The following is a 144,179-nucleotide window of genomic DNA, read 5'->3' as shown; positions in this document are numbered from 1 at the left end:
TATTGCTGTTTGGAAAATAACCATCCTTCAAGGTGAATGGTTGTTTTTTTTTCCCTATTGCAAAGGCTATAATTATGTACTTAAAGCCTCGGTTAGTAGCATACTCATCTATCATAAAAGATAGATCATTGTGAGTCGCTATAGACACCACATTTGCCTTGGTCGTTGTGAAAGTGCATCAATCACTTGATTGTGCTTGCCAACAATGTGAGAAATATGAAATTTAAATTCCAAAAGAAAAATTTCTCACCTCATTTGTTTGTCGGAGAGCTTGGTTTGCATCATGAAGTTCTTGAGGCTTTGTGATCCATTCGTAGGAGGAATGGAGTCCCCAAGAGACAGTGTTTCCACATGTTTATGGCATATAGAATAGCTAGTAGCTCTTTTTTGTAGCTACCCCATACTCACTTATCGAAGTTGAGTCTTTGATTCTCATATGCTATGGCATGCCCTTCTTGAAGCAAAATAGCTCCAAGGCAATTACTAAAAGCATCACATTGGACCTCAAATGGCTTTGAGAGATCTAATAGTGTGAGCACATGTTGAGAGATAAGATTCTCCTTAAGCTTTTCAAAAGCTTCTTGCACTTTTGCAGTCCATGAATACTTAATGTTTCTTTTTGTTAAGTCATGTAATGGGCCTGCTATTAGAGAGAAAGTTTTCTATGAAACATCTATAGTATGCACACATACCTATGAAGCTTCGTACCTTATGTAGATTCCTTAAGTTAGGGCATCCTTTTATTATCTCTAACTTTGTTGGATCCATACGGGTGCCATCGTTAGAGATAATGTGACCTAACTATTGAATCTCTTGTAGAAAAAAAATCCCTTTTCTTTCGATTAATGAAAAGCTTATTCTCTCTCACAACTTGAAAGGTTACCTGGAGGTGTCACTTGTACTCTTCAAGAGAATTTGGATGGCCTGAAGACTTTTGTCCATCATGAGTTTGAATGCGTCTGGAGCATTTGTCATGCCAAAACCTGTAAATTTCAAATAGATCTTCTACCCACGGCACGGGAAATCTATTTTTGATAGTGATCTTATTTAGTGCTCTACAGTTGACACACATGTGATATGTGTCGTCTTTCTTTTGCACAAAAAGCAATGATGAACAAAATGGAGAGGAGCTAAACCTCACCATCCCCTTTGTCCACCAATTCATGCACTGCCTCATGATCTCCGCTTGTTGATCTTGTGAAACATGATAAGGAGGCTTGTTAGGTAGTGAGCTTCCTAGTAGAATCTCAATTGCATGGTCATCATCCCTCGTTTTAGAGGTAGCTCATTAGGGATGTCATCAATGAAAACATCTTGGGATCCATTTAGGAAATTAGACAACTCTAATTCCTCTCGATTCCCTTTATTGCAAGGGTATCGTGTTCCCAAACTCATTAGCATCTATGTACATGCTCTTTTCCCTGTAGGTGAAGTAGATTCTCCTTTCAAGGAAATTCATGTTGGAAGCCATGCAGTTAAACCATGGTGCCCCAACGATAACATTCTCATGTTTGAGAGGGGAGATGAAGAAATCCTCTTTGTCCAAATAGCTTTGGACATGAAGCCTTAATTTTCCAATGAAAGAAGTAACTGAGACGTCTTGCCCCTTGATAGCTCCATTGGCTTTCAATGCATCTCCCATCTTGTGGGCTTGTATGCCTAGCTTAGTGGTCAACTCCGTGGATATGAAGTTGTGAGTTGAACTAGGGTCAAAAAAAATAAAGGCATCATGCTCTTGCATCTTTCCCAAGCATAGGAAAGGAGAAATCCTTGGCAATGAGAATCCTCTTTTGGAGCTTCAAACATAGAGACTCTAGGAGTCTCATTGCGGGCAATTCTCTTGGGGCAAGGACGATAACCATGGCCTTGCTCCCCACACTTAAAACATTATTGGTCCTTACTAAAATCTTCTAGGTCTTTAGGAGAGATTTTATATTTACCTTTGTAAACTCCCTTCTCCTTGGACCGATTGTTTTTGTTGTTGTTGGAATAGCCTTGGTAAGAATTTTGGTCATTGGTTCTTCCCTTGGCATAATTTTTTTCTTTATTTTCCATGGGCTTGACATTCCCTCTAGCCCCTTGTTGGAAACTGATGCGCGAAGAAACCATGGTGTGGTGGATTACTTTGGTGATAGAACCAGGCCGTTGAGAGTTAACATACTCGGCAATCTCGTTGGGTAATCCCGGACAGAATTGTTGCTTTTGCTCAACTAAGTCTATCTTTTGAAAGAAGTAGCCTTGAGATGTAAATTTCAAAACTTGTCCACATATTTGTGGATAGACTCATGAGAGAGAAGCTTTAAACTTCACCATTTAGTAAGCACTTTTTCCTTTGCATCACTTGCAAGGAATTGCTTCATGATGGAAACTCGTAGAGTTTTCCATGTTTTTGGGGCTTCGACATTGCCATGAAGGCTAGCCCACCTTTGACGAGCCAATTTTTGGAAGTGCATAGCTACATGGTGTAGCTTGGAGGAATCCGTAAAGCCTTCGTCTCCAAAGGCCCATCAAATTGTTGGATGAAGGACAATAATTTGTCGGTAGCACTAAAGGTGCCATCATAGGTGAGAAAAGAGATACTATTTCATCCCTCTTTGAACTTCTTTAGCTTTTGTGACCTTCACCATGCAGGGTAATATTTGCAATGTCCTCCCCTCTTGTATTCTCTAGGAGAATAGCCATAGCTTTCATCGGTAGAGGAGGAAGGTGAAGAAGAAGGAGAAGAGGGTGACCTCTTTCTTGCCCTTTTCTTCCTTTGTTTCCTCTCTTCCCTTTTGGAGTGACGAGGAGAAGGACTATGGGTTAACCATTTCCTCTTGGGAGGAGTTGGTGATCGTCTAGACCGCCATCTTCATGGAGCCACATCTTTTGAGGAACCTAGGGAGTCATTACTTTCTCGTTCTTTGGATTCCTCCTCTCGTATGGGAGAGAGTCTTCTTTTGGGGGTCTCACCAAGAGGCCTCATAAGCTCTCTCTCCTCTTTGAGAGGAAAGAAAATCCCATAAGCACGAAGTTGTCAACTTCTTCTTGCAAAGCGAGGTTGCCCATAGCTTGTTGCAACTTACTAACAAGATAATTAACAAACATGGGGGCATCATCATTAGCAGCTTCATGTGCCAAATCAAAGTTATCAATGTTCATTCTACTCTCTTGGTTATTGCCAGCCATGATAATTGACCTTATGTGTTTACTTAGTGTATGCTTTGGCAATTCAAAACCTTAGTTGCTACTCCTCTTAGCCTTTGAAAATAGGCACTTAAGTATCTACACCCACAGCTCGAATTGGTTAATTATACAGAGTAGTGGAGTGAGTTTAACATAGCGAAGTTGCCGAGGGATAGCTCCTTTCGGACTTCTTATGGCTCAATAATGGTAAAGCCGTAGGCAAGTCTAAAAAGACTCCATTACTAAGACCAAAGCTCCCCAGGTGTGCATCATATCCCACATAGTGGGCTCAACAAAACCGATAATAGATCCTAGTCCCACTTACCCTAATATAATTAAAAAAATCAACCATTAATAGGCTACTTAAGGACCTCTCTTCTTAAGCAAGAAAAGAGAAACCTAATGCTCTGATACCAATGTAATGGAAATGGCCTATGAACTTTGAGAGTAGCGGAATTAGGAAATTAGGTGAAGCACTTTTGAGAGATTACTTTGTGAGCATAGCGGGTGAATTTAATTGATGGTAGCAACATAAATATGGTACTTAGTTAACTTGGAATGAATAATACTTTTGCAAGAGAGAGAGTTTAGAGAACATGACAATAGTTGAGGACCGGATTCATATGGAGCCGGTCCCCCCTCCATAGGCATTTGTATTATAGTTTCTCCCGTCAAGAGAGACTTTGTACAATACAATCTTTGTGTTCCTTGTGACCTACGCGATGCAATGAAGATGGAAAGCTTCATGCATCACAAGCATAACATAAACTTTTAGGCATTTTTATTATAGTTTCTCCCATCAAGAGATACTTGGTACAATACAATCTTTGTGTTCCTTGTGACCTACATGATGCAATGAAGATGGAAAGCTTCATGCATCACAAGCATAACATAAACTTGTAGAAATCATTAACTATCCCAAGCCTTAGTCCCAAGGCCTCTTCGAAGGTGGAGAGAGCTAGCGGGGAATGAGGATAGGGAAGAGGAAGAAGAAACATTCCATAGGAGAAAGAAATAGTTCCTCACTTATCATTACTCTTCTTGCTAGCATACATAATAGCATAGTAATGAAGATGGAGAAGATGGCAAGATTAAGCATTGAAGCATGACTCTTGGTTGGATTTGCATTCCATAGCCAAGATTATTGGTTTAGGTTTTCACTCTCACAAGCTTGGAGAAGGAGGCGGTGTTCCTCTACTTTCACCAACTGAGAATGGTGTCTCCAATGAGTGTGTGTGATGGTGTATATCCCCCTAGCATCCCCCTTTCTTGCTTTGGGCAAAAATTTGACTTGCTACAAGCTCATTGGACCCCTCTCCGCTTAGCCAATCACATCCTGCATGCAGTCAAGCATATGGGTAGTCTTTTGACAAGTGTCCTCCTGACCCCTTAGAGAGAGAGAGAGAGCTTGAAAATATCTAGATATTTGTTAGGTGGAAGTGAAATCTCATTGGACCCCTCTTTAGCCCAACCAATAGCATTCAAGTACCCATGTGGTTAAGCTTAGTGAGAGTCTGACATGTGTCCCATGTGCTCTTTTAGAATTTCCCTAACTTTGAGATTTTTATGCATAGGAAGTTTCTCAAGTAACTTCCTCATTAAGTGAGTAGGTTCTCTTTTTTACTAAAGCATCTTACCCCCCATGCATAGGAAGCTTCTCAAGCAACTTCCTCATTAAATGTGACAAGTACCTCAAGTACCTTAGTCATCAAGCATGACAAGCACGTTAAGTGGAGTTCCCACCTCAAGCACATCCCTAGCTTGTTTAAGTTTAGGTCGGGTTCCCACATCAAGCACAACCCTAGCTTGCTAAAGTTTAGGTCGGGTTCCCACCTCAAGCACAACCCTAGGTTGCTTAAGATTCCCACCTCAAGCACAACCCTAGCTTGCTTAAGTTTAGGTCGGGTTCCCACCTCAAGCTCAGCTTAAGATCAAAGGACTTTTAACACTAACCATTGGAGGTCTTTAATGAAGCTAACCCTAAGGTCTTTTAAGCTTCATTAGTTAAGCTTGATCTTTGACAGACCATCTCTCATTTGGGCCCCTTTACCATTGGCCCTGTGTTGAGATAGATCCGTAAGCACATGTCTATATTCTAACCCTTGTTCCCATTTATTATCCCATATTAAATGATCAGTTTAATATGAGAAAATCATTTGGGTTGGTTAGATATTAGATATTTCCATTCATGGTTAGTCATGGATATTAAGAGAGAGAAAAAGAGATACTAAAAGCAAGTATAATGTAAAAGGGAACTTAACAAGATTAATAGAGTAGAAAGGTGAGTATACTCGATGGTTATATAAGCAAGAGGGAGAGACTTTGAATGGTATAAACAATGATGTACCTCCTATGTGAGTAGGTTTACCTCCCCATGATTCTAGCCACATTCATGACTTATTAAGATATTTTTGAGCCTTACAAATGTGGACAAATAGAGTATTTACCTCATAGTTGTTTCCCAGGGTTCATATGACCATAAATTGACTTGGGCAAAGTTAGAGACATTATGATTATATTTTCCAACATTGTTTTCTTCTTGATACTCCATTCCACTAACGTATGCTACCCACTCAACCACATTCTCATTGCTTACATTTTCTCTTCCAATGGCCCTACCCACACAATCAAGGCCAAGTTCTTGGAACTTGACATAATCATGTGAAATACATATAAAATGGTTCCCTCATTGAAAATGTGCATCATTATCTCATCCTTTAAAAGAGCCCTTTATTTTTCCAAGAATATTAAATCGATGTTTCAAACTTTGGGCTTGTTATTGGTACTGCATTTTTAGCTTCTGCATCCACATAATCCTAGCTTGTTATTGCTACTGCATGTGTAGCTTGTGCATCCACATAATCATGTTGCTTATCACCATTGTAGCTTTGCACTGGTCCACGTAAGTTTTCATTCACTATGGTAGGTTGTATTTGAGCCTTTGACCATTAAAAGGCACTCCAGAGTGATCTTTGGAGGGAAGTAGTATCCATTGTAGCAAAAGGAAGGACCACATCCTTCAAGAAATTCTCCACTAATATGGATACATTTCCTTGGTCTAGTTTTTGCAAAATCAAAGAGAAATTATATCAAAATTTACATACAAAAGAATGTTAAAAAAATCAAAGCTTGAAACCACAATATACATATTACAATGAACCATAGGTTAGACAAGTGGTGGAGATTGCGAGCGATGAAATAATCCATGAGACTTTAGGGGTTGGAGAAGTGGTGGGGCTTGAGACCAAATAATACATGATGCTTGTGGTTGGGCACATAGTGGAGCTTGAGAGCCAGAGGAGAGTAATGAATCATTGATACTAAAGATGATATATTGGAGATATGATAGAAGTGTCAAAGTTGACGATTCAAAATCGCAGAGACCAAGGAGAGTGAGCACTAGAGAGAGGAGGAGAGAGAGGGGAGAGAGAGAGAGAGAGAGAGAGAGAGATATCAGGAGGGGGGAGAGAGAGAGAGAGAGAGAGAGAGAGAGAGAGAGAGAGAGAGAGAGAGAGAGAGAATGAGTCACCTAAACCAATGAACCTTGGTAATGAATAACTAAATGTACATAACAATGGGGCAAGGAATCACATATATACCCACCTTAGTAAATTTTCCTACCAAGACCTCCAAATAAGTAAAATAAATACCTTAAAACCAAAAGAAATAATGGGATTACTTTGGGCAGTTGCTTGAGATACCAAAACTCTAACACCCTCTCTGTAGATCATAGTGTCATAGATAGTGAGACCAAGTTGATGAAGAAGAGACCTTGGACACGTCAGCAATAGCTCCTTGTTGGACACGCTTTGAATTTGATACCCTCAACCTTGTACAAAGAATGCCATCTTGAGAATTGGTTGCCTTTTAGAAAATTTTAATTATAGACCACACTATGTCCAAGAATCCCTATTCGTGTACTGGGATCACGTCCAAAATACTTCAAGATAAATGATTAACTGAACACATCTTGTCCATAATTCAACTAGTGCACTCATCCATAGTGTTTTAGATATGTATAATTTTTTCTTCAGTTCGTCCTTCATGACTGTTGTCATATCAATATTCGTAGGGTATCATCGCATCCCAAGCCTTAGTGTCAGCATCATAATCATATAGGTTGCGTCTTTGTCTTGTCAGATGAGTTCTGGCCAACTTTTGACAATAGGAGGCCGTTCGAATCCATTTCTAAGGAAATGGATGGTTGCACTTGATGCGAGCTTCAAACAAGATTTCAACCATTTCTTTGAATTGTGGTTTAGAGCTTGCCTTAGTAGCCAATTCCTTCTCTAGAATTTTACAGGCCTCAATTCTCAGTTGTAGCAGTTGATCCATGATGCGAATGAGCTGTTTGATCTGAATTTTTTACTAACCCATTAATAACTCAAATCTACGGAGATCCTCCCTTAGTTCACTGGCCACTATCTTATGTTGTGCATTGTGCACTACTTGATTGTGCATTGTGCACTACTTGATTCCATGCTATCCATTCTGTGGTTGCCTTTGCATACCATGTTTGGAGTCCATCTGCTATTTCTAGATATTTCTTATGGTCTACTAGCTCAATGTGAGGGGGTACAAGCTTAAGGATAACATGAACCTTGTGAATGCTTACAATGCTGCACTAGAGTAAGCATATGAAAATGCATTTTAAATGAAAAATATTTTTGTCTTATAAGACTAGTTCTCTTTTTATTGTGCACAAATTTAAGAAGTATGCATGCTTAAACTCATGTTTGGGATGACGACGTCTCTCAAACACCATGTAGAATTTGTCACTCTACTTGGGAGGATGAAATGGACTAAAGAGCAGACATGATTGCGGAAGCTATGTCTCCCAAGCACCAAATGGATTAGTCATCCATCTTAAAATGATGTTGTAGGGTAAAAAGGGATCCTCTACCTGTTACCATATACATGTGGTAGTGATGTGTGTGAACACACTAGGACCGCCGGGGCATTTTTTCCCTCTTTAGGAGGTTTTTTCCCTCGTGCATTGTATATACGCCCATCACTCTAGGGCTATCTATCTTTCCATTGCACACTAAGTAATACACTCTCTATTGTGTGCCTTGAGCTTCCCTCGTCTTCTCCAAGTTGTGTGTGTTTCCCTAATTCCCACAATTGGTATCAGAGAAGGTTGCGTCCTCCCGGGCTTAGTTGCCAGCTGCTCCAACACACGCCTGATCACTTTCTCCAATTTCAGTGAGCTTTGGTGAGTGTTCACGGGTCGGAAAATACTTCAAGTCAGCTCGTAGAGTTGGGTCTGCTTAGATTTTTGATTTGGGCTCATTTCGGCCTTCGTTTCTTCTACAGGCAGGTTTGCACAAGCTATTTCATCATTTTGTGTAGAATTTCTGTCAGTGCTATTTTTTGCATAACAGGGGCCTTGTAGTCTTCTATGGTTTGTGCTATATAGCATGTGTTGTTCTCGCTTCGTTTCTCCTATTTTTGAGCAGTTTTCACATCAGGTGAAGTATTTACCATGGCTGACAACAACAACACAGATGTGTTCAAGATGTTGGCTGTTGAGGACAGGTTGGATGGGGACAACTACCCTATGTGGGCTTATATGATGCAACATGTTCTTGTGTCAAAGGGCGTCTAGAACATTGTGCAGGGCATTGATGTACGTCCTGGTTCTGAGGATGTAGGGGATGTTGAGGATGTTGCAGGTCTTGATGCAAGGATTGCTACGGTTAGAGTTGTTTTGCCTACGGCAGAACAAGCTCATTGGGATGTTAAGGATGTGCAGGCTCATGCATTGATTGCGTTGTCTATGAAGCACACCATTGTTCCTCACATCCGTTCAGCAAAATCTGCAAAGCAGGCTTGGGATATATTGGTTGGTCTTTATGCAAGTCGCAATGAGGCTAAAATTGCTTTGCTACGTAAAGAGCTGGAGTTGAAGATTATGCATGAGGAAGATGATATGGACACTTTCCTTGCTAGTGTCAAGGATATCAATGAGCAGCTTATTTCTGCAGGTGAAGTCATTTCAGATAGTTCCCTTGTGCAGACTGTTCTTGATTCCTTACCAGATTCTTACCAGACTTTTGCTAGTACTTGGAGACTTATGACCCAATGAAATCCAAAAGTTGTCAAGTTTGATGCATTATGCACATTGCTGTTGCAAGAGTCACTTTCTAGAAAAAACAAGACTAGACAGCGTGCAGTTGAACAAGCTTTTATTGCTTCTCAAAGAAAGGGTGGTAATAGCAATGCAGCCACTTCTTATGGTTCTGCTGCGAGTGGTAAAATTATGTTCCCAATGCTTCTACTGGCAACACTTCCTCTGGCAATTCTGGTGATAAGGGCAAAAAGAATATGCGCTGCCATTATTGTAAAGCTAATGATCACATGATCAAGTCGTGTCCTAAGTTGAAGGCCAAAGAGGCTAAGAAGAAAGAGGGTGGTTCCACTGCAAATGCTGGTTCCACTACAAATGCAGCCATTGTTGAGTCTTCTGTGAAAGGAGAATGTGATACTGATGTTGATGCAGAATGGGCTTTTAGCGAAGAGTGCACTTACAATCCTATTGTCCATGATGCATGCTTGTCAGTTACTGCAGATTCACATGTGTGGTATTTTGAGAGTGGTGCTACAAAGCACATTACCTCACATCGTGAATTGTTTACCTCTCTCGAGTCTGTCCCTCATGGGAATTCAGTCACTTGTGCCAACAATGCCTCTTATCCAATTCAGGGAGTTGGAAAGATTGTGCTTAGTGCTACAAATGGCAGTTCCTTCACACTTCTTAATGCACTTTATGTACCTGGGATCAAGAAGAATCTCTTGTCTGTATCCGCACTTGCTAGACTTGGACTTGTAGTCAAATTTGTGGATGAGAGATGTACAATTCATGATCTTAGTTTTGGTGATGAAATTGTTGCATCTTGGCTTTTGTGTCGTGGGGTATATAAGATCACTTTGTATGACAAGTGTGGACAAAATTTTGCAAATGCTGTTGCAGATTCAAGGGCTATTTCAGATGCAAAACTTTGGCATGCACGTTTTGGTCATCTGAATTTTGTCAATTTACTGCGTTTGCAGAAATCTGATATGGTTGCTTCTATGCCGCCTCTTGAAGCACCTATCAAACATGTATGTGAAGGCTGTATTTTGGGTAAAATGAAGCGTTCTAAATTTTCAAAGGATGGTTCAGTTCGGGCCACATGCAGGTTGCAGCTTGTGCATAGTGATGTTTGTGGGCCCATGCAAACTCCGTCCCTGGGCAATTACCTGTACTTCGTGACTTCATTGATGATTACTCCAGGCATGCATGGGTATTTCCGCTTAAAGCGAAGTCCGAAGTTTTCATGTGCTTCAAACAATTTCTGGCTATGGCTGAAAATGTCTCGAAATGTACTATGGGCACCCTCCGTTTCGATCGAGGGGGGGAGTATATGTCTCATGAATTTAATGCATTTTTGGCTAGTCATGGGATAAAACACCAATGTACAGTGCCTTATACACCTCATCAAAATGGTGTTGGTGAGAGGAAAAACATGTCATTGACGGAAATGGCACGATGTATGGTCAAGAGTCAAGCTTTTCTGCATTCTTTTTGGCTTGAGGTCATCATGTGTGCCACTTATGTACTTAACAGGTGTGTCCTACGAAATCTTTGTAGTCTATTACTCCATATGAAGCATGGCATGATAGAAAGCCTTCTATTGAGCACATGCGTGTTTTTTTCTATTTGGCATATGCTTTGGTGCCAGAAGTGCAGCGCAAAAAATTGGATGATAAGGCTGTCAAATGTATTTTTTTTGGTGATAGTGTTGAAGGCAAAGGTTACAGGTTGTATCATCTGTAGACAAAACGTATTGTAGTCTATTACTCCATATGAATCATGGCATGATAGAAAGCCTTCTATTGAGCACATGCGTGTTTTTGGCTGTTTGGCATATGCTTTGGTGCCACAAGTGCAGCACAAAAAATTGGATGATAAGGCTGTCAAATGTATTTTTGTTGGTGATAGTGCTGAAAGCAAAGGTTACAGGTTGTATCATCCGCAGATAAAACGTATTCTCGTTTCACGGGATGTAGTGTTTGTGGAAGATTCTGTTCAACCCTTGCTGTCATGTACTAGAGACAGTAACGTAAGCTCACAGGACATTTATGACATTTTGTTGCCTCTTTTCAGCGGTGGAAATACGAATGTAAGTTCCAATGAGGCAAATGTACAGCCTATGGGGGTTTCTAAAAATGTTTTAGATCAGCCTATTACTGATGCAGATGTACATGGTGTACTTGATGAGGAAAGGGCTGAAAATGAGCAGGCTAGAGGTATGCCAAAATGGCTGGTGCACACTTTGCATGACAGTAATTTGGATGCACCTTTGTCTAGTTGTACTTGTTCAGGCTATCGCCATGCATCTCATGTATCAGATTGTTATGCTTTGGCTGTGTCTAGTTTACATGATGTTGAGGAGCCTCTGTCTTTTGATGAAGCACAAAATTGAGAAAATTCAATGGCTGCCATGCAATCAGCATATGATGCACTTATAGAAAATGACACATGGACTTTATGTGATTTGCCTCCTAGCAAAAAGGCCATTGGTACGAAGTGGGTTTACAAGTTGAAACACAAGCCGGATGGTGAGATGGATCGACATAAGGCTCGACTTGTTGCAAAGGGTTATGCACAACAAAAAGGCATAGATTATGAAGAGACTTTTTCTCCCACTTGTCGTATGACTACTGTGCTTTTGCTATGTGCGTTGGCAGATCATTTTGGTTGGGATTACATCAATCAGACATTGTTACTGCTTTCTTGAATGGCGACATATTTGAGGAAGTTTATGTAACGCAGCCTCGCGGTTTTGTCATAAAAGGACAAGAGGACAAAGTGTGAAAATGTAAGAAGGCTTTCTATGGGTTGATGCAATCTCCTCGTGCTTGGTGTGAGAAAGCTGACACTCATTTGGTTAAACGAGGCTTTTCGTAACAGTCCAACAAAAAGCACATTGTATGTAAAGCGTGAGGGCCAAAAACATTTTCAGTGCGCTGCCATTATTGTAAATCTAATGATCACTTGATCAAGTCGTGTCCTAAGTTGAAGGCCAAAGAGGCTAAGAATAAAGAGGGTGGTTCCACTGCAAATGCTGGTTCCACTACAAATGCATCCATTGTTGAGTCTTCTCTGAAAGGAGAATGTGATGCTGATGTTGATGTAGAATGGGCTTTTAGCACAGAGTGCACTTACAATCATGTTGTCCATTATGCATACTTGTCAGTTGCTGCAGATTCACATGTGTGGTATTTTGACAGTGGTTGGGAATTCAGTCACTTGTGCCAACAATGCCTCTTATCTAGTTTAGGGAGTTGGAAAGATTGTGCTTAGTGCTGCAAATGGAAGTTCCTTCACACTTCTTGATGAACTTTATGTACCTAGGATCAAGAAGAATATCTCGTCTGTATCCGCACTTGCTAGACTTGGACTTGTAGTCAAATTTGTGGATGCCAGATGTACAGTTCATGATCTCAGTTTTGGTGATGAAATTGTTGCATCTGGGCTTTTGTGTCGTGGGCTATATAAGCTCACTTTGTATCACAAGTGTGGACAAAATTTTGCAAATGATGTTGCAGATTCAAGGGCTATTTCAGATGCAAAACTTTGGCATGCACGTTTTGGTCATCTGAATTTTGCCATTTTACTGCGTTTGAAGAAATCTGATATGGTTGCTTCTGTGCCGCCTCTTGAAGCACCTGTCAAACATGTATGTGGAGGCTGTATTTTGGGTAAAATGAAGCAATCTAAATTTCCCAAGGATGTTTCAGTTCGGGCCACATGCAGGTTGCAGCTTGTGCATAGTAATGTTTGTGGGCCCATGCAAACTCCGTCCTTGGGCAATTACCTGTACTTCGTGACTTTCATTGATGATTACTCCAAGCATGCATGGGTATTTCTGCTTAAAAGTCCGAAGTTTTCATGTGCTTCAAACAATTTCTGTCTATGGCTGAAAATGTCTCGAAATGTACTATGGGCACCCTCCGTTCTGATCGAGGGGGGGAGTATATGTCTCATGAATTTAATGCATTTTTTGCTAGTCATGGGATAAAACACCAATGTACAGTGCCTTATACACCTCAACAAAATGGTGTTGGTGAGAGAAAAAACAGGTCATTGACGGAAATGGTACGATGTATGGTCAAGAGTCAAGATTTGCCGCATTCTTTTTGGCTTGAGGCCATTATCTGTGCCACTTATGTACTTAGCAGGTGTGTCCTACGAAAGCTTTGCAGTATATTACTCCATATGAAGCATGGGATGATAGAAAGCCTTCTATTGAGCACATGCGTGTTTTTGGCTGTTTGGCATATGCTTTGGTGCCACAAGTGCAACGCAAAAAATTGGATGATAAGGCTGTCAAATGTATTTTTGTTGGTTATAATGCTGAAAACAAAGATTACAGGTTGTATCATCCGCAGACAAAACGTATTCTGGTTTCACGGGATGTAGTGTTTGTGGAAGATTCTGTTCAACCCTTGTTGTCATATACTAGAGACAGAAACGTAAGCTCACATGACATTTATGACACTTTGTTGCCTCTTTTCAGTGGTGGAAATACGAATGTAAGTTCCAATGAGGCAAATGTACAGCCTATGCGGGTTTTTGAAATGTTTTAGATCAGCCTATTACTGATGTAGATGTACATGATGTACTTGATGAGGAAAGGGCTGAAGATGAGCACGCTAGAGGTATGCCAAAGTGGCTGGTGCACACTCTGCATGACAGTAAATTGGATGCACCTTTGTCTAGTCGTACTTGTTCTGGCTCTCGCCATGCATCTCATGTATCAGATTGTTATGCTTTGGCTGTGTCTAGTTTACATGATGTTGAGGAGCCTCTATCTTTTGATGAAGCACATAATTCAGAAAATTGGATGGCTGCCATGCATTCAGAATATGATGCACTTATAGAAAATGACAGATGGACTTTATGTGATTTGCCTCCTGGCAAAAATGCCATTGGTACGAAGTGGGTTTACAAGTTGAAACGCAAGCTGGATGGTGAGATGGATCGCCATAAGGCTCGACTTGTTGCAAAGGGTTATGCACAGCAAAAAGGCATAGATTATGAAGAGACTTTTGCTCCCACTTGCCATATGACTACTGTGCGTTTTCTATGTGCATTGGCAACTCATTTTGGTTGGGATGTACATCAATCAGACATTGTTACTGCTTTCTCAAGAATGGTGACATATTTGAGGAAGTTTATGTAATGCAGCCTCGCGGTTTTGTCATAAAATGACAAGAGGACAAAGTGTGCAAATGTAAGAAGGCTTTGTATGGGTTGAAGCAATCTCCTCGTGCTTGGTGTGAGAAAGCTAACACTCATTTGGTTAAACGAGGTTTTTCGTAACAGTCCAACAGAAAGCACACTGTATGTAAAGCGTGACGGTGATGTACTTCTCATTGTGGTTCTTTATGTTGATGATTTGCTGAACATTGGACCAAATGAGAGACATATTGCTGAATTTAAGGCTGATTTGAATGCTACTTTCAAGATAAAAGATTTGGGGCTGTTGCATCATTACTTGGGTATACAGTTTAAGCAGTGTGATGGTGGTATTGCCTTGTGTCAGAAAAGTTACATAGAGACATTGCTATGTAAGTTTGGACTTGAGGATTACAAACCTATTGCCACTCCCACCCAAATGAGAGACATATTGCTGAATTTAAGGCTGATTTGAATGCTACTTTCAAGATAAAAGATTTGGGGCTGTTGCATCATTACTTGGGTATACAGTTTAAGCAGTGTGATGGTGGTATTGCCTTGTGTCAGAAAAGTTACATAGAGACATTGCTATGTAAGTTTGGACTTGAGGATTACAAACCTATTGCCACTCCCATGGAAACAGGTTTGAAGTTGAGTCTTCATGATGCTGGCGATCCTGCTGATGTCACTCTTTACCAAAATGCTGTTGGCTGCCTCATTTATGTATGCAACACAAGTCCAGATATTCAGTTTGCAGTCTCACAGGTGAGCAGATTTATGCATAGCCCAGGGTCTAAGCATTGACAGGCTGTCAAGAGGATTTTCTGCTACCTTAGTGGCACTTTACATCTTGGCTTGTTTTATCCCAAAGGGGGATCATTGCCGCCAGACTTACATGCTTTTTTGGACTCAGATTGGGCTGGTTTTTTGGACACGCGAGTGTCCACAAGTGGTTTTTGTTTCATGCTTGGCAGTTCATGTATATCATGGTTGAGCAAGAAGCAACCTACTGTGGCCACTTTGAGTTGTGAGGCTGAGTACAGGGCAATCTTCAGAGCTACGGTTGAGTGTGTATGGCTCAGATGCCTTATGGATGATTTGGGTGTTGGACAGGACACTGCCAACACTATCTACACTGACAGTCGGAGCGCATTGGCAGTTGCGAGGAACCCAATTTTTCATGCTCGCACAAAGCACATTGAGGTGAATTTACCACTATGTTAGGGAGAGGCTCTCAGTAGGAGAGATCAGCTTGGCTTATGTGCCAACATAGGACAACCTTGTAGATCTTTTCACAAAGGCATTGTCTCATGAAGAGAAGCTTGAAGCTTTCCGCAAAGCTTTGGGCTTACTCCCCTTTTTGGACTTATCATGTCCTCAGGGCATGGCACTTCCCTTTACTCATGTGCCAGCTCTCATTCACCGCATCACTCCAGGGGGGATTTCTTACCATATACATGTGGTAGTCATGTGTGTGAACACACTAGGACCGCCGGGGCATTTTTTCCCTCTTTAGGAGGTTCTTTCCCCCGTGCTTTGTATATACGCCCATCACTCTAGGGCTATCTATATTTCCATTGCACACTAAGTAATACACTCTCTATTATGTGCCTTGAGCTTCCCTTGTCTTCTCCAAGATGTGTGTGTTTCTCTACAACCCTAATTCCAACACTACCGGCTAAGTCAAATTGACTAATGACTATGAATTTATCTCTTTAACCTCATAGTCGAGGACGACTATGATTTCAAGAAAGAGGTAATGTCATCAAATATCTAATATCTAACCAACCCAAGTGATTTTCTCATATTAAACTGATCATTTAATATAGGATAATAAATGGGAACAAGGGTTAGAATATAGACATGTGCTTACGGATCTATCTCAACACGGGGCCAATGGTAAAGGGGCCCAAATGAGAGATGGTCTGTCAAAGAGCAAGGTTAACTAATGAAGCTTAAAAGACCTTAGGGTTAGCTTCATTAAAGACATTCAATGGTTAGTGTTAAAAGTCCTTTGACCTTAAGAAAGCTAGGGCTGAGCTTAAGGTGGGAACTTGACCTAAAATTAAGCAAGCTAGGGTTGTGCTTGAGGTGGGAACCCGACCTAAAATTAAGCAAGCTAGGGATGTGCTTGAGGTGGGAACCGACCTAAACTTAAACATTTAGGGTTGTACTTGAGGTGGGAACTCTACCTAAGGTGCTTGTCATGCTTGATGACTAAGGTACTTGAGGTACTTGTCACATTTAATGAGGAAGTTGCTTGAGAAGCTTCCTATGCATGGGGGGTGTAACATTTAATGGCCTAAAATCTTATGTGTAGCGGAATTTAGCATGAATATAGTGGGCATTTCATTAGAGTTGATTCCTAATGAGAATTACAAGAGTGCTTGGGTGGAGAGAGCAACAAAAAGCATAACACCTAGTTAGATAGCATCGACAATACTTTCAAAAGAGAGAGCAATTAAGCTATTGACAACAGTTGAGGACCGGATTTGCATGGAGCCGGTCCCCCCTCCAAAAGGCTTTGTATTATGGTTTCTCCCATCAAGAGAGACATTGTACAATACAATTCTTTGTGTTCCTTCAATACTAGCTAGTGCAATGAAGATGGAAGCTTCATACACCAAGCAAAACACTTAATCAAACACAACTTGAATTATCCCCGTTCTCAGACCCAAGACCTCACACACCTTCGAAGATGGTGAGAGCTAGCAGGGTATGAGAGTAGATTGAGAGGAAAAAGAAGTAACTTACGAGAAAGAAGTACATCTCCTCACATAACCACTCATATTAGCATAGCTTAGCTTAGTAATTAGCTTGGTAGAGAAGATGAGCATGCATTGAAGCTTGGCTCTTGGTTGGATTTGCATCCACATGCCAAGAGAGTGTTGATGTAGGCTTCTATCTCACAAGCTTGGAGTAGGTGATGAGCTCTCCATTAAAGCTTGGGAGGAGATAGAGTATTTTCCCTTCACACATGGTCAAGTGTGAGAGTGTGTGTGTCAATGCCAAGCAAAAATCAGCCCCCTCTCTCTCTTGGGCGAGCCCTAGCTGCTAAATAAGTCTGGCCTTTGCCTCATTGGACCTCCCCGGGTCAAGCCAATAGGAATTAAGCAGCATAAGTGATAGCCTTTAGACATGTGTCCCCCTTTCCCCTTTTGTGAGAGCTTTAGGTAATTAAATAATTAAACTAAACTCTCATTGGACCCCTTTGCCTCTTGGCCAATAGGAATCAGGCAAGCCATGGGGCTCCTGAATGCTCATTGGACCCCTTGGGAGACTGCCCAATAGTCTTCTAGGAGACTTAATTCTCATTGGTTTCTTTTATTAAATGTTTTTAAATTAATTAAACTAGATTTACTCTAGCTTAATTCTCATTGGTCCACTTCAAGGGTCTTCCAATAGGAATTGGGCACACCTTGTGGGCATCTGGCCTAGGGAGCTAACATGTGTCCCTCATTCCCTTTGTGTAAAGAGAGCTTGTGTGTGTGTGTGTGTGGCTTTCTCTCTCATCCCCTAGCTTTGGGGCTCGCCCCCTCCCATGTAGGGATGTAGAAAGACTTTTAGGGCACACACAAAGCATCCAATTTTCCCTAGGGTTGACCTTTGGACACAACCTTTGAATTTTGGAACCTTAGCATTTTGGAAGTCTTAATGGGCTGAACCTTAGGGTCTTTTTGGCCCATTGTTTAACATGGCTCTTTTGCAGATGGCCCCCCCTTTGGATCCCTATTTTCCCTCCTTTGGATCCCTACTGTGGCCGGTCTGCTAGCTTAACCAATATTCTAGCTTTTTCTCCCTTGGCACTTCCCCACATTAAATGATCAGTTTAATATGAGAAAATCATTTAGGAGAATTAGATATTGATTATTATGACATTACCTCTCTCTTGAAATCATAGTCGTCCTCGACTATGGTGTAGAGAAGATAAAGCATATGCATGAGTCCTTTTCTTTAGCGGGTAGAGGATCCCTATGTTACCCTACGACATCATTCCATAATGGATGACTAGTCCATTTGGCGCTTGAGAGCCTGAGGCTGCCGCAAGCATGTCTGCACATTAGTCCTATCAGTTTTCCATAGTAGAGTGCCAAGCTCTACTTTGGTGTTTGGGAGACGTCGTCCCCACAAACTTGATCTTAAGCATGCATACTACTTCATTTTTGTGCACAAATAAAGAAAAAGAGAGTCTTATAAGACAAAAAATTTTGTTCATTTTTATCATTTTGTACATTTGCTTACTCTTGGGAAACATTGTAAGCATTGACAAGGTTTAGGTTATCCTTTAATTGTATGCCTTGCATCCATCTAGCATCTTCAAAAGGATAATTCTTAAACTTAATAAGATATCGTCTGATAGTCTTACCGCCTCTTAATACCTTGTCTTCATGTCGGAGAATGGACTCGGGCTGCAGCACCTCCTCGTGGTCCTCGATCTCCGGTGGGTCTTCAATAGTTGGTTCTTGAGGTGGCTCTCCTTTGTAAGGCTTTAAGAGGCTCACGTGAAAAGCATTGTGTATGAGCCAATGATTGGGCAACTTAAGTTGATAGGCCATCTCATTGATTGGCCTAAGAATCTGGAAGGGACCATAGTACCTTTTTGCTAGTTTAGCATAGTACTTTTGGTGGCCCGTAGGATTCTTGCCCGTCGTGTGCCTTAATCGAGCTTTGGGAAACTTTAACAAGACCCAATCGTTTTCTTTAAAGGCTTGGGCTCTTCTGTGCTTGTCAGCAGCAGCCTTTTGCCTTTGCTGTGAGATAGAGATACTCTTGTGAAAATTTAGCAATTTAGATGCAGCTGAAACATTCACTTTTGAGGTAGATGTACACTCAACATTCATAAGCATTGTGGTGATGAACCTTTTAAGAAAGAGATCCTCTCCGCTCTTGGGTAATTTGATTGCATCTATTGTGTTGCGTATGGCTTCAACGAAGGTTGTTTGTGCCCTGGGAATTTCAAGGTCTCCAAGAGAAGGATGATTGACAAACTTGCACAAAATATTTGAGCGTGATGCAACATCGAGGGTCTTTGTACGCCAATTGAAGAGCATAACAAGGTCATTGCAAAGTCTTTGACGCTTTGCATCATCACGACCATTTTGATCATTATCTTCCTCACGTGCTACTTGCTCAAGCTTGTTCTTAGCATGCTGCTCCCTCTTTCTCCTAGCATGATATTCCTTGACCGCATCAACAACATACCTAGCACACAGTTCACAGTGAGGCTGAGAGAAGTCACATACAGTGTGAGATTCTTGCTCCATGCTAGAGAGGGAGAGATTGAGCAAGGTGATAGGCCTACAGAGAGCAAGAGCAGTATATGATAGCAATAGATGTGTGATAGGCCTACAAAGTAAAACAGCAATCTGTGCTCCTACACAGAGAGTTAGAGAGAGACATGAAAACGAGAGAGCGGGAAGACAAAGAGATGGCTGACGTGCATAGTTAAGAGCTACAGAGCCGTCTTCTATATTTGAAAGAGAGGTGTGGAAATAGTAATGGTGTAAAGAGATGGCTGACGTGCATAGTTAAGAGGTACAAAGCCGTCTTCTATATTTAACAAAAAAGCTTTGGAAATTATATATTTAATTAAAAATTTGTTCAAAAGAATATATCGAATTGAACTAATATAGATGGTTTTATGTACCGGTTATTAAACCTCTGTCCGGGACAAGGTTTTTGGTCCACCTATTCATGCATCCACCCTACAGTTAACCTCCACACCTAGTTCTCCTTTATCCAGTGATGAACTACACTGATGGAAGCATTTTACCATCGACAATGGGTACCTACTCCACAAGGGGAGTGTTTGTCTACCGACGGACATGGACATTCGGCGCCAAATTCTTTATGAATGTCATGATAGTCCAAGTGCAGGGCACCCGGGGATTAGAAAAACTTATGCTCTCGTACGACGACAGTTTTACTGGCCAGGTCTACATGGATTTGTGCAAGCTTATGTCTTGCACTGCCAAAAATGTCTGGTTAACAAGGCAGAGCACCTGAAAGTAGGAGGACTATTGCATCCTTTGGAGATTCCCAATGGAAAATGGGAAAGTATCTCTATGGATTTTATTGTAGGTTTATCAACCACTATACGAGGTCATGACTCAATATGGGGTGTTCGTAGACAGGTTGACTAAACTATGTAAGTTTATTCCAACCAAATCAACGGTTAAGACGCCAGAACTAGCCAAGTTATTTGTGGACAATATATACAAATTGTATGGTTTGCCAAGTAACATTGTTAGTGACCGTGATCCCAAGTTTAACAACCACTTTTGGAGAGCTGTATTTAAACAACTAGGTACACAACTAAACCTCAGTACAGTTGATCATCTAGAAACAGATGGTCAAACGAAACGGGTTAACAAGGTGCTAGAGGATATGCTAAGAGCATACGTTAGCAAAAAAAAGTCAGACTGGGAAGAATACTTACCTATTCTTGAGTTTGCCTACAACAGTGCTAAGCATGTCACAATAGGTTTTAGTCCTTTCATGCTCATGTACGGGTTTCAACCTAGGTCACCAATTATGATGGGGTTGGCAACCAAAAAACTCCAACAGGTTAAGGATTTTCTCCAAGACCACATGGATATGCTGAAACTTGCTCGTTAGAATGTCCGACAAGAACAGGATCGGTATAACAAATACGTTGATGAGAAACGTCGGCAAGTTACGTTCGAAGAAGGGGAGGAAGTATTTTCACGTGTGCCAGAACATTTAGAAAGTCTAAAAACTAGACCAACGCCTAAATTATCTCCTTGATATGTGGGCCTTTCAAAATACTCAAGCGAGTAGGTGATGGTGCCTCCAAACTATTACTACCTTCACATTCTCGCATTCATCCGGTGTTTCATGTAAGCCGTCTACGTAAGCGGTTACATGGGGATGACAATGTCATTGACCAATAGGTTTTGGTTGATTACATTGAACCTCCTACCTTACCGCATGAACCTGAACGTGTTCTTGATTATCATGAGTTGCGTACATGTCATCACGTACGTCAACAAGCCTTAATCAAGTGGAAAGACCGACCTAAAGAAGGTGCCACTTGGGAAAACATTAGTGTTCTTAAGAAGAAGTTTCCCACTTTTGTTTTCGAGGACGAAAACTTTTCTTAAGCGAGGAGTAATGTCAGGACACCGGCAAGGCCGGACTAGACAAGGCAGGTCTCGGCTAGGCGGTGTGGAACGGGGAGTCCAACTAGGGCAAAGGGCCAGGGGCTTGCCTATATAAAGGGTGGTCGGGTGGTGGACTCTCAGGCTCTAGTCACCCCTGTCTTACATTTATCGTCATTGCATCAACTCCATGTACGTATGCTCCAGGTATGTTCTCACAGGCAAGGACACTCCTCGATGTGTCGTGAAAGTCTGATATGTCGACGAGCACTGCGCTCCAAGTGCAATGGAGACTGAGGCTGCAATCACGAAGGAGGTGATCCGTCTCTTCTCATAGATGTTGCTTGCCCCTCCACTAGATCTAGTTGATCGGGTGAAAGAGACGCTAAGAAACACTACTACTGCTTCTTAGCGTCTCTTTCACCCGATCAACTAGATCTAGTGGAGGGACGAGCAGCATCTATGAGCAAAGACAGATCACCTCCTTCGCGATTGTAGCCTCAGTCTCCATCGCACTCAGAGCGGAGTGCTTTTACAAGATACGTAGAATGCACACTGGAGACAAATTCACAAGAATCTCTCTACACAGAAATCCCTCCCCCTTTATGAGTCTCTCTCTCTCTCTCTCTCTCTCTCTCTCTCTCTCTCTCTCTCTCTCTCTCTACTTGTCCATTTTTTCTTCTCCATTCAATATTAAGATTAAATGTTCGTGTGTTTAATGCAGGTATGGATGATGATGAGTTTCTTTCTTCTTTGTCACCCTAGCAGAGGCAGTGGTACGAGGATTGTCATTGCTCTAGAGCACCATCATGTTGTTCTACTCCTTTAGCGTCTCCCTCTGATTCAGAGCATTCAACGCGCTCCGAAGCTTTGGTGTTGACGAGACGATCTTCACACTCGTCTAGGCATTGACGCTCTAGTGGTGGCGATGTTGGTTGTTGTGGGGATGCCCTTGCTGATGCCTCAACGCCACCTCATGTTCGACGAGGCTCTTTACCATCCCCTTATTTTCCCGCCCCCACACCAGCCAAGACACCGCCATCTACGCCAGGTTTTGCGTGGTTATCGGTTGTTCCTGGCTACACACCACTACCTACTCCTATGGGAGTCACCCCAGTCATGACACTCCTCGTTTCGGGGCCCAGACTCCAGTGGAGACACCTAACGTCAGTACCCCCATCGACTTACCGCTAGAGACCCCTGCTGGAACAACCAGGTTCACGCGTCACAGGCGAGAGGGCTTGCCGTACTCCGTCGACTTCAACGACAGCATTATCTTGGATGATGAAGGCAAAAAGGTGATCTCGCACATGCGCGGTCTTTGCTCTCAGGTGTTTAGACACTACATACTAAACACCTGGAGTGAAGTATCAAGTGAATTAAAAGACAGAGTCATTAGCATGCTGCATGACGAGTTTCCCAGGTCAACACGGGATGACTGCTTAAATGAAGACCTGATGAAGGTTCGAATGCGCGAATACTGCAAGAAAATCGTTCTGAAGTGCAAAAAGCACTAAAGCATGGATGGAACAGACCAGATTGGCTAGCCAAAGAAGATTGGAAGAATGTGAAGCGAGCAGCGCGCGAGAATCCTGACAAGTGGAAGCAACAAAGGGAGGCAGCCAAAGAGCGAGTAGAGGCAGGGAGCTCGCACCACTTGGGGAGCGGTGGATGGGCATCATTTGAGGCCGATTTTATAAGTGTTTTTGCATTGCTCTTTAAGTTTGGTAGTTACGTCTATTTGTACTTTTAAATTCTAACATAATGGATTCTTTGTATGTTTTGATCAGTGGTCGATGACAGGATATGACCCCACACCGTACGAGCGCGATTACGCAGGCAGAAAGGGCTTAAATGCCCCGATGGACATTCTGAGTTCTCGCAGCGGCATGGTTAGTATTAGGGTTTACTCTTTTCTATTTGTTGTATTGTTTTAAAAATTATATGTTTATACTTACAGAAAGCTGTCTTATTGGTTCTTTTTGTAGAATCCGACAGATACGCCGCTTGGACGCAATGAGACGTCTGATTAAACGACGTCAATCTAGCCGTAGCTAGATAGCATTAGTTTCCTTTTGTCATAGCATGTATAATGAGATGACGTGTATATGTTTTTTTGTAACTATTGGAAAACCATCTATATTTTCTCAATAATGACAATGGTGTTGCAACTATTACATTTGCAAAGCTTAACAACCAAGTGATTTTTCCTATGATGTGTACAATTGTCATTGATTTACTTTCATCAATTTACTTTTTTGAGTTTTGTATCTTTATTCTGCAAACAATACTATGGATGATGGAGTTAATGGTTATATTGTCTTGTGGGTGACTACTTTGGGTCTATACCTTGCACTTTCTTTCAAAGGTGAATTTGGGCTTATCTTGGATTCATTTAGGTTTATTCTATTATTGAAACATTCAATATGGTTGATGGTGGCAGGGCATTCAATGCCCAAATTTTTTTACTCTCGAGCGTCGCTATATAAGGCTCTGCAACGTCGCTGTAAGCGTCGCTATATAGCAAAGGCTATAGCGCTGCTTATAGCGAGGTTCCCATAGCAACGGTCTTAGCGACGCCGAGGAGTATAAAAACCCAATGTCCATCACTAAAAACATCACAAGTGCACACAACCTCTTGTAGTGGGTGAATCAAGAGGGGCATGCATCATCCCATCCATTGAGCGATGGTTAGCATGTCACATGAAAAGATTCAATATAGTCTTTCTTTTAAACATGTGTTGAATCTGAGGGATAAGTGGAAATTCCTTAATACCTTTCGGGGTAGGTGAGCCCCGCTCACACTAGTCTTGTAGCGTGCTTCCCCGCACACCAAACATGAGGTAGCATGTGCATGTTCATTGTGCTATATAGTATGCAATCATTGACGCATGCATGGATGCGCTCATACTCCATGCAAAGTGTGGTGACATAGGACCTTGCTTGTCGACAATCCAAAGGCATGTGGTGATCTTTAGGAAGCATTTTTCCCATCAAACTACAACAAAATGAAAAATTAGTACAAATGAAAGGGCAGACCAACAAGAGAGTACAATTTACAAAAAACCATAAATAGAACTTACCCAAGAAGTGCAACTACACTTGCATTGCTCCAACCAAATGTTTCCTACAAGTTGAGGACCTCCAATGATGCTTGGAGCACCGAGTACTGGGCACCATCATAAAGAGGTATTTGGGCACTCAATATATAGAGGGAAATTTTTTTTGTAAAAAAAGGAATCTTGTGGTTAGAGGAGAGGTTGGAGAATCACTAAGAAATCATCTCATTGCAACATCCAACTCTTTTTCCAATGTTTTAAAAAGTCAAATACGATAATATACTCGATCGTAAATGCGATAATATCTGTGGTAATATTCATGGTAATAACTGGGGCAAGCACCCAATGGTTGAACGCTTCCTCTTGGGTAAAGTCCCTTTTTAGATTATTGCAATGTACCCTTTTACCATGATTGAGATTTTGATGATATCTAAAGAGGTTCCACTAGACTATTGGCACTCCTACGTGTATGCATGCAGATATGTATCTACATGAGTGAGTGTGTGCGTATGTATCTTTGCGAGTGTGTATATACATATATGCAAGCACTAAGTCGGCTTGTATACATGTATCTATGTGAGTGTGTGTGTGTGTGTGTGTGTGTGTGTATGTAGATATATGTGTCTGTATATATATGATAGAGCTTGCATGTATGCATGCTAGGTATGTAGATTAGGTATAGGGAGAGTAAAAACTGGCTAGGTTCTAATGCTTTCCAAAAAATATCTTGTAGATATCGAACAAGTTGATGGGGAGAAACCATCACATTCTTCCTTTGGTTGGTTCACGTTCTAGGTGGGTGAACATCGCCTTCAGCGGACTCAAGTCTTGAGATGGTAGGTTTGATAATGAATTTAAAATTATCTGTAGCTAGTTTTTTGTGAGCAAGGGTATAGAGTTCTTTCCATTATTTGCATGCATGGCCCTCCTACAACTTTGGAGGTGTCCGTCCATCTACGCATGTTCCTCCACGGGTGGTAGATCCAAATTTGTAGCACGCATTGTCTTACATGAGGAGTACCTGCGTTTGACACATGAATTATTTGGGTGCTATAGTGCACAACAACTTGTGGCATATGGTCTTTCACAGCAAACCACACCATGGGGGAGCCAAGGAGGAACTCCATCCATCCAAAGCCTCACGGGGACGGCACCGGCTTCTGCTGTACCTTCCTACCGGACCACCCCCCCTTCCATCACAGGGACCCACTTTCCTTGCATCACAGGGTCCCACACCATTCCATTAAACTCTTGCTTTGCTTGAGCCTCATCGAAAGTCCACAGGTGGTCCCTGGATGAGTTGCTTAGTGCACGGTGACATTTGTCTCAGGGTAGCGAGCATAGGCGGAGTGGCACGGGCTTCTATTGAGATGCTTATTTTGGTGGTGGAGGGGGGATGGACTCACCTATTTTGGAGCGTGCCACTCCAACCACAGAGGACGAGGACTAACACATTTGTGCCAGACATGCATGGGTGATACTATAGGGTAAAATATGGTGGCAAGGGCGACTTTGGGATTGCATAGGGTAGAGCACTTCGGTGCCATCTATACATTTGTATACACTCAACATATAAGAATTGTTGTATAAAATTCAAAGACCAAGTGCCCGATCATGCATGCTACATTGAGAAAGTGTTGCATGCTTGATTTTTGAATACCCTAGCTAGCATTTCTCGACACAGTGGTTGGAAGGGTATATGAAAACATCTTTAAATAATAAGCAATCAAGTGTATGGCATGCAACAATCAAGTAGGTCACAAATCTAGACAGGAGATATCATGGTGCAACATGGCAGATGAAGAGTGGGAGTGGGCAATGCAAGAAAAAACTAAGCAAGCTAGAATGGTCTCATCCCACAGTCAACAGCGCGAAGCTCAGTCAATGCAAACTCCCACGCACTATGGTTCAGGAGGCAAAGCCGCCTGGAAAGATAAATATATAAGTTTTTTTAATTATGCAATTTTGGATAAGAAGCTGTTTTGGCTTATTTAAAATTTCTTGGTTATTGTTAACTTAGGAAAATATCACTTTGAATCATCATACTAGAGAGATGATCAAGTATGGAGAGACACACAGAGTTCAATACTTAGCGATGGTTGTTGGAAAACTATCATATCTCTCACGAGCGATTTAACTCAGGAGTCGGAATGCTACAAGTGTTAAGTGTAGACAATGAACATTATATTAAAAGCTAATTTTGATTATTGATTTATCTAATTTGTTTTTGGTTGGTGTGATCCAACGTTTGTAACTTAGGACCAGGATAAGGATGAGGAGGATTAGGATAGATAAAAATTTGTTATGTACTCCTCTTCTACAAGTGCAGATGTGGCCAAAAAAACCCTCATATTTTCTATATAGATCTCATTTGAAAATTTGGCTTTATTTGTAAATTTTTTAAAAGTATTGTTCTTTTTTGCCTCAATTTATAAAGGTAAAGGTAAGGTATGAGTTGTAATTTGACAGTTTATTATTTTCTTTTACACTTTCAAAATACAATCGATTTCATATGTTTTATGCAGGTCAAAAATAAAGATGCTCATTTGGGCCACCCAACAAATGAGCATCTTTATTTTTGAAGAGCCGTACATCGATAATAAGTGCGATAATGTGCATGATAATAGTCACGGATATATTACCACAGCTATTATCGTGCATATGATTGATAAACCATTATCGCATACAATCTCGTTGCTATTACCGCATATGCAAAAAATTCTCTCTCTAATTTCCTTTGTTAGACCGCAGTAATGCTGGCAGTTTTCCTCTTATAGTGTGATAAGTGGATGCCAATTTCACACCAGTCAATGTGCTAGACAACACAGACCTGGACATGGAACCCAAGATCAAATTGGGAGAGAGCATCAAGCAAGGGAAGGACATGGAGTTGCCCAGAGTAGTACGTGAAGTAGAGTAACTAGTGTGATACAAAGACCAATGTTGAGACTTCACCAATAGAAGAGTTGAAGGCCATACTGTCGGTAGAGGAGAATCATAAAGGAGCACCTATCGAGGAAGACGGCATGCCAAAGAGAGCTCAATTTCAGTATCCTTTGTTTAGACATAAACGCCATAGTGAGATAGTAAAGAAGTTCAACAAGAAGAAGCTAGTGAAAAGCAAGCAGGTAGCTAATATGCATTACTTTTCTCTATGGGAGAAATCAAAGGAATTACCACTCTCAATGACCACGACACAACTATCATAGTTGGTGTCTCGGTTTTGAGAGAAGACTGTGAAGGAAATCAATCAAGAGAGGAAGTAGAACCCAAAAAAAAAAACCACTATCATGAAGAAGACATACCCACCATTCGACCAAGGTGGTGCAGTCATTTTTGTATGATGAATAGGTGCCAATAGTGACATTTGGCATATAAGAAGTGGTTGTGCTTAAAAAACTCCTAGATGGTGGTGTGAGAGTAAATATGCTATCGATAGCATTGTGCAAAAAATTCGGCATAAAGAAATTTGAGCCTGTAGCTTTTGCAGTTAAAATGGGTGACCAATGATGAGTACAACCACTCGGACTAGTTCAGTAGCTGTAAATCAAAATTGCAGGTTTCAACTTTGTGATTGCTCTCGTAGTTTATGAATGGAGAATACCAATGGTGCTTACCGTTTACTACTAAAGAGACCTTGGTTGAAGCAACCTAAGGAAAAACAAAATTGGGTAGAGAACACAATGACCATTAAAACTTGGGCAAGAAGAAGCTTAAAATATGTCTTCATGCATATACCATAGTGTCCACACCAATTTGGCCAAAATATGCCGAGGGTCTAAAAGATGACGAGGAAGAATAGTACATGCAGATCAATAAGAGCTTGGTGGGGCTATTTGAAATTATTGTTGCCAAAATTCTATAAGGGCAAAAGTTAAGGAACCGAAAGAATGGGCAAAGGCTAAGCTAGTGGCAAAGCAAAAGACCGAGGGAATGCCTGAGTCAGTAATTAAGGAAGACATTCGGCTAAGGAGAAAATTGTTTGCAATGAACCAGAATATTCAAAGTTTTTCAAAAGAAGAAAACTTAATAGACATCAACCTCGACACCGAGGAAGATCTAAATCCATTCGGATGAGTACTGACATTGAGGGAGGCTTTAAACAAGGGCTAGTAGGATTGCTTAAAGACTTCAAAGCCTTGTGTTCACTTGGTCATACACAGATATGAAAGGCCTAAAGCCATCATTTTCTATACATAGGATCGTGTTGAGTGAATATGCACGACCATAAAATGAGTTACTTGACCATTTTCGATCCCCAATACCATTCACAGATTCACCATAGGATGATGCAGCAGGGCATGAAATGTATTCCTTCCTTGATGGGTTCTCAATCAAAGATAGCAGAAGAAGACTTCATCTTCGAGGTGATGTCTTTTGGATTAAAAAGCACAAATGCAACATTTCAAAGAGTAGTCTCAACGATCTTTGATCCCTTCTTAACCAAATCTATGTGCATTTTTGTGGATGACTTCACAATGTTTGGCGATAAAGACAAGCATTTAGAACACCTTCGACATTTAAAATTTGTAAATTTTGCGGTTTTCTTCAAGGTAAACCTCGGAATGCAGCCATTGCTTAGGGCGTTGAATTCTGATTCGCCACGTGGCAAAATGTGCTGGTTCTTTAAGCCGTAATCGAGAATGAAGAATCAGGGTCCAGACTCCAGGGACGATGCTGGAGTCCGAATCGCAGTTACAATCCTAGAGGAAAGCAAATGCCCTGATTCCTTACAAGGCAGAGCAAGGGACTCGGCAGGCCTTTAAGAGATGGTGCAGAGCAAGGGAGCAGGACATCAAATACCACTTTGTGAATTCTGAGTAGGCCTCCTATCTTCTCTTTACTGCAACTTCCCTGCAATACAAGCCTGAGATCAATGGCCAGTGGATCAAGTGCAGAGCACTCTGTCATGAGCACCGGTGCCGTTAATGCTGGCGCCGCAGAAACAGAAGCCGCGGTCAAGAGGACAAATCTGGCCATAACCAATCAGGCGCTGATGCCAGGCGCAGAGCAACGCCCTAGCATGGCACTGACCGCAACGTCTACTACATCCGGCACAGTCACGGCAGCAAACGTGAATTTGCCTTCGTCGACCGCGCCCGCCCCCACGCAAACAGGCACCCATGAAGCAGAGGAGGCATGGCCTTTTGTGACCAGGGCGTTGATGGTGGCGGTAATGGGCAGCCAGGCGCCCGGGACCGCCGCCGTCACGCTTCTGACCGTCTTCCGCCCCTTCGTGGACGGCTGGGCCGCGGCTCGCAAAGAGAGCAAGCGCTGGAAAGAAAGGGCTGAAGCCTACTTAGCCGAGCATCACAAGCACAAAACGGAGCTCGCACACCAGCACGAAACCGTCCATGCCCAAACGCAAGCCCTCCAGCGCAGCCTTGCCGAGAGCAAAGCCCAACTGCGCGAGCTCCAATCCCACCACTCCACCCTGGGCTCCTCTGTATCATCCCTGGAGAAGAAGCTCGCCGAGGCCGAGGCCACCGCCCTCGCCGCCAAGCAGGCCCATGCCCTGGAGGTCCAGGAGAGAAAGAAGCAGGCGGAAGCCATGTCTAAGAGCGCTCAGGAGGCCAAGGCCGCCTATGAGAAGCTCTCTCAAGAGGCTGACAAGAGGGCCAAAGCCCAAGATCTGGCAATCAGCAGCCTCCGAGATAAGGTAATTCATGGCTCTGAAAAAAATGTGAACAATGCATGAATAAGGAAGATTTAGAAATTTTATGTAGGAAAACGGAGTCTGTTACAATGTTTTTCATACAATGCACAACATCATGTGTTTCTGCTTGAGAGGCACCGCATACCTAGCTAGGTATGCGGTGCCTCCTCATCGAAGCTCATGATGTTGAGGTAAGTCACAATGTGGGAATTATTGTGAGAATTTGTCCAAAACTTCTTGAGTATATATTGTGCTACCCAAACAAGCTCGAGTGCAAGGGACATGCGCATCAGTGGAAAATCATCATTTCTAACGGCCACATTGCATGTTGTTGTTGCCCACAGGTGAAAGAGAATGAAGCGGCTAAAGCAAAATTAGAGGAGCAACTCGGTTCTAGAACGGCCAAGAACGCTTCCCTTGAGGAGGCTCTAGCACAAAAAACTCAAGAAGTTACTACCTTGGAAAATCGAGTAACAGAGCTCAATACCCGTAACCAAGCCCTTGAGCAACAAGTACTCGCATACCAAAGGCCCACTGGAAGATATTAACAATCCTTGTTTCGTTGTATCTTGAGCTCACGATGTATCTGAATCAATAACTAAAGAAATTTGCACATACATTTTAATTAATGTGATTTGCATAGTTGTTTGATTAGCCTTTGTAATTATAATATGTATGGCCGTTAAAAGCAACAAGAGCAACTTTTTGTGTGTGTGTGTGTGTGTGTGTGTGTGTATGCACGTGTACATGTTGTGTGTGTGCACACATTCACGTGCATGTACGTGCGCGCACACACACATACACACACACGTTTTTAGAGTTCTTGTTAGAGATACAGTGCGCGATAATGTGTTATTGCTTGGACTCGCTTACCAGCTATAGGAGCCGACAGGCATCACATACCATGTCGATTCAAATCTAGCCAAACCCGTTTGATGATTATCCTTCACGGTCATGCAAATGTACATCTAATGTATCTATTCTCATTCATAATCGATAGGAGTCGGGCATCGAATAAATTTGGTCAAACCTATTCGACGGTTACTCTTCGTAGTCTTGCAAATTTATAGTTGATGTATTCATTATCATTCATCTCCACTATATTCACTGTATATAGATGTTTCTGCTCTTATGTGCAGTGTATGTCTTCCATTCGATTGATGTATTCATTCTCGTTTATCTCCATTGTATTTAGGTATGTAGATATTTTCGCTCTTATTTGTTGTAGTGTATGTCTCCATTCAGATTGAGAGACGTAGACAACACATGCGCGACTTCACAATAATACGACATGCACAACACACATGTTGGTCATCACAATACAATATGATATATCATTGACTGAAAAATAATACAACCAATATTTTTTTTCTTTCAATGGTGTCTCAAGTGAGGGTCATTGATATTGGGTATGTGACTTTTGTCTATGCACCAACATATAGTATGTATCCTCTCTAGTTCAGATAGTGATGTCTATGAAGTGTAATAGCATCCAAGTGTGTTGTACAAGGTCCCAAACCCCTCTCCTAGCATCATGGGTCGACCCTCCTTTGTAAGGCTGACTTGAGGTGCCTCTTAAAACCACATACATTGGTACTACACTTTGCTACTGCTACTTAAGTAGCTTAGTCTTGTACACACTTTTAGTTCATATCATCTTCATTATCCCTCTCTTGTACATAATTTTAATGTGACTTTTATCATCAATAACTTAGTTCATATCATCTTCATTATCTCTTGTGTATTTTTCCATTGGTTATTGCTCTAATCATCATAAATGCTTCACTAATTTAACCCCTTAGAAATAGCAATTGGTATCATAGCCATATAGGATTAGTGCTTTTCTATTCCATCAGGACCTATTGAATAGAACTTCTATTGATCAATTGAGAAGACTGTATGTTTTATTGTGTTCTTCGGTTTGATTATCATTGAGCCTCTAATCTTCATAAAAACATAATTTCCTGATTATGAGGACTAGGCGTAGCTAGAGAGTGTATTTATCATGACCCCATTTGCCAATATAACCCGTTGGTTAATCTCTTGGTCAAATGACAATTGATATCATTTAAATCATTTGGAAATGAGCAATTGGTGGCTTGATCGATTGAATCATGTAATGGGTGATTTGTATCTCTTTTGTGAGTATAAAGAGTTGCATTTTCATGCTTTTGCATTATAAATCAGCTCTTAACGAAACACCAATAGATTGCATTAATCATATGCTCTCCAAGACTCTCCAAACACCTTTCATTTAAGCCTTAAACTCTTCAATTTGGGTCTCATTAGCCCATCTAATTGTGCTCTAGTATTTTTTTCATTAGGTGTGTTTAAAGGTGTAAGCCCTTGCTAAGATGGGCATAAGAAGGACTTTTTGATCCTCCTCCACCATTGGAGCAAGTAGCTAGCCCACTAAACATAGTGCATTGGACCCGAGTCTTGTGCTCAAATCTCTCATGCCGTTTTGAAGTGGGAAACTTGAATAGACTTGGACCACTCAATGCCTTACACCTAGCCTTTAATTTTACGGGAAGAAATTCTCGCGATCTAGAGGGAAGGAGTATGTGGATTTTAAAAGTCATCAAATTCACCTTTTTTTGACTAGTCGGGTCCAAGAAGGGACCATTCCGATGGGTATAGGTTTTGAAGGATATCAAACTATGGGGATGATTTAGTCATCGTGCTTTTGTAACACACTAATTTTGGAACACCTCCTAGTGTTAAAACTCCTATATCTGCACAATGGGAAAAGTGGGTTCAAAAATTTAATGGTGAGGGGTTTTATGCATGGCAAACAAAGGTGCAAGGGAATCTTATGTGAAAATTTAATTGTGGTATGTAGTCAAAGTTAGAGTTCGTCCAAGCAATCCATCCACAAGTGAAGGCACTCAAACTAAGGCATTCAATGGACAAACACAAGCTGAAGATAAAAAAATCTTAGAATAGTTATCACCGCAAATTATGTGCACTTCATTGAAACTTGCACGGCCTCTTCCATTCAGGCATGGAACATTCTAGGAATGAAACGTGGTGGAAAGGTGAAGCAAATTCATTTATTAATTTGAAGAACAATGGGAGGATACCTCTAGACTTGTTAATAGACTAATGAATATTGTCACTCAACTCACTTACATTGAGTGTGAGGTTTATCCTTTAGAAAAGCTTTATAGAATCTTGATTAGGTAGTAGCATGCACACGTGGGAGGAATTTGAACAGCAAGCATCAATATGTCCCAACTTTGCAAAGAAATAGATCATGGCAATGTTCAACGTATGAATTGTGAATTGTACAGGAACAACCACCATCCTCCCCTTCTATATCATTTTTCTTGTTTGAAAAAACCTATTAAAGTAAAGTATCCCATGCATTGCTTCTAAAGCTAGTCTTAAACATGGCATTCATACTACAATATTATAATTTCATGATAACAATGTAATGCAAACACAAAGTATCATTTTGGCCAAATAATATGTCGTAATCTACAAAATCCAGCTTGCTTCATAAGATGAGTTATAGTAAGTAGGATTCCAAAACATGGGAAGAATTTGATTAAAAGCAAGAATCAGCATGTTGCAAGGTAATAAGAAAGATAGAGCAAGCACGACGTTGGTAAGGAGTTTGACCTTTGCGCTTTATATGAGCAATGGGGGAGAAACCTTCTATACTTTCATAACTCTAATGTAATCACAAAACCGTTAAAAGTAGGTAACTTCACACTAAAGTAGCCAGAACTTAGTCATCACAATGTATTGGTAATAAAATACTTTATAATTCTCTCCTCATATCATGTTTGTAAAACATGTATATAACATCCATTTTTTCGATACAACATACAGTAATGATAACTTGGAAGGCAACAATTGGTAATAGAGCTTAGGTTAGTACATATTCTCTGTTTACCATAATGATATCTTGGAAGCAACAATTGGTAATAGAGCTTAGGTTATTAGTATGGCAATAATTATAAATCAATGACCCACTCCCTCTTCACAAGGCTACCTGAAAAGGTTACAACGTCTTGAGAGGGAGGTTATGCCAATCTTTTCATCCGTGTTAAATTTCAAATACAGGTAGATTGTGATCGTTGTAGCTATCACAAGCTATTATCATCCACAAATTCCTTGTCAAAGATGCCGATGCTAACTGTTTGGTATGAAATTTCTATTTCATTATGAAAAGTGTCTAGCCCAAATATAATGTGTCCCTTGGTGCAAAGTGTTTTTCTCTATATTCACCCCTTAATCAATATGTTACAATTTTTCATGGTGCAATTATGTCCATTGATATTTATTCAAATCCTATTTATAGTGCATGGAGCACCATGAGTGACTACAATTATGTCAATCGAAGGATGCTAACAATCTCTTGCAAGAGCTAGAGCAAATATAGTGTGCCCATACCAACCACATCTAGCAAGAGAGTTCCAAAACTCACAAAAATTTCCCCTTGCAGATGCAACATTCTTAATAAAGTCATTAAATGGCCTTTTAGTTTCAACTCACAATGATGGAAATAGGGCCACCCAAATTGTTGGTCCATTTTATATTAGTGAAAAAGCCAACGATTTTCTTGTTTTTCATTTTAATGGAAAGAAAGTTTCCAGTTTGAGAAAGCTTTGATAATCTTGACTTTCCCTTCTTGTGCCTTTTCTCTCTCTCTCTCTCTCTCTCTCTCTCTCTCTCTCACACAGCCATTTTTTACCTAGGCAAGGCTCAAACACACATTTTCTCAAGCATTAATCAAATACTCTTTTATCATTTTTTTCTTTTTTATAGATAAATTTTCATGACATCCACCCCGACTGAAGCTTCACATCCTTTGGCATGTGCTAACCTCATATCTTCTTGTATCCATGTCATCCTTTGCAAGGCCATATCCTCTGAAATCAAAAACTTGTGACCCAAAAACTTGGTATACAGTGAGCACAAGCATTTGGTCAACATCAAACGTCCCAAGGCATACCTGTTAGAGCCTTGAGAACCCTTAGAACTGCCTTGAAATGCACTACATACTTCAAAACCTTTTTGAAACCCTTTTCACCCTTCAAAACCTCACTAATCATCATAAGGCATAATCTAAAAAGCCTCATGTTTTCCTAACAGATCTTTCTATCTTCATAAAATCAAATAGCTCTTTTTTTGACATTCATAACTACTTTAAACTATACCCTCCGCAGGATAGCTTTCCTCCCTCTAGCTTTCTGGCGCCTCTAGTTATCTCATAGGAAACATCTTTTCTTGGCACAAAAGCTTTGAGAATTTCATCCAAAATTTGCAAAAATTTAGTGCCTCTTACAATAATGAATTACGTCTCCAATGAACTTAAGGGTTTGCCATTGGTAGCAAGAAACCGCATGAAACCATCATCCAATGTTTTTCTTTACCCCCTCTAGCTTTTTGACGCACACTAGGTATCTCTAAATACTGTGTATTCATAGGAAACATCCTTACTTAGCACAAAATCTTCTAGATTGTGTGTATTCATAGGAAGCATCCTTTCCTATGAATACTGTGTATTCATAGGAAACATCCTTACTTGGCACAAAATCTTCTAGAATCTCATCCAAAATTTGCAAAAAATTAGTGCCTCTTGTAATAGTGAATTATGTCTCCAATTACACTACAAGAGGCTATTCATATTAGCGACGCTCACACAACGACGCTCAAAAAAAAAATTCCGACGTCGCTATGAGCGTCGCAAATTTCTTTGTAAATTTGCGACGCTCATAGCGACGCCGACTGGGCTGAAAAAATAAGAGAGAGCGCCCAAAAATTCAGATTTCACATCTGAGTTTTTCGACGCCCTCAAGCAAGGAGTAGGTAACGCTCTCCCTCTCTCTCTCTCTCTCTCTCTCTCTCTTTCTTCTCCACACACACACACACACATACACGAGGAGAGGAAGGAGAGCCAGGTATGCTCCTTCCCTCTCCTCACTCTCATGTTCCCTTCCCCTCTTTCTCTCTCTCTCTCTCTCTCTCTCTCTCTCACACACACACACACACATACACACACACACATAGTGTTTTTGAGAGAGAGAGAGAGAGTACAAACATAAACAAAAACGCACACACACATACATAAACAAAGAATGCACACACACATTGAGAGAGGAAAAGAGCGAGAGAGCATGCATAAACAAAAAACGCACACATTGAAAGAGGAAAAGAGAGAGAAAACATGCATAAACAAAAAACGTACACATTGAGAGAGGAAAAGAGAGAGAAAACATGCATAAACAAAAAAACGCACACACATTGAGAGAGAAAGAGAGAGAAACTAATTTAACGTCGTAGGAAACTAATTAAAATCAAAAGACCTAAAGATCTAGCCGACGAGGAGTTGAACTCAAGACCTATTATTCAAGAGGGAAATGGCATAACCAATCTATCATACTTGGCATGGGTGATAGAAAGGTTATACCATTTATCTCTTTTTATTGGCACACACATCCACACACGCGCACACACACAAGAAGAAGAGAGTTATAACGTCGTAGGAAACTATCCTAAAAGACGTTAAAGATTAGGTTAGATGTAGACTTACGTTAAATTAGATTTAAGTTTATTTAAGTTAAATTAGATTAGATTTAGGTTTATTTTTAATTAGATTTACGTTTATTTACGCTAGATTTAGATTTACGTTATATTATATTAGATTTAGGTCTCCATAGACTGCGATGCCTGCATGAAGCGGGTGAAGAAAGCCCTCAATGGAATATAGGGTATTGCTGCCTTCACTCATGGTGGGCTCCGTCGATCCAAAAGTACTGGTGAAATGTCTTCAGAAGATAGGGAAGAAGGTGGATCTTCAGGGCGGCAAGAGTCACTACATCCCCGACACAATGACCATCTAGAGAACCTCTAGTCATTCAACAGCAACTTCAAAGTTAGTAACAAGAGCAAGAACGGTCTAAAGGGCCAATTGCTGTCGTCAGATGTGGATGGAGATGAGGCAGCGTCACCGCCGGAAGTTAACTCTCACATCTTTAGTGATGAGAATGCCAACTCTTGCCGAGTTATGTGAAAAATTATGTGTTAAATCAGTTTTAAGGTTCTTATAATCCCTGTTAGTTTAGTTCTTTGTTTTTAATATAATATAATTTACGTTAGATTTAGATTTATGTTATATTAGATTAGACTTAGGTTTATTTACGTTTACCCACACACACACACACACACACACACACAAGAAGAAGAGAGTTTTAACGTCGTAGGAAACTATCCCAAAAGACGTTAAAGATTAGGTTAGATGTAGACTTACGTTAAATTAGATTTAGGTTTATTTTTAGTTAGATTTACGTTTATTTAGATTTACGCTTATTTACGTTAGATCGAGTCCACGCAAGAATTACTTATGGTTTAGGGTTTAGAGTTAGACGAACTGTGAAAAGATGTTAAGATGCTGTGAAGTGCTACAGCTAGAGAAGAGGCAAAGGGGTTTTGTCCACTACATGCAGTATCATGTAAACGTGCGTCTGTAGATTTCTTGTACCCACAAATATAGGTATTGACCAATAAAGACGAGATTATAACCCGGTGGTTCTGATCTCCGTGCACCTCTAGACCGAGGTGTGCGGGGATTGGACATGACTAGAGAATGTGTGTGTGTGTGTGTGAGAGAGAGAGAGAGAGAGAGAGAGAGAGAGAGAGAGAGAGAAGACGAAGAATGCCAATAGAATATTAAATTTGTTGTCCAAGTTATAAGATTTTTATCCTCATTATGAGTAGTGATGAGGATGTGGGACCGTCCAACCGAAACACCTATCTCTCAACGAGGGTCTTATGTCCTTGTAATCAATGCAAGCATGCTGTGCGACAGACAAGACGTGTTTCTTTGCAGCACGTTCGCGAATTTGGCGAGTTCGATCCATCTATTATAGATCGAGTTGTTGGCAATTATAACTCGTCGGACTCTGACGCTGGCCAAAAAGCAGCAATCTTGCAACCCAATAGACGTGTTCGCAGGCGCCTTGGTCAAGCAGCATATGTGAGGCCACAAGATGTAGCCTCTGACAGCTTGGGGGATGATCATGCAGAGTTCATTCCCAACGAGGCAATGTTTGAGCCCGAGATTGATGAAATGATCGAGACGATCATGGATTCAGAAAGGTTTATCTATGATGATATGAAAAGTGAAGCCGATACGCCATTGTATAATGGAGCACGTATGTCTAGATTGAAAGCACTCCTGGTTCTTCTCAACATGCAGGCAAAGTTTGGATGGAGTGACACTAGCGTCACAGCGCTTTTCAGGTGATCTATTACAATTAGTTTACTTTAAGAAAACTCTAAATGTATAATGATCTGATAGATTTTTACACGACTGTATCGTATTTTTATGTTGTGTAGATTGCTTAAAGAGCACATACTACCAGCTGACAATGTGATGCCAGATTCCCGAGATGAAGCAAAAAAGATTTTGCGAAACTTGGGGATGGATTACAATTCTATCCACGCTTGTCCTAATGACTGCATTCTTTTCAGAGGGGAATACATAGACATGGAGAAGTGTCCGAAATGTGATTCCGAAAGATTGTTGCACATACTTTACAGTTTATTTTACCGGTTGCCATTGAGGGATGTTTGTCTCTCGACATCCGTAACACAATCTACAAACTTGCAAAGCTGGTGCAATGGATCTCACAAAAGGAGATCAACGTAGACTCCATACCATTCGCCAAACTAAATGTTGCGGAGCTTGTGTGCATGTTTGAGAAACATTTTCCTACTACCATGCTAACCATTCAGGTGCATCTTCTTGTTCACATAGTTGATGAGGTGGAAATAGCTGGCACAATTCATTCCAGATGGATGTTCTTCTTAGAACGTTTCATGAAAACGCTTAAGGGATATGTGCGTCAAAAGGCACGTCCGGAAGGTAGCATGGCAGAAGGTTGGTTGGTATCAGAGTCCCTAGTGTACATTGGAGAGTGGCTAGACGGATTTGATAAAGCCCGGGACACGCTATGGCGAACCATAGATGATGAGCGCATATCTGGGATTTTCATGTGCAATCTCGGTGTTGAGAAGAAGATGACGGAAGATCTAGAGGCTAAAATCAACCGATTTTGCATGCTTCACAATCCAGTGATGCAAAAGTGGATTTCACAATATGAGGATGCAAAGCAAGAGTGACAAAGGGCACGAATCGAGTGGAGACGGGGAAGACGACCACCGATGCACTATCCGACGGTTCTGGAGAGCCTACCAACCTTCGTGAGCTTTAGATGGTTGCACAACCAATTGAAAAGCGCACAACAATGCGGTGACGAAGTGACTGAGGAAGAGTGGGAGTACTCTCGGGGTTGCGCGACCAAGGTAAGTTTGCAATGTACGACTAGCTAGTGACTTTATTTCTAAACGTTTGAATGGCCACTCATAATCTTTGTTCGTTGTAGTATAAGTCATACACAGCAGCATGGTGTAAAGGTCGACATTTTAGGGTGGAACGAATTGACAAAAAGCGTTTTACTCAAGATTGTGGAATCATGGCAAAATTTGAACAGTCTAGTCGACAACGTTCCTCTGATGCAGATCCTGTGGTGGCGGAACTCACTTATTTCGGCACGCTGCAAGAGATTTTGAGGATTGATTACAGAGGATTTTTTGTCGACTTGTTCGACATGCAATGGTTCAAGATAATCATGGAGGGTCGCAACGCTACTGTGCGTAGAGGAGAGTCTGGTTTTCTTGAGGTGGATTCTACTAAAAAATGGACTGAACTAAGAGACACTTTCGTACTACCCGAGCATTGTGAACAAGTAAGTATGTAAATAGTTAACATCCCCCTTTTACAAGTTATGTGCTTGAAAGCTCTCATGTAAGTTATGTGGCTCTGGCAGGTAATATTTCATCCTACAAAGTCTACATCAAACTGGTGGTACGTCATAGAGGTAGCCCCTCGTAGTGCAAGGACGTATGAAGGCTACCATGTGCCAATCACAACGGCATCAATGGAGGAGATCAGAGAAGATGCTCAATCAGAAGCCGCTGCGGTGGTGCCAGACGAGCATCAAGATGCTACTACTCTATATGGGGTGCATGCAGAGGAGCTACAAAATGAAACAGAGGATATGTGTTTAAACGGAGAGCTCTATATAGATATAGGAAGTTATGCTGAGTTATGCGAGGATGAGAGAGAGATCTCTTAAAGCCACAAATATTGTATTTGAAAAATTTTGCTCTGTGTTGTAAAAGCTCTGGCTCTGTAAGTACCTTCCATGGTGTATAACGCTCTTTTCTACTTGCGCTCACATCTTTTGATTGAAAATTCTGAGTTTTCGACTTGCCTCTTCTATCACTCAATTCATTGCGTCATTGTATTTATATGCGTCATTACGTCATTGTATTTAATGGTCTTTGCGTCATTGTCTACTCTATTCATTCAATATTAAGTTTAAATATTCATGTGTTTAATGCAGGTATGGATGATGAGGAGTTTCTTTCTTCTTTGTCACCGCAGTAGAGACAGTGGTACGTGGAGCGTCATCGCTCTGGCGGATCATCGCGCGTTCCTACTCCATCCGCATCTCCCTCTATTTCGGAGCATTCGGCGCGCTCCGAAGCTTCGGCGTCGACGAGACGAGCTTCACACTCGTCTAGACACCGGCGCTCTAGTGGTGGCGGTGGCGGTTGTTGTGGGGATTCCGCCACCGATGCCCCCACACCGCCTCGTGTTCGACGAGGCTCTTTACCCTCCCCTTCTTTGCCCGCCCCCACACCAGCCACAACATCGCCATCTACGCCAGGTTTTGCACGGCTGACTGTTCCTAGCAGCTACACACCTCTACCTACTCCGCCAGGAGCCACCCCACTCGACACTCCTCGCTTCGGGGCCCAGACGCCGGTGGAGACACCTGACGTCCGTACCCCCATCGACACGCCGCTAGAGACCCCTGCCGGGACACCCAGGTTCACGTGTCACCGGCCAGAGGGCTTGCCTTACTCCGTCGACTTCAGCGGCGGCATCATCATGGATGATGACGGCAAGAAGGTGATCTCGCGCATGCGTGGTCTTTGCCCTCAGCTGTTTAGACACTACATACTAAACAAATGGAGTGAAGTACCAAGTGATTTAAAAAACAGAGTCATCAGCATACTTCATGATGAGTTTCCCATTCCAACATGGGATCAACGCTTCAATGAAGACCTGATGAAGATTCGAATGCGCGAATACTGCAAACACAAGCGTTCCGAAGTGCAAAAAGCAATCAAGCATGGGTGGAACAGGCCAGATTGGCTGGCCAAAGAAGATTGGAAGAATGCAAAGAAATCAGCGCGCGAGAATCCCGACAAGTGGAAGCAACAAAAGGATGCAGCCAGACCGCGAGTAGAGGCAGGGAGCTCGCACCACTTGGGGAGCGGTGGATGGGCATCATTTGAAGCCGATTTTGTAAGTGTTTTCGCATTGCTCTTTATGTTCGATAGTTTAGGGTTTATGAGTTTTTTAATTCTAACATAATGAATTCTTTGTATGTTTTGACAGTGGTCGATGACAGGACGTGATCCCACACCGTACGAGCGCGAGTACGCAGGCAGGAAGGGCTTAAACGCCTTGATGGACATTCTCAGTTCTCGCGGCGGCATGGTTAGTATTAGGGTTTACTCTTTTCTATTTTTTGTATTGTTTTATAAATATCGTTATATGTTTATACTTACTGAAAGCTGTCTTATTGTCTTTTTTTGCAGAATCCGACAGATACGCCGCTTGGACGCGATGAGACGTCTGACTAGACGACGTCAGCCGTAGCTAGATAGCATCAGTTTAGGGTTTCTCATAGCTTATGTATCATGAGACGGATTTTATACGTCTTTTTGAACCATGTATATTATTACATTTGTCACCGCAGTTCATTTTGCCAATCAATTCTTTATGCCTATGATGTTGTACAATTGTCATTATTACATTTGCCAATCAATTCATTTTGCCTATGATGTATACAATTGTCAATTTTACGCTTGTCAATTTTGCAAACAATGCGTCTTGTGGGTGACTATTTTGGGTCTATTATCTACCCTTGCACTTTTTTTAAAAAGTGAATCAAGTACAATATGGTTGATGGGTGGCAGGGCATTCAATGCACTGTCACCAAAAAAAATTTCTCTCAGGCGTCGCTATAGCCGTCGCTATTTATGGCTCTGTAACGTCGCTATGAGCATCGCTATAGACTTCTGTGTAACCGTCGCTATATGCGTCGCTATAACCGTCGCTATATAGCGACGCATTTAGCGATGCCTATAGCGACGCTATTAGCGACGGTTTTAACGATGCCGAGGGTTATAAAAACCCAGTGTATTTTCGTCACTAGCAGTGTCACAAGAGCACACAACCTCTTGTAGTGTTAACTAAAGAGAATCCTTTGTCATTGGTACCAATCCTTTGTCGTTGGTAGCAAGGAACCCCATTAAACCTTTATTAAAAGTCTATATAGGCTCATTATTGTTGTCTCTGTGTAATTGTGAGTCACATCCTATAATAGTGAGTTATATCTTCGATTAACTTAAGAGAATCCTTTGTCATTGGTAGCAAGGAACCCCATTAAAGCTTCATCCAAAGTCTACGTAGGCTTAGTATTGTTGTCTTTCTGCAGTTGTGAGTCACATCTTTCATTAAATTGTGAGAAAACCTTGTTGTTGATAACTTAAAAGCCTTCTAAATATTTGACTAATATACTCTACATATTCTTTCACTCGAGAACGGCATAAATTTCCCATCCTACAAGGAAATCTAGTAAACCCTTCTTTAATCTTCTTTTCTTTTTCCATATACTCTACATGCTTCTAAAAAATAGTGTCTATTTCCCTATCCATATTGTCATCATAACCCTTATCTAGTTGATAGCAACAAAAGATTGAAATTCTTCTTGCACCCCCTTTGAATAAACACTTTCATCAATAATTTCTTTAATAATCAAATCAAAGATGAGAACATGTTCCCCATGACATAAATTTTCTTTGGGAATAGAATAGCTTGCAATTACCTTGTGAAACAAAATCTAAATCTCATTCATGTCTCTTAGACAACTCAAACCATTATAACCCAATATAATGTTGAGCTTATATGTGAAGCTACTCAATATATGGCTTCTCTATATATGGCACCCAGGTCCCCTCTATATATACATCATCTCATGTGTGTATTCTACACACTTTGGGGTTCTACTTCTGTGCTCTCTCCTTCTCTCTCAGCATGGTATCAGAGCAGTACGTTTTTATTTTCAAATTTTCTCCTGATTAAAATTGATTTTGCAGAAACTGTTCCCCTGGAGGGATCGGAATCGATGTGGTCTACAACTTTGCAGAAGGAAGTTTTTTCAAATTCTGCACCGATTTTGAGTTATCGTTCGCGGACTGTGTACATACCTGAAAAGCAACTTTTGCTTTTTGTTTTTGATTTTTATGCTAATTAGAAATGATTTTGCAGAAACTATCCGCGAAAGAGACCGGAATCGATGTGGTCTACAACTTTGCAGAAGAAAGTGTTTTCAAATTCTGCACCGATTTTGAGTTATCGTTCGCGGACTGCGTACATACCTGAAAAGCAACTTCCGCTTTTTGTTTTTGATTTTTCTGCTAATTGAAAACGATTTTGCAGAAACTATTCGCTGAGAAGACTGGAATCGATGTGGTCTACAACTTTGCAGAAGGAAGTGTTTTCAAATTCTGCACCGATTTTGAGTTATCGTTCGCGGATTGCGTACATATCTGAAGAACAACTTCCGCTTTTTGTTTTTGACTTTTCTGCTAATTGAAAACGATTTTGCAGAAACTACACGCTAGAAATACCGGAATCGATGTGGTCTACAACTTTGCAGATGGAAGTGTTTTCAAATTCTGCACTGATTTTGAGTTATCGTTCGTGGACTGTGTACATGCCTGAAAAGCAATTTTCGCTTTTTGTTTTTGATTTTTCTGCTTATTGAAAACGATTTTGCAGAAACTACCGGCGTGAGAGACCGAAATCGATGTGTTCTACAACTTTGCAGAAGAAACTACCCGCGATGGGGATTGGAATCGATGTGGTCTATAACTTTGCAGAAGAAAGTTTCTCTAAATTCTGCACCGATTTTGGGTTATCGTCTCGGACTGCGAATATGTTTGAAAATCAAAATTTTACTTTTTGCTTTTGATTTTTCTCATAATTGAAAACTTCTCAATTATATTTTTCTTCATCAATCATATATTTGTTACTGACGTAACTTTGCTGCAGAAGCCAGTTACACATCGTTCCGATTCAGTCGAGCCGTTGATGATCGTCCAAATTCTATCGAGCTACTGTTGGTACATGATCTTTTGTTATATGATATACTTGTTCATTGATTCTCGTATAATTATTCTTTTAGAGATATAGTTTACGTCGTTTTATTTATAATTTCTCATTGATATCATAGTGATTTTGATGGTACCATGATGATGTTTTGTTAATACTTTGGTCATGGTGATTTTTGTTGATACCATGATGATATGTCATTGATACCATGGTTATTCTCGGTGGTGCCATGATGATATTTCGTTGATACCATGGTTATTCTCGGTGATTCCATGATGATATTTCGTTGATTCCATGGTGATTTTTGTTGATACCATGATGATGTTTTGTTGATACCATGGTTATTCTCGGTGATACCATGATGTTGTTTCGTTGATACCATGGTTATTCTCGGTGATGCCATGATGATGTTTCGTTGATACCATGGTTATTTCGGTGATGCCATGATGTTGTTTCGTTGATACAATGATTATTCTCGGTGATATCATGATGCTTTTCGTTGATACCATGATCATTTATTCATTTTTATTGATATAATGATGATATTTTGTTAATACTTTGATGGTATTCATTGATCACTACATTGATAAATGTTGTTTTATGTAGTATATAGACATATCATTTGTATCACGTAATCACACATTTTGTACTTTTACATTTATACTTTATGTACCATATGTTGTCGTGCGTATATATGTCGTCAAAAGAGTGGCGTCGCGAACCATCTCTTATGGCATTGTGAACGTAATTATTTCATTAACGATGCTAATAATTTTCATGACATGTTTTTTTTTGGAGTCTATGATCTATGTAGGATTGATCAAAGAATTGATTTTATGAAGACAAACTTGGTGACAATAAAAGATTTATGAAGATATGTTTGGTGATGCCATATTGATGACAACATGAAGACATGTTTGGTGATGCGATATTGATGACAAGCTACACAGCAGATTCACGGAGACACTTTTGATTACAAGCTAATCGATAGCTTTTACACCTCTTTATTGAACCTTTGTATTTATTATTGTATTGATAGGATAGGAGTAATGTAACTCCTCATAAAACATTCATTGTAAAAGGAGTGATGTAGCTCCTTGTAAACATTTGTATATTCAATGATTTTTATAATATAACGGTGGGTGTATATAGAGCTGTGGGTTTTTCCCTTGATCCCCCAAGGGTTTTTTCATCCACAGTTAGGGACCCTTATTTGAGTGGGGGTGTTGAGCTTATATGTGAAGCTACTCAATATATGGCTTCTCTATATATGGCACCCAGGTCCCCTCTATATATACATCATCTCATGTGTGTATTCTACACACTTTGGAGTTCTACTTCTGTGCTCTCTCCTTCTCTCTCAACATATAACATGCACTTCATAACAATTTTCATCTTCACATATAATAGAAATGTCTCTCATATTACAAACCAACTCAGAGTAGATTTCTTGCCCTTCTATTCTATCCTCTGATGTCAATCCAACCTGTATAATACCCATATGATACATCTTTATCTTCAATTTGAGATTCTTGAAGCTGCAAAGATTCATCCCAAAAAATGTAATGAATTTGGATTTCCCATTCTTGCAAGCACAATTTCAAAAATATCCTTATCACTAGCCAACTAGCTTGTGCTCTTCTAGAAGACATGCAATATCTAAGATTGTCTCAAAATTTGCTTCCTCCTAGTTGTCATCAAATTTTATTGCAAACCCTTGAATTCGTTTAGTGAGCTTTGGAATCATTAATTGTTCAAATGCCGCAAGTCATTCGGCTTTGTGAAATCCCTCAAAGTTTCATCTCCATTCGTAGCATGTTAGCAGCAAGCTAACCCATGTATCATTTTTTCAAGAGATTTTATTGTAAAAACACTTATTCTTTTGATAGATCAGGAATATTGTAACTCTATTTTCCAGGTGGATATTGTAATCTATGAGCCGGGGTTATAAGCTTCTAGATTGTATCACCTTATCCTTAGTTAGAGCTTCGAGATTATTAGTTTTTGACCAAACAATCCTTGGCTAAGATATAAAAGACAATTTTTGTAAGTTATTTCAAGTTTTGGATAATAGAAACACAGCGTTAGCTAACTACGCTCACTTCTCTCTTTCTCACGCTTCCTAGTCCCTTCCTGGTTGTCACATTGCAGTGCCATCTGTTGCATTTCAACCGTAGGTAAGAGCTCTACGGGTCAAGGCATATATAAGTGGTACCACTTTTGGGTGTCTTGGACACTACTTCAATTAGTACTTTGGGACTCCCCATTCTCACACTTCATACAAAATATCACCTATCATATTATATATCAATAGATAGCTCTTCTTAAGGAGAATCTAAAAGTATAAGGAGCACCAATTTTTAAGTAAATTTGTGAAAATTTTACCAGTGCCCACTGTTTGCAAGTGGTAACACCAAAAGGTGCAAGAAGTGGTACCACCTAAACATGCTTTGAGCCCTATGCATTGACGTAAACATATCATGGTAAACTGTAGCTTTTGACGTCGCCAAACCCGTAGCCTAATTTCATCATAAGTAGTAATTTAAGCTAAGAATTCACAAAGTAAGCATAAACGGGGTATTGGGATATCATTGCTAAGCATTTAGATGCATTCGGGGTCGAAAACAATTAGGTGAAAAACTCATCTGCTGTTTATAATCACGATTTTTGCACTTCATCAAAAGTGAGATTTGAGACCATAAGCATGTGTGCTTAAGTCTTATATACTTGTCCTATAAGTTCTGTAACATTTGGATGTCGTTTGATGCTATAACGGTCATGCTTTGTTTGCAGATTTGCGATTAGCTTTTGATGACTTAGGTCATTTGAGTGTAGCTTGTGTTAGATGCGAGTTGTCTGTTGTTTTTTAAGATATGGACACCTTCTTGTAACCTTTATGCACTAGTCGAGTGAGCTTCGTTCCATGGACTGACAATTATGTTCATGGTTCTCGCTATGTCTGTAATAAGGTAGGAGTGATGTTAGAGACCTGTCCCATATTTGGCGTCACTGCCAGGGATTGAATAGACCTAAACTAGGGAAAACACGAGCGTCTTGTGTAGTTGTCCTTTAGCTTCCTCTAGATTTACCTAGAGTTAAACTTTCTCTTTAAAATCGCATAGCTTAAGATTGTCATCTTTTGCTGTATATAGGTAGCTTGGAAGTAGATTGTACTTGCTAAGTACCTTGTAGGATTAAAGGATTAGATTAGGATTTTGAGAATGATTGATGGACAAGACAAGTCTTAAGATCAAGACTCAGGAAACCATAAAAAACAACAAAAGAAGGTTTGTGGACACTTTTCACAACCCCATTGCCGTAGAACCTAGGAGTAGGGTAAGTAGAATCTGAGGTGGGATCTCAGAACATTGCTCACTTCAAAAGAATCAATTGTGAATTCATGTAGCAATTTATTTAAATTCACAAAATAAGGACACAAAAGTGTCCTTTTTAGTACCAAACTAATGTTAACCACCAACCTTCTAAATAGCATTTGGAAAGGCTTTCATAGAGGACATGCAAAGACATTGATGTTTGTAGTCATAAATAAACCTATATACAAAGCATATATATGCTTCATGTTTTGGAATGGTGTCATTAGAAAAAATGTGGACTCTCCTTGGGCCATATAGTATTAAGGTTAATTAGGCTCCAGCCAATAGGAAGAGAGCAATGTATATAAGTATAGAACCTAAGAAAGTAGAGAGAATAATAGGGTTGTCCACTCATTTATTGCTTTGTATCCTAGAGGGAGGTGGATGGGCAAAAGGGGGGGGAGGGAGTGGTGGTTCCACAGATACGTTTTTGCAAAAACCCTAAAATCTCAAAATTTTCAAAAAAAACTTAAATTCAAAATATTCCATCCAAAACTCCTTCCAAACTTACCCTATGATCAAAAAGTCATTTTCTCACTCTAGAACCTCTTTCCCAAGACTCCCTTCCTCCATAACCCCTTTCCATAACACAAAGCTCCTACTCTCTCTCTAAACTCTTCCTCCTTCCTCCTTCCTCAAGCTCTCCATTGCAACTTTAAGCTCCCACTCTCTCTCTAAACTCTGTCTCCCTCCTCCTTCCTCAAGCTCTCCATTACAACTTTAATCTCCCACTCTCTCTCTAAACTCTGTCTCCCTCCTCCTTCCTCAAGCTCTCCATTGCAATTTCAAGCTCCCACCTTAAGCATCCATGGCAAACAATGGTCAAAATAGACTCCACAAACCCATCATTCAAAGTATGGTTCTCCACAACTCGAAGAATGAGGAGCAGTAATGGGAACCTCAGTTTTTTCAAGAAGGTGCATGGGTCTACATGCAACCTTCCGCAATCGGTCCCCATCGTGTTTGTGAAAGAACAAACGTTGATCTCCATTGGAAGGGAAGACTAATAGGCTTCAAGCAAGTAAGAGACAAGGGTACTGTGGCAATCGTTCAACATGTCTTCATGTTTGGACACATGCGTCTACGAGGGATCACTGACCTAAGGGATTTTCCTTGTAATTGTATGTCCCTTGCACTTCAATGGTCTTGGTGGTAACAAAAAATTAGACTTTTTACATCTCACGAACTGTTTTGTTTCTATGTAGATGTTTTCCTTCTAGCCTTGTGGAGGAGCAACCGCTCTCGTGCCTTTCAGGCACATTTACGGCCATGCATTCAAGTCTTGGGGATATGCTTTTCTCCAACACAACTTCATCAAACCTTGCACGAAAAAGGGTGTTCTTCTACACCCACAAGTACATTGTACCTACATATGAGCAAGGCTACGGAGAGCTACAACCTTTGGAGGCTACAACCTTGCCTATCATGGAGTGGCCAAAGCCAGATGCTTTCACTGTAATGTCTTTGAAAGCCAAGATTGTAGCTGATGTGAGAGCATCATTAAAATTTGGAAAAGCCTCGCGTTCCGTTGGGCTTGGATGGTGTTGTCATGCTCATGTCTTCGCTAGCATATTCGGATCTTTGCCTTTCCATCATACAAACACTATGTATGTTTGTAAAGATCTACATTACGATACATTGGAAGCCATCCTTGGCGAGAAGTGGGGATATCTTGAAGGACTTCACAACGGAGATCACTTTCGGTGTGAGGTTGGAAGTTTCCGCATTGCTATCCATTTCATCAAGGTGCGCTCCACCCTTTACGTGCGGTACTTCTATGAAAGATGGATGTGCAAGCTTGGTGAATGGATTCCATTGCAATCCACCGATGCTACAATTGAGGTATTTGATATTGGAATCAAATTGTCGAGTGGTGCTATTGAGACCATCCAAGTGAACAAGCATTGGACATTGGCCAATGTGCGGGAGCACTTAGTGATAATGGGTTAAGAGCATGGAGAAGCTACAAAATTTTGCATTGGATGACGTAAGGTGAATGATCTTTCTCTCTTAATTATGTTATCTTTATGTTCTTTGGATTATTCCTCACTCTAAGGTGGGTATGCTATTTCTTATTTTTTTGCTAGATTGGTAGTCGCATGGAGAGCACGATTCAAATTGAAAAGGCGTGGATGACGGAAGAGAATCTGATTTTATCATTAGAGTAGTTATGTTTTGTACTTAAATTTTTTATAATATCACAATTGTAAGTTCAAAGAGATGGTTGTATCAAATTTTGGCAATGTACATTATCTTAAAGTCGTAGTGATGTGTTTTTAGAGTTAAATGATTGTAATTTAATTTGAAAGTTTTTTATAACTTCTTGTTATTTGTGTTACTTTATGAAAATTGTTTAATATTTTAATTATTGTTATTATTTTTATTATTTTTATTTTCGGGGGGGGGGGGGGGGGGGGGGGGGGCGCTATATAAAGCCTCCTAAATCCTACCATTTTCACAATTCACCTACATAGCCTGTTAATACTCTCATTTGAGCTCTAGCACTCTTTTCATTCCTACCTTAGCAGCTAGCATCATGGCATCCTCCTCCACCCCTCCCGAAGCCACTATGTTACAACACTTCCAAGCGTTTTTACAAACAACCGAGTGGCAAGATCGTGACGATCTCCGCAATTTCTTCACCCAATTCCCTGATGTGAACGCAACTAGTCACCTAAACATCCAATCTTTTCAGCCTATCTTGGAATTTTTTGAAATCTACATCGACAAGTATGCTGTACCAATTGTCGGACAAGGGGAATTGTGGATCCGGTGATAGAAGTATTTCATTAAGCCTTTCTGGGCCAAAGAGAAACACTATACGTTGTTGAAAGTGTATTTTTCGGCTAATCCATATGTTAATTCTAATAGATCGTACAGAGTGAAAGCGATAGAAATTATCATCATGTGGGTTATTCATCTAGGATAGTATGTGAGAAATGTAGATATGAGAGAAGTGAAGAGATGAGAAGTTTCCCTCCTAAGCCCTATTCTTGAACGTAAGCAATAAGGATACTCCGGGGAGAGATGTCCCTGTAGCAAAGAGAACCTAGAGAGGATGAATTACTAAGAATGAGAGAGATAGGTTTGGTTAAGGAGATGAGATTAGATACATATATATATGTTGGATTAGAGATGAAAATGAAAACAACAAGAAATAAAGAAAACATCAATGTAGAACACATCTTACTTGAAACCCTTCGGCACCATTATTGATGGGAGAGAGAAGAAGAGGGGAGAATTCAATGTTGATTGATACGCCAAGTACAACACCTTCTTTGATTAGAGTTGATCTTCCAAGGATAGCGTACAAGAATGGCTAGTCTTCCTCTAGGAGAAAGTGTAGGCTTGGGCTTATGTTAATGGGGCTAAGTACAATTAGGCATTACTACTCACTCCCTCAAGAATTCCTCTCATCAATGGCTTGAATGCTTGAGTTCCTTCCAAGGAAGAAGAGGTCCCCTTTTATAGGTGAAGGGAACCCCCAAGGGTTTACACAAGAAGAGAGGAGCCAGTGTGAACAAGAATTGGAAAAGTTGGAAATGAGCTGCCCCTGCATGATGTGGGCAGACTGGGGTTCAGTATTTTGATCATATCTCCTCAACCGTGGCTCCAAATAAAAAAGTAAAAATATGGGCAAAAACTTCAGCTCATTAGCTACGATTTTCATTTTAAAATTGTTTTCCAATTCAGATTGGAACCTTGTGTAAAAAATTCATCAAAATAGGGTCCATTTCTGGCAGCAAAAGTCTTCCCGTGGTCCCCTTAGCCTAGACTTTCATTTAATTCCAAAGGACACCTCATGCTATATGAAAGCATGACATTTTTCCTTGACAAAGTTTTGTAATCATTCTTGCAATAATGCATTAAAATAAGTGTATCTTTGAAATCATGCCACCTAGTGTCCCACTAGGATTTGATTCTCTCCTAGTAGCTATTTGAAAAGAAATATAAGAAAAGTATAAAAAATACATAGAATATATATATATTGGAGTTTAACCTAGATATAGGATCTAGCTAGGGTGTGAGATGTTAATGAGATAGTAGAAATAAAGAATCAATGTTTTTTGCCCCAAGTTAAAGAGGCGGAGCTATTGAGCTTTTCCCATAGTATTTTCTGATGGTAAAGTAAGGATAGGTTACCCTTGAGAAAAATAATAGGATGAGATAGAAGGCTTATTATTATACTTAAATATGCATATGTACATTATAGGAAAGATAATTATGTATCTAAAAAGTTACAAGATAGATCTTGTAGCATACGTTCCCACTATGTATGTGTCACAGCACGACATCCACCCCCTCTAAACCTGCACATCCTCCGGTATGTGCCACATTATTTCTTTGTAAGATCAGCCCTCTTGTACATCTTCCTTGATTTCTTCTTCACTGGATGATTCCAAATCTTCATCTTCACTTTGATCTTTAGCTGTGGTTTGCTCTTCTTCCTCATCAACATCTTTTGGATCATTGTCTCCTCTTCTTTTAAACATTTTGATCCTTTTTCCTGCAATGGGAATCTTTGCTTCTGTACCATCTAGTTCAGACAAGCTGTAAGTAGCATTTTCATGCACATGCTTTACAACATACGGTCCAAACCATCTTTTTGAAAACTTACGCATGACTGTGTGCTGGTTATCAAGGCTACTATCATACACCAAAACCCAGTCACCTTTGTCAATTTCTTTGCGCCTGAGTCGATGACGCTTATCAAAGTATTCCTTGTTTTTCAACCTTTCATTTTTGAGTCGTTCTTTTGCAGCTTCAATGTCTCCAGGTCTTCTCTCTAGCTGCCTTATACGCAGTGCAAGGAGATCTTCCCTGCTAAGCCCCTCTTGCCAAGGTAGTACATTCCATGTGGGAATTGTATCTTCAATCGGCATCATTGGCTTTTGACCATACATTAGCTCCGCAGGCATGTAGCCAGTTATTGAGCTATGTGTTGTACGATCAGCCCATAATTCATATGGTAACAGTTTTGGCCACTCGCCAACTCTTACTTCGCAAGCCTTGGCCAAAGCTTTGATGATAGGAGGATGCCCTCTTTCACTCTTTCCATTGCCTTCAGGGTTGTAAGCTGTAGTAAGAGAAATCTTGATTCCTAATCTAGAAAAGAACTCCCTTGCTTCTTCGGCATCCAGTTCACCTCTATCTGTAGTGATTTTTCCCACACAACCATAACGGCAAATCACCTCATCAAGAAGGAATTTGCACACAGCTTCTGTGGTTTTAGCTCTTAATGCTCTTCCTTCAACCTGGTTAATTAGTTCCTCTCGTGCAAGAACCAAGTATCTCATCTTCCAGAGTCCTAGAGGCATTGTGACTAGATCCACAACCCATTTATAGTGCATGGCGTAGCACGCTTTTGTTTAGGATGCTTCCACAAGTAACCATCCCTCAAAAAGTACCCATATGCTTTCTTGCGTATCCTCTTGAATTCTTGTTCAAACCAATCATCCTGTTTTGTTAGAGTACTCAAGTAGCTTCCAATAAGAATCCAATCACCTTCATAAAGCTCTTTCAAGAATGATTCAAGTAGATTAGTCATGCAGACATTGTTACCTTTGACATGAGAGATAGAATAGAACTTTGTGCCTTCATCATCTCCCTCGTCAATCATTTGTGACTCATATTCATACCTTGCCCTTGATAGCATATCTGTCACTGTATTGTCTTTACCTGCAATGTGCTTAAACTCAGGATTTAAGGACTTAATGTAGGCAATCCACCGCAACATAGCTATGTCTGGTGTTGAGCAGCTTGTAATCATCCCAAGAAGTGGTAGACAATCTGTTTCTACAACCACACATGCACCAATTAGGTACTCTTTCCCACTTTTCAAGGCTGTAACCATACCCCATAACTCTCTCTTTATCTGTGGATAGTTTCTTTGGCGAGCACTTAGTAACTTTGCTCCAAATATTACCACATACATGTGTCCTTCTTTGTCATCTTGCCCTATTGCCCATCCATTCCCTGTAGGACTGGTATCTACTGTCACAATCACTGGCCTTTGACACTCATAGTCTACCTTTCTCAAAGTCATTGCTGACTGGAGCAACTCCTTTAGCTTTTTCATGGATTTTACATGTGCTTCTGTCCATTTAAACTTCTGATTCTTTCTAAGCAGCTGATAAAGAGGATCAGCTACATGTGCATAATGTGGAATCCAAATAACATAGAAGACACATGCTCCCAGAAACCTTCTAATCGGGGCGTGCCTTCGGGACCTTTGCTCGTTTTGGTGTTGGCGACGCGAGATTTGACCGCCTTCTTTTCTTTTCATTGATGACGTAGATTTCCTTCGATTTTTACTTTTCTTTGGTGCGTGCATATACGCGTGTGTGTTATTTGGTTGTGTGGGTGCGCATACCATGTAAGTATGTGTATGTGTATGTGCTTGTGAGTGCTTATATATATGGGTATATGTGTTTGTGTATGGTGTGCGCGGGATATCAATTACCAAGCCGAGAGAGAGATGGTGAGAAAGCGTGAGATGAGGGGGTATGTGTGTTTATGTGTGTAGATGAATGTGTGTGTTTGTATACATGAGCATGTGTGTGTGTGGAAACGGAGGTAAGAGGGATATTAGTTTTACTTTTATATATATATATATAATGCATTCTTGGCGTGTTCATCTACACAGAACGAGGGGGGGGGGGGGGGGGGACGTGAGCGAGCGGGTGGGGGAATGGGGAGGTTTTGAGGGGTGTGTTTGTGTGTGTAGGTGTGTGTGTGTGTGATAGAGAGAGAGAGAGAGAGAGAGAGAGAGAGAGAGAGAGTTTCCCGTTCTGCTACGATGTGCACCTTCGGACTGAGAACAACAGAGAGAGAGAGTAAGATAGAAATGGGCTCGGGCCAGCGGGCTATGAGCACAGCGCGAGAAAGAAAGGGAGATGGAGTGAGGGGGTAGGTGTGTGTCCGGGGGGATTCACCATGGATTACTTACCGCACCACGTAAGTGCAAGGGAGGGGTTTTTTTTAACAAGTTACATAAGCGTATAAGTTAGGGGCAGGCCCCGAATACTTTATCTCCCAAGCTTAAAAATAAGGGAGGGGGTATCATATTGAGAGGGGGGGGGGGGGAGAAGTGAGAAAAGGGAGAAATGAGAGGAAGTTTTGTGTTTCAAAATCATGGCTTCCCAAAAGAGTCTGCCCTCAAACTTGTGAGTCCATAGCTACAAAGATACATGCAAGAACTGACATTGCTTTGTATCAATTTCTTGTTTTGTGATTATAGTTCATTTGTTAAGGGATGAAAGCTATAAAGAAATTGTATAGATGCAAATTTACACGGAGAACCTAGCACAACTTTATAACCATGTTTTGTGTAATTTAGATGGGTCATAATTGGACAAGTCGCTAGAGTGCAGGCTGAATGGACACATAGTTTGAAAGTCGAACTAAGCCGTATTGAGTGTACATTTAGTAACAAAAGTGGTTTCTTAGTATGTTGCCAGTCACTATGCTACACGCTCTTTGAATAGTTTTACTCGGTTAGATCATGTGAGACCTAAATTTTATATGTAAGATAGTGGTATGATAGTTTTTTGCATTGATTGTTGTATAAGCGTAGAAAGGGGGGCCATATTCCATAATATGAGGCGTATATAGGGGTTTTATCAAAGTTGTCCGCTCTCGCAGGTGGACTCTCGTTTACTGAAAGCATAAATATATCCATTTTTGAAAAAAAAAAGTCAAAAAAGGATGCTTCTAAAACCAAAAACTGACTTCCTCGATAATTTTAATATTGGAATAAGACTAGTACGGGCACCAAACAGTCAAAATCTCCCTCTAGTTCCAGTGAAAACAACTTTCATCAACCACACTCACTCGCTCTCGTCACTCTGCGACCACCGTGATGTCGAATCCGCATTCTGTGCTAGGAAAAGCCACATGCTCCGCCTAGGACATGACCGGGGGGGAGGGGGGGGGGGGGGGGGGGGGGGGGTCGTCTCAACGTGGCAAGAACGATATTATCCGTATTAACTTATAGAAATCCATGCCAGGGTGCCTGCAACAAAGGGACATAATAAGCCAAGCAGGAAAAGCATAATGTGTGTGTGTGTGTGTGTGTGTGTGTGTGAGAGAGAGAGAGAGAGAGAGAGAGAGAGAGAGAGAAGAAGAAGAAGAAGAAGAGGAGGAGTTTTAACGTCGTAGGAAACTATCCCAAGAGACGTTAAAGATCTAGCCGACGGGGAGAGTTGAACTCAAGACCTGTTATTCAAGAGGGAAATGGCATAACCAATCTACACACTTGAGTGATAGAAAGGTTATACCATTTTCCTCTTTTATTAGCGTGCACACACGCACCCGAGAGAGAGAGAGAGAGAGAGAGAGAGAGAGAGAGAGAGAGAGAGAGAGAGTCACCAATGCTGCAATGCACTTTTGACAACATACTCCTTCCATGAGGAGTAACCTGCGGCGGCGATGTCATCATCTGGTGCGCTTTGTTGCGGAACCACTGTATAGCACATGATGTTCATGAACTCCTCATAATGTTTTTGTTAATAATTTCGCCCCCCTTATCTTGGGGCGGCGGCTTCTCCTTAGGGAAGTCCTCTCTTGTGAACCTTGTTAAAAATTAAAAACAATCAGTTTTAAATTCCGGTTAAAAAGCCTTAACAATGTCAATAAACCAGTGCAATCGAGCAGCAAAAGCAAAATGGCACAATGTAAAAGCAAAATGCATACATAGGGATTTAGCAATGTGAAAGTAAAGCATACTTGAATTTTCAAGAGAGTGCTCTGCATTTCACAATTACCACACAAATAAAATTTTCAGACAATCTTTTTTCTACTATTCCATTTCATAACCCTTTCAAAAAGTATAATTTTTCTTCTTTATGGTGATAAATTTGTCATCCTAGTCTTGCAAGTTACAAAGAGAATCACACATTGCCTTGTGAAACCACGGTAGGACCTTTCTCTTCACTAACGCTTTGGGTGCACAGTTATGGGTCAAAAATCCATAGATAAGTTTGACGGCCAAGGGTTGCATACCTAGACATCAAAGGTGAAGGGATGAGATTCCTGTAAGGGTGAAGCTATATGGCTAAGTCTTGGAGCTTCAAACGGATACAACCTCAATCCAAAGCCTTGTCAATCATCCCCTCCGCAAATGGAAGATGTGATAAATTCTTTGCATGGCTCTCAACACGAGAAAATTTAGAAATTTTCTCATATAAAAAAACGGAGTCTTTTTCATTGGTTTTCATACAATGCATAACATCATGAGCTTCCGCTCGGGAGGCACCGCATACTAGCTAGGTACGATTGGGGCAGGGGACCGCCGGCCCGGTGGGAGGCACCGCATACCTAGCTAGGTACAATTGGGGGCAGGGGACCACCGGCTCACAGAAGCTCATGATGTTGAAACTTGAGGTAAGTCACAATGTGGTAATTATTGTGAGAATCTGTCCAGAACTTAGAGAGAGAGAGACTCAATGTCATTATGATGGTTGGTGTTTTGGTCTCTTTGGATAGTTTTAGAATGTGTCCCTTGCCTCTCACTGCCAGTCATGTAGGGTATTAATTCGATTATTAAAGTAAACATCCTTTTTTTCTTTATGAAGGAGAAGCATATTTCAGTGTGTCCACGACACAAGAAGTTGAGGCATTGTGAACCAAAAATCAAAAGGGGAAAGCCCACTGGCCATCCCAAGCTGAAAAAGGATTCAGGCAACCATGTGGCTTCACCTGCAACCGCTCCTTCTGAGTGATTACAGCGGCTATCCAATTGTCGGTTTTCCTGTTTTTCTTGGAAGAACCATGTATAACTTCTCTTTTTCGATCTCTCACACTCCTACATGTCAATCACTTAGAGGCCACAATCCACTATAGTGTTTCTCACCATCTTGCTCAGACAAAGAGCTCATGAGGTAGATTGCAACGGGTTGTCGGCCTCCGGCATCTTGCCAACCATCTTGGATGTCTCCATGCCGGCCTCTTTTAGCCCCAAGCACCCCGAACTTGTTGGAATTAGGGTTGCAGAGACACACACACAGCTTGGAGAAGACGAAGAAAGCTCAAGGCACACAATAGAGAGTGTATTACTTAGTGTAAAACGGAAAGATAGATAGCCCTAGAGTGATGGGCATATATACAATGCACGGGGGAAAAAACCTCATTAAGAGGGAAAAAATGCCCCGGCGGTCCTAGCATGTTCACACACATCACTACCACATGTATATGGTAAAAAAAATCCCCCTAGAGTGATGCGGTGAACGAGAGCTGGCACATGAGTAAAGGGAAGTGCCATGCTCTGAGGACAAGATCATTCCACAAAGGCGAGTAAGACCAAAGATTTGCAGAAACCTTCAAACTTCTCACGAGACAATGCCTTTGTGAAAAGATCTGCAAGGTTGTCCTGTGTTGGCACAAAGCCAAGCTGATCTCTCTTGCTGAGAGCCTCTCCCTGACATAGTGGTAATGACCTCAATGTGCTTTGTGCGGGCATGAAAAACTGGGTTCCTCGCAACTGCCAATGCGCTCTGACTGTCACTATAGATAGTGTTGGCAGTGTCCTGTCCAGCACCCAAATCAGCCATAAGGCATCTGAGCCATACACACTCAACCATAGCTGTGAAGGCTGCCCTGTACTCAGCCTCACAACTTGAAGTGTCCATAGTAGGTTGCTTCTTGCACAACCATGATATACATGAATTGCCAAGCATGAAACAAAAACCACTTGTGGACACTCGTGTGTCAAAACAACCAACCCAATCTGAGTGCAAAAAAGCATGTAAGTCTGGCGCCAATGATCCCCCCTTGGGATAAAACAAGCCAAGATGTAAAGTGCCATTAAGGTAGCGGAAGATCCTCTTGACATCCTGCCAATGCTTAGACCCTGGGTTATGCATAAATCTGCTAACCTGTGAGACTGCAAACTAAATATCCGGCCTCATGTTGCATACATAAATGAGGTAGCCAAAAACAGTTTGGTAAAGAGTGACATCAGTAGGATCACCAGCATCATGTAGACTCAACTTTAAACATGTTTCCATTGTAGTGGCAATAGGTTTGCAATCCTCGAGTCCAAACTTACATAGCAATGTCTCTATGTAAATTTTCTGACACAAGGCAATACCACCATCACACTAACTTCATAATATATGCCTTTCTGCTGCGCATAGCCTTTTGCAACAAGTCGAGCCTTATGGCGATAAATCTCACCATTCGGCTTCCGTTTCAACTTGTAAACCCACTTTGTACCAATGGCCTTTTTGCCAGGAGGCAAATCACATAAAGTCCATGTGTCATTTTCTATAAGTGCATCATATTCTGATTACATGGCAGCTATTAAACTTTTTGAATTTTGTGCTTCATCAAAAGAGAGAGGTTCCTCAACATCATGTAAGCTAGACATAGCCAAAGAATAACAATGTGATGCATAAGATGCATGGTGAGATCCTGAACGAGTACGACTAGACAAAGGTGCACCCAATTTACTATCACGCAATGTATGCACCAGTCATTTTGGCATACCTCTAGCCTGCTCATTTTCAGCCCTTTCCTCATCAAGTATATCATGTACATTTGCTTTAGTAATAGGCTGATCTATAACATTTTTGGAAACCCCCGTAGGCTATACATTTTCCTCATTGGAATTTACATTCGAACTTCCACCACTGAAAAGAGGCAACAAAGTGTCCTAAATGTCATGTGAGCTTACATTATTGTCTCTAGTACATGACAGCAAGGGCTGAACAAAATCTTCCATAAACACTACATCCCGTGAAACCACAATACGCTTTTTTTGTGGATGATACAACCTGTAACCTTTGTTTTCAGCGCTATAACCAACAAAAATACATTTGACAGCCTTATCATCCAATTTTTGTATTGTGTTTATGGTACCAAAGCATATGCCAAACAGCCAAAAACACGCATGTGCTTAATAAAAGGCTTTCTATCATGCCATGCTTCATATAGAGTAATAGACTGCAAAGCTTTCGTAAGACACCTGTTAAGTACATAAGTGACACACATGATGGCCTCATGCCATCTCTCTCTCTCTCTCTCTCTCTCTCTCTCTCACACACACACACACACACACACACACACACACACACACAAGCACAGGGTCCAATGTGCTTGCCTTGATGTAGGTAGTGTCGTAAATGGCTTTGGTGTGTGATAGTGTGTCTTGAAGGCCTATCTGATGAGGTGTTGATTAATGCGAGCGTTGCCAGTAATGAAGCAAAAGGTGTGTGGTAAATGCATTTGTGAACTTTCATAAATGCATCAACACATGGATGTTGACCTGCCCTTAGGGTATACAGTAAGAATGGACATAAATGCATGGACGATCACGTCTACATAGTCACGCTGCCATGGCTTCCCATTTGTGTTGACAACAGGGGTGGTAGATGCCTCCTATTGTTCCACATTGTATTACCTCTATTTGTTAGAACCTTGCATTGCCCCCTTGCTTGCATGTCCATATAGCTCCAAGCGTTTCTACTAGCTAAAAGACAGATAATGGCACCCCTCAACTTGACAACTAGTTGGGCTACACCAAAGGAAGGTTGATACTGCAGCCTAACAAAAGTTTGACATGAATATTGGAGAGTGATGAAGGAGTGAAGAGCACTTAGATCCAAAACATGAAGTCGTACGCATGTCATGAAGCAGGTACACCAAGATTCATCTTCTCTTATATGCTTTACTTGGTTGCAACTTTCCTTAATTCCTATCTTGCATTGTATACTTATCATGTTGTGTGCTTGCACATTCTGCTTAGGGTGCATTGAGGAGGTGGGCATTTGGCAAGCATATGATAGGCCCCCATGTAGAATTATCTCACTAGCCCTCTTATCTTCTTGCCAACTCTTTTGCATACACACAAAGACTGAGATCTTCATCTAAAAGGAGGCATATAATCTATACTACTCTACTAAGCAGATGGGGATTCAGGAAATCCATTTGGCACAATTAGAGGATGGGTTGGTGGATAGTAAATGAGGAGCACCTTCAATAGCCTAATCAGGGGGGTGGCAGGCAAAAACGTAAAATATATGGGTGAGTACTATCTCCTCTCTTAGTGACATGTCGGATTTCTTTTCAAGCATTACTAATCAGACCCTTTTTAGACAAGATTCAACTTCCTCGGCACCCATCCCGAGGTGGATCCAAGAACAACCGAACTAGCCCCTGAAAATCTTGTATTGCCCCTATCTTTCTCGTTCAGACTCTGAGTGACGAGCCATAAAGACAGGCATGAAGAGCATGTCCAACAATACAATTTTGGCCTATTAATGTGGATATTGACAGAACCTCGTACAGGCATTAACTTCCATTTAATGGCCCAAAACTTAAAGTTAGCATACATTCCAGTCATAATCTATCATAGGTCACAAGTTTGCCAAAAATAAAAAAATACATGCAGATCCTTGTCTTTTATCTTATTCCTTTAAAGCAGCACCACAACGTTCTCATCAAGAGAAGTCTTATTCTATGATTTATGCATCATAGCGACTCAAAAGTGAGATTGAGGTGCTACAAGTACTCTCCTTTTGTAGCACTATAGACCAAAATGTCACCGAGAAAAACAATGACAAGTTTCCTGGACACAATCATAATGTATCATCATAAAAGTGATAGGAGCATTAGCTAAACCAACTTGGCATGATTAAAATTTGTAATACCCAGAACTTGTACGAAAAGTGATCTTTGGAATACTTGCCAGACGTTGATCCGAGCCTATCACAAATTTTTGGTTTACTATATTTTGTCGGTTTTCCTTGATTCTAGAGGTTTACAATAAAAGAAAGAGTGAGAACAACCTCTTGGAAAAATTCAAAAAATGATTTGATGGGAATTTTTCCTTGACTAGTTCACCGGAGGTGAAAGGGAGAACCTAGTGGTAAAGGGAAGGGAAAATATATAAATGTGAAAAGAAAAGATATGATGTGTTTGTGGAGCCATGCACCCATGATTCAAGGGTCATGAGTGGCTCATATCATCGTGGCTTTGGAGCCATATGATGATTCAAACAGATGGGACCCAGGTGGAAGACTTGGTAAAGGAAGGAAACAGACACATGATTTTGCTGGATTTTAAAAAAATACTTCCACTCCGATCCAAGAAAAGTTGTCTTCATCAAAGTTTTAGCTCACGAGCTGGAGATTCTGACCATATTTTTTTTTATAATTTTTGCATCTACGGTCTAAGAGATATGGCAAAAATGGCGGATGCCAGTTTTTTCAACTGTGGTGGAGACCACCCCCTCTACCTTTACACACACACCCTTCCTTTTCCACATTGAGTCCTTCTCTAAAATAATCCATTAGTCTTCTCACCCTCCCCTCCTTCCTCCTCTCTCTCTCAAGCTCAAAAAACCATCACAAATTCCTCTTCTAATCACCTCTCAAATCATGCTTAATCTTGTTGTAATTCATAAGTTCTCATTCAACCCCTTTCTATTATTACTAGATATGTATTGATTTTATGTAGATTGTTTACATTTTAAAATAAGGAAGCTCTTGGACTCAAGCTATGGAGGAAGGAGTGAAGACAACACAAGTGATGATGGAGCCAATTAGTTGCAAATTGGTCAACAAATCACTTGGAAGGAGCTTCTTCATTGGTTGAATGTCCTTAATCAAGCTTCATTTGTACAAATTGCACTTGGATCTTAACCTCACTCTCTTTCCTATATAAAGATTCCCCCCCCCCTTTGTAATTTCAAGTCTCCCTCAGCCCCATTGAGTCTTTGTATCGCTCACCATGAGCCCATAACGCTCATTCATTCACTCTATTCTTGCACATTCTAGAGTGCAATTGTTTTATGCTAGTAACCTCCCCTCCTCTTACTTATGTTAATTAAGAGAAATCTTTTATGTGTGTGTGAGAGTGCTTGATGTGATTTTGGCTAATTCTTGAGTTGTTGTTTAGTAATCTACATGCTATTTGTGTTGGGAGTGCTTGAAGTTATCCATTCCTTGTACACACACTAAGGTTAATGCTTCATTCATAGTGATAGCTCTCTCTCTCTCTCTCTCTCTCTCTCTCTCTCTCTCTCTCTCTCTCTCTCTCTCTCTCTCTCTCTCTCTCTCTCTCTCTCTCTGTGTGTGTGTGTGTGTGTGTGTGTGTGTGTGTAGCAGTCCTAGTCCATGCTTCCAAGACTAGGTGGTGTCCTCATCTCATTTCCCTTGTGGCGCAATGGAGTTTGTTTTGGTGTAGAGGCCGCCATTTCAAATTTCATTCGTCATAAATTGGTGCCCCCACTGAGGAGTTCTCAAGCAGCGCTCTGTCAATCCTATGAAGGAAGATCCATCAAATTCTCCGAGACTTCCACTATGGTCTGCCCAAGAAACTCGAGAAAAGAAGCGTCTTTATCGACAAACGGCACATATGCGGGTAAAGAGAGTTAACTACATACACCCTTCTTTGCTTCAAGGAAAATCTTGTAGTCATCAAGTCCCTAGGTCAAAGCATTGTGTTGAGTGCTTCGTGGCTAGTGTGAAGACACTTCCTTTGAAGCCTCGACTTCAGGTGGTGAAAGCACTCTCAAATGCGGGTATTAACAAGTTTTTGGAGGGGGAGCTACACATCAATGGGGTGCGGTATTGGCAAGAGGCTACATATGGTGATGCACTCCAACTACTACTAGCAAGAAGGCTCAAGGTGGTTGAGAGGGTAGCCATTGAACCCTATGAACTCTACAAAGCTGAAGATGGTCACACCAAAGCTAGGCTAATCATTGATGAGCAAATTCTTTGCATCTCTCAAATGGTGGGATCCAAGAGAGCTCAACTTCAATGAAGTGCTTCATGGAAGTTTGTATTTAATGCACCAATGAATAATCCCATTTTCTACAACTTTCAGTCAGTTCAGAATATTAGGGTGAATGTGCGCATTGATAGAAATATTTTTTTCCAACAAAGATTGGTCTTCTATTTTGGAGCTGAGAGGTTGAGAGAGATATTGTTGTCCCCTGACCCTATAATATTTCCTATTTTGGAGTATAATGTATCTTTTGATGTTCACATCTTCATCTTGCTTTAAGCATACTCCATGAATCATAGGGATTTATATGGACCTTTCCAACCTCTTGCTAGACAAACTGTGCATATAATAGCTAGCACAAAGCTTAGGTTCTAAAACATCATGTGCGCTCCTTGCCGCACTGTCGAAGCAAGGGACTTGCCGATACACCGTGTGCGAGCCACAAACGGCTCCAAGCACACAACAAGCCTAAACTAGCAACTCAAGAGAACAAAGGGTGTGTCACTCACCGCTCTACGCTCGCCTTCGTGGTGGATTCCTCGCCGCGATGAAGAAGAAGCTGCAGTCGTGCCGCGCTCAACCGCTTCGCCGCCGTCGTGCCTTCGTAATGCTCGATCGCACACACACTCTCCCTCTCTCTCTCTCTCTCTCTCACACACACACACACAAGGAGGTGAAGAAGAAGAAGATGGAGATGGAGATGGAGCAAGAGCACTCTTCTATTGCACAAATGAGAGAATGAGTAAAAATTAGGTTTAGTTGGCTTTTATAGGAGCTCACCCCATTCACACTTGGGCGCCCATGCTTAGCCAACTAATCCCTTGAATGTCCAAGTTAAAGTGCGCCTCTCATCGGCGATCACTCTACCTTTCCCTATTAGTCCGACAAGCCCGGTACCTGACTCTAAATAATACAACGTTTATAGATCATAGGGTGTCCGTGTGCCGTGAGGGTTAACATGCCCCCCTTCCTGATGTAGATTCCGTCCTCGGAAGCTATTGAGTTGAAGCTGGTTCGTCGAGGTGGAAGAGCATTTGAGATGAATGTCCTTAGCCTTCTTCAGTCACTGCAAAATCAAACAACATTGGCACAGTAATTGCATTCTCTTAAAAAGCATATGCAGTTTTAGGTAGACAAATTGATTGGTCAAAGAATTTCAAACAATTTGATAGCAATGAACATTAAATTGCAATGTAATCAAATGCATAAACAGATGTACAGGTAGAAAATTAAACAAGTATGGGGTCGCTAATTTGACGGTCGAAAAGCACTAGAGATCGAATATTAATACCATGGGTAAGCTTCTTAATTTTCTGTGGTCAATTAAGTTGTTTAATCGCGAGAGCCAAGTATTCATGTTCGAGGGCTGACTAGAGGCTATATCTAGAAAACTTTGTAGTTAAGCTACCATAAAAGGAATTTCTCATGAAATCATCGCCTGACTGATTACTTTTTCTTTGACCCCCCAAGGTCTTTTTACAGTGATTCAATTATGATGTGTGTGCTTATTTTGTATGCCTTGGGTTTTTTGCTTTTCAAGGAAAAGCGCCCACACTGGGAACCTCTAGGGCTCTAGTACCATAGGCGATACATGTGAGTGAAGTACCAAATCAAGCCGAGATTTCTCTTCCAGCTTAAAATTTTACATTGTGGCACTTTGATTTTTTGTTTGTTCATTTTCAGCATTTTAATTTTGTAACTTTGGGGGGTCATATAACACTGTTACCCTCCCCAGGCTCATCACATTAGTAAACTCCCTTTATAATACTTAAGCTAAAGGTCACTAGGGTTAAGCCCACTAGAAAGCCCTAGTACATTTCATACAATGCTGCCTAAATCGGATTAAGAACCTAAGTAACCATTGCTTATTAGGAAGGCATTCCCCATGGTATTAAGAGAAGATTTCTAATACCTAGCTTGGTCAAACTAGCTTAGTCGGACTGCTTGATTTTTACACCTAAACAAGTGATTATGACAAAACATTACATTGAATTAAATGTTTGATACTAAGCAAATGCGCTGAGTATTATGCTACCAATCACAATCAAAGCAGACAAACATGGATGCAAAAAAGATAAGGGCAATGCTAATGGACAAGAAACACCTGTTTGTTTCGATGGTCGCGCTTGATTTGAAGTGTGAACGAGAGAAAGGTTCCATGAAGGTCCAAATCCTATCAATAGCAACACGCTCCTATACACACTATGAAACACAAACAATACCTCTAGGAGGCACATCAGTGGGAAAAGAGAACTTTTCTAATCACTCAACTCTAAAACAGAAACACTCCTATCGTACTAATCTTACCTACCCTCCATCACTCAAGTGATGAGGATCAAAGGTGTTTCATGGCATAGGTTTCTGTTTCACTGTACCAGATATGACATGTGTAGGTCTGAGTCAATGTTTTGACTTTTATTGTGCATACTCGTTTGCGAATTGCTCTTGCTCTTTTTTTTTTTTTTGTGAGTATAAAGCTTTATATGTACATTCCCTAAGATTGGTGATTGAGAGGTCAGGGAAAAAGGTTGAGAGGGAAACAAATGAATGAGGACTGTCAGCAAACACTCCCCCCTTCCTTGGGTAGATCATACCATTTGAAATGAGCTTGTCACCCTTTGAAACCAATTGTTCCAATTGGTAATAGGTGAGGATTTTTGCCAGTAGTTTGTTATTACCCTAGGTGCCTTGTCAAGTTGCAAGGGTGGTAAGGTACTCTCCCAGGATCGAACTTGAAGTGGTTCATTAGGTGATTCTTGAACACTGGGAGGTGTGGATTCTTTGGTAGCTTCATGGAGGTCCACTACTATAGATGGAGGCTGTGTAGAAGCTTTTACCTCTATGGATGTATTACATGATGAGCTAGAAGCTTCATGGGACTCCCCCCTTCCTGAGCTAGGTGGAACAAATCGTTCTTTCTTTGGTACCCAAACTAGCTCGGGAGCGGGTGTGTAGCATTCTGTGATTTTTTCCTTTCCACGATCATTGATTCGTTTTGGAGCTACGGGATTGGGCTCACTTGGGTCAGGTGATAGGTAAGAGTACACTTTACGTTTCGGCACCCAGATTTGATCATTTCCTTGATAGTAGCCTTGGGTTTCCAATAGTCGTTTAGGGATCCATCGCAATATTTTCTTACTTTTCTTGGAGCGAGTGGTACGTTTCTTACAAGGCTTCTGTTTTTTAGCACTAGCTATGGTCACTAAAGAAGGTTTAGGGACCCACTTGTATGTTTTCTTCGTTACATTAGGATGAGTCTTGTCAGAAGCGATATGCATTGCTTGTAGCATATTTAAGGGTATATGCATTTCATCCCCCTCAGGTGTTACCCAGGTCGTCCCCCTATTTCCCCAAGTGTCTATGGTTGATGCTAGGTGGACCCAATCCACATTGTCCGACTCAGTCATCCCAGGTAGGATATCCATATAAGGAGAATCTTTGCCAATGTCTGTATCCTTCTTACAAGTGTAACAATATTGTAGTGGGGCCGAGTGAACTGTGGTGTCAGAGCGATGATCAATAATGGTTTTACTCCCTAAGGGGTGTACCTTACCAGTCACCAAATCCACTCTAAGGACAGAGTCTTGGAATTGCAAATAGACATGATTTTTAGACCAATCATGAACCATTTGTGCTTCCCTCATGAATGGTCGTCCTAAAATCATTTCATATGACATAAGGTGTTTAGAGAAATCCATTACAATGAACGTATGTCGTACCTTGTGTCCTAGAACTTTGATCTTAAGATCCTTGAGCATCCCCATAGGTTTGGCTATGGTACCATTTGCCATCTTTACCACAATGTTAGTAACACTGAGGCGGGCTTTTCCCATGGATTCCCAACAATCTTTTGTAACGATGCTAACTCCCGCACCACCATCAAGAATTCCCTTTATAGTTAATCCCTTGGTAGTGATGGGTAGGGTCGCATTAGACTCGTCGCCTTCAAAATACTGTCCTAATTCGTTAATGGGTACCTCAATCACAGACTCGTGTCCATCTAAGTCAAGTGATTGCACATGATTTTCCTCATCAATCATAATCGAGTCAGGCCTATTTGGTTGCGCAAACTGCGGTAATCCCGTTCGTAGCTCTCCGTTAAGGAATGCTCGAAGTGCAAGGAATAACTCAGGATCTCCATACAGCTTTGCTATGATCGTGGTTTGGACCTCAGAAGACATGAAGTCCACTAGTTTGGCAACATTCATTGGCGTTTTGCAGGGTGTAGGTCCTTGACTAGGAACTGGTGAGGATGGAATCTCATATTCCTCAATGGGATCAGGTATTCCTTCGTTAAACATCCTTTCCAACAAGAAAGGTGTATGCTCACTTTCTGATGTCCCGTCCTCACTCCCTTCTTGGATGATACTAGATATGGCTAACGGTCTATGGTTCATGTGGGGTGGATGAACTTGCGTGGGAAACACTGTGTCATGAATTTTGACATGCATGGGTTCTGGTTCTAGTTTCCTTTGAGTCTCCTCCACTAAACCTCTTAGATGTTTCACCTGCTCAATCTCGTCTACTGGGTTTGGATACGTCCCAATCTTCTTTTTACGATTTTTCCCTTTTTGCCCCTGCGGTTTATCTTGGGGGTCTTGGATTGGATTTGGAAACACTTGTGGTGTTTTCAGAGGCTCTTTATGGTTTTCTCTCATTCGGTTTTCATTTGGTTCCATGTTACGGTTTTCTTTGTCGGTCTTTCCCTTTGTGGTATTGGTTCTAGTCTCCATTGTCTCGGCTGAATCTGAATCATCCTCGAGGTCATTCATATACACGGGGTCATCTCCTGTTCCTATGTTTGTTTTGGAACTTGGCTTTGAATTTTCCGTATTCTGCGACTTCTTCCTTCGTGTCTTCTTTTTCTTTGCTTGGATAACTGAAATGGTATCTCTCTCTTCGAGGATATGGCCTGGCCCTTGAAGCATGGACCGTGTAATCGCATAAGCGGGTGCGACGGGTGGTATTGGCGATGTCACACTAGCAATTTCGACCAAATTTAGGGGTGTGATTTTAGGCGCATTTGGGTTATAGGGGCATTGGGTAATCAAGTGATCTATGCCACAACGATTACATGTGAGTATTGGCATTGCAGACGTGCTCCCTTGATTCATTTGCATCTGTGCAGCATTCTTTTGCAGCATAATAGGGCACTCCGCTGCTCGATGTGGTCCACCACACTCGTAGCATTGAAGAGGTGGCCTCCTAGCGTGGGTGTTGATATTTTGACCTCTGGATGCGAGAGCAACAGCTTGATAAACCGGCTTGACTTGTCCCCAACAATCTTCCATGTAGTATATAGGACACTCTTCCAATGTATCAAGTCCGTAGGCAATACTAGTGTCTATTTCCTCCTCACAGCCATCTGGATAAGCATTTGATGGCTCGCAACCCACTTGGTTCATAGGGGCGACTCTTGGATGCGGGGGCTGCGGTCCTAGCACAGGAGGTGGTAGCAGTGTAGCTTGTACAACATTTTGAGATCTAGGGACCATGTGTTGCGGTAGTTGCTCAACAGGTGGAGTAGGCATCAATACAGGAGCTCGAGGCGCATTCGACCAGGCTACAGGTGGTCTATTTTCCATCATACGTTTGATCATTAAACAATCCTTAGCTTGGTGACCATACCTACCACATGCGTTGCAAGTTCCATTAAATTTTACTCTAAACGTAGGGCACTCACTAGTGCTATGTGGACCTAAGCAAATGGAACACCATTGTTGCTCCCTTCTTGGATACATGTGACTATTTTGAGGGGGTCGATTCTCCTTAAGAGACTCTTGGATTGCCTTGGTGAGGTCTGTCAAGAATGTCTCAAATACCTTTGGCTCATTGGCAATGGGCTTTGCAGTCATGGGTTCATACTCAATGGCTTGTGAGCTAGTGGATCTCGTGTCAGTAGACACCCTCATGCCTGCTATCATCAAGTTGTCCTCTAATTGGATTGCATTGGCAGTGACATCTTCCCAGGTTGTGATACCTCTAATCACTAGTCCATTATAGATTCCTTCATTCCTCAACCCTCGAATGAATCGATCAAGCAGTTGGTTATTGTTGAAGCGCTCATTTACAGGGCAGCGAGAGTTTAAGTGCTTTAGACGACTAATGAAGTCCCTTACTGACTCTCCTTCCTTACGTTCAGCCTTCTGTAGCTGAGATGCTACACCCCAAAGCACACCTTCTCGTATGTACTCCTTTAGAAACAACCTTTGAAGGGTAGGGTAGATTGTTTTCTCGTCCACCCTTAGGGTCCTATACCAATCTCCAGCCTTCCCACTTAATGTCAAGCTTAAGGCATTGCACTTATGTAGTTCATTGCGTTCCCCTAAGGAATCACATACTTGTTCAAACACTTCAATGTGTTTCCTAGCATCTTCGTCCCCATTGAATTTTTGCGTGAGTTTGGCAATTTGTACTGCCTTACTTCTAGGCTCTCTATCAGATGCATGACGCATATTTTCCGCGATAGATCGACCTATGGTTTGAGCAAACGTTGCCAAGTCACCTATGTGAGGAGGTAGGGCCGGTGGAGGTACTCTTGGAATCATATGTGGGAGAGGAACGGGTACCGGTCTTGGCATATGTGTAGATGATGCAGGATATGGAACATAACCAGGCATAGGTCCACTCGGATAAGCGCTAGGGAGCGGCACTCGAGGAGCATAAGCAAGTGGTACAATTGGAGGTGTGGGGGCCATGTGTGCATAAAGGGCTAGAGGCACATATGGTCGAGGCCCCATATTAGGTACTACGACACTAGGTAGTGGCACTGCGCTAACCGTAGATGTCATCGGTACATTCTCTGTCAGGCTTATCCCTGGAGTGAGCACTGTGTTTTCCTTGATAGAGGGTTGAGCCAAGTTAGGGAAGCTAAAGTTTTCGCTCGGAGGCTCAGATTGCATAGAGACCCCAGGTGAAATGACATAAGATGGGTCCATGGGGCTCATTAGAGGAGTCTCCATTTGTGATAGAGTAGGCTGTTGAGCCTTGCTCGTATCCAGAAATCTCATCGGGCCAGTTGAGAGTATATTTACCCCTCGGTTTTGCCTTTCTGATTGAATAATGCCATGGATAACATTACATATCATTTTCTGTTGATCTTCGATGCTCGTGGCACAAGAGGTGGATTGTACAATCTCTATCCATCCTACATGGTAGGCGTGGCCAGAGTGTAGATCCGTCAATACCTCAGTGTGGAGGTCGTATACACACAAGGAGGTGAAGAAGAAGAAGATGGAGATGGAGATGGAGCAAGAGCACTCTTCTATTGCACAAATGAGAGAATGAGTAAAAATTAGGTTTAGTTGGCTTTTATAGGAGCTCACCCCATTCACACTTGGGCGCCCATGCTTAGCCAACTAATCCCTTGAATGTCCAAGTTAAAGTGCGCCTCTCATCGGCGATCACTCTACCTTTCCCTATTAGTCCGACAAGCCCGGTACCTGACTCTAAATAATACAACGTTTATAGATCATAGGGTGTCCGTGTGCCGTGAGGGTTAACACATCATAAGAAACTTACTAGGCCCTCGTCGTCTAGCTGAGATTAATGAATCTATCAATCCATTTATTCTACCCTTAATAAGATATGATTTGGGCCTAGACGTTTTCATCTTTGTGCTGTATTGAGAGGAAGGCAACCCATTTTATGATGGCTTTTCCTAATTTTTTTAGGCGTAGTGGGAAAAATGCTGGGGATTTTTTGGATAACTTGGAGATGGCTTTCCTTGTCTCTGGGAGGGATGACGAAGCATTGAAATTGAGAGCTTTTCCTTTGGTGCTCAAAGAAGAAGCTAGGGTATGGTTCCAGGCTCTAGATCCAACCCAAAGAGCTGATTGGGAGGGATTGAAGGCGGCTTTCCTACGAAGATTTCAACGAGCCAATTCGGCAGAAGAACTATGGCAACGGCTTCTGGCTCTTCATCAAGTTGACCCTCATGGTTATGCAACCTATGAGGAAGGTTTTCTGAAACTTTGGGGGCAATGGTCAGACTCACTAAACCCTGGTGAGCAAGCTCCCAATTGCCTCCAAAAGGATCGATTTATCTCAGGTTTGTACCCCTTGCTAAGGGAGAAGGTAAAGAGAAAATTTCCAAATACTTTTGAAGATGCCTTAAGAATTGCTAGGGAAAAGAATAGAAAGATTCTCTATCAAGCCCAAGCTGGCCAGCTAGCTTTGGGAGGCAATATCACAACTATGGAAGCTTCTCACGTACCTCCAAATGTGCCTAATGCACCAGACCTCAATAGAGGTCAACAAGAAGATATGTTCCAACAAATAAACAATCTCACAAACCAGCTAGAGGGTTTGAGAGTAAATCTTGTGCAGGGTGCAAGAAGGCCTATTGAGGGGAATGGTGGGAATCGGCCACCAATGCGACGTCAAGCAAGGGAAATGTTGTGTTACAATTGTGGGCCCAAAATGGCCACGGCATGTATAATTGCCCTCATCCCAGAAGATATGACTACCCTATCAGAGGTCCTCGACAACAAGTAAGTCCTCCCCGTGCTAGAGCTCAAGCACAAGAGCAACCGCAACCTCAAATTTTGCAGCCACCTCGTGCTCAAGCTCAAGCCCCTGCTACTCAACCAAATGTGAGCATCATAAGGATGGAGGAGGTCGTCAAGGGCAGAAGCAACCAGGAAGAAATAGCTAAAGGGAAGATGAAGATAGATGAAGTGACTACAATGCCTATCAAGCGTGTGCGTGTCCAAGATGAAGTAAGTAAAGAAACAAGCAAGGATGCAAGCAATGAAGCAAGTACATCTCGGGAAACTAAAGATGAAGCCAAGAAGAGAAAGACCCGTACTAGGTCTCAAATTGACATCTCTGATTTCCCTATGGGATCTCGGACACAACCTTATGACTTGACAGCTGATGTGAGTTCTCAAGGACCAAAGATTACTTGGCCACAACTACTTCATATCTCCCCCAAGCTGCGACAACAATGGTCAAAAATGGTGAGCACGAGGGCAAAGCGAAGTAATCTAGTAAGTGTAATCAAAGCATATGGTCTCAAGGATGTAGTGCCTTTGGTGGAGGCTCAAATCAAGGGACAACGGATTCCAAAAACTTACATTGACAGTGGAGCAGAGGTTTGTGTCATGACAGAAAATCTAATGCATCAATTGGGTTTAGAGGTAATGGAATCATCAAACTTCAGGGCAAAAATGGCCAATAATGTCTCTGTCACTTGTGTGGGTGTAGTGAAAGCTTTGAGAGTTTCTATTTTTGGAATCACTACAGAGGTTGATGCTTATGTGATGCCAGTAAAGGGAGAAGGATACCCCCTCATTTTAGGACGACCTTGGCTCATGGGTATAGGAGCTAGGCAAGATTGGGCAACACGAGACTTGGAGTTGAGGCCTCAAGTGGGTGGCCATAGTCGGAAGGTGGTTTATAACTTGAAGAATGGGCGACAAGAGAACCTTGAACTAGAGACATCAGCTGATGAGTGGAGCTCAAGAGGATGCTCCTCATCCATGGACGAGGAAGAGAGTTCAAGTGAAGAGAGTGATAGCACTCTCGAAGTCATGGGCGTCAGCATAAAGGAAACTACCTCATCAGAAGACAACCCAACGATCCAAATGGAGAATGTGTCAAATGCCAGCCTAGAGAAGATGTTATCCAAGGATATAAAGGAAGAAGAAAAGGAGGGTTATGTAAATGTTCTCAAGAAGCATGCATCATTGTTTATTTCTGATTACACTCACATTACAGGTGTCACTGCAGTGAAGCATCATATCCATCTAAAATAAGGGAGCAAGCCAGTAGTACAAAAACTAATAAGATTAGGAGTTGTGCAACAAAATGCACTGTTGTCCGAGGTGAAGAGACTCTTAGAAGCAGGATTCATATACCCAGTAGAAGATTCAGAATGGGTCTCCCCAATAGTGGTGAGGCCAAAGAAGAATGGTAAATGGCGAGTGTGCGTGGATTACAAGCCACTAAATGCTGCAACAAAGAGGGACCACTTCCCTCTCCCATTTCAAGATGAGATTCTAAATGAAGTAGCAGGCCATGAGCAATACACAGTGTGTGATGGCTACTCCGGCTACTTTCAAATATGCATTGCAGAGGAGGACCAAAAAAAGACTACTTTCATCACACCATGGGGCTGTTTTGCATTTCGAGTCATGCCTTTTGGTCTCACCAACGCTCCAACCACCTTTCAACGATTCATAAACATGGTCTTCCAACTTTACTTTGGTAAGTCCATAAGGGTTTTCATAGATGACTTTTGTATTTACACCTCCAAAAGTATGCATCTCGGAAAGATTGATGAAGGATTTACTCGTTTAGCTAAGCTAGGTGGACAACTAAACAAGGACAAATGTCACATTGGGGAAAGCAAGGTTACACTATTGGGGCATGTAGTGTCCATTGATGGAATCGAGGTAGATCCTGAAAAGATAGAAACATTGCTAAATCTACCTTCCCCAACTTCCATCAAACAATTAATCTCTTTCTTGCAAAAGCTAAGATATTTGAGTAGATTCATACACTTACTCTCCCAAGTGATATTTCCTCTACAACAGCTGACTCGTCAAGAGACGCTTGTTTGGAGTGAAGAAAGTGATGGGCATTTTAGAGAGATAAAAAAAATGTTAGGGTCACTCCCTGTAATCCTCCAACCTTGTTGGGAAGAAACATTCTTTGTAAACCCTAGTGTGGGAGAAGAGGCCATTGGTGCTGCACTCCTACAAAAAGATCCAAAAACATCCTTTATGAGGCCTGTGTATTTTGCTAGCCGCCTCATGGAAAACACAGAGAAGGCCTACACCCTGATGGAACAACTAGTGTTAGCTCTCATGTTTGCGGTAACCAAATTTCGGCCATACTTGCTGCCGAAGAGGTTTGTAATTATCAATGTGGAGGATATGTTTCCCTATGCACTACAACATATGGAAATCTCTGACAAAATAGCAAAGTGGGTGGTGTGACTTCAAGAGTTTGATTATACAATACAGGTTGAAAGAACAACTCGAGCATGCTTAGCCGACATTTTAACAAACAAGTGCTATGAAAAAGTTTTCCATTTGAAGAGAAAGGAACTTCCACCACCTCCAGCTCTAGAGGCTCTGGTCAATGCTTATAGCCTCTACTTTGATGGAGCATACAAGAGAACCCAAGATAAGGCAGCTGCAGGCATCGTGGTCTTATCTCCATTGGGAGAGAGGATCCATGGTGAAGGGATCACTCTAGAAGATGTCTACTCCAACAATGAAGCAGAATATCAAGCTCTAATTCATGGCCTTTGTTGGTGCCTGGATAATTCAATTAAGAGATTAAATGCTTTTGGTGGCTCCATGCTTTTGATAAGGCAAATGCAAGGTACATGGGCTTGCAAAAATGCCAGTCTCTCTACTAAAATGAGAGAAGCCAAAACTCTTATGAGGAGATTTAGGGAGGTACAAGTGCATTATGTGCCAAGAGACCAGAACAAGGATGCAGACCACCTAGCATCATCGAAGTTAAATGAGTCAATAGTGGAAGCAGTGGCCATCAAACTTCCACTTCAGCAAGGCAAGGAGGACTTAGAAGATATTATGCACATTCTGGAGCAAGGAGAGGCTCCTAAACACTTGAATGCAGGGGAAAGGCGATGGTTAGCTAGGAAGGCTACCAGGTATCGCATAGTAAATGATAACTTGTATTGTCTTGGTAAGGATGGTGTGCTTAGGAGAGTGCCTTTGAAGAGTGAAATTGAAGATATTTTAAAAGCTTGTCACAATGATATGTGCGGAGGACACTTTGCACACGACATCACTAGTAGAAAGGTTCTACAAGCTGGGTTTACTTGGCCAAGTCTTCATCGTGATGTCAAATACTGGTGTCAAACATGTGATGAATGTTAGAAAGCAGGACCACGACGGCTCATAGCTTAACCTCAGAACCCAATAAAGGTATATGGGCCCTTTGAGAAGTGGGGAATTGATGCCATAGGGCCTTTACCACGCACTCAGTCAGGTAAAGAGTACATCATCATGGGAGTAGACTACATGACTAGATGGGCTGAGGCTATGCCAACCAATAGAATTACTGCTAAGGATGTGAGTCAGTTCATCTTTGACCACATCAGTTGCCGGTTTGGCACCCCTCTTGAAATACTATCTGATAGAGGACCAGGGTTTAGAGCAGACTTGGTAGGAGAACTCATGCAGAAGATAAATATTCAGCATCAACACTCTACTCCTTACTACCCTCAGTGCAATGGCTTGGTGGAAAAGGTAAATGGAATCATTTGCAAAATTCTCGCCAAACAGGTACATGCCAGGCGCCAAGATTGGGACAAACACCTGAATGGAGCTCTATGGGCCTATAGAACCTCCTTCAAAACCACATTAGGGTACACACCCTTTCATTTGGTTTATGGAAAGGAGGCGCTTTTGCCCATTGAATTTGAAGTTAACAAGTCTTCAAATATTGGGTAGCCAGGTAGGCTCTCAAAAGGAGAAAGTACATCAAAGGATCATGGATCTAGAGAGACTGCAATTGGATCGTGAAGAAGCCATCAACCACTATTCTCAAGAAGCAGAGAAGCGCAGAGAAAATTTCAACAAAAAGCTAGCATCCAAAGACATCAAAAAGGGATCTCTGGTGCTTCGATATGACAATCGCTTCGACACTCATAAGGATGGAAAGTTTCTTTTTCGATGGGAAGGCCCGTTCTTGGTCACCAAAAAGTTCAAAAATGGCTCTTACAGACTTCAAAACATTGATGGTAAAGTGCACAAGACCAGGACAAATGGATGGTGTCTAAAGCCTTATCGCATCAGGATAAGGTCAGCCCAAGATTAAAAAAAGTAGGCTAGAGGCATAAATACCCCTAGCCTGGTTTGGGGGGGCTATGATCCGAGCCTATCACAAATTTTTGGTTTACTATATTTTGTTGGTTTTCCTTGCTTCTAGAGGTTTACAATAAAAGAAAGAGTGAGAACAACCTCTTGGAAAAATTCAAAAAATGATTTGATGGGAATTTTTCCTTGACTAGTTCACCGGAGGTGAAAGGGAGAACCTAGTGGTAAAGGGAAGGGAAAATATATAAATGTGAAAAGAAAAGATATGATGTGTTTGTGGAGCCATGCACCCATGATTCAAGGGTCATGAGTGGCTCATATCATCGTGGCTTTGGAGCCATATGATGATTCAAACAGATGGGACCCAGGTGGAAGACTTGGTAAAGGAAGGAAACAGACACATGATTTTGCTGGATTTTAAAAAAATACTTCCACTCCGATCCAAGAAAAGTTGTCTTCATCAAAGTTTTAGCTCACGAGCTGGAGATTCTGACCATATTTTTTTTTATAATTTTTGCATCTACGGTCTAAGAGATATGGCAAAAATGGCGGATGCCAGTTTTTTCAACTGTGGTGGAGACCACCCCCTCTACCTTTACACACACACCCTTCCTTTTCCACATTGAGTCCTTCTCTAAAATAATCCATTAGTCTTCTCACCCTCCCCTCCTTCCTCCTCTCTCTCTCAAGCTCAAAAAACCATCACAAATTCCTCTTCTAATCACCTCTCAAATCATGCTTAATCTTGTTGTAATTCATAAGTTCTCATTCAACCCCTTTCTATTATTACTAGATATGTATTGATTTTATGTAGATTGTTTACATTTTAAAATAAGGAAGCTCTTGGACTCAAGCTATGGAGGAAGGAGTGAAGACAACACAAGTGATGATGGAGCCAATTAGTTGCAAATTGGTCAACAAATCACTTGGAAGGAGCTTCTTCATTGGTTGAATGTCCTTAATCAAGCTTCATTTGTACAAATTGCACTTGGATCTTAACCTCACTCTCTTTCCTATATAAAGATTCCCCCCCCCTTTGTAATTTCAAGTCTCCCTCAGTCCCATTGAGTCTTTGTATCGCTCACCATGAGCCCATAACGCTCATTCATTCACTCTATTCTTGCACATTCTAGAGTGCAATTGTTTTATGCTAGTAACCTCCCCTCCTCTTACTTATGTTAATTAAGAGAAATCTTTTATGTGTGTGTGAGAGTGCTTGATGTGATTTTGGCTAATTCTTGAGTTGTTGTTTAGTAATCTACGTGCTATTTGTGTTGGGAGTGCTTGAAGTTATCCATTCCTTGTACACACACTAAGGTTAATGCTTCATTCATAGTGATAGCTCTCTCTCTCTCTCTCTCTCTCTCTCTCTCTCTCTCTCTCTCTCTCTCTCTCTCTCTGTGTGTGTGTGTGTGTGTGTGTGTGTGTGTGTGTGTGTGTGTGTAGCAGTCTTAGTCCATGCTTCCAAGACTAGGTGGTGTCCTCATCTCATTTCCCTTGTGGCGCAATGGAGTTTGTTTTGGTGTAGAGGCCGCCATTCCAAATTTCCTTCGTCAACGTATACATACTTGATGACAGATAGAGTGTGAATTTTATCTTAGAGAAATAACAAGCTCCTTTTAGCGTATCAAATGGCTCATCCATTCTTGGGAGATGATATTTGTCATTTATAGTCACTGGATTTAAAGTATGCTAGTCTATGCATGTCTTATTTCTTTACCAAGAGAATCAACAATGCCCAAGGTCAATAACTTGCTACATAAACCACAACTTAAGTAATAGGTAAGTTTTTGTTCTATTTTCATGGCTTCCATATGAGTAAGACTATAAGGAGGCACTAAGTCAATGCCATGGTGCACTACAACTTAAGTAATCTGTAAGTTATTGTTCTATTTTCATGGCTTCCATATGAGTATGACTATAAGGAGGCACCAAATCAATGCCATGTTGCACAGAATGTGTTGGTAGAAATCTTAGAGGAGAAACCTTGAGAAAAAACATCATGATAGTATTGTAATAGTTTATAGAGTTGATGTGTAGCATGCTCACAAACATATTGCTTAATGTCTCCTTTCGAATCCATAGAGAGAGAATAAGAGTGTATCACTAAGGAATTTCTAAATTCAAAGACATATTGCATTGTCAATTTAAGAAGAGAAATCCAAAAGTGCATGAGGCAAAGAATAACACAAACAAACTCTTTTATTCATTGTTGTCATACCACTTTGAAACATATGAGCAAAGATTGGAATTGGCAAAAAACTAAAGGAAACTATGCTCATAACTTCTAGTCACCATATGAAAACATATGAGTAAAAGTTGAGGTACATCCTTCTCTCCAAGTATTGGCAAAAAATTAAAGGGAATTGTACTCATAACTTCTAGCTAAAGAGGGACCCAAACAGCAGGATGGTCTGTCATAAAAAGCTTTCTTAATACGCCAATATATATGCTAGTTACAATATGGGCATATTAGTAAAAAACCTCACTCCCATCTAATGCATCAATGAAAAGATACATTTATAACTATTAATAAATCTTTTTCAGGTAACTCATGTGATATGATACACGTTGTCGGGAAATAATTGTGCGAAAGGTGAGCCGAGAAGGCATCGGGCTCTTGGTTGTGAGAGGTGCGAAAAACAAGGTGTAGCAGATGCAATTATCGACAACAGTATTCAAACCAAGCAGTCCGTTTAATTTTTAATTAATCGATAGAATCCATGAATAATCAATCCCTAATGGAAGTTTAAATGCTCTTACAAGGAAAAATTTGGCTTAAATCACGTGCTTAAACTAAAAATTTGATGATACTCTGCTTACTTTGCCTTCTGCTCCTCGATTCGAATGGCTAATGGGCTTCGAGCCGGTTTAGGATGGCCAAAGAAAGTAAAGCTTGAGAATTTTAATGGCTAATGATGGCTTTGAAGCTTTAATTGGGCTTAGAGAATCCGAGACAGCTTCTCGCAATTAATGCGAGCTTAAGATATCCGGAGGAGGAGATTAAGTAATTGGTGATTATGAGGAGCTCGAATATCGAGCTTATGAGGAGGATTAGTTTAAGGGTATCGAGCTTATGAGAAGGAGCGCTTCCAAGCTTAAGCTTATGATGAGGAGATTAGGACAATTAAGCGAGCTTAAGATTTCCTGAGAAGGAGATTAAGAGCTTCGGGATTACGAGAGGCTTCCGATTACCCGTTAAGATGATCTTGAGACTTTCAAGGCCTGAGGGCGAGCTTCCGAGCTTCTCGGCTTATGAGCCTTGGCTTCCTGTGGCTACATTCCTCGCCCTCTTCTCCTTGAGCAAAGAGACCAAGGCGGGATCCCCCACATGCTTGATTACCCTCAGCCTTGACTTCCCTCTCAGTCCCTAGAGCCGTCCACTTCTTTTTGCATGAGATTTCTATTTTTAGCCATCCCATTAGCAACGTCGCTAATGGGAATGGCTTGCTTGATGATGTGGCTGCCAAGCGGATGACCACCATGGTTTGCGGCGGAAGCGGTACCGAAGCTCTTCGCGCTCGCGTTCTGAGCATAATTTGCTTCTGCAGCAAGGTCGCCCGAGCAGTACACAGCCCAGCGCGAACTTCTTCTCAATTCCCTGCGCTACTGCGCGTCGCTACTGGCTTCTACGCCATGCCCTTTTTTTTTCTTCTTGTTTACACACTCAATAAAACCCTTTTTTTGTTTTGGGTGGCCACCCGATGGGCGGCCATTTGGATTTTAATGAATGGGCGGCCACTGGCTTGATTGCCTTTGGGCAGCCCTTGATATTGGTTATCATAGGGCGGTTATACCCCTTTTAAGGGCACCACATTGGACGTACATGCCGGCCATGCAATGCTTTGCAACAAGTAGAAGGCATCATATTTGGTACACATGCCGGTCAAGGCAATGTAGTAGGCACCAGATTTGGCGTACATATCGATTGGACGGCCTAAGCAGTACATCTTTCCCCAAGAGCCCTTGATTAACAATATCTTTATTGTCCATATCGACATCTCAAAAAATGCCAAAATTACCCAGCTCAGCAGCGCCTCGACAACTCACACCGGACTCTGCCTGCCAAGTCGTAAATCCCTTTAGACTTCTCAAACTGCATAAAATGCATACAATCCATGCTGACTGTTGTACAATTCCCAGATGGCACACCGACTGAGCGAACTGGACTGGTACGGAACCGGCCCCCTGTGAATCTTTATCGGCCAATATCTTGGCGACAGGGACTCCGATCAATGATCTGAAAACATCGACGCGCTCCACAAAGTGAGCACTTCAAGCCCATGGATTCACTTCAATATGTCAACCCATTTGCAGTTGCCCAATCCGGTACGGATCTGCAATTGACTTAAACTTCAAACTGCCATAACTTCTTCACCGTAGCTCCAATCGACGAGCCGTAAACACAGGCCGGTAGAGCACTTTAAGCACTGCAGTTCTAGATCATAATATCCTATCTGCACTCACATCAAGAATAGCCCTTTTTGGCATCATTAAGGTATCAGTTGGCCCTTTAAAGCCGCATCTGGCATACATTAATCATTAAACTTGGCTTGTTATCAAGCCCTCATCACTCACCATTAATCAAGTAGGCCTTTAATAAGCTTGATCTGCATATTCTTCGAATATTTCTTAGCATGGGAGCAGAGCTACACGACATTAGGTCGGGAAGGCACCGGGCCCCTGGCTGTGAGAGGTGCGGAAAACAAGGTGTAGAAGATACAATTGACCGACAACAGTATTTAAAATAAGCAGTCCATTTAATTCCCAGTTAATCGACAAAATCCATGATTAATCAATCACTAATGGAGCTTAAATTCTCTTTACAAGAAGAAATCCTGGATTAATCCAGGTGCTAAACAGAAAAATTGATAGAATTCTGCTTACTCTGCCTTCTGCTTCCTCCCGTTATAGCTTAGGAACTTCTTCTTCCAATAGCCATCTGATTTGTCTTCCAGATTTGAATGGGTTTAGGCTCGATTAATGGTTTAGGATTAGGCTCAAAGATTAGGCTTGGCTTAGTTCCATGATTGCTTTAATCCTTAACAAGCTTTTGCTCAAGCTTCGACCTCCAACTTCCTTGCTTGCATGCCTTGCCGAGAACTAGCTCAAGAGATGAGAAATCAAGCTTGATATATAGAGCTTAAGAATGCCTTAAGCAGGAACCCTGTCAAGCTCAAGTATGCCTTACTCTGTCTGCACACGGAATGGCCGTCAAGTCCTTTACCTCAAGTTCTGGCAGCAAAACCAACTCAAAAGATGTGAAGACACTTCATCGATTGTCCAAAGAAGTCAGTTGGAAGCCAGCCATCTAATCTTATTGAATGCATAACCAAAGCTATTCTGACTTAGCATAATCTAGAAAACAAAACCTTTTACCATGCAACCTGCTACATCAGATAGCTGGTACTCTTCAAATCTGCAACTGGCACTTTAGTAGCCCCCGGGATCAAATGGGAACCCAATCATGTGCCCCACTGTGAGAATTCCTTTAAAAAATTTGCACCATCCTCCAGGATCATAGGGAAAATACAAGAATTTCCAATCATTATAGCATAAGCATACATTAACCCACAAATCTTTGTACAAACCGCCTCGATCATATGGCATATAAGTCAATTTCCCAGGACCATGCATATACTTGTGACTTCCTGGATCAAAAGCTTGCTCAAAATCCCCTACATCATAAGGTAACATCAGATTCCATATAGCATCAGGTAGCATCAGATACTGCCATATTCCCTGTGCAATTGGCTGATCCAATTGTCGATCATCAATCACAGTTAAAAGCATTGGCAGTGCACCTTCACTCGCACTAGTATCGAAACCTCGATCATGCATATCTGAATACATCAAATTTCTGGAAAAAATCTCTTCATTAGGCTCAAAATATGCATTAGAAAACAATTCTCTATCTCGTAGAGGCTCAAAATCAAGTAGAGCATCATCCAACAGCTACATAAGTTCATCATTTGTTGAATCTGAACAAACTGGCTCATGCATGATTCTGGATTGATTGGTATCCTTAGCATCTGTGTTTGAGAACCCTTCTAAAGCTTCATCCAGTAGGCACATAAGATCTAGCTCCACCGCTTGAGAAGGTTCTTCCGTCTTGCACATATCAGGTTGCTGTAGTAAACTAAGATTTCCACATATGACATGCATACTAAACGCATCTACTGCAGACTTCTCTTTAGGTATTTCACCCTCATCCAAATATCTTTGCACTTCTGTAGCACAAAGTTTAGCATGCACATTGAAAATTTCATCTACTGCCCTGTCTGTATCATCTGCACAACGAAACCAATCATATTCATCAATAAGAGATTGCACTTCACTATGCACCCCCTCTGAATCAACATCATCAAGTTCATGATCATTCTGCCTTAGTGTGAGCTGTGTGTCACAGATTGTCAATAGAGAAGAAGTTTGCTCCCTCTCTAAATCACCATCGTCAAATTCAGGACCACTCTACCAGATGTATAGTTCTAGGTCACAGAAACTTATTAAAGAAGGAGTCTGCACCCCCTTTGATTCAGTATCATCACATTCGAGTTCAATTTTCCACTTTGGTAGCTCAGCTTCACAACAACTTTTCAATGAAGGAGTCTGCACACCCTCTGAATCAACATTTTGCAGATCTTCAAGCACATACTCTTGCTTAGCCAAGTTCTCAAAATCTGGTACATCCAAATCCGGTAAATCTGGTATACCAAAAACCATGGTCGTGCTGCTCTCAATAGCAGCCCTGCTTTGACCTATGGCATCTGCATCATTAATCAACTCTTTGGCAAAACCTATATCAGTATCATCATTCACCTCTGTGATAGAATCTGTGCCAGAAAAAATTTACTCTGATTCTGAGTCAGTAGCAAACGTATCAGTTGTAACCGAATCTTCATGCATGTCTACTTGAATATGGCTGCACTCATTCGCCTGTACGATTTTCTCTTGAGCTTTAACCACTTCATTGTTTTTATTTCCTGATCTCTTTTCCTCTTGTACTACAGGTATATATTCTTTAAAAAAATCAACTTCTGTATCTTGAATCTGTAAAGCCTCACCTTCAAAGACTTCTACTTCATGCACGGCATCTGCAAATCCCAACTTTTCATACACAGCTTTGACTATGTCTTCATCATTAGCCTGTAAGAAGGTAGCATCCTGCACAATAAACTCATCAATCACAGCTTCTAACTAGGATCGTAATTTCCCTCGGATATCTACGTAGTCCAGTAGACTTGTACTCTGTTCCTGATAGCTTTCATACTGCTCATAACTTGCTTGCACAATAGCTTCTTTAAAATACTCCCAGTTTCCACTGCAAGCTCTGGTAACCTCTTGATTCTCTCCTTCAAATCTAAACTCACTAACTGCTCAAAAGATTTGACCATCAACTCTTCTGGTATCCCTCTTACCTTGGTCTCTAGCTCATAGCACTCTAGGTAGCCCTCTGGATTGTATCCATCAAAAAGTCAACTCTCATCGTATACTGCATCCAAAGCTTCATCGATTTGATTTTTCTTCTTTACGGTCTCCACTTCAATCAGAGATCCTTGAACCAATTGAAGCATCTTCAAAAAATCTGGAACTGTTGACTCATCATCAAAACTGTTCGCACTTAACTCTACAATCATTTTCATCATCTGCTCTAAGTTCTCCATCTTTACCTCCCACCCCGGCTCCTTTCGCGTCAGGTTCACCAATAATGTCGAGGGATAATTGTGCGAAAGGTGAGCCGGGAAGGCACCGGGCCCCTGGCTATGAGAGGTGCGGGAAAAAAGGTGCAACAGATGCAATTACCGACAACAGTATTCAAAACAAGCAGTCCGTCTAATTTCCAGTTAATTGACAAAAACCATGTTTAATCAATTGCTAATGAAGCTTAAATTCTCTTTACAAGAAGAAACCTGGCTTAATCAAGGTGCTAATCAAGAATTTAACAAGACCTGATTTGTCCCGCCTTTTGCTTCTTTCCGTTAAGGCACAGGAGTTTCCTTCCAATGGCCGTTTGTTTTGGCTTCTGCTTCCGATTCACTTGGCCAATGATGGCTTAGAAGCTTGGCTTATGGCTTCGAGAGATTAGGTTTAATTCCTCTCTTGATAGCTTAAGAGATTTGGCTTATGAAGGTTAACAGAGGTTAAGGATGGCTTCTGGCTTTTAATGAGGCTTAGGAGATTTGGGTTTTTGGTTATATTGATTCCGGAGAGAGACATTAATTATGAGGTTAAGCTTATGGTAATGGGGCTTAGGAGCTTTGGCTTAATCAGTTAAGGAAGGTTTTATGAGCTTAATCTTGAGGGATTCAAGAGGTTAGGCTTGATTCAGAGAGTTTGCTTATGGCTTCGAGAGCTTCCGAATCAAAGCTAGGATTAGAGTAGGTTAAGAGAGGTTTAAGAAACTTACTTAGGCCTTGGCTTCTTCCTCAAAGAGGGAAAGCCTATCCGCCTTGGCTTCCTCCTTCCGGAGAGAGAACCTCCACAACAAGATGATGAAGCAAGAATCCGGCTTGTAAAGCTTTTGAAGCTTAGCTTGGCTATGGTGATTAAGATTTCCCCTTTCGTAGGCTCATGGTGACCCTTTGGTTCCCGAGTCTCAAGAGCTCTTGTTTTCCTTCCTTCTGCCAAGAGAGTTCTTCGAAAAGAGAAGAGAATGTGCGCCTTGGCATGCTGAGAAGATTTCGCTTCGTGATCGCCACCATCTGAGCGTTAGCCTGGCCTGCGCGAGTCTTTTTGTCCTTCCCTGCGCTCATCCGCACTGTTGAACGCCCTCGCCATACTTGGCTTCCCCTTTTTTTTCTTTTGTTCACACACCCCTTAAGGGTTTTGGGCCACCTTGCCTTTGGGCGGCCAAGGTAATTTGACTTGGGCGGGCTCTTTGGGCGGCCCTATGAAGGGCATCACATTTGGCATACATATCGGCCAAGGCAATGCCAAGCACGACACTTTGGGCCGCTCTCAAAAGGCTTCACTGGGTACCACATTTGGCCTACATATTGGCCAAAACATCGCCACGCTTCCTTCATTGGGTGGCATTGGCATACATGCTACCCAAGGCAATGCAGTAGGCATCAATTTTGGCGTATGTATCGATTAAAGCATCACCAAGCACCACATATGTCTTCAGCTGCCCTCGACTGACAATGTCATCGTTAATTTTATTGTCCATAATAGCATCTCGAATAATCCCGAAATCACCCAGCTCAGCAGTGTTGCGACAATTGACAGTGGACTCTGCCTGTCAAGCCGTAAATCCCATTAGACTTCTCAAACTGCATAGAACACATACTAACCTTGATGAGGAGGCCAAAATTCCTAGATGGCACCCTGACCGAGCCGACCGGACTGGTACGGAGCCGGCCCCCAGTGAATCTTTAACGGCTAATATCTTGGCGACCGGGACGCCGATCACTGATCTGAAAGGACCGACGCGCTCCACAAAGTGAGCACTTCAGGCTTGTGCATCCACTTCAATTGTGTCACCTCACCTGCAGTTGCCCAATCCGGTACGGATCTACAATCAACTTAAACTTTAAACTGCAATAACTTCTTTACCGTAGCTCCAATCGACGAGTCATAGAGACAAGCCGGTAGAGCACTTCAAGCACTGCAGTTCTAGATCATAATCTCTCATCCTTGGTCACAAGCGTACTCATTTTTGGCATCATTGAGGCATCTGTTGGCCCTTTCAAGCCGCATCTGGCATACATTAATCATTACACTTGTCCTGTTAACAAGCCCTCATCACTGACCATTAATCAAGTAGGCCTTCAATAAACTTGATTTCCATCTTCTTGGCATATTTCTTAGCATGGGAGCAGAGCTGCACGACAACGTTCTAAAAACTGGCCACCCCAAGCCCAAACCATGCAATCAAGCCCTATTGAGAACCTCATTTGCATGACTTATGTTCATAAATTTGAAGTCCAAGTGCAAGAGGTACCCTTGAGTTTCCAAAGGGGGATTCTTAAACTTTGTGCCCCACACTTCTTTGTTAGGACCATTCATACGGAAGAATACATAGCAATGTGAGCTAGGAGTCTAAGGAATATTAAGCCTTTTAACCACTTTTCCTTGACAGAATTTTTTGTAGCATCATCATTAATAAGTAAATGAACCCATGTACCATGAATGGAGTCATGCATGTGCACAAGTGATATATATTTTTCTATGGCCAGGCCATAAAGCAGACCAAGACCAAGAAAAACCTAGCAAACAAAAGAGCTCAAGCAATATGCTACGCTCACTCCAAAACAAGGAGCTTAGACAATGTAAGTGCGACTAAATCAACTGCCAAAACATGTATCAAATTCTCTCTCTCTCTCTCTCTCTCTCTCTCTCTAACCCACAGAATGCTCGGGCTGCATATACTTGCTCAGACTCGAGAACAGAATCATGAAGACACATATGTTTATTATGAAAATGGAGAGAGAGACACTATAAATGTGTGATTTACGTTTTTTTGCTATCATCAAATTTTCATTCATGTTCACAGAAATATGGTAGAGAGACTTATCAGCATCTCAAACTTCAACTCTGAATCTTGCCAAAACTTTTCTTTATGCATGCATCGAAATGATGTCGCTTATTGTCGCAATCTTGAAGGAATACTCTCCTTCGCTCAAATTCCGTTCATAGCTTCTCTCTTTCTCTCCCCTTCTTGATTGTGCTGGGTGGATCATAAAGTGCGTCGTCTACTCTTTCTCTCTCTCCCTCTCTCTCTCTCTCTCTTTCAAACTTGCTTAGAGAGATTCTCATTCTCTCTTGCCTATGGGTAGCCCTTCCCCCCTTGGTTAGTTTAGAAAGTAAAATGGATAGTTTAATTTCAAGGTTTTTGATCTGCAGACAGAGCCCTTTCTCCCTCTTCTTTCTCTCTCTCGATTTGGTCCTGCAGGGTAGTTCTCTCTCTCTTTCGCTTCACTCGGCAGCCCACAGCGTCTTTCTCTCTCCTCGTTTTGCTACATAGCCAAGGCTCTCCCTCTCTCCTCGCTTCCCTGTCATTCCCTAGAAATGGCCCCCTCGTCTCCTCTCATTGGCGACTCTCCAACCGGCCCGCAAACAACGGTTCTTCTCTACCGACCGGCACTCCCTGGCCTGCTCGATATGGTTTGCATAAGCCCTCGTCATCTCCCTTGCTCTCTCGCTTGCAAACGACACAGCAGAGAATCTCTCCTTCGCTCTCGGCCGTCTTCCCCCAATACCATCTCGGATGATCTCTATCGACTTCCCCAACTCTCTATCTTCTCGCCTGCCAACCGTGGCTCCCCCTGGCGACTTTCCAACCCCCTTCTCAATCAACCAACACCCTCTCTCAGGCCACCCTCTCGTGCCATGCTACAGAAACTAGCCAGCACGCCCCTTCTGATGCACACGACTCCTCATCTTGGGTATGTTACTCTCAAACCATCTCCCCTCTCGGCATGGCAAAATTTGTGCCCTCCTAGGGAATCGTCCCCTCATCTTGTTCCTCCCAGTCCAAAACATGTCGGTTCTTCCCATGCCGTTTCAGGTGTTCGCCATCTCTTCAGCTCGTTCAAAAAAACCATATAAAAATATTCTATCTTTCCTACAAAGGCTTTTTAGATTTTGTTCACACTCTCAATATGGACCTCGCAATGGGCTTCTCTCATTACACCCTTGAACATAAGCATACCCTCACTCCATGGGAGCTACAAAAGGTTGCCACCATATGCACTAAAACGAGGTGCCTCCTCATAACAACCTTTACATCACTTATCGCGATCATCATCCACAAGCGTCACTTCGAAAGAAACTTCATCTTTTAGGGTTATTTGCAACCTTCATGGGAAGTTCTACACCACCATGATACTAAAAGGCACAATTGCACCAATGTCATCAAGTTGAGCATCTCCAAGTTCTCTTCTCTTTAGTCATAATTCCATAATAAGTCGACGTCTTCATTGCCTGTCAAAACAAACTCCTCTTGGCAAACCAAGTGAGAGTATCATCAATGGAAATTTATAATAAAAAAACCTTTCAAGCTCGCTTCAAGTGCTCAATAGCTCATGCAAGTGTTCTCTTTCTCTGTCCAAAATCCCCATGTCCTTGGCCAAAAAAAAGTGCAACAACAAGCTCATAGTCGAAATATAAGTTACAATAGAAGTCACCAAGAAACACTCATGGGGAGACTCTATGTGAGAAACCACCACTTGAGAGGCAATAACTACACCATGTTCAAGGCCTTGCCTTTCCCCTTCTTCTTATCCTTGCCATCTTGGAATTTTTTCTAAGGACATTATGCTTACCAAGACAGTTAAAGCAAAGTTTTTTTTCTTGGCCATCTTAAACTATTTATTTGAGAGTGGTCCTTGAGGCCCCTTGGGTTTCTTGAAGAGATTCTCCCATAGGAGTAAAGAGACTTATGCTTGTGCATGTGTCTTATTTTTACAATGTTTTTATGCAAATTTCATCATAAATTCATACTCTCAATTAACATCATGCAAAGGTTTTCCCAAACCATCTTGACATACCTCTAGCATTCTCATTTACAGCCCTATCCTCAACAATTACATCTTGTAAATCTCCACAAAAGACCAACTAGGCTATAACACCATTTGAATCCTGCATAGGTTACATAAGTGTTTGATTGGGACTACATGTTAGGAATAAAGGCATAGCTAAATAGAGATTAGAGTGGTTTAAGTGGCTCCCAAAAAACTCCAAAAACTCAGAGAAAAGCACAAGTATTTCTATGTTGGTGAATAGAAATGCATGCCAAGTAGATGAGTCCGAAGACAATATTTTTTCCAAAAACCCTCTCAAAGAAGCTCCACCTATAGTGACAATGTGGAAGACTCCACCTCTCAGCAAGTGTGTGCTTAAAAGACCGCACCTCTCAAGAGACATCTGCGATGATGTGTAAATGCCTCCATACTTCTTTACCCAAATCTATCAAAAGACCTCAAACCTCAAGCTTTACACAAATCTACTAGTCTCTGTAAATGCCTCTATACTTCTTACCTGAATCTACCAAAAAACCTCAAACCTCAAGCTCTACACAAGCTTAAATTGCATCTTCAACCTCAAAATTTATACACCTAACTGTAGCACCTCTCGTGCGTTCAAAAGTTTGTCATACTTACACACCGCACAAAAAAAAAAACCTAATTTTTTTTGTACACAATCAGTTTGAGCAAAATTTTTAAAAAAATGAGAACTTTGCAGAATGTTTCTTACACAAAGTTCCATATCACATCAAGATAGAGGGGTATCTGGGACTAAATTTTCAAGTTTCAATCTACAAGGAGAAAATCAAAACAGTGTTGTTGTGCACACTCAAGGGGGTCACCTTATAATTGTGTGACTATCACGTGAGTGTAGCAGAAGAGGTTATTAAATTTCATTTTTTCTCACATTTTCATATACATACGGGTACTATAAAATAGAATTGGGAATGAACTTTACAGATTGAATAGGAAAAGGGTGTATTTTATTTATAAAAATTTCACAGATAAGGAGTTTTAATAGTCCTTGAACGCACGTGATATACAAAACTACACATAGTGACCCCCCTAAGTGTGCACACATAGCTTTTAGGTCACCTTCACCTACATAGTCTCTTTTGCACTTCCACAAGAGACTACACACACACACACACACACACACACACACACACACACACACACAGAGAAGATGTGGGTGGAGAAACTCACTACAATAATTTGTGAGAGAGCCCCTTATTCTTGTAACTAGTAAATGGCTGAAAGCATGCAATGGTGGTACAAAAAAGGACCTTTTTTGTTTGTACCTAGTTGGTACTTCTACAAAAGCAAGAGGTTGTTTTGGAGGAAACCGTTTCCGGCCTTTAAAATTAAATGGTGTAGGAGGGAAGCTAGTAAAAATTAAACATCCAGTGACCACTCCGTTTGAAGAGACATCGTGGGTGGGGCCAATGATGAATTGGAGTTTTTGCATGTTTAAACTCCTGTGACGTAGCGTGTGTGTCCTGCATAGTACCAGTGGCTTTTCTTAGTGGTTCTTGACTGCACAACGCTGTGACAAAGGTCTCAGGAATCACCTTTAGGATTCCCCTGTGTAGCTCCGACGCCACAATGAGGACGCTCGCGAAGAAGTCTGCTACTGCCAAGGGTTCACCCGAAAAAGGCAAGAAGCCTAGGACAATGGATGCAACCTCCCCCCTCAAAGGCACAAAGTCTCCCCGAAGCATCAACACACCGAACACAAGGGCTAGCAAGGGGAGCATTTCTATGGAGAAATCAAGAAAGTTTGCAGCACCTTTTGCCGAGGACGAGAATCAGTCTTCAACTAAAACAAGAGGTTGGTGTTTCTACGCTGTCATGTCCTGTTTTACAGGATTTGATTTTGTTTCATGAAAGGTAGCTATGTCAAAGGTTGTAAGGTCATTGCATACAAGTTTATGTATTGTTTCTTGCTCAAGAGCCTTGCATTATGCATTCATGAAAGCATATGTGCCTTGAACCGAACACAATTTCATGAAAAATTTCAACAATTGCACAAGTGTATTGTTTCATCTATGCATTGCATGTAAGTCAATGTTTTGTTTCTTGCTCAGGAGATTTGCATTTCTATCCTTTTTTTGCACAATCTCAGGTTTTCCTTGTTGAAAATATCCTGAGATTGTGTTCGCCAATAGAAGGTCATTTAGGACGCATGCTTAGGTATTTTGGATTGGTAGATGGAGGGCATGTCTAACATTTGAGCTTTGTGTTTCCACATTGCAGGCAAAAACAAAATGGAAGAATACCCTATTTTGACCAAGTTCTGTTATACAGCCGAGGAGCTTCACGAAGAGTATGATCTTAGCATGGAGGGGGTGCTTGCAAAGGATCTTAGGGATGAAGACCTCCCTCATGACGAGTGGATGACGGTGTTCAAGCAAAGCTACCAGAAGAATTCAAAGATCTACTTGAATCATGTGCACCCAAGACTCCTTGAAGATTGCAGGTTCCTCTTCCACAAGGTATATCAAGCCCCTCCATCTTGTGGGGAAATCACTGTGAAGTTTGCGCGCTGCTATGCTTTTGAGAGATGCCATGCGGCAACAAAGGACCCTGTGCACCATAAAGTCACATGGGCGAGGTTTGGAGAGGCAGTACTGAACATGTGTGCCAGCCGCCCGGGAGGGTTGGAGCGGAAGGTCGAAACATGGTGAAGGGCAAACGGTGCCTCCCACGGCGGTTTAGGGTCATCTATTAAGAAGCCCCGCCTTACGCAAAGTGGTAGTAACCTCTGTACAGAGTTAGACCCCCCACAGCTTCACATAGAGTTGCCTGATTATGTTACAGAATTGAAAAGTATTGTTGAGAGAGTGCCTCAAAAAGTGCAACTGCATCGGACAGGCTGAAAGAGCTGAAAGCATCTCTGCAGCAGAACAAGGAAATATTGTTCAGAGCCGAGGGTTCCAATGTTGTTGTGAAGCGGATAAAGGATGACATAGAGCACTATCAAGTGCAGCTTGCAAAACTAAATCAGGAAAACCCTTTCAATGATGAGGACCTCAAAGAGGTTGAGGCTGATCTGGGAGCCAGTCGATGCATGCTTCGTCGACTTGGAAATAGTGAGGACATGCTGAAGCTAGAGAAGGAGGTTCATCTACAGCAAGTAATTCCTATCAAGTCTTAAGAAAGTGGTTTTGGTAGTGCATGTAGCTTTTTAGTATCCATAAATGCTGCTTTGCTAGTTTGACAGAGTTTGGTAGTTTTGTTTAGTGTATGGCAGTTGCATATTCTAGGTAGATTGCTAGGTCCAGGTGGATTTTTTTAATTTTCTCTATGTTATTTTGCTACATTTTGTCCATACTGGTATATTTTGGGTTTATTTGGATATACTTTCTTGTTTTGGTATCTTCTATCCATGTTGTTTTTAGTAGTTTGGTAGTTTTGGTTGTGTTGCTAGTTGTTACCATATACATGTGGTAGTGATGTGTGTGAACACACTAGGACCGCCGGGGCATTTTTTCCCTCTTTAGGAGGTTTTTTCTCCCGTGCATTGTATATATGCCCATCACTCTAGGGCTATCTATCTTTCCATTGCACACTAAGTAATACACTCTCTATTGTGTGCCTTGAGCTTCCCTCGTCTTCTCCAAGCTGTGTGTGTTTCTCTGCAACCCTAATTCCAACCATTGGTATCAGAGCAGGTTGCGTCCTCCCGGGCTTAGTTGCCAACTGCTCTAGCACACGCTTGCTCACTTTCTCCGATTTTAGTGAGATTTGGTGAGCGTTCGTAGGTCGGCAAATACTTCGGGAGGGCTCGTAGAGCTTGGCCTACTCAGATTTTTTATTTGGGCTCATTTCGGCCTTCGTTTCCACTACAGGCAAGTCTGCACAGGCTATTTTTTCATTTTGTGCAGAATTTCTGTCAGTGCCGTTTTTTACATAACAGGAGCCTTGTAGTCTTCTATGGTTTGTGCTATATAGCACGTGTTGTTCCCGCTCCGTTTCTCCTATTTTTGGGCAGTTTTCACATCAGGTGCATCATTTACCATGGCTGACAACAACAACACAGATGTGTTCAAGATGTTGGCTGCTGAGGACAGGTTGGATGGGGACAACTACCCTATGTGGGCTTATATGATGCAACATGTTCTTGTGTCAAAGGGCGTCTGAAACATTGTGCAAGGCATTGATGTACGTCCTAGTTCTGAAGATGTAGGCGATGTTGACGATGTTGCAGGTCTTGCTACAAGGATTTCTTTTAGAGTTGTTTTGCCTACGGCAGAACCATCTCATTGGGATGTTAAGGATGCGCAGGCTCATGCATTGATTGCATTGTCTGTGAAGCGCACCATTATTCTTCACATCCGTTCAGCAAAATCTGCAAAACAGGCTTGGGATATATTGGCTGGTCTTTCTGCAAGTCGCAATGAGGCTAAAATTGCTCTGCTGCGTAAAGAGCTGGAGTAGAAGATTATGCATGAGGAAGATGATATGGACACTTTCCTTGCTAGTGTCAAGGATATCAATGAGCAGCTTATTTCTGCAGGTGAAGTCATTTCAGACAGTTCCTTTGTGCAGACTGTTCTTGATGCCTTACCAGATTCTTACCAGACTTTTACTAGTACTTGGAGACTTATGACCCAAGGAAATCCAGAAGTTGTCAAGTTTGATGCATTATGCACATTGCTGTTGCAAGAGTCACTTTCCAGAGAAAACAGGACTAGACAGCGTGCAATTGAACAGGCTTTTATTGCTTCTCAAAGAAAGGGTGGTAACAGCAATGCATCCACTTCTTATGGTTCTGCTGCGAGTGGCAGAACTTCTGTTCCCAATGCTTCTGCTGGCAGAACTTCGTCTGGCAATTCTGGTGATAATGGCAAAAAGAAGATGCGCTACCATTATTGTAAAGCTAATGATCACTTGATCAAGTTGTGTCCTAAGATGAAGGCGAAAGAGGCTAAGAAGAAAGAGGGTGGTTCCACTGCAAATGTTGGTTCCACTACAAATGCAGCCATTGTTGAGTCTTCTGTGAAAGGAGACTCTGATGCTGATGTTGATGCAGAATGGGCTTTTAGCGCAGAGTGCACTTACAATCCTGATGTCCATGATGCATGCTTGTCAGTTGCTGCAGATTCACATGTGTGGTATTTTGACAGTGGTGCTACAAAGCACATTACCTCACATCGTGAATTGTTTACCTCTCTCAAGTCTGTCCCTCATGGGAATTTAGTCACTTGTGCCAACAATGCCTCTTATCCAGTTCAAGGAGTTGGAAAGATTGTGCTTACTGCTGCAAATGGCAGTTCCTTCACACTTCTTGATGCACTTTATGTACATGGGATCAAGAAGAATCTCTTGTCTGTATCCGCACTTTCTAGACTTGGACTTGTAGTCAAATTTGTGGATGACAGATGTACAGTTCGTGATCTCAGTTTTGGTGATGAAATTGTTGCATCTGGGCTTTTGTGTCGTGGGCTATATAAGATCACTTTGTATGACAAGTGTGGACAAAATTTTGCAAATGCTGTTGCAGATTCAAGGGCTATTTCAGATGCAAAACTTTGGCATGCATGTTTTGGTCATCTGAATTTTGCCAGTTTGCTGCGTTTGCGGAAATCTCATATGGTTGCTTCTTTGCTGCCTCTTGAAGCACCTGCCAAACATATATGTGAAGGCTGTATTTTGGGTAAAATGCAGCGTTCTAAATTTCCAAAGGATGGTTCAGTTTGGGTCACATGCAGGTTATAGCTTGTGCATAGTGATGTTTGTGGGCCCATGCAAACTCCATCCTTGGGCAATTACCTGTACTTCATGACTTTCATTGATGATTACTCCAGGCATGCATGGGTATTTCCGCTTAAAGCGAAGTCCGAAAAGTTTTCATGTGCTTCAAACAATTTCTGGCTATGGTTAAAAATGTCTCGAAATGTACTATGGGCACCCTCCGTTTCGATCGAGGGGGGGAGTATATGTCTCATGAATTTAATGCATTTTTGGCTAGTCATGGGATAAAACACCAATGTACAGTGCTTTATACACCTCAGCAAAATGGTGTTGCTGAGAGGAAAAACGGGTCATTGACGGAAATGGCACGATGTATGGTCAAGAGTCAAGCTTTGCCGCATTCTTTTTGGCTTGAGGCCATCATGTGTGCCACTTATGTACTTAACAGGTGTCCTACTAAAGCTTTGCAATCGATTACTCCATATGAAGCATGGCATGATAGAAAGCCTTCTAATGAGCACATGCGTGTTTTTGGTTGTTTCCCATATGCTTTGGTGCCACAAGTGCAGCACACAAAATTGGATGATAAGGTTGTCAAATATGTTCTCATATACTTTAGTAGATAACTTGAACTGATTAGGGACTCCAACCAGAGGCTCCATCGGGAAACGTATGGCCCTTACAAGATGTGAGTAGATCATGACTACACGTGTCTGATCCAGTAAGCTATATGTATCAACTTTTCCTTCGACTTGGCCATAGTATAAACCTTCAACAACCTTCCTGCCTCTAACAATCTTGTTATGCCACATATCCTTTTGTGATCTCACCGTCTGGTAAAACTCCTTTGTGCATTTGATAAGGTAGAAGTCCTCTTTAGTCTTGGCTGCTTTGACTGCAAAGTTATCCCCAATGGAAAACATTTCACATAACATTTCAGGGCTTCCTTCATACAATGGTAGGTTAGAAACTTGGCTCATCGGCACAAAATCTGAATATCTATCATCCTCCTCATCATCCTCTTCATCGTACCTTCCTGTATTTACAGACGCCGATAGTGGTTTGATGGAAACATATTTCCATTCTTCTATGTGTAGTCTATTTTTGCATCTTCTCCATAGCCCACTCATACATGGATCACAGAAGCATGAAAGGGTTCGAAAGTGTACAGCGCACGGGTTGTGCTTTGAATACCCATCAGCACATTGAAATGAGAGGGAGCCCACAATGCGCTCACAGTCCCATTGGAGATTGTGTTGCACATCATCCACGCCAATAAGCTAGAAGACTCTCTGTGTAGTACACCTGTGAGACTGATCTCTTGGCTGAAATGTTGCGTTCAAAAAGTTCACCACATCAGCCGCACACTTCATAGGCCAGCCATCTAGTTTCAATTCCTCATGTGTCAAGGTTCTCTTGATGACTTCCCCTGCCCCATCATGCTCTCCTTTTCCATGCTCGGATGCTGAGAAGTTATGCATCATGTGCAAGCTTGTCTTCTGATAATACCCGTCCACAAAATAGTAAGGTCTACGTGCTTTGAATTGTGAAGCCGCACCATGTGACCACACCCAATGATGCTGCAAACAATGTCCTTGCTGTTTCAGCCACCTGTCATGAAGCAAGAGACAATGTTGTACAGACAATGTATCATGCTGCTTGTCATCGGATATGTAAAAGTGCAACGTCTTTTCAACACCACTTGCTGCATTTCTTACATAAGTGATGTGCACAAGTATTGTGACTTGGGTAGACCACCAATGCATTGACTGAATCTCATTCTGAATTTTAAAAGAATAATTCTTTGCAAAGTCCATAACTGATACACCGACATTGCTAGAAACTTGAGCAAACAATCCTTGAATTGTTGTGCTAGAAAGACAAAGTTGTGCTTGATGAAGCCTGTGAAGTGGGCTGAAAACAGGCTAAGAAAAGCACCACTTTTCATCCGTCACACAATCAAGTCCTTTCTCTTCTTCTCACTCCCACCTGCATCAAGTTGTCTTGTTTCAACATCTATGAAGACCTTCACAGATACCTCCCTCCTATCCTCTGCTATCTCATCTGGACAAAATGTCAACATCCATACACCACATTCGGAGCAGTCCCCCATCAAGCATTTCTTGGCATGGTATTCACTATCTCTTGGCCTTGGGCACATGATGAATTCCCACATACTAGTGATGTGCTGACATACTACCTGGTTTGCAAAACACTCTCCTATATCATCACTTCTACAGCGCACGAAGCAATTGCAAAGGTGACCTTTCCCATGATGCCCAAACTTGTTTTGCCGCATGTGATTAAAAGCCTCTTTGAAATAGAGTATCTGCACATGGGATACACAGTAGCAGGTATATCACTCTTTCAACTTCCAAACAAAGTACGGCTTTAATGCCTCAAAGCATCTAAGAGACATGACCATTGTAGGGTGAGTCCTCTTGAATTTTTGGTATAGCTCTACCTGTGGAACCAATACAATAAGAGTTAGAAAATTCCAACTTCATGCAAATGGTAAAATGCCACTAATGTGCAGTAGTACCAAAATTGGTTGTATACTACCAAAGAATGTATTGTAGAACCAAAATTTGTTTTAAACATTACCAAAGATTACCCCAAACCAAAAGTGGATGTAAAGAGTACCAAAGATTGTACTGTAGAACCAAAACTGGTTGTAAACAGTACCAAAGATAGTAATGTACCAAAACTGGATGTACACACTACCAAAGATTGTACTATAGAACCAAAATTGGTTGTAAACAGTACCAAAGATAGTAATGTACCAAAATTGGATGTACACACTACCAAAGATTGTACTGTAGAACCAAAATTGATTGTAAAAAGTACCAAATATAGTAAAGTACCAAAAATGGACGTACACACTACCAAAGATTGTATTGTAGAACCAAAGTTGGTTGTAAACAGTACCAAAGATAGTAATGTACCATAATTGGATGTACACACTACCAAAGATTGTACTGTAGAACCAAAATTGGATGTAAAAGGTGCCAAAGATTGTACTGTAGAACTAAAATTGAATGTAAACAATACCAAAGACAGTATTATAGAACCAAAATTGGATGTAAACAGTACCAAATATTGTACTGTAGAACCAAAACTGGTCGTAAACAGTACCAAAGATAGTACTGTAGAACCCAAATTGGTTGTAAGTAGTACCAAAAATTGTACTATCTGTCTACTTTTGACTCATTTAAGAATTGTTTGCAGAAGAGTATTCATATGGAAAATTTGCAAATGCTTTGGTGATAAACAAGAATGTTTTGGTACTATACAAGGAATAGTTTTGGTACTACACAAAGACTTTGGTACTACACAAGTAGGCTTTGGTGAAATAGAGTGAGGCTTTGGTGCCTGCTGCAGGGACGGAAAAGATACTATACAAAGGCTTTGGTACTGTACATATAAGCTTTGGAATCACTAGTATGCAGCAGACTACCAAATTTGGTACTGCACAGGGGCTTTGGTTCTTTACAGGATAGCTTTGGAACTAAATAGGAGTGCATTGGTACTGTATATAACCTTTGTAAGGTACTGTATATCACCACTACCATATAGCAGACTACCAAATTTGGTATTGCACAAGGGCTTTGGTTCTATAAAGGATAGATCTGGAACCACCTAGGAATGCACTGGTTCTGTATACAACCTTTGTAAGGTACTGTATACCACCACTGCCATATAGCAGACCACCAAATTTAATACTGTCTTGACCAAATCAGCCTTAAGAATCACCAAATAAATTACAATTACTAAGATTTGTTGGTACCTGAGAATCATCGAGTAGATGCACGAGATGTTTGACAACACTTTTCCTTCCATTTCTCTTCTTACATATGTCCTTCTTGTTTGGTGAAACTCTAGTTTCTGATGTCCAAAAGGCATACACCAAATCTCTTGTTTCATTAGTGATAATGGTTCCTTGTGGCAATTGTCTCTCACAAGCACTCAATCGCAAAACTTCATCCTCATCTTTATTCTCCAGCCTTGAAGTTGCAGTAGCTATATTCCTTCGATGGACACCCAGGACACTAGCAATTTTGGATTGGTTTACTGAGGCCACACTTGTACTATTGTTCAAGATCATCGTTAGAGAGGTTCTCTTAACAAAAAACTCACATGCTGCCAGTGCGGGACTCAATTTGAGCCAAAGTGTTGCTCACACCCGATAGAACGATGTCTTTGACATTGTTGAAATTTGATTTTTGTAGCTCGGAAAATGTTTGGTGGTTCAATAGTTGGAGAGAGAGAGAGAGAGAGAGAGAGAGAGAGAGAGAGAGAGAGAGAGAGAGAGAGAGATAATGAGAGAGCAAGCCAAGTTCACTGGCTATGGAGCACGAAAGGTGCACAGGAGCAACACAACCGTGTGGAGAGAGAGAGAGAAAGAGAGAGGTGGTGTCGTGAAAGCCAATAATAATAATGTGGGTCCAGCCCTCTCCCCCCACCTTCTCTCTTGAAGTGGTCCCTCCAAATAGTGAAACGTCTAAAAACAAAGAAATATATCCGTTTCCAATTAAAAGGTCCAATTTATACACAAATGAACCACCAAGCCCATGTTGTGTCAAGGACAGTCCTTTTTGTACCACCATTGCATGCTTTCAGCGAAATATTAAGGTGTGTGAAAGTGATAGGCCATCGAACACCTTTGGTGCATTTGGACGGGATAAGAGGCACACTACCTTTACCCCAATAGCTAAACCAAACTCCATGAGTTCCTAAACCATGGTGTACACCTTGTGACTAACAAAACGTGCCAAAACTGATCTTTATAGGTTGGAGTGGACACTGAACTCCATCATAAGGAAAATTAACAATGATTGGGAAGAAATTATCAAAGAGGGCATCATGTACATTAAGCTCTAACTTCCCTATAGTTTCTAATATATAGCTATGTATGAAAAATTCACTTGCATCAAAACAAGTGTGCAACATAATTGCACAACCTAAAAAACCCTTTGTTTTATGTTTTCCAAGACTAAGAACCCTTCGTCTTGTCTTGGCAACTTGAAACCCAATGTCGGATTCTAAAAGGATACTACTTAAACCACTAGGTGGATGGGTGCCATCATAGGCTATCTTGTAGCAAATATACAAGCTTCAATGGTTATTGACTATTCCAAAATAATCCTGTGGATACCATTAGAAATGGAATTCACCTTAATGATTATCAAGAAAATAACCACCCATTAGCAGGAGTATAATATCCTTGATAGAGTATATATCCGACATCATAGTCTATAGGAAAAGCGTAAAAACTACTTATTTGAAATTAAGTCCATCGTACTGGCATGCCTTGCATGCAACTCAAAATATATAGATTGATAAGCCCTTGGCTACAATGATGGACTCAATGGTTTTAGCCAATACTTTTAAGTGCCTTGAATTATCCAAAAAAAAATGGAGTTGATACATTCAAGTATAATTTCATCGTATCATATGTAGAATGTGAACTTGTATCTCAAGAATCCCAATTCCCCAATTATTGGTGCCTTGTCAAAGATCCAAATGCAACAAGCAAGGCATTAACATATGATAGAATCTTGGATTCCTAAGATGGCCTTCAAAGCATCTTGCTTTGCATGCCATGATTCTTTTCAAACTAAAGGTTAAAAGCGCATAAAAGCACACTAAAAGCTTAAAATGTTCCAACCTTGTCTCCAGTGTTGTGCGAGCTATCTCATAATCTAGAAACTTGAAATGGTATTGAGACTTAAAATCCTTATGGAAGCCAGCTGAAGGGGATCGGGGAGCACCATAGACGGAGAGTGAGAGAGAGAGAGAAGGAGATAGACACGATGTGGGTAGGGAGACTCCAAGAGTGAGCAGCCCCCTATACACTTATGCTATGTATAAGGTATACAAGTCAGTGGGCGCCCAGACTCTGGGCGGCCAGGCAAGGCACAGGCGCCTATACCCCAACAACCTCCCACTTAAAGGGGACTGTGCCTTTAAGCAAGGGAACCTAGTCTAAAGACTACAAAAGGCGAGAGAAAACCGCTCTCAACCGATGCCCACTGGCTGACTGTGATCGTGTGCATCCGGCTGTCCTGCTCCCGTGTAAGTCCATACACCACTAGACGTACCGCACACGTACTGCAAGTATGTACGCAATACCTGCAAACCTCCCCTATGCTCTATGCCAAGATCAGTCATCAAACGACTGATCAACCCTGCTGCAAATGCTCCCACTGCAGCTGCTATGTCGGGCCTCGAGATCAGAATCTCGTACATAAGGACACCGAACGTTGATGCAACCCTGGCAACCTCTGCCACCTCCAACTCAGAACTCAACACATGGCAATCCTGTCCCCTATCATAGAGACCATGGCACTCTGACTCCGAGCTCTGGAGTGACTCCTCGTGCCCACCACATATCACATGTGTACAAAGTGTATCCATATGTCCTGAATCTGCATCAAGCTCTGGCATAAGCATATCAAGAAATGACTCCACAATAGTCGACATCTCAATATCCATGTGAGTCATCTCTGTCATCACCTCTGATGACTCATCCTGCTGTGACTCACTAGAGCTGTCCCGCTCTACCTGTGCATCCGTAGACGCAACCTGCACAACAAGGTCACTGCTCTCCACTCCATGCAAAGCATCCTGCAACCCACAAGCAAAAGAGACTCGCCTGCTCTCTCGCTCTCTACCTGGCTGCGTGATCACAGAGACAACACCGTCTCTCGTGTGATCCACATGCAATGGGTAACGTGTACCACTCCTGGCACCTCTCGCAATCACTAGCGAACCCAAATGCATCACAAAATCTCGCTCTCGTAGCGAAATCTGACATCCACAATCTCTTAGCTGACCAATCGAGATCAAACTCACTGTCAAATCTGGTACATAGCGCACATGTCGTAACAAGTAAGATGCACCACTCGGTAATGACAGTCTCACATCTCCTGCACCTGCTATCGCATGCACCGATCCATCGATCAAACGTACACTGCCAAGCATCCCGCTAGAATAGCTACAAAACCATGCACGATGCGGCGTGACATGAAACATAGCATCTGCGTCTAGCAACCACTGCGAAGGGAGTGCACTATCCACATGTATAGCATCTCGTGCATAGGTCGAGATAAAAGTGACATCCCCGTCACTAGTATACTCCGACACTACATCTGCCTCAACTGTCAAAGCAACTGAGTCCATGGCATCACTACATACATCTCTGAGACTGCCATGTCTCCTACGATGTCGCATACGACGAAAACAACGCCGTCTAACGTGTCCAGAATGACCACAATACCAACATGTTACCTGTCGGCGTGCTCGTGAATGTACATGTCTCACACGAGTCCGTGATGACTCAGATCTATCATACATATCATGTAATCTGCGCCAAAGTGCTCTCGAAGTAGTCTCATACATAACAAGAGCATATACAGATTCCGCAAGGTGCAAAGAGAGCGTAGATAGTGCCATCTCCTCTAGCTCCTGCCACTGATCGTCAGACATGTTTGAAGGTCTACCTACATCACCACTCAATGGTCGATGAAACCCTCGCTGTGTCAATGCATCAAGCATACACTCTCTCCATGCCGCAAAGTCTGACCCATCAAACACGCGCATCTGTGAGAGGTCACAATCTGATCGATCACCTGTCTCTGCCATGAGCACAATGTAGCAAACTAGAAAGCAAAACCACCTCACCAACAACACCTGGAAACTGTCTACCAATATGGCCAGAAACACAATGTAAAACCTATGAGACACACTCCAAAATAGAGCTCCCGCAATGTCAATACAAGCCTCGCCTGCTCTAGTATCACACTGCAATCTGTGAGCTAATCACCAAGCCCACACTGTGCGGTATCGATGCATACACACGCACAAATCTCCCACCTGCAGAGAACACCGCACGCAAATGCTGAGTGCAACCCGCAATCTCTACCTAGATCGCATAAATGGTGCGCATAAAACTCCTGGGAAAATTTCGCCAGAGTTTCGTCAGTAAAACGGCCACAAAACCAGTAACCAAACTGACTGTACGCTCAAAACCATGAGCAACCAAAGAGCATCAAACCGCACTCCAAATGCATGCACCAATCTCCACACTTTGTATACATCATTGCAAACACCTACAAATCTAGTACACAAATATCTGCTCTACGTGTCACTGCCAAAAAACATGCTCGAGGCATACATTGCCGAGCTCAAAATGCAATCACATTAGTCTCCCTGAGCATCAAACCACATAAGGCATACATCGTATCCTCCCACCTGTGAGGAAACTTGCAGCAAATGTCACTCTCACATCTGAGAGCAAACCATGTGTGGAATCCTCGACACACAATAAACAATTGCTGCTGCTACAGAAAATTCAACGTTCAGAATTTTAAAATTCTGATATGACGAGCGCGTCCGGAGCATGCCAAAACCCCAAGGTAGACTCCTGGATCATATGTATCCGAGTCCGGGTGTGAAAGCTATGCCAAAAACAGTGTTTTTGGGACCCGAAAGTGCACAAATAAACTTGCTGCTGTACCTGCTGTAATTCAAAGCATAATTTCAGCAAATAGACATCACCATCGCGTTCGGAGCGTGCCAAAACCCTGACCTAAACTCCTGGATCATGTAGATCTGACTCTGTATGACGGAGCTACGCAAAAAACTGCGTTTTAGAGCCCGAAAATGGCAAAAACGAGTTGCACACAGTCTTGAACCTGCTCCTGCTCCACTCTGCGTGATGCAATGTCCTCTCAATGCAAGCTCCAGCTCAAGAGCTCTGCCACAACAGCATCCAAGCACTCGAATGTCAAGCTCTCCTCCGCCGAGCACTTCTCTAACGAGCTCCACTGAGCTCGAAAGCTCCTCTCACCAAGGAAGCCGCAACCGCCTCCTCGACCAAGCTTGACCACACCAAGCTCCTAAGCTCCAAAGACAATGCTCCTCAAGCTAAAATCGCTCTCCGTGAAACTCCTCGATCGAACTCCACCGTCGAGAGCGAGCTAGCTATCGCCTCGAAGCTCTCAAAGCCGTCGTGCTCTCCGCAGTCACCATAGCTCTGATACCAATTGAAGGGGATCGGGGAGCACCACAGACGGAGAGTGAGAGAGAGAGAGAAGGAGACAGACACGATGTGGGTGGGGAGGCTCCAAGAGTGAGCAACCCCCTATACACTTATGCTATGTATAAAGTATACAAGTCAGTGGGCGCCCAGACTCTGGGCGGCCGGGCAAGGCACAGGCGCCTATACCCCAACACCAGCTTGGCTCAAGTTTCTAACTCTTGTACCCATTGTGTAATCGTGGATTCTAAAGTATCTTATTCTGAGTTTGGCTCATAGCCATGGTTTTTGATATACGTAGATGTTGTCCCACGTACTTTGTAAGCCCCTTGGCTTGGTTTATCCTAGCACCCATTCGATAACCAATTAGATACACTTGCAAAGCCCCTCCAATTTTGTACCATGCTAAGATCATATTGCAAACTTTGGGAGTTACTATGCCATAGTCATAAACTAGGAAGCCTCACTTTAGATAGTCACACCTGAAGAATAAAACTACATTGAGATTTTGTGCTCAAAGGTTATTTTATTCTTCCTCCGACATTCACATGCAATGCATGATAAAAATCATCAAGACCAAGCCATGATAGCCATAATTCATGCAATCTTGACATAGTTAAAAATAAAATCGGCAGTGTCAAGCATTGACAAATACTCAATTGTGTTGTACATCATAGTGGAAGGAAACAAAATTCTTGCAATTAATGCATTTCATAATTGCACAAATAAAGCATACCTTTGATTTCCTAGTGCAGAGAGTAGATGCATAGAATACCCTCTACATCCCCTTGATGACATAATGTGTTCTAACCGACTCCTTGGCCATACAATCATAAAATAAACATAATAGGAGTCATGATTGCTTGGAAATCTAGCTCCAATTAGATAAATCTTCTCGCTTAGTGGCCCAAGCCAAATAGCCATGCTACGTGTGGCAAGCGTGGGTTGTTTGTTCACAAAAGAAACTCGAGATCAAGTTAAAAATAAATAAACTCAACAACCTCTGACCTGGCTGACCAACAGGATTTTCTATCGCATTGATTGGACATCCATGCTCGTTATTAGATAGATGCATCATGTCGAATCTAAAGACATAATTACTCTCCGAGTAATGATTGCATCAAAACATAACTTTCATTAATGAGACTCCCTGCAACATAAATTCATAGATGAGCCATTGCTCAATCAATGTGCTCCGTATGATATCGTGCATATGTAGAAGCCTGGCTTCCCTTGCACATTGGTAAGGCTATGCATGGCTTGGCACCTTTGTCCAAAACCTTTCTCTCTTTCTAGCTAGAAAACCACTTAGTTGAAATGCATGACAAAAAGTGTTGAACTTTTGGGGAAATTCCACAAACTAATCTAATGTGAAATTGAACCACGTTTTGTATCCTGGAAAATAATTGTTGAAGATCCATACCCCTAAAAGAAAAAGTGCATACTTCACAAGAGCATGGGATAACCACTTGGAGGACCACCTAATTTGAAGTCGAACCCCTCTTCAAAAGATGGCTTGTGTCATGTGATTCTCTGCACACTCCTTACCTTCGTGAGGGAAGGCTCCCCTAATAGGGTTTTTTGGCCAAAAGCCTAATAATAGGGTTTCCAAAGAGTTCTCAACATGTGAATCAAGCAAAATATAGAGTTAGCAACATGCATGTTGGTAGTTAGTGTGTGTGTGTGTGTGTTGGCGGGGGGGCGGGGGCGGGGGGGGATCACTCGCACATGATTAAGGAGATGCTATCAAGTTTCAATGCAAAATCAAAAGTTGTTGAGCATGCTGGCCACGACACTAAGTAACACATACCATTAAAGAGAGGGGGTGATGGGATCGACGACCCGAAAGTGGACGCGGGGAGCCAGAGGCAGATTAAACCCGGACGCGCAGGAATTTGAGGCAAGTCAACGCGAAAAAATAGGCCGATGGTGACTCGATTTGAACCCAGGGCTCGTCGCTTAGATTGAGACGCATGAGGTAACCATCCCACCCGCACGCACATGCTGTTACTAGGGCCCATTTTTTTGGGTTTTATTATTGAAACATAGGGGCTTCCTGGGTTTCGTCTGTGGCCGAGTTTAGTTTTTATGTGTCCGTCTATGGCTACGATGATCTCCCCGATTTTTGTGCGCGCACTTCACTGCCCTCGATCCCCTTACATCCCCCCCCCCCTTTAATGCTCTGTGTTATTTAGTCCTGAGGGTTGGCTGGGGTGCTCCTCTTTGGAGCCATCCCCAGAAGAATCCATGTAGGTCCACCAAGCTTGTCAGTGTGTGTGTGTGTGTGTGTGTGTGTGTGTGTGTGTGAGAGAGAGAGAGAGAGAGAGAGAGAGAGAGAGAGAGAGAGAGAGAGAGAGAGAGAGAGAGAGAGAGAGAGAGAGAGAGAGAGAGAGAGAAGGCATACATGAAAATTCATGCAAAGCAGTTTCCAAAAAATGAAATCCAAAAAGCTGCCAAAACTATGCAAGACATGCAACCCATAGATCAAGGAACATAAGTATAACCTCTGAGACCTGTAACCATAAGGAGATACATTAAAAAAGAGAACAAAATCGCCTCAAAATATTAGAGAATGGCAAGATAAAGGACCCAAGGAAAAAAGGAGTCTAAAAAATCGTGTCAGGGTATCAGCTATTGTCAGGTTCCAAGCTCTGGCAAGGGTTAGACCTTTGGAAAAGGCTTGGACCCAGATGGCCTTGATACTAGTCTGAACTTCTTCCAACTGAAACAAAGAAGGGTCTGTATGAAACCAGTGATTTCAGATCTTGTTGCATTTTTCTTCTAGTGGTCCACTTTTTTGGCCTGCCCAAAGGGCTAAGGCCATAGCTTAGTGGTGGTTTGCATTTTTTCTTAGGGAAAAATGTCACATGTGTTTTATAAATAAGTGTGAAAAATAAAAAATAACGTACATAGTTTTGAGTGACTCTTGAGAGGATAGGTGCATTGGATTCCATTTTTTGCCCTGCCCCAAGGGATAAGGCCTTAGTGATTCTTTCCCTTTTTGTCGTGCCCAAAGGGCAAGGCTATAGCGATACATTCTCCTTTTGCTGACTAAAATAGAAAAAAATGAAGTTGTATTTTCAAGCATTTTTTTTATAGGTCAAAAATGTTGATTGATCGAAATAAGATAGTGGGCACTCATTTAGATGACTAGTGTGTATTTTTGGTCTGCCCAAAGAAAAATATTCAATTTTTTGATTGGGTGATGCAAGACAATCAAATATATTTAGTATCTTTTGAATCATGGTTTGGACCTCTCCTGAGTCCTGCCTAAATGCGTGGACGATTTTAAACAATTGGTGGAATCTTCTCTTGGAGTCTGGAGTGAGTGGAGTTTGAAATGACCTCGAAAGTCTCTCTCTCTCTCTCTCTCTCTCTCTCTCTCTATATATATATATATATATATATATATATATATATATATATAGAAAGAAAAGACGACCTCAAAAATTCTCCACTCCTTCTGAAGGCGAGCCGCGGTGGGCGACGCATCTACAGTGCAGCCACAAATGTGATGTGTCGTGCAAGTGAGTGCAGCAGCGGAACTGCCTCTCTGTCGCACAAGCGCGGAGTGCAAAACGTATCTCTCTCTCTCTCTCTCTCTCTCTCTCTCTCTCTCTCTCTCTCTCTCTCTCTCTCAGCAGTGTGCCATGTCACCTGCACGATATGGGGATGGAGCTCTCGGCTGTCCACTCCCTATTCGGTGATGTTTGGGACTCGGGATCTGGCATATTTTTGTGTTGGGGGCTTGACGGCGCTTCTCATGGAAGAGAACCTGCTCGCCTTGCCGTAGTTGGTTTGCTCATGGGGGTTTCATGGTTGACAGATTATGGACTTTTTGTGGCCCCCTTTGGTGATGGATGGTCGTGGTCATGTATTCTGTTGGTTTGGTTTTGCTGGTGGATCAGTGCTGAAGACTTCGTTCATGCATGTTGGTCGTTCTGGTTTGGCTCTCCTTTTTGGTGATGGTGGCCCCTTGGGGGTTGGGGTTGGAGGCTATCGGGCTCCACCCATTTCGCGATCTTTGTCCATGTTTCTCCTCGGTGGCGGGTTGGTTTGTGGAAAATGCCAGCTCTCCGGTGGCAGCCGAGTTGGTTGGCTTCGGATTCCCCTTCTTTGGCGGTATATCCTCTCTATCAATGGCTTGGTGGACAAAGGCGTTGATGCGAAAGGTCTTCTCTCTTGGTGGCATCCCCAGGGTGCTTGTCCTTCCCTATGTTTGGGTGGCTCCCATGTCAGCTGTTATGTCTGTGTCAAGGTGGCTCCCTTCATCAGCTGATGTACGAGGTTAGCTGGTGATTTGGTGTCCGTTTGGTGCCATGGTTCGGTGTGAGCATGACCTTCATTGTATTTTTTTTTTTTTAATACATTCTCACTCACAAAAAAAAAAGAGAGGCTTCAACAGTAGTCGCCCACTCTGTCTGGCATACAACGTAGGTGCATCCAGGCAGAGGCGGAAGGAGATGGAGGTAGAGGCGCGATACCCTTGGACTACAAGCTGTCGACATGGATTTCTAGAGAGAGAGCGGAGGAAAAAAATATCCGTAGGGAATCCCATACTAGTGGGTTTTAAATTGGTTAGAGCTGTGTGCTGCCTGAAGACTAATAATCCTTTCATGGTCCTGCTCTTTTCTTTGGTTTACAACATACCCATGAAGGCTCTGTCATAGCCGAGGAAGGATATGAAGCTTTTATGTGATGTATGTGAAAGCGCAGTGACCTGCACAGTTTGTTGTGCCGATGAGGCAGAGTTGTGTTCGACATGCGACTCGCAGGTGCATGCTACTAACAAGCCGGCCATCGAACATCATAGAGTTCCCCTCATTCTTGACACCTCAGAACCAGCTATTTGCGACATTTTCCAGGTTTCTTTTGTGTATGTTCATGCATCTAGATTCATTACTGTTCTGACCATGTGATTCAGAGTGGTTTGTAGCCTCTGCTCATCTGCTTAGCTCTCAGGATAAAACTGTCCTTTTTCTTCACGTTGAGGACCAAGCTCTTCGCTATAGAAATTGTGATTTATCGGTGCATTCTTCCAATGCCCTCACAACCAAGCATAGAAGACTCCTCTTGGTAGCCATTACAGTTGGAATGATCCCTATGGGCACCCTGCCCCCAGCCCAAGAGACAAGCTAAGCACTCAGCATATACCAGCTACGTATACTAGCTCCCTCAAGGAGAACAACTTTGCCTTGGAGAATTTTGCTGCCCACTATTTTGTTTTGGCTGTAGACAGTCATAGGAAAGATAATGGTGGCATGGGTAGAAAAGGACTTGTGAACAAGCTCCCACCCTCACCTCAAACAGTGAGAAGTAAGATGTTATCTCTTGAGTTCTATACGCTCATCCCTTCTACGGGAATTAGAGGCCAACAGCAAGACAGTAGTAGCAGACAACAATAATGACAACAATAGTCACAATGATAGTGTGATGATGGATGTGGATGCCTCTTCGATTGAGGATTGTAGCATCTCTGATTATCTTAACTCTGATGCCTTTGGATGGAGGCTTGACGAGCTACTCTCTGATCCGGTTGGTGCTAGATTATGTGATAGCAATCAAATTGTCACCTCCAAAGGTAGCACTGCATTGCTGCTTGAATTCCGTTAAAGTCATTGAGTCGATAGCAAGCTGCCAGTAAATGTATTTCATAAGTCACAAAAGGAGAAACAACTTTGTTTTAGGATGTTCCTAACAAAGGAATCAACATTTATTTATCTGTCATGATTTGTGTCTCTGAGTCGATAACAAGGCCAGTAAATGTATTTCACATGTCACAAAAGGAACAACAACTTTGTTTTAGGATGTTCCTAACGAAGGAATCAACATTTATTTATCTGTCATGATTTGTGTCTCCATAGTTGTGCAAGCACTATCTTCTAAAATACTGTAGATTTGTGATGTATTTTGTTGATTTGGTTATTGAGCTTTGCTCGTGTTTGCCTTTTGTTGATTTGATTATTGAGCATTACTCGTGTTTGCCTTTTGGTTCTCCTCTAGGAAAGCAACATACTAGGCTTTGGCCTTCATGAAGAGAACTCTTGCTTTGCAGAGCTAGATTTCCTAGAGGAGCATGAGCTCAGCCCTTCTTAGGAGGAGAGTGTGGCATTGGGTCCACAAATGCCTTCCCCTCCGACACATTCTAGCCTTGGTGCATCTCGAGGGCTTGGGAAGCTGACATGTTCAGCTATGCTGATGAGCCTTGGGCATTTGAATACCTGTTTATTTGTCAAGATCATAACATCAATGATTTCTCTGTTTCCGGATGTCTTCAAGCGAATGTGATTACCTGCTTCCACCTATTTGGTTGTAGGTGGAAGGTGCACACTCGTCTTTTGGATACACAGAGTTCTGTATAGGTGGTTTGAGAGCATGAGTAACGTTTGTGTGTGCCATGTTTGTGTGGGAGATAGCTCTCTCTCTCTCTCTCTCTCTCTCTCTCTCTCTCTCTCTCTCTCAAAGTAGCTTTATGACGCCGAAGATTAAACATGAGTAACGTTTGTGCCTACCATGTTTGTGTGGGGGATAAAAATTATTGGGTAGATAGAGATTATTGTGTGTTTAGAACTTGAAGCTTCTTTTCCCCTCTCTAGATTATGCATCTATGGTGGGGGTGTGTGGTCATGAGGTCAATTAGGATCTAGAGCCCAAATCGGCACAAGAAGACTCGAGAGTGTTTTAGAGAAAAATTTTGTGGAGAGAGCATCGTTCTAATGAGCAATGAAAGAGAAAGGGAAGAGGAGAAAATTTGTTGCTTCATAGCAGCTAGATTCTCAAGGTTTTGGGTCTCTAGACCCGCCTATCTGCATACACTTCTCACTCGCACAATGTAGAAGATTGTACATACACATGCATGCAAGAGGTTGCTAGATGTATGGAGGGTTTGAATCTCTTTGGGTTTCCTGTTCATTGGTAGATTGGGCCATCATGATGGCTAGGAAAGTATGCAAAGCACAGAGATAAGGTAGCAAGGAGAGAGAAGAGGATAAAGTTGCGAAAGAGGCCACAAGTCTACCGATAGTAGTGTTACCATAAGGGAAGGGAAGGTCCAAATTCCAAAACTCCAACTCTTTGGTTCGATCACATGATTCACACCCCATCAAATATGATGGGTGTGGATGCCATCTAAAGTCAAGCCTTCTTGGTGCATAGAGACCCCATATCAATTCAAATTTTCATCGATGTGCCCATGCTTGGAAATGAGCATACTATTTTGCATGATTGAAATTCTCAGGACTTATGGCCATAGCCAGAGTAGTTTCAATCCTATTTGCAGGCCTTGTGATTTTATCACTTGTTGGTAACGAAAAAGGAGGTTAATTTTTAAAAGAATGCACAATTTTTTGATTGGCTAGAAGAGATACAAGATACTCATTATGAGGACAACCAATATATTCACATATGCATTGAATCATGAAAAGCCTACCCAAACTTCACGACTTCAATGCGCGCGTGCGCATGCACACACACACACACACACACACACACACACACACACACACACACACACACACACACACAGAGGTCACATTAACACTCTCCGAGAAGCCGGTAGAGAGAGAGAAAGTGAGGAGCAAGGAGGTCACATTATCACGCTCCATGGAAGCTCACAAGCTTGTGCAAGACGGAGAGAGAGGGAGTAGCAGCTTCATAGTCTCTCTGATGAGTGTTCGACATCACAAGGTGCTCTTGCTTGAAAGCCATCCGCATCCATTCTTGAGTGCTGTTGTGGCTACGGTAATGCCACCTCTTTCTACGTTCTCCATAGTGGCTAATTTATACGCGGTGAGGTATGGGTTGAAAGAGAGAGGAAGGGCTGGCTCCTGTGGGTGTTTGTGAGTGTGTGGAGAGAGAGGGGAGAGAGAGAGCTTTTCATATGTGTGTTTGGCATTGCTTGCTTTTCTACTGATTTGAGCGTCATTAGAACCGTTGGCTGTTCAATTATTATCCACTTTTGTTGCTTGATTTCTCATTAGAGTCCAAGCAACGTGTTTTCACTATTCTCTACATGGTGAGTATCTACAAAGGTATGAGGATTTGCAGATCTCTTGTCGTGCTCGCTTGAGCGCATCAAATGCACTGCAATTTGAGCCCTCACACAAGCTGGTCACTTCCTTCCAGCATAGCAGGAAATCCACACCTTAAGCCTTTGATTATGGATCCTTTGCAAGCAAATCAAGGTCATCAGGCATCTGTAATTAACAAATTAACAGTTGACTTTGGTTGTTGAGAGCATATCATTGCAAGGACCTACTAATCAATACTATTAGTTTTGGCAGATAATTGTACAGTAATATAAAGCTAATTTTGGGAACAAGCAAAATGGCTAAACTTGCCTTGCAACAATTGAGGAGATCTCACTCAAGCTTGCCTGTGAGCTTTTGTTGCAGAGATGTTTCGAGTGGAAAACAATGTTGGAGCAGACAACCACACTCGAAATAGCCAACAACATATGTGCACACACATTCACACAAAGAGAGAGGGTTGTCCATGGTTGCACAAGGGTTTCATTTGAGATCATTGGCATAGGAAGAACTAAGGAGGCAACGTGCAACCGTAGCTGGTGCATGACAATATGGCTACTCGTAAAAGATGCAGTGCAAGAAGCTAGGTGAGAGTATGAACTCCTGTAGGCTGTTGAACAAGGGACTTCGGATAGATTTAGGTGGGTGTGTCAATCATAGTCTCCATAGGGGTGAGGCCACGGCTATCAACCTGTCACAACGATGGGGAAGGGCAACTGTAGTACCAGGACGATGTAATATTGGTGAGGGTTCTTAAGCTCAACAGGGAAAGCTCACATATGCAGGGTGAGTAAACTCTACCGCTCTGCTATTCACCTCTTTCTAGTCTACGAGCCCACTGATCTTAGTACTGTAGTAAGGCAATATCAATGCACATTATTCTTTTGAAATAAATATTAGAAAAGGCATCTTGTTTTCTGAAGCTTACACCTGTGTTATAGCGCTGTCAGGATTCCTCCACATTTTTTGCTCTCAAGAGATGTATTATGCAGCTGCAGCCCATTGCTACTGCTCGGTTGTGGCAGCCCAAGTCAGCATGTATGCATAATGCCACTGGCCATTGCTCTACTGCCTTGCGTTGTAGCAGCCTAGGTGTCTTTAATTGCATCACCACTGACCCTCTTCTGCATAGCCATGAGAGAGAGCAAACTTCGAAGAGAAGACGACAGATTTTAATGCGTTGCACAAATACCTGATCGCTCCATTTCAAGACAGTGTTCAGTGCGCGTGTCTATTGAAGCAATGGGAAATATTGGTAGTGGTTTCAGGGGAAGAGAGAGAGAGAGAGAGAGAGAGAGAGAGAGAGAGAGAGAGAGAGAGAGAGAGAGAGAGAGAGAGAGCAGAAGAGAGTAAATTGTGTCTATAATAGAAGTGAGGATAGCTATGAATGAGAGCTAATAAGGTAGTGCATGACGCCCCGCAGAGAGAGAGAGAGAGAGAGAGAGAGAGAGAGAGAGAGAGAGAGAGAGAGAGAGAGAGAGAGAGCCCAGGAGGAAAGAGGGTTGCTGGCTGGGAAGGCAGGGTTAAAAAAGGACAAAGAATGGGGATTTTACAAGCTGGCTATAGTAGGTTAGCAAATTGCTTCAATCGTGTGAATGGTGACTACTGTCGGGTTGCTCTTACCTTCGCTCTCAGTCCTCTCCCTCATCTGCACACGTGCTTAGTGCCGCATGGATGGTGCCTCTCTCTCAAATCACGGGTTCTTGCAACTGGACGAGCTGAGAAACGCTTGCAATCGACTGATCTGATACACTCCTTAATAAGAAAGCAATGGACGTTGGTTGTTCGGTCGGTCACATACCAAGGAAGGCTGCGTAAAAATAGCAGCCTCCCCGCTCTTCACATCGGTCGATTCTTTCTATGTGGCACTGCAAGGAAAAAAGAACGAGAAAATTAAGCTCCAAGCCTCCAAGTAGGTCAGTCTCTTTAAAGAGAATCTTGCAGAAGCTCTCAGAGAAGTGTCGAGAAAAACTAGAAAAGGTAAGGGAGCGTGAAGTGCTAGAGCAGGGCAGGTGGCAGGTGAGAAATGGTGCGCCAATTTTTTTTGGTGTGGAGGGTAGTGAAGACTTATGAGTTTAGAAATCAATGGCCAACAATACCATCACCAATCGGTACTAGATGCACGGAGAAAGAGCTCCCTTCAACAGTCTTTGGTGATGATAGTACATTGGTAACAATGAGCTCTCTAGGCATTAGGGATGATTAGGTCCGTGAGGCCATTGGACGACCTGGGCTCAAGCTTGAAATTGAGGGCAACTTTTGCAAGGTCAAACGACTTTTCCTTGGGGGTTTTACTCAATACAAGATCCAACAACTTTTCTATAATACTTTACTAGTTCTGTTTAAGTCTTGTCCGTTTTAATGTAAGTTAATTACTCACTACTTGTTGTTGCCCTTAGTGTTTGTGGCAGGCCTCGTGATTTTATCACTTTTTTCCTCTTGTTTGCATCAGAATCATGTAATTATTTTCTCTCTCTAATATAAATCTTCTCACTCCCTTTATGGCAAAAAAAAAAACGCGTCGGCCAGCCATAGGTTCCTAAAGTCAAGAGCAACCACAAAGTGAAGACTCAAAGTATGAACGAGGGGGGCAAATAAGACGTGCTTTACTTCTTTTTCCTACATAATTTTGAAAAATCAGCAAAAAAAAAAAACGAAGTTTTTTCTGGCCCTTCAAGTAAAGGTTAATATAAAGTTTGGAAAAAAAGGAATATTCCACAACTGCACTTTTTCTATCCACTTCAATCCCATAAAGTGACTTATATGTCAAATAAGTCAGAAGCATCATCCAGATATCAATTTATGCCAAAAGTGGTGCATCTTTTAATCACCAAGTTTTCCAATAATATGAACCAGTAAAAACACGAGATAAAACTAGATCCTTCACTTCTCAAAACACCAACAGATGCCAAAAAAACAGATCTCCAAATACTGAAAGCATAAATTTATCCATTTTTGCAAAAAAAAAAAGTCAAAAAAGGATGCCTCTAAAACCAAAAATTTACTTCCTCAATAATTTTAATATTGGAATAGGACTAGTACGGGCACCAAACAGTCAAAATCTCCGTCTAGGTAGTCCAGTGAAAACAACTTTCATCAACCACACTCACTCGCTCTCGTCACTCTCCGACCACCATGATGTCGAATCCGCATTCTTTGCTAGGAAAAGCCGCATGCTCCGCCTAGGATGTGACCGTGGTGGAGAGGAGGGAGCGGATCCTCGACCTGGCAAGAACAATATTATCCGTATTAACTTATAGAAATCCATCCCAAGGTGCCTGCAAAGGGACATAATAAGCCAAGCAGGAAAAGCATAATGTGTGTGTGTGTGTGTGTGTGTGTGTGTGTGTGAGTGAGAGAGAGAGAGAGAGAGAGAGAGAGAGAGAGAGAGAAGAGAGGAGAGTTTTAACGTCGTAGGAAACTATCCCAAGAGACGTTAAAGATCTAGCCAATTGGGAGAGTTGAACTCAAGACCTGTTATTCAAGAGGGAAATGGCATAACCAATCTACACACTTGAGTGATAGAAAGGTTATACCATTTTCTCTTTTATTAGCGCGCGTACACACACGCACACACAAACCAGAGAGAGAGAGAGAGAGAGAGAGAGAGAGAGAGAGAGAGAGAGACCAATGCTGCAATACACTTTTGTCAACATACTCCTTCCATGAGGAGTAACCAGCGGCGGTGATGTCATCATCTGGTGCGCTTTGTTGTGGAATCATTGTACAACACATGATGTTATGAACTCCTCATAATGTTTTTGGGCCCCCCTTATCTTGGGGCGGCGGTTTCTCCTTAGGGAAGTCCTCTGTTGGTTATGTAGGCTTTGGAGATGAATTGCTTCATTATTTTAAGACAAATTTGTGTTGGTTATGTAGGCTTTGGAGATGAATTGCTTCATTATTTTAAGACATGATTGCCTTAAAAAAAAAAAAAAAAAGATAACTTGTGACAAATTACGTGATTCTAGAGATGCAAAAAAAGATTGTAGCTTTCCATAAGAAGGCTCATCGTCTATCAATACAATATGCTAAGACTAGAATTTGTGTTGGTTATGTAGGCTTTGGAGATGAATTGCTTCATTATTTTAAGACATGATGCCCTTTTTTTTATAGATAATTGTGATGCTAAGAACTAAAAAACGGATGTTAATTGTCACAAAAGAATAAAGATTAGAAAATCTTGAACAATCCAATCAAAATAGATACTAGGGTACTTTCGGGAATTTTGAAATTTAAGGGGTATTTTGGGAATTAGCACAAAAAGTGCTTGAGGAGCTTCCTGTCCGAGATGTCAAGGGGGGAGAGAGAGAGAGAGAGAGAGAGAGAGAGAGAGAGAGAGAGAGCTGTGGGCTGTTTTTTGTTGCAATCAACCCTCGCAAGGGTGCATTGATCGTAAGATATGTCCAATAGCAGGGTCAGGCAGCTTTGAGCTATTTTGAGCAGATGCAAAGTGAGGACACCTCTCCAAATAATGATATTGATAGTCTTGCATTGTAAGAGGGTTCATTGGCCCTTCGAAGATTCCTACCTAGGATGTCGTCTCTTGGAATGCACTGAATGCGGGAAATGTCCAGCTTGATGTGGCCAATAAGCCAATATTTGCGGACGCCCATGAAGTTGCTAGTCACGGCCCACACCTACTGCGTGTCAATGCCCTTGATATTCCACTCGAATGCCTTGCCACATGTACTAGCGTTGCCACTACCCTCCTCTATAGCCCGTAGGCGTACGTATATTCTCTATTGTGGTAGCCGCCGGCTAAATGACCACCAAAGAACCCCTAAAGAGATTTTCCTCTTTCCCCTCTTCAACATCCTTGGCTACTCACTGTTGGAATTAGGATTGCAGAGAGACACACACAGCTTGGAGAAGACGAAGGAAACTCAAGGAACACAACTGAGAGTGTATTACTTAGTGTGCAATGGAAAGATAGATAGCCCTAGAGTGATGGGCGTATAAACAATGCTCGGGGGGAAAAACCTCCTAAAGAGGGAAAAAATGTCCAACGGTCCTAGTGTGTTCACACACATCACTACCACATGTATATGGTAACAAATCCCCCCTGGAGTGATGCGGTGAACGAGAGCTGGCACATGAGTAAAGGGAAGTGCCATGCCCTAAGGAAATGATCAGTCCACAAAGGGGAGTAAGCCCAAAGCTTTCTGGAAAGCTTCAAGCTTCTCACGAGACAATGCCTTTGTGAAAATATCTGCAAGGTTGTCCTGTGTTGGCACACAAGCCAAGCTGATCTCTCCTGCTGAGAGTCTCTCCCTGACATAGTGGTAATGCATCTCAATGTGCTTTGTGCGAGCATGAAAAACTGGGTTCCTCGCAATTGGCAATGCGCTCTGACTATCAGTGTAGATAGTGTTGGCAGTGTCCTGTCCAACACCCAAATCAGCCATAAGGCGTCTGAGCCATACACACTCAACCGTAGCTGTGAACACTGCCCTGTACACAGCCTCACAACTCGAAGTGGCCACAATAGGTTTCTTCTTGCTCAACCATGATATACATGAACTGCCAAGCATGAAACAAAAACCACTTGTGGACACTCACGTGTCAAAACAACCAGCCCAATCTGAGTCCGAAAAAGCATGTAAGTCTGGCGGCAATGATTCCCCCTTGGGATAAAACAAGCCAAGATGTAAAGTGCCACTAACGTAGCGGAAAATCCTCTTGACAGCTTGCCAATGCTTAGACCCTGGGCTATGCATGAATGTGCTGACCTGTGAGACTGGAAACTAAATATCTGGCCTCGTGTTGCATACATAAATGAGGCAGCCAATAGCAGTTTGGTAAAGAGTGACATCAGCAGGATCGCCAGCATCATGTAGACTCAGCTTCAAACCTATTTCCATGGGAGTGGCAATAGGTTTTCAATCCTCAAGTCCAAACTTACATAGCAATGTCTCTATGTAACTTTTCTGACACAAGGCAATACAACCATCACACTGCTTAAACTGTATACCCAAGTAATGATGCAACAGCCCCAAATCTTTCATCTTGAAAGTAGCATTCAAATCAGCCTTGAATTCAACAATATGTCTCTCATTTGGTCCAATGATCAACAAATCATCGACATAAAGAACCACAATGAGAAGTACATCACCCTCACGCTTTACATACAATGTGCTTTCTGTTGGACTGTTACGAAAACCTCGTTTCACCAAATGAGTGTCAGCTTTCTCATACCAAGCATGAAGAGATTGCTTCAACCCATACAAAGCCTTCTTACAGCTGCACACTTTGTCCTCTTGTCCTTTTATGGCAAAACCGCGAGGCTGCGTTACATAATCTTGCTCAAATATGTCACCATTCAAGAAAGCAGGAACAATGTCTGATTGATGTACATCTCGACCAAAATGAGCTGCTAATGCACATAGAAAACAAATAGTAGTCATACGACAAGTGGGAGCAAAAGTCTCTTCATAATCTATGGATTTTTGCTGTGCATAACCCTTTGCAACAAGTCGAGCTTTATGGTGATCGATTTCACCATCCGGCTTGCATTTCAACTTGTAAACCCACTTCGTACCAATGGCCTTTTTGCCAGGAGGCAAATCACATAAAGTCCATGTGTCATTTTCTATAAGTGCATCATATTCTGATTGCATGGCAACCATCCAATTTTTTGAATTCTGTGCTTCATTAAAGGACAGAGGCTCCTTAACATCATGTAAACTAGACACATCCAAAGCACAACAATCTGATGCATAAGATGCATGGCGAGAGCCTGAACGAGTACGACTAGACAAAGGTGCATCCAATTTACTATCACGCAAAGTGTGCACCAGCCATTTTGACATACCTCTAGTCTACTCATTTTTAGCCCTTTCCTCATCAAGTACAACATGTACATCTGCATCAGTAATAGGCTGATCTAAAACATTTTTAGAAACCCCCATAGGCTGTACATTTGCCTCATTGGAACTTACATTCGTATTTCCACCACTTAAAAGAGGCAACAAAGTGTCATAAATGTCCTGTGAGCTTACATTATTGTCTCTAGTACAAGACAGCAAGGGCTGAATAGAATCTTCCACAAACACTACATCCCGTGAAACCATAATACGTTTTTTTTTGTGGATGATACAACCTGTAACCTTTGCTTTCAGCACTATAACCAACAAAAATACATTTGACAGCCTTATCATCCAATTTTCTGCGCTACAATTGTGGCACCAAAGCATATGCCAAACATCCAAAAACATGCATGTGCTCAATAGAAGGCTTTCTATCATGCCATGCTTCATATGCAGTAATAGACTGCAAAGCTTTCGTAGGACACATGTTAAGTACATAAGTGGCACACATGATGGCCTCAAGCCAAAAAGAAAGCGGTAAAGCTTGACTTTTGACCATACATCGTGCCACTTCCGTCAGTGACCTGTTTTTCCTCTCAGCAACACCATTTTGCTGAGGCGTATAAGGCACTATACATTGGTGTTTTATCCCACGACTAGCAAGAAATGCATTAAATTCATGAGACATATACTCCCCCCCTCGATCGGAACGGAGGGTGCCCATAGTACATTTCGAGACATTTTCAGCCATAGCCAGAAATTCTTTGAAGCACATAAAAACTTAGGACTTCGCTTTAAGCGGAAATACCCATGCATGCGTGGAGTAATCATCAATGAAAGTCACGAAGTAAAGGTAATTGCCCAAGGACGGAGTTTGCATGGGCCCACAAACATCACTATGCACAAGCTGCAACCTGCATGTGGCCCAAACTGAACCATCCTTTGGAAACTTAGAACGCTGCATCTTACCCAAAATAGAGCCTTCACAAACATGTTTGCCAGGTGCTTCAAGAGGCAGCAAAGAAGCAACCATATCAGATTTCTACAACACAGCAAACTGGCAAAATTCAGATGACCAAAACGTGCATGCCAAAGTTTTGCATCTAAAATAGCCCTTGAATCTGCAACAGCATTTGCAAAATTTTGTCCACACTTGTCATACAAAGTGAGCTTATAGAGCCCACGGCACAAAAAGCCTGATGCAACAATTTCATCACCAAAACTGAGATCATGAACTGTACATCTGTCATCCACAAATTTGACTACAAGTCCAAGTCTAGCAAGTGCGGATACACACAAGAGATTCTTCTTGATCCCAAGTACATAAAGTGCATCAACAAGTGTGAAGGAACTACCATTTGCAGCAGTAAGCACAATCTTTCCAACTCCTTGAACTGGATAAGAGGCATTGTTGGCACAAGTGACTGAATTCCCATGAGGGACAGATTCGAGAGAGGTAAACAATTCATGATGTGAGGTAATGTGCTTTGTAGAACCACTGTCGAAATACCACACATGTGAATCTGCAGCAACTGACAAGCATGCATCATGGACATTAGGATTGTAAGTGCACTCTGCGCTAAAAGCCCATTCTGCATCAACATCAGCATCACAGTCTCCTTTCACAGAAGAATCAACAATGGTTGCATTTGTAGTGGAACGAGCATTTGCAGTGGAACCACCCTCTTTCTTCTTAGCCTCTTTGGCCTTCAACTTAGGACACGACTTGATCAAGTGATCATTAGCTTTACAATAATGGCAACACATCTTCTTTTTTCACTTATCACCAGAATTTCCAGACGAATTGCTGCCAGCAGAAGCATTAGGAACAGAAATTTTTCCACTCACGCAGAACCATAAGAAGTGGCTTCATTATTGTTACCACCCCTTCTTTGAGAAGCAATAAAAGCCTGTTCAACTTCACGCTACCTAGTCGTGTTTTTTCTAGAAAGTGACTCTTGCATCAGCAATGTGCATAATGCATCAAACTTGACAACTTCAGGATTTCCTTGGGTCATCAGTCTCCAAGTACTAGCAAAAGTATGGTAGGAATCTGGTAAGGCATCAAGAACAGTCTGCACAAGGGAACTGTCTGAAATGAGTTCACCTGCAAAAATAAGCTGCTCATTGATATCCTTGACACTAGCAAGGAAAGTGTCCATATCATCTTCCTCATGCATAATCTTCGACTCCAGCTCTTTACGCAGCAAAGAAATTTTAGCCTCATTGCAGCTTGCATAAAGACTTGCTAGAATATCCCAAGCCTGTTTTGCAGATTTTGCTGAACGGATGTGAGAACAATGGTGCGCTTCACAGACAACGCAATCAATGCATGAGCCTACGCATCCTTAACATCCCAACGATCTTGTTCTGCCGTAGGCAAAACAACTCTAACAGCTGCAATCCTTGCAGCAAGACCTGCAACATCCTTAACATTGCCTACATCCTCAGAACCAGGACGTACATCAATGCTCTACACAATGTTCTAGACGCCTTTTGATACAAGAACATGTTGCATCATATAAGCCCACATAGGGTAGCTATCCCCATCCAATCTATCCTCAATAGCAAACATCTTGACCACATTTATGTTGTTGTTGTCAGCCATGGTAAATGCTGCACCTGATGTGAAAACTGCCCAAAAAGAGGAGAAATGGAGCGTGAACAACACGTGCTATATAGCACAAACCGTAGAAGACTATAAGGCACATGTTATGTGAAAAACGGCACTGACAGAAATTCTGCACAAAATGAGGATATAGCCTGTGCAGTACTGCCTGTAAAGGAAACGGAGGCCAAAATGAGCCCAAATCAAAAGTATTTGTCGACCTACAAATGCTCACCAAAGCTCCCTGAAATCGAAGAAAGTGAGAAGGCGTGTATTGGAGAAGCTCGCGACTAAGCCCGGGAGGACGCAACCTGCTTTGATACCAATTGTTGGAATTCGGGTTGCAGAGAGACACACACAGCTTGGAGAAGACGAAGGAAACTCAAGGCACACAACTTGGAGTGTATTACTTAGTGTGCAATGGAAAGATAGATATCCCTAGAGTGAGGGGTGTATATGCAATGCTCGGGGGAAAAAACCTGCTAAAGAGGGAAAAAATTCCCCGGCGGTCCTAGTGTGTTCACACACATCACTACCACATGTATATGGTAACACTCACAATCGTCAACAGTCAAGGAGAGCTGAGTTCTAAGCTAGATACAAGGAGAAGATGGTAGAGAGAGCATTCTCTGGGGAGAAGGATGAAGTGGGGTTATAGGTGAAGCTTCGATGGAGGAGGGTGTTGGGTCCAGCTTGAGGATCGCAAGGGTTGGGGATGGGAAAGAGCGTGAAGGTGCTGACATAGTCATCCATAAGAGGAACATGGGAGGTTGTTATTAAGGATGGTGTAGGAGTAGCGATGATGGAGCTGGTCTATTTCTAGAAGCTTCTCAGCTATGAAGGGGTAGGGTGTTGCTGTCGAGGTCATGGTGGCCTTTTCCACACAACCTAATTTTTGGAGTTGGTCATCCACTGGATGGGATTTGAACCACTGATTGCAGCCAGTATTTGTGGATTCCTATGAAGTCCCCCATCACGCCCATGAAGATTCCTACCTAGGATGTCTTCTCTTGGAATGCACTGATTGCGGGAAATGTCCAGCTTGAAGTGGCCAATAAGCCAATATTTGCGGACGCCCATGAAGTTGCCAGTCACGGCCCACACCTACTGCGTGTCAATGCCCTTGATATTCCACTTGAATGCCTTGCCACATGTATTAGCGTTGCCACTACCCTCCTCTATAGCCCGTAGGCGTACGTGCCGGCTAAATGACCACTAAAGAACCCTAAAGAGATTTTCCTCTTTCCCCTCTTCAACATCCTTGGCTACTCACAATCGTCAACAGTCAAGGAGAGCTGAGTTCTAAGCTAGATACAAGGAGAAGATGGTAAAGAGAGCATTCTCTGGGGAGATGGATGAAGTGGGGTTATAGGTGAAGCTTCAATGGAGGAGGGTGTTGGGTCCAGCTTGAGGATCGCAAGGGTTGGGGATGGGAAAGAGCGTGAAGGTGCTGACAAAGTTGTCCATAAGAGAAGCATGGGAGGGTGGTATTAAGGATGGTGTAGGAGTAGCGATGATGGAGCTGGTCCATTTCTAGAAGCTTCTCGGCTATGAAGGGGTAGGGTGTTGCTGTGGAGGTCATGGTGGCCATCCACTAGATGGGAGCTTTCAACCACTGATTGCAGCCAGTATTTGTGGATGCCCACGAAGTCCCCCATCACGGACCACACCTTCCACTCGAATGCCTTGCCACATGTATTAGTGTTGCCACTATCCTCCTTTATTGCATGCAGACATACGTATATTCTCTGTTATGGTAGCCGCCGAGACTGAATGCCCCTTCAGCAACCTAAAGAGGTTTTCCTCCTACTTCTCTTCAAAACATCAGACAGAACTCCATCTCGATGTTGGGTGCTACTTTCGCACAGACGACCATGGGTACATGTATGAGTGCTACGTCACAGATGTTGTAGAACTATAGAGAGAAAGAGAGAAGAAGAAGACGGGTTTTAAAGTTGCAGGCTCAATCCCAGGAGACCTCAAGGATCAACAAGAGTTGAACTCACAGATGCGAAGAAGCTTTGGGTTGTTTTCAGCTGATGCGAAGCGAGGGTGTCGCTTCAGATGCAATCACATACGCTTGCATCTTGAGGGCAAGGGTCATGGTCACAAAGCTCTAGGTTGTTTTTAACAAATGCAAAGAGAGGGCATATCTCCAAATGCATGAACCTTGAAGGTATGTGGCATCACACAAGATGCTGATATGGGCAAAAAAAATCATGATAATATTGTAAAATTGGGGTCGTCGAAAGAAAACGTCATGCTTGGCACTACCTTGGTCGACATGGATCCCAAACGTGGTGCACTTCATAAAGCACAAAAAGTGCACGAGGAGATTCCTACCTAGGATGTCGTCTCTTGGAATGCACTGATTGCGGGAAATGCACAGCTTGAAGTGGCCAATATAACATTTCATTTCATCTCCCTCCTCTCCACGTGAGATTGAGACTGTGAATTATCGTCATCAATGCCCAAGGATGTTCGGCATGCAGTGGTGACCACAGAACCTCATGCACCCGCACCCGCCCCTCACAGCTCTCAGCATGGCACAGTGTTGACCACCGACTCTCACGCAAGCTCGCCATTGCAGCCTTCCTTCATCCTCCCGACTACTGCAGCAGTGCACGCCATCCTCCTCCCGACTACTGTAGTCGTCATTTTTGTGGGCTCATCGCCATCTGAGCCGGCTACTACTACAGCAGCGCATGCGGGCTCGACGTCCTCCTCTCGGCTACTGCAGCAGCGTCATCGTCATCTCTGCGGGCTCTCATAGACCTTGGCCCTTTGAAGACGTTTAATATAATAGTTCATTTTGTTTCATTTCATCTCCCTCCTCTCCACATGAGATTGAGTCTGTGAGTCAATGTTCAGGAAAAATGTGTTTCAGCTTAATATCGTGTTGTTTTCAATTTCCAAAATGCCACTTGAGCGCAAGGGGAAAAGGAGAAATTCCGCCCCGAAATAGAGAAATTTTAGAAAATTAGGCTATCATTTGAGTTTTAAACTGGATCAGAGCCCTATGTGAGTAGGGCTAAGCACTGCACAACAAGCCAAATAAATTAAAGTGTACGTCACTCGCAGATTGGAATAGTTACCATCGGACACTAGGTGACACTCTTAGGACAATAGGATACTCTTAACAGTTGACTACCAATAGCAGGGTCAGGAAGCTTTGAGCTATTTTGAGTAGATGCAAAGTGAGGACACCTCTCCAAATAAAATGATGTGGGCAAAAGATGATATTGGTAGTCTTGCATTGTAAGAGGGGTCATGAAGTAGCCATGGCTGTGAGATTACATATCTCCAAAGATAAAGAGATTGGCAGGTTTTGAGTGGAAGCTTGATTGTCTATCAATTCGTGTGTGTGAGAGAGAGAGATGAAATGAAATGTTATATTAAACGTCTTTGGAAGGCCAAAATTGATACAATCTACAATGTTTGGATGCATCGTCATCTACTAAAATCATCATCATCAATGCCCGAGGATGTTCGGCATGCGGCGGTGACCACCAAACCTCATGCCCCCGCACCTGTCCCTCACATCTCTCAGCATGGCGTAGAGTTGACCACCGACTCTCACGCAGGCTTGCCATTGCAGCCTTCCTTCCTCCTCCTGCGGCTACTGTAGTAGCGCACGCAGGCTGTCATCGCTGCTCATCGCCATCGTCACTTATAGACCTTGGCCCTTCGAAGACGTTTAATATAACATTTCATTTCATTTCATCTCCCTCCTCCCCACATGAGATTGAGATTGTGAGTTATCATCATCAATACCCGAGGATGTTCGGCATGCATCGGTGTCCACAGAACCTCATGCCCCCGCACCCGCCCCTCACAGCTCTCACCATGGCGCAGTGTTGACCACCGACTCTCACGCAGGCACACCATTGCATCCTTCCTTCATCCTCCCGGCTACTGCAACATCGCATTCCATCCTCCTCCCAGCTACTATAGCAGCGCACGCGGGCTGTCATCGCTCCTCATCGCAATCATCATTTCTGTGGGCTCATCGCCATCTCAGCCAGCTACTACAGCAGCGCACGTGGGCTCGACATCCTCCTCCCGGCGACTGCAGCAGTGTCATCGTCATCTCTGCGGGCTCTCATAGACCTTGGCCCTTTGAAGACGTTTAATGTCACATTTCATTTTGTTTCATTTCATCTCCCTCCTCTCCACGTGAGATTGAGTCTATGAGTCAATGTTTAGGAAAAATGTGTTTCAGTTTAATATCGTGTTGTTTTCAATTTCCAAAATTCCGCTTGAGCGCAAGGGGAAAAGGAGAAATTCCGCCCCGAAATAGAGAAAACTTTAGAAAATTAGGCTATCATTTGAGTTTTAAACTGGACCAGAACCCTATGTGAGTAGGGCTAAGCACTGCACAACAAGCCAAATAAATGAAAGTGTACCTCACTCGCAGATTGGAAAAGCTACCACCGGACACTAGGTGAAACTTTTAACAGTTGAGGGTTTGAGATAAGCGCTGACAACATCTTGAGGGCACTTTGTACCACCGGACACTAGGTGACACTCTTAGAACAATATGACACTCTTAACAGTTGAGGGTTTGAGAGATGGCACTGGATATCACCGTGAAAGACGTCTTGGTGGTGTGAGCTACACTTTTTGAAACGCTAAAAGTTTAGGTTGGAATCCCCTCCATTTGGTGCTTGGTTTTCCAAAGTCTACCAACAATTACAAAAAATAGGTCTTCAAAAGTAATGTTTGGTCTCATAGACCTTGGCCCTTTGAAGACTTTTAGTATAACATTTCATTTTGTTTCATTTCATACCCCTCCTCTCCACGTGAGATTGAGATTGTGAGTCAGTGTTCGGGACAAGGAGAAATTCCGCCCTTGAATTCTAGCATTGCCTTGGTCAACATGTATGCCAAATGCCATGCACTTCATAAAGCACAAAAGGGGCTTTCAATGAGCTTAATCTATGGGATGTCGTCTCTTGGAGTGCACTCATTGTGGGATATGCCTACACATGAGAAGGAGAGAGAGAGAGAGAGAGAGAGAGAGAGAGAGAGAGAGAGAGAGAGGGATGGGGCAGCCGCTCTCTTGGCCCTAACCAAGTTAGGCATATCCCACAATCAGTGCATTCCAAGAGACGACATCCTACACACAGGCTTTGGCTATTGCTCTCTCTATGGCCACCTAGCGCCATAGAGAGGGAGGTATAGAGAGGTGGATAGGGGGAAAATAGAGAGGGAAATAGATAGAGAGAAAAACATGTATAACCCGGTGCTAAATATATATCTTATTCTTTCTTACAGTAATGGAGCACATGCTTACCTCTAGAGGAGAGTCTTCGGAGGTGACATTTTCTACCCCAGAGAGAGACCCAAGCAACAATTTACGAAATGCCAAGCGTGTTGCCCGAGGTGGGGATGGACCTGCAAAGAAGCAAATTGTAGATGGACTAGGTATCATCTACACAGTATGCTCCAAAATTCAAGCCTCATGTGAGAGAGCGGAGGCATCACAGGTTTCCCATAGAGAGAGCATTCACTGGTTGAGCCATTCACAATATGAGCAAGGGGTTTATCTTCATCGTCTAGAGGAGTGGATGCAGCTACAGATCAATGGTATTTTGCAGCAGCAGAGCTCAGTTCAAGGACAACTTTCTCGCATAGAAAGCAACCAGGCAAAAATCATGAGGCTCTTGGAGAGGTCCCTTTGTCACAAGGATAGCATGGATTTCAAAATCATTGTGCCTGAATTACGAAGTACGAGCAACAAATTGACCGCTGTAGCAGTACAACATACTACAGGTGTCTCCGAAGTTAGATATATCTCAAACAAGATCCATGCATTGGTAACGACCCATTGGCCCAAGAAGGGGATTAATGCCGTTGGAGATGTTCCATCCAATTCAAAGCAGGGCAACCCTTGAAAGAAGTGAATTATGTAATCGATAGTAATACTCACTTATTTCGCATTTATAGGCTTAGCGGATCTATATTTTGGTGGCTTTTGGGATATTGACTACATTTTGGGGGAGGCTTATGTATGTAGTGGATACCAATTTACTCACGACTCTTGGTTGTCTTCTTTGGATACTACATTCTCAGAGGATCTCCAAAATACATACTCACTTCTTTCCCATTTATAGGCTTAGTGGATCTATATTTTGGTGGCTTTGGGGATATTGACTACATTTTGCTAGAGGCTTATGTATGTAGTGGATACCAATTTTCTCACGACTCTTGGTTGTCTTCTTTGGATACTACATGCTCAGAGGATTTCCATAATTGTAGTATTTTTGTTGCCACTGTGTCTTTTGGGTCACACTCCCGTTCCCCGCCCCCGGTTGCCCTCTCTCTCTCTCTCTCTCTCTCTCTCTCTCTCTCTCTCTCTCTCTCTCTCTCTCTCTCTCTCTCTCTCTCTCTCTCTCTCTCTCTCTCTCTCTCTCTCTCTCTCTCTCAAGTTATGTTGCAGTGAAACTCTCTCTCTCCCTCTCTCTCTCTCTCAAGTTATGTTGCAGTGAATCTCTCTCTCTCCCTCTCTCTCTCTCTCAAGTTATGTAGCAGTGAATCTCTCTCTCCCTCTCTCCCTCTCTCTCTCTCTCTCTCACACACACACACACACACACACACACACACACACACACACACACACACACACACACACACATACACAAAGTATTCTAGGTGTGTGCAATGTCTGACTTCTTTCTAGGTATGACAAATGTGAAGCACTTCATAAAGCACAAAAAGTGGGTGAGAGCTTCCTATATAGGATGCCGTCTCTTTGAATGCATTGATTGCCAGATATGCCCAATTGGGGTAGGGTCAAGAAGCTCTGGGATATTTTTGGAAGATGTAAAGCGAGAGTGTCTCTCCCAATGTAATCACATGCACACCATTGCCAATGTGGTATTTGCTTTTGATTGCGTAAACGGAATGTACACAACAATCCAAGCCTCAATGCAACTCTACCAACTCAAATGGGGACCTGTCCACCATCGTAACTCTTCATAATGAAGCACTTCGGGGCTCATTTGGATGCACCTTTGAATCCGTCTTGAGAAAAGGTTTCCAATGGTCAATAATGGGTTAACTCGGCACATCTGCATCAACTGCGAGAATCCGGTTGACGTGCAGACTGGCGCGTTGTAACCGCAGTGGAAAATTGCCGGTTGAACCTCAGGCCTTAACCGGCAATCATCAATGGGCTAATCTGATGGACTCGCTCCCCCAAATATATCCTTAGTAGTAGTTAGATGAGATATAGAGAGACAGATATAGAAGTATATAGACATTTACCATATGGGTTGGCAAGCCTCTTCTCACCGACTCCCTCAAAGAAAGATAGACATATTTGGGAAATCCTTTCTTCTCCATACTCTCTTCTTAATTCTCTAGATACTAACCTGTATATATCTGTGAGTACTTATAAGAGTTCTTTTTTGGACAGATGGCTATTGTTCCAAAGGTGTTGTATTCTGGACTGCAAGACATAGTAGGATATGTCAAGCCTCTTGAGCTACGCGACGTGCAGCAGCGCAAGATAGAGTTCGACGTTCTCTGGGTGAGATTGATGTGCCTCGCTTGGAAGATTGCCAGCATTTGATAAACGTGAATCGATGCAATGAATTTTCTCAGGGAAGGATTGCATTGGATGTAGATAACGAGTCGATTTTCTCGCAAAGTTATGTAGGGATTGAAGTGGAAGACAATTTGGAAGCCAATAATGGAGATGTTCTTGACAAGCCTGTAATTGTCTCCAGAGAGGGAGATTACTCCAAAGTTGAGACACTTTTTCTTGCTTCTGTTTTCCAAGCTAAAGCACCACAAAAGGAACATGCAAAATCCAAGTTGCCTATGTTGTGAAGAATACACTTTTCATTAGAAATGTAATACTAGAAGTAGAAAATTCTTGAAACATATCAGAGCATACAATAGTGTGTTGGCATCTTCTTCTTTGGGAGCTCATATAGATGAATCTCTCTGCCAAAGAAAAGGAATCTATACCTTCAAGGTGAATGGATCTATTTATCATAAAATTGGTCAATTGATGCCAGAAGAGCGATTAGGTCAAATCCCTCGCTTTGCTCAGTTGTATTTTTTTGACACTGAGAATGAGTTGGAAAAAGATGAGTCATGTTTCTAAACTCAAACCAGATGTTTTGGAAAGCTTGCAATCGATGATGCATCGAGTAAATCCGTATGTTCAAGATTCTAGGGGGTTTGCTACAATGGTCCAAACTTCCAATATTCGGGAGATTAGGATGGTCATTACTGAGAAGTGTACAAATGGATGGAAATATGTTGCTCCAACGAGTGTGGAAGTTGCTGCAATCATGCCTGGTCAAATTGAAGAGAGCAACATTGGCCATCGTGATATTGTGTTGAATCTTTTGGGTGGTGGTCTAAAAAGAATCTCAACTTGCCATAGGTCATACATGCCTCTATTATATGTGTTGCTATTTCCAAATGGTGAAGAAGGTTGGAATCCTTACATACCCCAAGTGAACAGAGCAAAAGTAAGCAGAGAGCGAGTAAATGGAACTACAAAGTATATTTCTACAAGTATAGATTGCAAATTAGAGATGACACGACACAATGTCTTTTACGTGGTGGTAGGCTACTGCAACAATATATTGTTGATGCATATAGTTGTATGGAGGAGTTGAGGCTTTTGTGGGTCCGTAATCATCAAAGTGAACTTCGCAGTGAGGTGTATCAAGGCTTGATAGATATGGTTCGAGAAAGAGATGGAACAAGGGATGATAGAGAACTGTTATTGGGTGCTAATGTTGGAAGAAGGGTTGTATTGCCTTCTTCATATGTTGGTGGCCATTGCTATATGCACCAGCTGTACCAAGATGCCATGGCAGTTGTACGCAAGAGAGGAAAATCTGATCTCTTCATTACATTCACATGCAATCCTGGATGAAAGGAGATACAAGATGCATTACTGCCTGGATAGACATCCAATGATCGTCCTGATCTTACTGCCCGTGTTTTGTACCATAAGTTCAAGGATTTGATGGGCTTGCTGATTAAGAGAGCTATTTTTGGTAAGGTCATTGGACACATTTCTATGATTGAGTTCCAAAAGAGAGGCCTTCCTCATGCTCACATTCTATTGATACTTGCATCTGAGCATAAGCCAACAGAGACATTGCATTATGATAAGATTGTGTGTGCAGAGCTTCCTGATAAAGTAATGTTTCCACAGTTGTATGATGTTATCAGTCGGTGTAATGTGCATGGCCCGTGTTGAAACTTGAATAAGAATGCTCCATGTATGAAAGATGGAAAGTGAAGGTTTAAATATCCTCGAAGCTTTAGTGCATCGACTACTATGGCTAGGGATGGATACCCAACGTACATGAGGAGGGATGATGGAAATTACACTGTTTGTAATAAAGTGCAAATGAGTAATAAATGGATTGTTCCATACAATTCATCTTTGTCAATAAGGTACAATGCACATATCAATGTGGTGGTTTGCTCCACTATATCCGCTGTGAAATATCTCTACAAGTATATGTATAAGGGACATGATAGGGCCACTGTTGTTCTACAAGATAGTGAAGGGATTCTAAATGAAGTTACAAACTATCTTAATGCTCGATATGTATCAGCATCTGAGGCTATCTGGCGTATACTTGGGTTTCACATGCATCAAGAGAAACCTGACATACAACGGCTCCAAGTTCACTTGCCTCATCAAAATCAAGTCATCTTTAGCGACAGAGCGACTGTACAGAGTGTGGTGGAGGGAGAGGTCAGCAAAAAGACAACACTCACTGTGTGGTTTGTTGCAAATCAACAATATCCAGAGGCCAATGATTTGTTGTACATAGACTTCCCAACAAAGTGGGTTTGGAAGCCAGCAAGTAGAACATGGACTCGAAGACAGATTGGAAGAATGTACCACTTTGTTCCCAATGCTGGAGATTTGTACTATTTGCGTATGTTACTCAACATGTTCAAAGGATGTAAGTCTTTTGAGGATATTAGAACCTTCAATGGAAGAGTATATGACACATTTAAAGAAACATGTAATGCACCAGGATTACTACAAGTTGATGATGAATGGTTTCTTTGTTTGGAAGAAGCTTCTTTTCAACAAACATGGCAACAATTGCGCCTACTGTTTGTAGTCATTTTGGTTTTTTGTGAACCAATACATCCTGGTGCATTGTGGAATCGCTTCTGTAAGGAGCTTTCTGAGGACCAGGTATATCATATGAGGGTTCGCACAAATGATGCGAATATCTGTGAACACATGGCACAAAACCAAGCTTTGTCAAACTTAGAGACAATGCTTCAACACTATGGAAAGAGGCTCGCGGATTATTCTGGAATGCCCCAGGTGGATCACACCTTGCAAATTATGAGTGAGCATGGAGTGCTTGCTGAAGAGTTCATGTATAACAGAGAGGAACAAAGAGTATTGTCTGCTCGAATGGAATCATCTTTCAATGTTGGGAAAAGGGAAGCTTACAATCGGGTTTTACAAGCAGCTGGCATGAGCAGAGGGACTGTTTTTTTCTTGGATGGGCCAGGTAGAACGGGAAAGACTTATCTTTACAATGCATTGCTCTCTTGGATATGCGGAGAGTCCAAAGTTGCTTTGGCATGTGCATCATCCAGGATTGCAGCACAGCTTCTTGACAACGAAAGGACTGCACACTGTAGATTCAAGACCCCTATTGATATAACTTTTGAGTCCACATGTAACATTAAAGTAAATAGCCAGCTTGTTGAGCTGTTGCGAATGAGTTCACTGATCATATGGGATGAAGCCCCCATGGCTCATAGACACGCTTTTGAGGCTCTTGATAAGACACTAAGAGATTTCATGAAAAATGACATGTTGTTTGGTGGAAAGGTTCTCCTCCTTGGTGGTGATTTCAGACAGATATTACCTGTTGTGTGTAAAGGGGGAAGAGAAGACATTGTTAATGCATCTTTGTGCCACTCATACATTTGGCAACGTACAGAAATCATGCATCTAATACAGAATATGCGAGTGGTCAATTGTTTAAGTAATGTTATTGAAAGAGAGTTTGTGCAATGGACACTTGATATTGGTAATGGCAATGTTTGTGATGGGGACATACTTGATAATGTGGCCCTTCCGGCCTGCATGATGCTACCACAAAATAATTTGCAAGCATTGGTTTCTTGCATATATAGAGACCTTGAAACACAGACTTGCCATGCAACCTTTTTCAAGGATAGAGCAATTTTGGCTCCACGGAACAAGGAGGTGGATACTATAAACAATTTGGGCTTGCAGCAATTTCCTGGTACTTATAAGGAATATGTTAGTGCAGACTTAGTGTGTGAATCAAATTGTGATAGCATTTTATTCACAAGTGAGTTTGTAAATAGTTTAGATCTTTGGGGAGGTTTTCCACCGCATGTTTTACATTTGAAACAAAATGCTCCAGTTATGTTGCTTCACAATTTGGATCCAAGAAGTGGTCTTTGTAATGGTACATGCTTGATTTGTAAGCAATTCCACAACAAAGTGATTGAAGCAGAAATCATTACAGGGTCACATGCAGGAAATGCAGTGTTCATTCCAAGGATTGATTTTCTCATGGGATCTAAAGAAGGTCTCCCTTTTGATTTGAGACGCCGCCAATTTCCCCTACATTGTGCTTTTGGGATGAAAATCAACAAGGTGCAAGGCCAAACATTGGGAGTTCTTGGATTGTATCTCGCAACACCTGTTTTCACCCATGGTCAATTGTATGTGGCAATGTCTCGCATGAGATCCTCTTCTGCCATCAAGGTTGTGGCTGGTGATAGTCACTTAACAAGCATTAGTAGACATGTAGATCAAAGAACATACACTTCTAACATTGTCTACAAAGAGGTGTTGCAATTGCCCTACCCCTTGCCACCCCCTTGCAATGGTGTTTAACGTGGCTGGATATGTTTCATCCAATAAAAAATCACGGTAACTCTCGCAACTATTTCTTTGTCATTTATAAGCTTAGTATCTTCTTATGAAACATGGTGTAGCCTCAAGCAAGGTATATTTGCTGAAACAATTGATTGAGGTATATTTAGTGTTGAGAGATTTATGATTCATGTGCTTTTTGATGAATTTCTAATCCTTTATGTATATGTATATGTATGAATGAAGATGGATCCTAACGCCTCTGTGACTTACACACTAGGGAGACGACCTCGACACGTCCGAGGTAAAATATTGTATATGTGTGTTTGTGATATTTCGATACTGTAAAGAATTTAAATCTCACAGTCAATGATTATGTATTAGATCCACCATTATGGAGGGGTCCAATCACAGCCATGCAGGTGATTCATCTACTCGAGGACTTGGATGTAGCAAGGTAACAATGTTGATGTTGATATAGTAAAGTAATAGCTTTTGTGTATCAAAATATCTATCTACACTAATAGATTTTTGTTTGGCTATAGATCACAATATTACCCAGAATTCTTAATGGTGGGTATATATCATGCTTCATATGATCCGAGCTTGCTGTGCTACATTCAAGTTGCTATTCAGAGAGGATTCAGAGCACGTGTCACCATTGCATAGTTAGGCATAACCATCCAATTAATGCTTGTTTGCTCAGAATCTTAGTCTCGGTGCTTGGTTCCTACGTGTTTTTGTCTTAGGATCTCTTCCTCCAGTGATTGGTAGATGTGTTTTACATCGTGGGCCATGGGTGGTTCGATAATGTAGCAGGGAATGTCGTAGGCTACGCTTTTGAGTGTATAAATCTTAAGTTTCTACGCATGTTATATTTTTTCACATGGGAAATATCACCTACTCTATATATGTTAGTGCAAAGTTAGTTTGAAAATATGTTGTGATGACTTTTGTTTAGGTTGCTGCATAAAGGTTTTCATGTTGTCCATATTATGAATTTCAAACACATACAATACCGCTCTCTCTCTCTCTCATGCTTGATAAGCACGCGCGCGCGCGCGCGCGAGAGAGAGAGAGAGAGAGAGAGAGAGAGAGAGAGAGAGAGAGAGAGAGAGAGAGAGAGAGAGAGAGAGAGAGAGAGAGAGAGAAATTTTCCAAGAGCAAAGAGCTTGAGGGTAATAGAGGCCATTCTTAACAAGCAAGGGTAAGTTGGGAGAATCAGAGCCCACAAGAATTTAGAGCAGCGCCACAGTCATGCCAGTGCCATTGGGAGAATTTTAATTTGACCTTAAACTGATAAGATGGCCTTTAAAGATAAGGTTGACACCACTATTCCCCTCTTATTATCCACTATTCCCTTGGTATCGGATCCTTGTTGGAATTAGGGTTGCAGAGAAACACACACAGCTTGGAGAAGACGAAGGAAGCTCAAGGCACACAATAGAGAGTGTATTACTTAGTGTGCAATGGAAAGATAGATAGCCCTACAGTGATGGGCATATATACAATGCACGGGGGAAAAAACCTCCTAAAGAGGGAAAAAATGCCCCGAAGGTCCTAGTGTGTTCACACACGTCACTACCACAAGTATATGGTAACAAATCCCCCCCTGGAGTGATGCGGTGAACGAGAGCTGGCACATGACTAAAGGGAAGTGCCATGCCCTGAGGACATGATCAGTCCACAAAGGAGAGTAAGCCCAAAGCTTTGTGGAAAGCTTCAAGCTTCTCACGAGACAATGCCTTTGTGAAAAGATCTGCAAGGTTGTCCTGTGTTGGCACATAAGCCAAGCTGATCTCTCCTGCTAAGAGCCTCTCCCTGACATAGTGGTAATGCACCTCAATGTGCTTTGTGCGAGCATGAAAAACTGGGTTCCTCGCAATTGCCAATGCGCTCTGATTGTCAGTGTAGATAGTGTTGGCAGTGTCCTGTCCAACACCCAAATAAGCCATAAGGCGTCTGAGCCATACACACTCAACCGTAGCTGTGAACACTGCCCTGTACTCAGCCTCACAACTCAAAGTGGCCACAGTAGGTTTCTTCTTGCTCAACCATGATATACATGAACTGCCAAGCATGAAACAAAAACCACTTGTGGACACTCATGTGTCAAAACAACCAGCCCAATCTGAGTCCGAAAAAGCATGTAAGTCTGGCGGCAATGATTCCCCCTTGGGATAAAACAAGCCAAGATGTAAAGTGCCACTAAGGTAGCGGAAAATCCTCTTGACAACTTGCCAATGCTTAGACCCTGGGCTATGCATGAATGTGCGGACCTGTGAGACTGCAAACTAAATATCTGGCCTCGTGTTGCATACATAAATGAGGCAGCCAACAACAGTTTGGTAAAGAGTGACATCAGCAGGATCGCCAGCATCATGTAGACTCAACTTCAAACCTGTTTCCATGGGAGTGGCAATAGGTTTGCAATCCTCAAGTCCAAACTTACATAGCAATGTCTCTATGTAACTTTTCTGACACAAGGCAATACAACCATCACACTGCTTAAACTGTATACCCAAGTAATGATGCAACAGCCCCAAATCTTTCATCTTGAAAGTAGCATTCAAATCAGCCTTGAATTCAACAATATGTCTCTCATTTGGTCCAGTGATCAGCAAATCATCGACATAAAGAACCACAATGAGAAGTACATCACCCTCACGCTTTACATACAATGTGCTTTCTATTGGACTGTTACGAAAACCTCGTTTCACCAAATGAGTGTCAGCTTTCTCATACCAAGCACGAAGAGATTGCTTCAACCCATACAAAGCCTTCTTACAGCTGCACACTTTGTCCTCTTGTCCTTTTATGACAAAACCGCGAGGCTGCGTTACATAATCTTCCTCAAATATGTCACCATTCAAGAAAGCAGGAACAATGTTTGATTGATGTACATCCCAACCAAAATGAGTTGCTAATGCACATAGAAAACAAACAGTAGTCATACGACAAGTGGGAGCAAAAGTCTCTTCATAATCTATGGATTTTTGCTGTGCATAACCCTTTGCAACAAGTCGAGCCTTATGGTGATCGATTTCACCATCCGGCTTGTGTTTCAACTTGTAAACCCACTTCGTACCAATGGACTTTTTGCGAGGAGGCAAATCACATAAAGTCCATGTGTCATTTTCTATAAGTGCATCATATTCTGATTGCATGGCAGCCATCCAATTTTTTGAATTCTGTGCTTCATTAAAGGACAGAGGCTCCTTAACATCATGTAAACTAGACACAGCCAAAGCACAACAATCTGATGCATAAGATGCATGGCGATAGCCTGAACGAGTACGACTAGACAAAGGTGCATCCAATTTACTATCACGCAAAGTGTGCACCAGCCATTTTGACATACCTCTAGTCTACTCATTTTTAGCCCTTTCCTCATCAAGTACATCATGTACATCTGCATCAGTAATAGGCTGATCTAAAACATTTTTAGAAACCCCCATAGGCTGTACATTTGCCTCATTGGAACCTACATTCGCATTTCCACCACTTAAAAGAGGCAACAAAGTGTCATAAATGTCCTGTGAGCTTACATTACTGTCTCTAGTACATGACAGCAAGGGATGAATAGAATCTTCCACAAACACTACATCCCGTGAAACCATAATACGTTTTTTTTGTGGATGATACAACCTGTAACCTTTGCTTTCAGCACTATAACCAACAAAAATACATTTGACAGCCTTATCATCGAATTTTCTTCGCTGCACTTGTGGCACCAAAGCATATGCCAAACAGCCAAAAACACGCATGTGCTCAATAGAAGGCTTTGTGTCATGCCATTCTTCATATGGAGTAATAGACTGCAAAGATTTCGTAGGACACCTGTTAAGTACATAAGTGGCACACATGATGGCCTCAAGCCAAAAACAATGCGGCAAAGCTTCACTTTTGACCATACATTGTGCCATTTACGTCAGTCACCTGTTTTTCCTCTCAGCAATACCATTTTGCTGAGGTGTATAAGGCACTATAGATTGGTGTTTTATCCCACGACTATCCAGAAATGCATTAAATTCATGAGACATATACTCCCCCCCTCGATCGGAACGGAGGGTTCCTATAGTACATTTCGAGACATTTTCAGCCATAGCCAGAAATTGTTTGAAGCACATAAAAACTTCGGACTTCGCTTTAAGCAGAAATACGCATCCATACCTGGAGTAATTATCAATGAAAGTCACGAAGTACAGGTAATTGCCCAAGGACGGAGTTTGCATGGGCCCACAAACATCACTATGCACAAGCTGCAACCTGCATGTGGCCCGAACTGAACCATCCTTTGGAAACTTAGAACACTGCATCTTACCCAAAATAGAGCCTTCACAAATATGTTTGACAGGCGCTTCAAGAGGCAGCAAAGAAGCAACCATATCAGATTTCTCCAACGCAGCAAACTGGCAAAATTCAGATGACCAAAACGTGCATGCCAAAGTTTTGCATCTGAAATAGCCCTTGAATCTGCAACACCATTTGCAAAATTTTGTCCACACTTGTCATACAAAGTGAGCTTATACAGTCCACAGCACAAAAGGCCTGATGTAACAATTTCATCACCAAAACTGAGATCATGAACTGTACATCTGTCATCCACAAATTTGACTACAAGTCCAAGTCTAGCAAGTGCGGATACAGACAAGAGATTCTTCTTGATCCCAGGTACATAAAGTGCATCAACAAGTGTGAAGGAACTGCCATTTGCAGCAGTAAGCACAATCTTTCCAACTCCCTGAACTGGATAAGAGGCATTGTTGGCACGAGTGACCGAATTCCCATGAGGGACAGACTCGAGAGAGGTAAACAATTCACGATGTGAGGTAATGTGCTTTGTAGAACCACTGTCGAAATACCACACATGTGAATCTGCAGCAACTGACAAGCATGCATCATGGACATTAGGATTGTAAGTGCACTCTGAGCTAAAAGCCCAATCTGCATCAAGATCAGCATCACAGTCTTCTTTCACAGAAGACTCAACAATGGTTGCATTTGTAGTGGAACCAGCATTTGCAGTGGAACCACCCTCTTTCTTCCTAGCCTCTTTGGCCGTCAACTTAGGACACGACTTGATCAGGTGATCATTAGCTTTACAATAATGGCATCGCATCTTCTTTTTTCCCTTATCACTAGAATGGCCAGACGAAGTGCTTCCAGCAGAAGCATTAGGAAAAGAAGTTTTGCCACTCACGCAGAACCATAAGAAGTGGTTGCATTACTGTTACCACCCCTTCTTTGAGAAGCAATAAAAGCCTGTTCAACTGCACGCTACCTAATCTTGTTTTTTCTAGAACGTGACTCTTGCAATAGCAATGTGCATAATGCATCAAACTTGACAACTTCAGGATTTCCTTCGGTCATTAGTCTCCAAGTACTAGCAAAAGTCTGGTAGGAATCTGGTAAGGCATCAAGAACAGTCTGCACAAGGCAACTGTCTGAAATGACTTTACCTGCAGAAATAAGCTGCTCATTGATATCCTTGACACTAGCAAGGAAAGTGTCCATATCATCTTCCTCATGCATAATCTTCGACTCCAGCTCTTTACGCAGCAAAGCAATTTTAGCCTCATTACAGCTTGCATAAATACTTTCTAGAATATCCCAAGCCTGTTTTGCAGATTTTGGCGAACGGATGTGAGAACAATGGTGTGCTTCACAGACAACGCAATCAATGCATGAGCCTGCACATCCTTAACATCCCAACGACCTTGTTCTACCGTAGGCAAAACAACTCGAACAGCTGCAATCCTTGCAGCAAGACCTGCAACATCCTCAACATTGCCTACATCCTCAGAACCAGGGCGTACATCAATGCCCTGCACAATGTTCCAGACACCCTTTGACACAAGAACATGTTGCATCATATAAGCCCACATAGGGTAGTTGTCCCCATCCAACCTGTCCTCAGCAGCAAACATCTTGAACACATCTGTGCCATTATTGTCAGCCATGTTAAATGCTGCACTTGATGTGAGAACTGCCCGAAAATAGGAGAAATGGAGCGTTAACAACCTGTGCTATATAGCACAAACCGTAGAAGACTATAAGGCACCTGTTACGAGAAATCGGCACTGACAAAAATTCTGCACAAAATGACGAAATAGCCTGTGTAGTACTAGTGTCTGTAGTGGAAACGGAGGCCGAAATGAGCCCAAATTAAAATTTGTCGACCTGGGAACGCTCACCAAAGCTCACTGAAATCGGAGAAAGTGAGCGGGCGTGTGCTGGAGCAGCTGGCGACTAAGCCCGGGAGGAGGTGACCTGCTCTGATACCAATTGTTGGAATTAGGGTTGCAGAGAAACACACACAGCTTGGAGAAGACGAAGGAAGCTCAAGGCACACAATAGAGAGTGAATTACTTAGTGTGCAATGGAAAGAGAAATAGCCCTAGAGTGATGGGCGTATATACAATGCACGGGGGAAAAAACCTCCTAAAGAGGGAAAAAATGCCCCAGCGGTCCTAGTGTGTTCACACACATCACTACCACAAGTATATGGTAACAATCCTCTCTCTGCCTGTATAGCCATAGCCTGAAGGCATTGTGCTTCCTTCCACACGGCCTTGCTACATACAGTTGGTTGTTGGGTACTTTTCCCTCCCAAACTGCCACAGATTCTGCAACTCCATCCCCATTATCTAATGTGCTACTACCAGGTACTTTTGCTCCATGGTTGTGACGAGTAGAAGCCATTCTTAACAAGAAAGGGTAAGTTGGTACGGTGGTAAGCATGTGATCAAAGCAAGGTGGGGACAGGGTGGTAGCTATGGTGAGTTGCAAATGCGGTAGGTACAGAAAGTGACAAATCTAGAGCATATGAGTAGGCGGATGTTTTCTCAACTAGCAAAGGGCACGAGCACAGAGCAAAACTTAGGCAAGGAGAGCGGGGAGGCAATATAGGTGCATTTGAGAGGGTGGGCAAGAGATGTTATGATAGTCGGACAACACTAGAGCTTAAGGGTAAGAGGGGCCATGCCGCCGCCTAAGGCGATGCCGTTTTACCAGTTCTATAAAAAAAATCTTTCAACCTCTTCCCAGGCCCTCGTCCACGTGAGCGCCCTACTGCTTAGCTTCATGCCATGCTCTCTCCCTCCCTCTTGCGCTTCCGCTCCCTTTGCCTAGCTTGGTGTTGAGGACTGCGTCGGCAGAAGAACTTTCCATTAGCAGCGATTGCTTTTGATAGCTGGGCATCATCTTAGATTCGCTACGATAATGATTTTTTTTAAATCGTAGGGACATACTTCTACTATTCCATTTCATAGCTCTTTCAAAAGGTATACTTTTTATTCTTTATGGTGATAAGTTTGTCATCCTAGTCTTGCAAGAATCACACATGTCCTTGTGAAACCACGGTAGGACCTTACTTCTCTTCACTTACGCTTTGGGTGCACCGCTATGGGTCAAAAATCAATAGATAAGTTTAGCGGCTAAGGGTTGCATACCTAGACATCGAAGGTGAAGGGATTAGATTTCTCTAAGGGTGAAGAGCTATGGGTAAGTACTGGAGCTTGAAAAGGATACATCCTCAATCCAAAGCCTTGTCAGTCATCCCTCCGAAAATGGAAGATGTGATAAATTCTTTGCATGGATCTCAATTCACAAGAAAATTTCGAACTTTTCTCATATCAGAAAACGGAGTCTTTTTCAGTGTTTTGCATACAATGCATAACATGATGAGCTTCTGCTCGGGAGGTACCGCATACTAGCTAGGCATGATTGGGGCAGGGGACCGCCAGCCCGGTGGGAAGCACCCATACCTAGCTAGGTACGATTTGGGGGCAGGGGACCGCCGGCCCGGTGGGGCACCGCATACCTAGCTAGGTACGATTGGGGGCAAGGGGCCACCGGCCCCCCCCACCGAGCCGGCGATCCCTTGGGGGGGCCGGTGGTCCCTTGCCCTCAATCGTACCTAGCTAGGTATGCAGTGCCTCCCTCACAGAGGCTCATGATGTTGAAACTTGAGGTAAGTCACAATGTGGGAATTATTGTGAGAATCTGTCCAAAACTTCTTGTGCATGCAAGGGCACCGGGCCGGCGGTCCCCTGCCCCAATCGTACCTAGCTAGGAATGCAATGCCTCCCTCATAGAAGCTCATGATGTTGAGGTAAGTCACAATGTGGGAATTATTGTGAGAATCTGTCCATTGCAGAAGAAGCAACTGTCGATTCCAGAGATTTTATACACATTGAACCCTTGTGAAAAAATATGCTCTCACAAAATTATTGCTTCCATAAGGACACATACACAAATAGTATCAAAGGCAAGAAAATAAAGCGCCAAGGTGGAACTTACGGGGATCTAGCTCGAAGAGCATCAAAGAAGTCGTGTGGCAGCTGTGGGCTTAGTATAGCCAACATCTGCCTTTCCTCCAGTTGCCCTCTCTTGGGGAGATGAGGGAGGATTGGGCCAAAGGGCAACAATGGCCTCTGCCATCTCCCGGGCAAGCACTTGGGAAACATGAGTAATAGCAATAGGGTGTGAAGGACTGGGAGGGCGCAACCACGGCATCACCGGGTCGTAAGGCTGCCAGGGGAAGTCGTCGTGGCACATAAGCAAGATTACGCGAGGGTTGCATGCCAGAAGAACGCTCAAAACTTGGCTAGCTAGCAGTTAAATAATGCAAACATCTAACTATAGTATGTACTATCTCGGGGTGCCACGTGGATAATAATTCAGCCTTTGGCAGCTTGGCCATTGATTTTCATGAGCTGTAAGCCTCTCTCTCTCTCTCTCTCTCTCTCTCTCTCTCTCTCCCCTTTTTCGGTTGGTAAGGGCCGAGTCGCACCCTGTGCGAGCAGGGGGAGAGTGGTGGAGGATGCATGTGGGTCGCACCCAAAGGAAAGTGAGAGAGAAGAGAAAGCAACTCAGTGAGTCTCGCTACCTACAACATTTCTCATTGGGGGAGCAGTTGCGCAAAAGAAGGTAAGACGAGCTCCAACAAAAAATAGCATAATACCCTCCTTTTCTGAGGTATTAATGGAATCACAACAGGGGTTCTACAAACCAGGATAAATTTTCTCTTTCTCTATTTTTGGTACTCGCTCTATTACCAAGACTCCCGCTCACACAGTGTGAGACTCAGCCCTAAGCATGCAATGGCTACGATCGCAAATGTAGCAGGACATGCCCTAATAAGGTTGCATGTCATAATAATCAGTATCTATTTCTCCTAAATGATTTTCTCATGTTAAACTGATCATTTAATATGGGGAAGTGCCAGGGGAGAAAAAGCTAGAATATTGGTTAAGTTAGCAGACCAGCCACACTAGGGATCCAAAGGGGGGGCCATCTCCAAAAGAGCTATGTGCAACAATGGGCTTCAAAGACATTAAGGTTTAGCCCATTAAGACTTCCAAAATGCTAAGGTTCCAAAATTCAAAGGTTGTGTCCAAAGGTCAACTTTAGGGAAAATTGGATGCTTTGTGTGTGTCCCAAAAGTCTTTGTCAAGCCCTACATAGGAGGGGGCGAGCCCAAGAAGTAGGGGATGAGAGAGAAACTCATACACACACACACAAGCTCCCTTTGTACACAAGGGGAAAGAGGGACACATGTCAGCTCCCTAGCCCAGATGCCCACAAGGTGTAGTCAAATCCTATTGGATGGCCTTGGAGGTGGACCAATGAGAATTAGGCTAGAGTAAATCTAGTTTAATTAATTTAAAAACACTTAATAAAAGAATCAATAAGAATTAGGGGATGAGAGAGAAACTCATACACACACAAGCTCCCTTTGTACACAAGGGGAAAGAGGGACACATGTTAGCTCCCTAGCCCAGATGCCCACAAGGTGTAGTCAAATCCTATTGGATGGCCTTGGAGGTGGACCAATGAGAATTAGGCTAGAGTAAATCTAGTTTAATTAATTTAAAAACACTTAATAAAAGAATCAATAAGAATTAAGCTCTCTAGAAGACTATTGGACAGTCTCCCAAGGGGACCAATGAGCATTCAACAGCCCAATGGCTTGCCTGATTCCTATTGGCCAGGAGGCAAAGGGGTCCAATGAGAGTTTAGTTGAATTATTAAATTATCTAAATCTCTCACAAAAGGGGAAAGGGGGACACATGTCAGAAGGCTATCACTTATAATGCCTAATTGTCATTGGCTAAGCCTGGGGAGGTCCAATAGGATGCTAGCATGAGTAATTAGCAAGGGGGGTCAACCAAGAGACAGAGGGGACTGATTTTTGCAAGGAATTATTGACATATACACTCACACTATCTCATGTGTGAAGTAAAGAAGACTCTCTCTCCTTCTCAAGCTTTAATGGAAAGCTTATCACCTACTCCAAGCTTGTGAGAAGGAAGGCCTACACCAACAACTCTTGGCTTTGTGATGCAAATCCAACCAAGAGCCAAGCTTCAATGCATGCTCATCTCCTCTACCATGCTAATTACTAAGCTAAGAAATGCTAATACGAATGATTATGTGAGGAGATGTACATCTTTCTTGTAAGAATACTCCTTCTTCCTCTCAATCTACTCTCATACCCCGCTAGCTCTCACCATCTTCGAAGGTGGGTGAGGTCTTGGGTATGAGACCATGAGGGAATTGATGTTGCGTTTGATAAGTGTTTTGCATAGTGCATGAAGTTTCCATCTTCATTGCACTAGCTAGTATTGAAGGAATTACACAAGAAATTGTATTGTAAAATGTTTCTCTTGATGGGAGAAACCATAATACAAAGCCTTTTGGAGGGGGGACCGGCTCCATGCAAATCCGGTCCTCAATTGTTGTCAATTGCTTAATTTTTCTCTCTTTTGAAGTATTGTTCATGCTATCTAACTAGGTGTTATGAATTTTGTTGCTTTCTCCACCCAAGCACTCTTGTTATTATCATTAGGAATCTATTCTAATGAAATGCTCACTATGTTCATGCTATTTTCCGCTACACACAAGTTACTAGTCCATTAAATGTTACATTGGTATCAGAGCACAAGGTTTCTCTTTTCTTGCTCAAGAAGGGAGGTGCTCAAGCTAGCTATAAATGGTTGGTACTATTAATTGCATGTGAGTAAGTAGAATAGGGATTTTTCAGCTTTGCAGTGCGCCTGCCTTTGTGTAGTTAACGGGGCATTACCGTCGAGAGCTATGGTCTTAATAGTGGAGTCCTAGGGGGCTTGCCTATGGCTTAACCACTATTGAGCTATTAGAAGCTTGACAGGAGCCGGTGTTGTTTTGGTGTTGAACGACCCTCTCTTATATTCCTTGCAATCAATGGTATTCGAGCCATGAGTACAATCG

At 42.2% G+C, this 144,179-nt stretch overlaps 1 protein-coding gene and 2 pseudogenes across 1 annotated transcript; 2 read left to right on the top strand and 1 right to left on the bottom strand.

Moving 5' to 3' along the window:
• The first annotated feature begins 29,342 nt into the window (after window positions 1-29,342).
• LOC147425527 (uncharacterized) lies at window positions 29,343-30,900 on the top strand. The gene is made up of 2 exons (XM_086500132.1): window positions 29,343-30,231; window positions 30,573-30,900. The coding sequence occupies exons 1-2, from the start codon at window positions 29,449-29,451 to the stop codon at window positions 30,774-30,776; spliced, it is 987 nt and encodes a 328-aa protein (XP_086356258.1). The 5' UTR covers window positions 29,343-29,448; the 3' UTR covers window positions 30,777-30,900.
• A 24,800-nt stretch (window positions 30,901-55,700) lies between these two features.
• On the bottom strand, window positions 55,701-141,510 carry LOC147425525 (uncharacterized; annotated as a pseudogene).
• On the top strand, window positions 107,280-107,899 carry LOC147425526 (uncharacterized; annotated as a pseudogene).
• Window positions 141,511-144,179: the final 2,669 nt, after the last annotated feature.

Source organism: Adiantum capillus-veneris, chromosome 25 (genome assembly GCF_014529385.1).
Source record: "Adiantum capillus-veneris isolate H3 chromosome 25, ASM1452938v2, whole genome shotgun sequence".
In the NCBI taxonomy this organism is placed as follows: Eukaryota; Viridiplantae; Streptophyta; class Polypodiopsida; order Polypodiales; family Pteridaceae; genus Adiantum; species Adiantum capillus-veneris.
The sequence above is the reverse complement of the archived record's forward strand: the minus strand, read 5'-3'. Positions and strand labels throughout refer to the sequence as shown.

Excerpts from the sequence above, each read along its gene's own strand:
- LOC147425527 (XM_086500132.1), top strand. The coding sequence starts at position 29,449 with ATGGCCAGTGGATCAAGTGCAGAGCACTCTGTCATGAGCACCGGTGCC. Across the intron at positions 30,232-30,572 it reads TCAGCAGCCTCCGAGATAAG|GTGAAAGAGAATGAAGCGGC; the intron begins GTAATTCATGGC and ends TGTTGCCCACAG.